This window comes from Tachypleus tridentatus, chromosome 6, assembly GCF_004210375.1.
Source record: "Tachypleus tridentatus isolate NWPU-2018 chromosome 6, ASM421037v1, whole genome shotgun sequence".
NCBI lineage: Eukaryota > Metazoa > Arthropoda > Merostomata > Xiphosura > Limulidae > Tachypleus > Tachypleus tridentatus.
In genome coordinates this window covers 153650396-153763648 of record NC_134830.1, presented here as the reverse complement: position 1 = coordinate 153763648, position 113253 = coordinate 153650396, and the positions used below count along the sequence as shown (strand labels likewise).

The 113253-nt window shown below is 36.1% G+C and overlaps 5 protein-coding genes and 1 long non-coding RNA gene across 9 annotated transcripts; 4 read left to right on the top strand and 2 right to left on the bottom strand.

Moving 5' to 3' along the window:
- Positions 1–2932: 2932 nt before the first annotated feature.
- On the bottom strand, positions 2933–5587 carry LOC143254142 (uncharacterized). Its single transcript, XM_076508934.1, has 4 exons — positions 5368–5587; positions 4517–5225; positions 3981–4129; positions 2933–3168 (listed from the first exon to the last, which is right to left on the bottom strand). The coding sequence occupies exons 2-4, from the start codon at positions 5221–5223 to the stop codon at positions 2993–2995; spliced, it is 1032 nt and encodes a 343-aa protein (XP_076365049.1). The 5' UTR covers positions 5224–5225; positions 5368–5587; the 3' UTR covers positions 2933–2992.
- Positions 5588–6826: 1239 nt separating this feature from the next.
- On the top strand, positions 6827–26678 carry LOC143254157 (uncharacterized). The gene is made up of 2 exons (XR_013030038.1): positions 6827–6937; positions 26372–26678. It is a non-coding gene; the product is annotated as an uncharacterized LOC143254157 (long non-coding RNA).
- On the top strand, positions 13483–17004 carry LOC143254117 (uncharacterized). The gene is made up of 4 exons (XM_076508909.1): positions 13483–14491; positions 14643–15351; positions 15750–15898; positions 16492–17004. Exons 2-4 carry the CDS (start codon positions 14645–14647, stop codon positions 16665–16667), a joined length of 1032 nt encoding a protein of 343 aa, XP_076365024.1. The 5' UTR covers positions 13483–14491; positions 14643–14644; the 3' UTR covers positions 16668–17004.
- LOC143254145 (uncharacterized) lies at positions 19762–66118 on the bottom strand. Of its 3 annotated transcripts, none has more exons than XM_076508939.1 (3): positions 24830–24941; positions 21566–21714; positions 19762–20007 (listed from the first exon to the last, which is right to left on the bottom strand). In XM_076508939.1, the coding sequence occupies exons 1-3, from the start codon at positions 24922–24924 to the stop codon at positions 19850–19852; spliced, it is 402 nt and encodes a 133-aa protein (XP_076365054.1). In that variant the 5' UTR covers positions 24925–24941; the 3' UTR covers positions 19762–19849. The 3 variants fall into 3 exon arrangements, with proteins under 3 accessions (XP_076365054.1, XP_076365052.1, XP_076365053.1); XM_076508937.1 differs by lacking the exon at positions 24830–24941 and adding an exon at positions 65699–66118 and having other exon boundaries at positions 19766–20007; XM_076508938.1 differs by lacking the exon at positions 24830–24941 and adding an exon at positions 22245–22452 and having other exon boundaries at positions 19770–20007.
- LOC143254144 (triosephosphate isomerase-like) lies at positions 26440–40426 on the top strand. The gene is made up of 7 exons (XM_076508936.1): positions 26440–26683; positions 30205–30328; positions 30840–30924; positions 31919–32051; positions 34648–34733; positions 36261–36348; positions 40023–40426. The coding sequence occupies exons 1-7, from the start codon at positions 26572–26574 to the stop codon at positions 40139–40141; spliced, it is 747 nt and encodes a 248-aa protein (XP_076365051.1). The 5' UTR covers positions 26440–26571; the 3' UTR covers positions 40142–40426.
- Positions 66119–87676: 21558 nt separating the features above from the next.
- Positions 87677–96279, top strand: LOC143254116 (uncharacterized). Of its 2 annotated transcripts, XM_076508906.1 has the most exons (4): positions 87682–88047; positions 89181–89282; positions 93838–93925; positions 94824–96279. In XM_076508906.1, the coding sequence occupies exons 1-4, from the start codon at positions 87991–87993 to the stop codon at positions 95600–95602; spliced, it is 1026 nt and encodes a 341-aa protein (XP_076365021.1). In that variant the 5' UTR covers positions 87682–87990; the 3' UTR covers positions 95603–96279. The 2 variants fall into 2 exon arrangements, with proteins under 2 accessions (XP_076365023.1, XP_076365021.1); XM_076508908.1 differs by lacking the exon at positions 89181–89282 and having other exon boundaries at positions 87677–88047.
- Positions 96280–113253: the final 16974 nt, after the last annotated feature.

Genomic DNA, 113253 nt, shown 5'->3' with positions numbered 1-113253 from the left:
ACTGCTGACCTACCGTGTTCCGTGGTATCAACGTCGTTGACGTGTAACGGACATATACGTCACGAAGTCCACCTACACTGCTGAATTACCAGGGAGTGTGTTTCTTTGTTCCAACATCAATGTCGTTTATAACAACTCGATGTCGTCGTATAATTATTTTGTGTGTGTATGTGTGTTCTTACCTTCAAAGGATTTTCTTAATGAGAAAAAAGACACAACTCTTTAGTGTTAAAGTAATAAACCAGAAGAAATCACGAAAAAATTTAACTTTTGATTTATTTCATTTGTTTATTTGGTGAATTTCGTATAAAGCTACTAGAGGGCGATCTGTACCAGCTGTTCCAAATTTCGAAGTGATAGACTCGAGCCAAGTCAACATTACCCATCGCCATGGAATTGGTTGTCAAATTATAACGTCCTTTTGTTTGAAAGAGCGAACATATTTGATTCGAAAGCCCTAACCACACAATGCTCTGGCGTGCAGACACTGGGATATTGTCTACTACAGATTTAAACAGTGAGACTTTCGTAATAAACTGTTTAATAATCGTTTTCATTGTTCTTTTTATGTATTATCAGCCCGTATAGAATATTTCTTGAAACGTTGTAATGATAAATGTATAGAGAACGAGTGATATATATTCACCACGAGAGGGAAACACATAGTTTAGAATTATGATGCAACGTTTCAAAGCAGTTCCTTCAGTTCGTATGTTTGCTTGAAGTCAAGCACAAAGCGTACACAATGTGCTTTGTCCACAAACGGTACAGAAACCAATTTTTAGTGTTGTAAGTCCGGAGACATACTGCTGTGTCACTAGGGGGCAGTTCGTACGTAGTTATAAATTCAGCTTATTTTAAAAATAGTAATATACTTATATATAACTTTTGTTCAGAGTTTTTGCAAAAGTTAGCATAGGATACACAATGAGCTTACCACAGTTATAAAAACGTCATAAGTCTTAAGACTTGCGGATGAGCCACTTGATACTGTTTCTGTTTCCTCTGTCATTATTTTTCGACCGTAATTTTTTTTATACAAGTCTCAGTCAGAAATAGAGTTTACGCTTTAAGGAAAAATATATTATTTAGAAAATTGTCATCAAACAGCTGTGTTTTTATTGTATTGTTAAGCATAATGGGCTATATTCGCTGCGCCCATCGGAGGGAAAGAACCTCCGATTAATGCTGAGCCATCGAGTACATACTGCAGCAGCCACCTAGCATCAAAATACGTTACCAGGATGATTAAAAACAAGTAAAACATAGAAAACCACAACAGTTTAACAACACAAATATAAACATGAAATTTCTAAACACCATTATGTAAGTTTAATACAAAACTCAATGATTAGAAATTCACATCCACTATTAGGTTGTTCAAAATATAATGGCGGATTTTAAGTTTTAGATTGAATAAGAAATAACAATATTCAAAACCAACGCTATTAATCAAATAGAAACCTGGTGAATCTACACACATTTTGCCAACAATAAACAAGATTCTTTTTGCCATGACGATAAAACGTTGAAGACCTACAACTTAAAAATTATTTAAAGCCATTCTCTGCTGCTGCTCTGTTGTTGAATATTTTGTCCTGTAAAAAGTTGTTCAAATAATTGAAAAGTGGTAGTCGGTGGATGACATGTCAGGGGAGTAAGGAGGATGAGACAATAACCCAATTTGTTGAACTTCTGGGGCGTCATTTGAACAACATGTGGTCGAGTGTTATCATGAAATAAGATTGGTACTCTTTCTTCGATTGACTAATGCTGACATTTGTTATACTCAACTTTCTAAGAATTACCTCCAATTCTTGACAGTGAACTTCCACAGTGATATTCTGGTCCTGGTTAAACAAGCTGTAATAGATAATACCGGTCACAGACAATCATACAGTGACCACAATCTTTCTGTTGATGAAACGTTGGTTTGGGAATTGTTTTGGAGTTTCGTCACGGTTGATACATTGTGCAAATTGTTTTCTGTTGTTGTAAAGGATCCACTTTTCGTCGCAGGTTACAATTCATTCAAGAAATGGGATATTTTTATTGCGCAAAATCAGCATAGAACACAGTTTAAAACGGCGATTTTTTCTGATTATCACTGAGTTAGTGTAGAACCCACTTGTAGAACTTTCTCACTTTGTCAGTTTGCTCGAGGTGGTTCGAAATTATCGAAATGTGAACACACGATTCTTGTGTCATTTCTCAAACATTTTGGCGCGTGTTTCTTTCCACTAATGCTGTTAATTAATAATTTTCAACAGCAGAAGGACATCCTCTGACCTCCTTATCTTCAAGACTTACATCTTTATTACGAAACTTTTAAACCATATTTGTACGTTCAGAGGTGGTTCCTTAGCTCCATGCTTGGTTGATATTGGGAGTTGTTTGTGATGTTTGTTGAATAAAAGAAAGCCTTAATGTTTCAATGGTTTATATGGAGTTATAAAAAAAACTGGTATCTTATCCTTATAAATGACTAAAACTTCAATGTAAACCTCCGCCATTATTTGTCAAACAATTTGATTTTTTTTTTCTAAATAGATACATATTCCACCTGGTGACAATATTAAGTACCAAAATATATTTTAAGACCGAAAGACTTGGGAATTTATTCGGCCGTAAGCATAGACCGTTTCGTCCTGACTGGTATTAAAGCATGGATATCTCATCTGCAGTACATACTCAATACTTTTATCGTTTCGCACTAAGTATCGACCGAGAATTACGAGCTGGAATCCCCGTAACCGAACATATTTACACTTTCAGTTCTGGGGGCGTTATAGTGGTAAAAGTATAGCACAAGAATTGGCAGTGGAAGGTGTTGACTAATTGCCTTTCTTCTAGTTTACTACTACTAAATTAGGGACAGCTGGTGCAGAGAGTCCTCGTGTAGCTTTACGTGAAATTCGAAACAAACAAAGAAACCAGTTACATGATATTTATTATTGTTTCACAATACAATGATTATTTCATTCCACTTAATTTAGAGTTTAACCTTACAAGCCAAGTCTTGCACTTGCAGGTCACGGACTCGCCTCCCAGCAAGGTCAGGAGGTTCTTTACACGTGACAGGCCAGACCATTCCACTGGCATCTATGACTTTTTCTCTCCAATAAGGTAATATCCAAGCCAGACGACAGTCACAGGTCAGCGATAACCCTAAAAAAAATAATATTTTTATCACTAAACTCGTGTATTTTTGTGATAAAACTATAAAACAACAATAGCTGTTTGATTCACTTCACTTCAATATTTTTGCAACAAATGCCTAAAAAATAACTTACAAAAAGCTTCGTGGACTTTAGAAGAGCGATATTTTGTGGAATACTTTGTTGCCTCAAATGACAAAATTAGCACATAAATATTTCATATATGGCTAATTTCCGGCCACTTGAGAGCAAATTGCAGCCACGGATGGACTTATGGTTAAAATATCATGTTATAACCTTTTCTAGAAAGAATATTCGAATAGTGATATTTTTCAAGTATTTAGAACCAAAACACACGATGTTAAACTTGTGGAAACACTGAATGTTATTCAAAGAACAAGTCAGGAGGAATTTTGTAATCCACAAAGAAAAAGTTATAGTTACGGAAGAGTCTTAAAGGCATTGTGATAATGCAGAGAACAACTCATGGTGAATTTTAATTATATAATAAATTAAAGTTTTAAAATTAACAAAACGGACAAGATGTGCTAGTGTTATATAACAGGAATTACAGTAATATCGTTCAAGAACACAAGTATAACATTTCTGTGTTTTACTTCGAAGCGTTAATTAAAGAAAAAGAAGACGTGTCACCAAAGGATCACAGCGCCCTCTATAAGTCTGAATATTTTCGGAATTAATAAATAAGTTTCAGTACCCTCTGATGTGTTGTTTAAATTTTATAACTACATTAAAGGTAACATTCGAATGAAGTTTGTTTTTTAAATTTTTGCATATATATCTTTTAATTTGTTAACTTACTAAGTACAATAAGTCTATCAAGCGAAGTAAATATTGGTTTGAAGGTTTCTTCGGCTAACACAGATATCTGATTGATAGAAATATCCAGTCTTTTGAGCTTAAACATATCCGTGAACAGATCGTCTGGAAGATAACTTATTTCGTTTCGGCTGAGAAAAAAAAGAACAGATATGCGTTAAAAATGATTAATATTTTAATTCCAAATTAAAACATAAACTAATAAGACATGTTAAAATATTCTCAAAAATTAATCAAAACAGGACAGTAATTCTTATCAACCTCAGCGTTTCGAAAGCATAAAAAGGTCGTTAAGCCTTTTACGTTAAGCCTCAATATATATTTTTCGTGGTAAAAGAAGTCTTTCATACGTGTTTCGTTTCATTCAAAATCCAACTTTCAAACTAATTATCAACATATAGAAATACAAAGTCCAGTTGGTAATATTTTGTCTATTCAAAGTGAACTAAAACATTAGCACACAAATAACTTACGTCATAGATAACAGAAACGATATAAAACGTAAATGATATACTTACTTCAAATCTATATTCTCCAGTTCTGGTGCTGGTGTTGGAAAGTTCGAACGTTTTATTTCTCTTAAGGAGTTTCTTCCAAAGTTGACGTTCACCAAAGACGAAAACTGACCCGTAGGTATTTCAGCCACTGTCTTCAGACCAGCAAGTGAAACAACTAGTGAGTTCATGTTAGAACGTGAAAACCCTCCATAAAACCCAGGACTTAACTCGTTAAATTCGGACATATTGGAAGAGAAAGTTGTAGACACGTCTGGTCCAAAATTCACAGCTGAAAAAACTGACCAGTCAAAACTACTTCCTAAATCAACCCATTGCATGGAAACAAGAAGTTCGTTTTTGACTGATAATCCATCGAAAGCTGATAAACCGGACGATGGTTCACCTAAATATCCAAGTTTCAAGTGTACTAAGTCCAAACCGAATTTTTCCACAGAACCAAACCCCCCAAAGAAACGGTGTGGCAAAGAAGAAATTTCTCCAGAAATAATACTAAAGTAGATAATTTGACAAGATCGAAACTGTTGATACACGAGAAACGACGAGTTATTATCGAGACCTCTACATGAATAGAAACAAGTATCAACGTTTCTACTACAAGAACAGGGATAAATGTTTTCTGTAGGAGGACAGTCCGCCTTCACTGATACACCCAGCAACAACGTCACAATGGTCAGTAAAAGGGACCAATCCTTTGATTTTCCCGACATTCCTGTAAGATAAAAGTACTTAACGAATTATTTCTTTCATACAGTAATTTTTACAGACAATTTTAAACAGAGAAATACAAGTTGTACAGATTACAACAGTATGAACAGAAGTAACACTATAACATTAACAAAAAAGCATCTCACCTGAAAATATAAACTTATCCAATATAAATCAAAACGTTTCTGATGTCCAAACGAACTTGTTTTCTTTATGTTACTTGTTTTCGTGCTCTTTGTTTTATCAAGTTTTCGGTTTTTAAACAAACTCAGGTAAACACTGATAACAGAACACGTGTTGATTCTCACTGTTATCTGTGTATCTTCAAACAGCTGGATGTGATATCTGTTACCATGGTAAACTGAGCTGCTGAAGAAAAGATAAATTATCATATAATTCACACTTTTCGTAGAAGTATTGAGATTGGAAGTGTACTGGTCTGGGTGAAACCACTACTAATATTTCTGAGGATGTCCATCAACGTGTGTTTTAAATTCAAAACTAAATGATATGTTAAACATAATACTAGAACTTAGTTCTATTAGTTATAGTTTTTAAGCAAATTGTGAAACAATATTAAAAACTTTGTTGAAGTCTATGTGGAATAGTGTCCTCTATATTCGTTTGTTTGTTGTTAAAACTACACAAAGTTTAATCTGTGTTGTGCTCACCACGGTTATCGAAACTTTGTTTTCAGTGTCATCCTTCCGGGGGAAGTGTTCTATATTTACAAATAAAATACGTCACACATCGACACAGGCTGGTAATGGCTACATCTTTACCCTAGATGTTTAAATATGTGTTGTTGTTTTTTCATATGAAATGGTGAAATGAATCAAAATTGGTCTTATGGATTTTAATTTCTTTTGTTCCAGATCTTAAAACAAATTAAAATTTAATTTAGTAAAATATGAGGTCAAGGTCATATCTAAGATGTGAGGTTCTAAAATTCGTGGTTCAATCTCTGTGGTGGGCATAACATAGAAGGCCTAAACTATTAGCTTTGTGCTTAATAATAAATTGGCAAACAACAAGTTACAAGTATCGGTCAAATTGTGTTCTCTTGAATAACAAATTCAATGGGGTTTGATCGAGTTGTTTAAAATTGTGAAAAGAATCGTTAATATTGATGTCTTATTTTTTGGCCCCGCATGGCCAGGTGGTTAAGGCACTCGACTCGTAATCTGAAGGTTGCGGGTTCCAATCCTCGTCACACCAAACATGCTCGCCCTTTCAGCCGTGGGGCGTTATAATGTAACTGTCAATCGCACTATTCGTTGGTGAAAGAGTAGCCCAAGAGTGGTGGGTGGTGATGACTAGCTGCCTTCCCTCTAGTCTTACACTACTAAATTAGGGACGGCTAGAGAAGATAGCTTTCGAGTAGCTTTAGGGAAATTCAGACCTTACCTTTTTAACATTTCACAGAGTAAAGTATGGCAGAGATATGGATTTTGACAGGGTTGGAGTCATCTTCAGCTAAGACAGTTTTATCTTTTCTAAAGGGGTGGTTGACCTTTGGAATGGGCTGCATTTGGATGGTGTAGAGACAGTAACTTTAAGTGAGTTGAAGAGAAAGTATGATAAACATATCCTCAAAGTTCCGCCATCTTTCATCTCTCTCCAGAAACATGGCATACGATTCTTCTCTCTACTTCTAGCATGAAAGAATGGGGCAAAAAAAGAACAAAACAAGGCTACCACATTCAGTCTTTACAAGTAAGTGTTATAGCCTTATTCGAGCACCTAACTGCAATTAAAGAGGGTTTCACAGATTTTATAATAGTAATATTATTTGGTTCTTATGTTTGAGAATTTGAAGTTATCGTTGAATGTAGGGGCGCGTTAAAGATAAGGTTTTCAAATTTTCTGTTATTTAAGGTTTGACTCAATATTCTTATGAATGCTTACACTATGTTCAGGTTATTCTTAAAAATGTTATAGATAACTTAATTTTATATATAAATATCATATAACAATGTGTTATCATGATATATATATATAGACTGTCCATCTCCTTACTGAACCAGGCCTGGTATGGCGGAGTGGTTGAGGCACTCAGCTCGTAATCTGAGGGTTTCGTTATAATATGACAGCCATTCCTACTATTCGTTGGTAAAAGAATAGCCCAAAAGTTGGCGGTGGGTGGTGATGACTCGCTGCTTTCCCTCTAGCCTTACATTGCTAAATTAGGAACGGCTGGCCCAGATAGCTCTCGCATAGTTTTGCGAGAAATTCAAAAACAAACAAACCTCACTGAACTTTTTTTTTTTTTAACAACCTAAATGGAATAAACTTTCTCCCGGAGAATTGGTGAGTGTGATTTTCCAAAAGGTACCTTAGAAAGTTAAAAATATTGACGTACGTGCTACGTGGTATTTGATCATAAACTTAAAATATCATATTAAGGATGAGCTATGTCTGCGAATGTAGAGAAAAAAGTAATTATTCACATTTTAATACAGGTCTTTAAGTTACCTTCGTAGCGTAAAGCCACAAAATGTAATATCTATATTCTGTCGACCGATGGGAATTGAACCTGAGATTTTAGGATTGTAAATTTGTCCCGTTGAGTAAATGTCCAGATTTCGAAAGCACTCGGGTAAGAGTATTTTATAACTGATAGGTGTATGTTGTTGCTGCTTTCAGAAGGTGGTGCAAATAAAAAATACTAGAAAATTATAGGCGGAACAAATATTAATCAAATAAAAATCTGTCAAGAAATATTTAACAAAATAAACAAAGCTAAGGCCCATCATGGCCTGGTGGTCCGGGTGCTTGACTCGTAATCTGAGGGTCGCGGGTTCGCATCCCTGTCCCACCAAACGTGCTCGCCCTTTCAGCCGTGGTAGCGTTATAATGTGACGATCACTATTCGTTGGTAAAAAAGTAGCCCAAAAGTTAGCGGTGTGTGATGAAGACTGGCTGCCTTCTCTCTAGTCTTACATTGCTAAATTAGAGACGGCTAGCACAGATAGCTTTCCAGTAGCTTGGCGCGAAATTCAAAAATAAAACAAAATTGGTTGTTTTGAATTTCGTACAAAGCTACTCGAGGGAAGACAGTTAGTCATCACCACCCACCGCCAACTCTTGGGCTACTCTTTTACCAACGAATAGTAGGATTGACCGTCACATTATAACGCCCACACAGCTAAAAGGACGAGAATGTTTGGTGGAACGCGGATGCGAACCCGCGACCCTCAGATTACGAGTCGCACACTTTAACACGTTTAGCCATGCCGGACCTTAAAACAAAATAAATAAAGTTTCTGATATTCCTTAACTTTCACTATCTTCAATTTTCCCGATTATATTAGTAACACAATATATTCACAATAGACACTAGTGACGTCAGTAACATCCATTCCTTCTGAAGAAGTTCAGATAACCTTATATTTACATGCAACTCGTGGCTATGAAATTGTATCTTCAGCGAATAAGATTAGATGTTTTAATGGTCAAAATAGTTAAGTCTGAAGCGATAAGATTGGTATGAGACAAGTTAGATCAGTTGTGATATAATTAACATGTGAAATATGTAACTTTATCATTCCTGGGTCAAGAGAGCTGGTTGAAGCAAATTATTAGAATACTGTACTAAACCTAATTTTATATTCAAGCCACGAATAAATTGTAGAATTTTGTCACTTCAGAAGCAAATAGGCTAAGTACAATGATTAAATTTACTGTGTATTCATGTATCCATTGTACATCCTCAGAGAGATACGTGGAGTGAACAAGTGCTGAAATAAGACACGTACACATATGTACATAACAGCTTTGAGGTACTATACCACCAAACTATATAAACTCACACAAAATCATTCCAACATATGATAAAGTGTTTAGATGGAAACTCTTTTCAGGATTTCGAAGTTTAAACGTTACTGGAGAGAGAGAATAATCTTAATGCTGGTAAAGGGGCTCACCCTACCACATATATATATAAAATTCCGGGCAACAAATCCAAGACCTCCAAACTTGAGACTTCACTAATTTGTTTTGAATTCGGCACAAAGCACCTCTATCAGAGCTAGAAGAGAGGGAAGACAGCTGGTCATAACCATCTAACATCAACTATTGGGCTAATCGTTTACCAACCAGGAGTGGGATTGACAACCATATAATAACTGCCCCGCAACTGAAAGAGCAACCATGTTCAGAGATGGGCTTCAAACCCGCAACCTTCAGATTGCACGTCGAATGCCCTAGCCACCAAGCCTTGATAACAAATAAATCGTTATCGTACATTTGAGAAACATAAGTAAATATAACGTGATATCAAAGTACACAGTTTATCACCATAAGTAACTGGATCTTATTAACAACACATCCGGTTACAAATGTTCTAACTTTGAAAATATTTATTATTTTATAATTTCACAAAACAAAACCAGAAAAAAAGTTGGTCTGGCTTATGGTAGAGTCCCGGAAGACGAGTTGCTTTCGAATATTTGAGATGCAACAAAAATTCCTGCACTTTAAGCGGTAAGCACGTAATACGTGTGTCAGTCAATCTCTTAGCTCGGATGGGAGTGGCAGGATACTGTTGACTGCTTGCCCTCTTTAAGCGGTAAGCACGTAATAAGTGTGACAGTCGATCCCTTAGCTCGGATGGGAGTGGTATGGTACTGTTGACTGCTAGCCCTCTTTAAGCGGTTAGGACGTAATAAGTGTGACAGTCGATCCCTTAGCTCGGATGGGAGTGGTAGGGTACTGTTGACTGCTTGTCCTTCCTCTGGTCAATAGTTCAAAATTGGAAGCAAAAGAGATAGACTTAATTGCTTTGCTAGTAATACAAAAACAAACAACAAATATAAAATTTGACCCAGTGTTAGGCCTTAGTAGCTTTGTCATAAATACCGAAGAGTTTACCCTAACAAGGTTACTTTTTAAACGGTCCGGCATGGCCAGGTGGGTTAAAACGTTTGACTCGTAATTTGCGGGTCGAGGGTTCGAATCCTTCTCGCACCAAACATGGTCGCTCTTTTAGCCGTCGGAGCGTTATAATGTGAGGTTAATCCCACTATTCATTGGTAAAAGAGTTTCCTAAGAGTTGGCGGTGGGTGGTGACGACTAACTATCTTCCCTGTAGTCTTACACTGCTAAATTAGTGACGGCTAGCGCAGATAGCCCTCGTGTAGTTTTGCGCGAAATTAAAAGAAAACTTTTGAAATACATATCCGACAATTTCAAATTGCTTCTTTTGGAATTTATTCGATAGGCATGATGGTTAAAGATCTTAGCATCATGTAAAAGTATTTTAATTTTTGAGTTATTAGAACTATTTCTATTACTGAGAGTCTTTAATGCAATTTTGACCGGAGTTTTAGAATCGTCATAATTTATTTTTCTGCCATCTTTTTCATTGTTGGACAACATGATGGCAAAGCTGCTTTCGTGATAGAATTTCTAACGATTTGTTTGTTTGTTTGGAATTTCGCGCGAAGTTGCAGGAGGGCTATCTGCGCTAGCCTTTCAGTGGAAAGACAACTAGTCATCACCACCCACCTTCAACTCTTGGTCTACTCTTTACTAACGAATAGTGGGATTGATCGTTACATTATAACGACCCCACGGTTGAAAGGGCGAGCAAATTTAGTGTCCAGGCGATTCGAACCCGCAATCATTAGATTACGAGTCGAGTGTCCTGACCACCTGGTCACGCCGAGCCCACTGCGGACGAAAATAATGTTTAGTTCCAATAACGAACAATGTACGTTCGTGTTGTTGAAAGCTTAGTTGTAATCTTGTAAATAATTGTACATTTTGTGTTCAATTAGTAAACCGGAAAAGTCACGTCTTCAAGGTGTTAAGTCACTGTGTTGTACAACAGTTTACCACAGTATTAGCCTGTGTTGCGTTAGAAAAGTTTTATCTCCATTTTTAAAATTCGTCCTTGACCTTTATTTTACCCTTTCTGGTAACTGTCCAGCTGATAAAGTTACATTTTGACAGCGTTCATGTTATCAGTCTTTTCGTTGCACACTTTATGTTATGCAGGTATGTATTTAAAGACTTATACTTATCTGGTGTGTAAATAAAAAAAATATTAAAACACTAATAATAGGACCGAGGGTAGCCTAATGATTACAGTACCGTACGATGCACGTGAGGGTTGCACCCTGACAGAAACATAGAGAATATTAAAAAATATCACTCTAAATTTTAGGATCTTAATCGTGTAATAAAGTAAATAGATAAATTCGCTACAATCGATTAGATTAGCCCAAAAAATTAACAGTGGATAATATTGGCTAGTTCATTTTACCCTAGTCTGAAAGGGTAAAATTAAGGACAGTTTAAAGTGGTTTTGCATGAATATAAAACAACAAATAAAGACTAGTAATAACTTTGATACCTTATTTTGGAGACCCCTAGTGGCATAACGGTATGTCTGAGGACTTAGAACGCTAAAATCTGGGTTTCGATACCCGTGGCGTGAAAAGTACAGACAACTCATTGTGTTGTTTTGTGCTTAATCTTAAACCAAACAAACTCTATCGTGGCTCAAACAATGTTTCCATCACTTGATGTGTTGGTAATATATACGTTGCTATATACGTCATTATATCCCGCTGTCACAACATATCATGACTGCCAGATATCGCACTTCCTGAATTCCAAAGACTAATATTATATCTTAACACCTACATTTGCTATAAAGCTTCACTGCAATGTTTTGCGATTTAAAGGTGAATTTTCAACAAATTTAATAATTGCCTTAGAAACTGTACTTTGGTTAGGTATAGTTCTTGTGTGGTTGCCATATTTTTAAACACTTTAGTGTTTGAATAAAAATGAAACAAAATATGCAGGCCCTCGAACTCAAGTTCCTCTCGGTCGTTCGGCTGTTTCCCTGATGTTTTACAACTATGACGTAATAGTTGTCAAACACGCTTCAATGCGCGCCGACCATTTTGTACTGGTGTTTTATATAAATCTATCGGTGCTTTTTTTCGGATTACATACTTTGTGAGACTATTTTGTGTCTTGATATTGCTACTTTATGTTTGTTTTATGATAACATGGTTTACTGCATCGCTTATGGTTGTAAAATCGGTTCGGCATCAGGCAAAAGGTTCTTTTTGTTTCCGTGCAAGGAGAAGGAACCGGCAAGGTGGCGACAGTGGGTGCGGATGGTCAGTAGGAAGAACTGGACTCCTTCACACCATGCAAAGCTTTGTCAAAACCACTTTGAACGCTCATGTTTTGTGTTGGATCCCACTGTTTTGGATAACGTGGGTTTCAAGCCAGGCAGGTTGAGAATGAAAAAACATCGACAGTACACAGGATCGTTCCCATCATCTTTCCTCGTGTAGAGTTGAGGAGTGATCTCAACTTATGAAATGATAAACTATATCGGGAAGGCCGCTAGTCATCATCACACACCGCCAACTCTTGGGCTACTCTTTTACCAACGAATATTGATCGTCACATTATAACGCTACCACGGCTAAAAGGGCGAGCACGTTTGGTGGAATGAAGATTCGAATCCGCGACCTTCAGATTACGAGTCAAGCGCCCTGACCACCAGGACATGATGGGCATTAGCTTTGTTTATTTTGTTAAATATTTCTTGACAGATTTTTATTTGATTAATATTTGTTCCGCCTATAATTTTCTAGTATTTTTTATTTGCACCACCTTCTGAAAGCAGCAACAACATACACCTATCAGTTATAAAATACTCTAACCCGAGTGCTTTCGAAATCTGGACATTTACTCAACGGTACAAAGTTACAATCCTAAAATCTCAGGTTCAATTCCCATCGGTCGACAGAATATAGATATTACATTTTGTGGCTTTACGCTACGAAGGTAACTTAAAGACCTGTATTAAAATGTGAATAATTACATTTTTCTCTACATTCGCAGACATAGCTCATCCTTAATATGATATTTTAAGTTTATGATCAAATACCACATAGCACGTACGTCAATATTTTTAACTTTCTAAGGTACCTTTTGGAAAATCACACTCACCAATTTTCCGGGAGAAAGTTTATTCCATTTAGGTTGTTAAAAAAAAAGTTCAGTGAGGTTTGTTTGTTTTTGAATTTCTCGCAAAACTATGCGAGAGCTATCTGGGCCAGCCGTTCTTTGTTTAGCAATGTAAGGCTAGAGGGAAAGCAGCGAGTCGTCACCATCCACCGCCAACTTTTGGGCTATTCTTTTACCAACGAACAGTAGGAATGGCTGTCACATTATAACGAGACCCTCAGATTACGAGCAGAGTGCCTTAACAACCTGGCCATGCTGGGCCAAAAGATAAGACATTAATATTAACGATTCTTTTCACAATTTTACACAACTCGATCAAATCCCATTGAATTTCTTATTCAAGAGAATACAATTTGACCGATACTTGTAACTTGTTGTTTGCCAATTTATTATTAAGCACAAAGCTAATAGTTTAGGCCTTCTACGTTATGCACACCACAGAGATTGAACCACGAATTTTAGAACCACACATCTTAGATGTGACCTTGACCTCATATTTTACTAAATTAAATTTTAATTTGTTTTTAAGATTTGGAACAAAAGAAATTAAAAATCCATTGAACCATTTTTTTTTCATTTCACCATTTCATATGAAAAAACAACAACACATATTAAAACAGCTAGGGTAAAGTTGCAGCCATTACCAGCCTGTGTCGATGTGTGACGTATTTTATTTGTAAATATAGAACACTTCCCCCGGAAGGATGACACTGAAAACAAAGTTTTGATAACCGTGGTGAGCACAATACAGATTAACCTTTGTGTAGTTTTAACAACAAACAAACGAATATAGAGGACACTATTCCACATAGACTCCAACAAAGTTTTTAATACTGTTTCACAATTTGCTTAAAAACTATAACTAATACAACTGAGTTCTGGTATCATGTTTAACATATCATCCAGTTTTGAATCTAAAAACACACGTTGATGGACATCCCTCAGAAATATTAGTAGTGGTTTCGCCCAGACCAGTACACTTCCAATCTCAATACTTCTATAAAACGTGTGAATTATATGATAATTTATCTTTTCTTCAGCAGCTCAGTTTACCATAGTAACAGATATCACATCCACATCCAGCTGTTTGAAGATACACAGATAACAGTGAGAATCAACACGTGTTCTGTTATCAGTGTTTACTTGAGTTTATTTAAAAACCGAAAACTTGATAAAACAAAGAGCACGAAAACAAGTAACATAAAGAAAACAAGTTCGTTTGGACATCAGAAACGTTTTGATTTATATTGGATAAGTTTATATTTTCAGGTGAGGTGCTTGTTTGTTAATGTTACAGTGTTACTTCTGTTCATACTGTTGTAATCTGTACAACTTGTATTTCTCTGTTTAAAATTGTCTGTAAAACATATTTAAGTTACTGTATGAAAGAAATAATTCGTTAAGTACTTTTATCTTACAGGAATGTCGGGAAAATCAAAGGATTGGTCCCTTTTACTGACCATTGTGACGTTGTTGCTGGGTGTATCAGTGAAGGCAGACTGTCCTCCTACAGAAAACATTTATCCCTGTTCTTGTAGTAGAAACGTTGATACTTGTTTCTATTCATGTAGAGGTCTCGATAATAACTCGTCGTTTCTCGTGTATCAACAGTTTCGATCTTGTCAAATTATCTACTTTAGTATCATTTCTGGAGAAATTTCTTCTTTGCCACACCGTTTCTTTGGGGGGTTTGGTTCTGTGGAAAAATTCGGTTTGGACTTAGTACACTTGAAACTTGGATATTTAGGTGAACCATCGTCCGGTTTATCAGCTTTCGATGGATTATCAGTCAAAAACGAGTTTTCTGTTTACATGCAATGGGTTGATTTAGGAAGTAGTTTTGACTGGTCAGTTTTTTCAGCTGTGAATTTTGGACCAGACGTGTCTACAACTTTCTCTTCCAATATGTCCGAATTTAACGAGTTAAGTCCTGGGTTTTATGGAGGGTTTTCACGTTCTAACATGAACTCACTAGTTGTTTCACTTGGTCGTGTGAAGACAGTGGCTGAAATACCTACGGGTCAGTTTTCGTCTTTAATAAACATGAACTTTGAAAGAAACTCCTTAACAGAAATAAAACATTCGAACTTTCCAAGACCAGCACCAGAACTAGAGAATATAGATTTGAAGTAAGTATATCATTTACGTTTTATATCGTTTCTGATATCTATGACGCAAGTTATTTGTGTGCTAATGTTTTAGTTCACTTTGAACAGGCGAAATATTACCAACTGGACTTTGTATTTCTATATGTTGATAATTAGTTTGAAAGTTGGATTTTGAATGAAACCAAACACGTACCAAAGACTTCTTTTACCACGAACAATATATATTGAGACTTAACGTAAAAGGCTTAACGACCTTTTTATGCTTTCGAAACGCTGAGGTTGATAAGAATTACTGTACTATTTTGATTAATGTTTGTGAATATTTTAACATGTCTTATTAATTTATGCGTTAATTTGGAATTTAAATATTAATCATTTTTAACACATGTCTGTTCTTTTCTTTTTCTTTTTTTTGTCAGCCGAAACCAAATAAGTTATCTTCCAGACGATCTGTTCACGGATATGTTTAAGCTCAAAAGACTGGATATTTCTATCAATCAGATATCTGTGTTAGCCGAAGAAACCTTCAAACCAATTATTACTTCACTTGATAGACTTATTGTACTTGGTAAGTAAACAAATTAAAAGATATATATGCGAAAATTTAAAAAAACAAACTTGATTTGACTGTTACCTTTAATGTAGTTATAAAATTTAAACAACACATCAGAGGGTACTGAAACTTATTTATTAATTCCGAAAATATTCAGACTTATAGAGGGCGCTGTGATCCTTTGGTGACACGTCTTTTTCTTTAATTAACGCTTCGAAGTAAAACACAGAAATGTTATACTTGTGTTCTTGAATGATATTACTGTAATTCCTGTTATATAACACTAGCACATCTTGTCCGTTTTGTAAATTTTAAAACTTTAATTTATTATATAATTAAAATTTATCATAAGTTGTTCTCTGCAATTTGCTCTCAAGTGGCCGGAAATTAGCCATATATGAAATATTTATGTGCTAATTTTGTCATTTGAGGCAACAAAGTATTCCACAAAATATCGCTCTTCTAAAGTACACGAAGCTTTTTCTAAGTTATTTTTTAGGCATTTGTTACAAAAATATTGAAGTGAAGTGAATCAAACAGCTATTGTTATTTTATAGTTTTATCACAAAAATACACGAGTTTAGTGATAAAAATATTATTTTTTTTAGGGTTATCGCTGACCTGTGACTGTCGTCTGGCTTGGATATTACCTTATTGGAGAGAAAAAGTCATAGATGCCAGTGGAATGGTCTGGCCTGTCACGTGTAAAGAACCTCCTGACCTTGCTGGGAGGCGAGTCCGTGACCTGCAAGTGCAAGACTTGACTTGTAAGGTTAAACTCTAAATTAAGTGGAATGAAATAATCATTGTATTGTGAAACAATAATAAATATCATGTAACTGGTTTCTTTGTTTGTTTCGAATTTCACGTAAAGCTACACGAGGACTCTCTGCACCAGCTGTCCCTAATTTATTAGTGGTAAACTAGAAGAAAGGCAGTTAGTCAACACCATCCACCGCCAATTCTTGTGCTATACTTTTACCACTATAACGCCCCCACAGCTGAAAGTGCAAATATGTTCGGTTAGGGGGATTCGAGCTCGCAATTCTCGGTCGATACTTAGTGCCAAACACAAAAAAAAAAAAAACATTTCTTGACTGAATTGTCACCTGCGACTGAAAGTGGATCCTTTACAACAACAGAAAACGATCTGCACAATGGATCAACCGTGACGAAACTCCAAAACAATTCCCAAACCAACATTTCACGAACAGAAGATAGTGGGCACTGTATGGTTGTCTGTGACCGGTATTATCTATTACAGCTTGTTTAACCAGGACCAGAATATCACTGTGGAAGTTTACTGTCAAGAATTGGAAGTAATTCTTAGAAAGTTGAGTAAAACAAATGTCAGCATTGGTCAATCGAAGAAAGAGGACCAATCTTGTTTTATGATAATACTCGACCACACGTTGTTCAAAAGTTATAGGTTTTCAAAGTTTTATCGTCATGGCAAAAAGAGTCTTGTTTATTGTTGACAAAAAGTGTGTAGATTCACCAGGTTTCTACTCTGATTAATACGTTGATTTTGAATATTGTTATTTCTTATTCAATCTAAAATTTAAAATCCAACATTATTTTTCGAACAACCTAATAGTGGATGTGAACTTCTAATCATTGAGTTTTGTATTAAACTAACATAATGGTATTTAGAAATTTCATGTTTATATTTGTGTGATTAAACTGTTGTCGTTTTCTATATTTTACTTGTTTCTAACCATCCTGGTAACGTATTTTGCTACTAGGTGGCTTCTACAGTATGTACGCGATGGCTCGGCATTAAGGTTAAACTTCGGGGTTCTTTCCCTCCGATGGGTGCAGCGAATATAGCCCATTATGCTTAACAATACAATAAACACACAGATGTTTGATGACAATTTTCCAAATAATATTTTTTCTTAAAGCGGGAACTCTATTTGTGACTGAGACTCGTATAAAAAAATTACGATCGAAAAATAATGACAGATGAAACAGAAACAGTACCAAGTGGCTCATCCGCAAGTCTTAAGACACATGACGTTTTTATATCTGTGGTAAGCTCATTGTGTATCCTATGTTAACTTTTGCAAAACTCTGAACAAAAGTTATATATAAGTATATTACTATTTTTAAATAAGCTGAATTTATAACTACGTACGAACTGCCCCCTAGTGACACAGCAGTATGTCTCCGGACTTACAACACTAAAAATGGGTTTCTATACCGTTTGTGGACAGAGTACATTGTGTACGCTTTGTGCTTGACTTCAAACAAACATACGAACTGGAGGAACTGCTTTGAAACGATGCATCATAATTCTAAACTATGTGTTTCCCTCTCGTGGTGAATATATATCACTCGTTCTCTATACATTTATCATTACAACGTTTCAAGAAATATTATATACGGGCTGATAATACATAAAAAGAACAATGAAAAGGATTATTAAACAGTTTATTAGGAAAGTCTCACTGTTCAAATCTGTAGTAGACAATATCCCAGTGTCTGCACTCCAGAGCATTGTGTGGTTAGGGCTTTCGAATTCCGTTATCAAACATGTTCGCTCTTTCACTCGAAAGGACGTTATAATTTACAACCAATTCCATGGCGATGGGTAATGTTGACTTAGCTCGAGTCTATCACTTCGAAATATGGAACAGCTGCTACAGATAGTCTTCTAGTAGCTTTATACGAAATTCACCAAATAAACAAATGAAATAAATCAAAAGTTAAATTTTTTCGTGATTTCTTCTGGTTTATTACTTTAACACTAAAAAGTTTTTTGTTTTTTTTTACTCACTAAGAAAATCATTTGAAGGTAAGAACACATATACACACAAAAAATAATTATACGGCGACATCGAGGTGTTATAAACGACATTGATGCTGGAACAAATAAACACACTCCTTGGTAATTCAGCGGTGTAGGTTGACTTCGTGACGTATATGTCCGTTACACGTCAACGACGTTGATACCACGGAACACGTTTCCAGGTAGGTCAGCAGTAATCTTGAGAGGTCTTATCATTAAAATTGGAGGTTAGATAAGTACGGCGAGCACAGAACGGATAGCTCTTTATGGATATTATCCATAAATAAAACCACAAAATACCTGGTTTAATACTTTCTCTTTTGCAATTACCACTTTTCATTGTTTTTACTGTGGTTACTGTGGCGACATAAGTTTCAGCGTAAATCTGAGGGTTTACAACTCTAAAAATCATATTTCGATACCCATATTAGGGAGAAGATGAACAGTTTGGACTAGCAATAAAACATTTTTTTTTACTGTTTCGCAGTAATTAAAAAAACCAACGTTTTCTCGTAAGTAAGGTAAACTGAAGTAAAAACCTGGTAAACCATTTCTCGTCAGCTAAGTGACATCAGAAAGTTAGTTCTTTCTATGTCCACCAGTTGTCGAAATTAGTAAACAGCGAGTTATATTTGACAGATAAACGAATGATACGATTCCAATGCCAAAAGTAATTATAACAAGAGGTCGCTGCATTCACGTTAATTCTATTCAATGTGGCCAATATTTATGTACATTACTATCTTCATTAGTGAAAACATATTGTATTTATCTAAATGATAACTTGGTTTGAGTTTTGAGAAAAGCTACAAGAGAGCCGACCTGAGCTACCCGCCCCTATTTCAAAAGTGATAGATTAGAGGAAAGGCAGTTAGTCAATACCACCCACCGCCAACTCTTGACCCACCCTTTTACCAATGAATAATGGTATTTACCGTCACATTACAACTACCCCACGGCTGAAAGGGCGAACGCATTCCGTGTGACGGGGATTTAGACCCGCAGATTGGGAGTTGAGCGCCCTAACCGACGAGCATCTAATCAAAAGGAAGCCACTTTAAGAAGGCAATAACCACACAATACGAAAGCTGATAAAACACTTTATTCATTATTACTATTTATTTATTATTACTATAAACTGAAATGTATATTTTATCCCAGTCCAAGTTAGCAAGTCAAATCTTCAGCCTTGAGGTCTGGAACCCGTCTCCCAGCAAGATTGGGAGGTTCTCTGCACGTGACGACTCGTGCCATTCCACTAGCATCAACGACTTTCTCTCTTTCCATTGAGGTTTAATCCAGGATAGACGACAGTCACATGTGAAGGGTAAACCTAAAAGTAATAACGTTCTTTGTTTCATTGATCATATATTGTGGAATAAAAATTTTCTAGAAGGAAATTCACTAATTTGCATTCAGGAATTCACCAGAAATGTCATTATAGGGTTAGCATTTTAAAAATAAAATTCTAATATTAATTGTAAAGCTACAAACTGGTTATCCGCGTTGTACCAATTGAAGGGATTTAATCCCAAATTTTAGCGTATAAACAATCAATTCCTTCCAAGAACATACTCGCCTTTTCAAGTTCTGGGGCGTGACTATGTGATGGTCAATCTTATTATTCGTTGGTTATTAATAGTTTAAAGAGTTGGTGGTAGGTGGTGTTGACTAGCTTCCTTCCATGTGGTTTGTTCTTTTTTTATAAATTAGAGACGATAGGACAGTTGTCTAATAAGGAACTGTGTAACTTATATTTGTGGATTGATTTATTTCAACTTACTTTTGCTACTGTTGACATTTCTGTCCTAGTATAAAGAAAAAGAGAGCTATATTAATAAACCCTCTGTGCCAATATTGTCCAAACCTCTTTCATGTTTGTTTGTTTTAGAATTAGGCACAAACCTACACGATGGGCTATCTGTGCTCAACCCACCAGAGGTATCGAAACGTGACGTGTCCCTTTTCTCTGACGACATCCAAACATGCTTACCTTGATTTGTACCCCAGCTCTGCTATTGTTTGTTCCTTGATTTGTACCACAGCTCTGTTGTTGTTTGTTCCTTGATTTGTACCACAGCTCTGCTATTGTTTGTTTTTTGATTTGTACCACAGCTCTGCTATTGTTTGTTCCTTGATTTGTACCACAGCTCTGCTATTATTTGTTCCTTGATTTTTACCACTGCTCTACCATTGTTTGTTCCTTGATTTGTACCACAGCTCTGCTATTATTTGTTCCTAGATTTGTACAACAGCTCTGCTATTGTTTGTTCCTTGATTTGTACCACAGCTCTGCTATTGTTTATACCACAGTTGCTATTTTTATACGGTTATTTTTATGTGTGTGCTCTTAATTATATTTCTTGTGGTCAAATTCTCGTGACACGCGATTTCGAAACCACTGCTGCATCACTTTAGTATTGATAATTATCTCTCAATTGTTATGATATTTTGCTCATGACAGCTACATCAAGATCTATTTCTCTTTCTTTCTGCTGTTGTTTTTTAAAGAAAAATACACTTACCAATCACACTTATTCTATCAACTGACATAAAGATTGAAGAAAATACACCTACCAATTACAACAATTCTATCAAGTCACGTGAACATCGGAGAAAATACGCCAACCAGTTACAACAATTCTATCAAGTCACGTGAACGTTGGAGAAAATACGCCTACCAGTTACAACAATTCTATCAAGTCACGTGAACATTGGAGAAAAATACACCTACCAATTACAATAAGTCTATCAACTGACATAAAGATTGAAGAAAATACACCTACCAATTACAACAATTCTATCAAGTCACGTGAACGTTGGAGAAAATACGCCAACCAGTTACAACAATTCTATCAAGTCACGTGAACATTGGAGAAAAATACACCTACCAATTACAATAAGTCTATCTAGTGACGTGAAGACTGGTTTGAAAGTTTGTTCGGGTAGCACAGATATTTGATTGATGGAGATGTCGAGCGATTTCAGTTTGGGCATATCTGTAAACAGATCTTCCGGAATAAAACGTATTTGGTTTTGGCTGTTAAAAAAAGAAACAGAGATATTGGTTACATGAACAAATATTTGTATGTTTGTTTTATATTCACTGAGGTGACACATACTTTTATTTTATTATTATGAGAAATTTCGTTTGTATCATGACATTAAACTATCATTAATTAAATAAATAACGTATTTTGTGCCTGAGAGGTGGGTGTCCACATCAATACAAGGTTTAATTTATTTCGTCACTTGGTATTTTATTGGGTGAAGGACACTTGTTAAGATTCATCGTTGGAGGATCAATAAAAAGACAATGAAGGCGGAGCTTAGTGTTATTCAAACAGTACTAAAACTGATAAAAACTTTACAAATCCTCAAAAGGTTCATATGGTTCAGAAACGACATCATCTGAATATCTTTAAAGTTACTGAAATCTGCCATTAATATTAAAACACAAGCTATTACTTCTTGTCTATTGGATGATCTGTCATAAGACGAAGGGCGATTAGTATGTGAAAGGATGATGTTACTAGCATTAATGGTGTTAGACGTAAATGATATACTTACTTCAAATCTATATACTCCAGTTCTGATGCTGGTCTTGGAAAGTTCGAACGCTTTATTTCTGTTAAGTAGTTTCTTTCAAAGTTGACGTTTACCAAAGATGAAAAGTGGCCCATGGGTATTTAAGCCACTGTCTTCAGACCAGCAATTGACACAACTAATGAATTCATGTTGGAGCATGAGAACCCTCCATAAAAACTAGGACTTAACTCATTAAATGTGGACACATTGAAAAGAAAGTTGTGGACACTTCTGGTCCAAAGTCCACAGCTGAGAAAACTGACCAGTCAAAACTACTTCCTAAATCAACCCATTGCATGGAAACAAGAAGTTCGTTTTTGACTGATAATCCATGGAAAGCTGATAAACCCGACAATAGTTCACCTAAGTATCCAAGTTTCATGTGTGTTGAGTCCAAACTGAATTTTTCCACAGAACCAAACCACCCAAAGAAACGGTGTGGCAAAGAAGAAATTTCTCCAGAAATAATACTAAAGTAGATAATTGGACAGGACTGAAACTGTTGATACACGAGAAACGACGAGTTATTATCGAGACCTCTACATGAATAGAAACAAGTATCAACGTTTCTACTACAAGAACATGGATAAATGTTTTCTGTAGGAGGACAGTCCGCCTTCACTAATACATCCAGCAACAACGTCACAATGGTCAGTAAAAGTGAATAACCGTGGATTTTCTCCAACATTTCTGTAACAGCAAAAAATATCAAAATTATAAACGTATTTTAGCCTAACCATAACGATATACATGTATATACGTTTTGTATTCTGTATAAAAACTAAATGCTTACTTTCGACTCAATGATAATCACAACGCACCCTGCCGGCCAGAAATTAAAGAACGAAAATCTAATAGTCAACAAACAGTTGTAGGACACAAGCGAAGTGACATTGACAAAAAGGAAAGTCTTTCTTATTGACATAAATTCAACCAAGCTAAAGATGCCACCCTAGTAGAAACAATCACCGATATACTCTCGTAAGTCACTTCGTATCCTTCAGTTGCTAAAGCAGTTCTTGGAACCTATTTCAATGTACACTGAAATAAAAATACACGTCGCGTTTAATACTTGTTTTAAACAACCGGTTTTTCTAAACCGGTTACTAAGTTCCCGTCTTGAGCATTAGTAGTTAACTCCACTCCACAGAGATATTTAATAACACAGGTTACGACACTGATGTGTCAAGTTAAGAATATTTTAAAGGTTACTTGTCTTACTGGTTTTTATTTATTATGAACCCGTGTAAAATATATGAATAATAAGCTCACCACTAGAGGGACACGAAGTAGAATTAAAATGAGACATTTTGAAACGGATGCTGTAATGTTTGTTTGTTTGTTTTTGATTTTCGCGCAACGATACACGAGGGATATCTGCGCTAGCCGTCTTTAATTTAGCGGTGTAACACTAGAGGGAAGGCAGCTAACCACCACCAACCACCGTCCACTCTTGGGCTACTCTTTTACCAACGAATAGTGGGATTCACCGTCAATTTATAACGCCCCCACTTTTGAAAGGGCGAGCATGTTTGGCGCGACCGGGATGCGAACCCGCGACCCTCGGATTACGAGTCGCACGCTTTAACGCGCTTGACCATGCCGGGCCATAAAACAAAATAAATAAAGTTTCTGGTATTCCTCAACAGATTATTTCCTAAACTTTCCCTATTTTCAATTTTCCCGATTATATTAGTAACAAATTATATTCACAATAGACACTGGTGACGTCAGTAACATCCATTCCCTCTGAAGAAGTGCAGATAACCTTAACTCGTGGCTATGAAAGTGTATCTTCAGCGAATAAGATTAGATATTTTAATGGTCGAAATAGTTAAGTCTGAAGCGATAAGAGTGGTATGAGACAAGTTAGTTCAGTTGTGAAATAGTTAATAGCTATGAAACTTTATCATTCCCGGGACAAGAGAGCTGGTTGAAGCAAATTATTAGAATACTGTACTAAACCTAATTTTCTATTCAAGCCACGAATAAATTGTAGAATTTTGTCACTTCAGAAGCAACTAGGCTAAGTACAATGAGTAAATTTACTATGTATTCATGTAACTATTGTACATCCTCAGAGAGATACGTGGAGTGAACAAGTGCTGAAATAAGACACGTACACATATGTACATAACAACTTTGAAGCACTATACCACCAAACTATATAAACTCACACAAAATCATTCCAACATATGATAAAGTGTTTAGATGGGAACTCTTTTTCAGGCTTTGGAAGTTTAAACGTTACTGGAGAGAGAGAATAATCTTAATGCTGGTAAAGGCTCACCCTACCACAAAATTGAACTATTCAGACTGCTTCATCTAGTTTGAGTTTATAGACAGAATTATGACGTATAATTGAAATTCATTTTTTTACGAGTCATAAATACCCGATTTAATGATTGTGGAAGGGCCAAGTATTAGTTACCACAGTCGGAAAAGTATAAACAAATAAAACCCAGTTTGTGATACCAATAATTTATAAACACCAGATAGGTTTCGAAATGCTTAAAATTACACGTGAAATAATACAGACCATATTTGTTGTCATGACTTAGGCTTACCATTCTTCCACTGGAGGTATGACCAACTCGCAACCGGTCTGGGCGCTGTCGGTATCACTCACAGTTCCGCTACTCGCTCGTGGAACTGTTCTCATCACTAGAACTTATCAAATCTGTGTCAAAAGTAACTGTTCTAGGTTCGTTCAAAGTAGGTTCTAATTAATATGGTGCTACTCAACACTGTTCAGAACACAAAGTCAAACCAGACTCCGCCTCTGTTTCTCCGTATGCACTGGCTATGTTTATTTACATTCAACGCGCTGGTGTTGTCGGTTTGTTTGGCAACTATTACGTCACAGTACTTTTCGTAGCGGCAAACGTAAAAAACTAAAACGGTCGGATTGTCGCTCGGAAATGGCTCCTTCTGCATCAAGATCTATGTTTCATTTATTAGCACATATATTTTATAAAAAATATGAACCTACAAAATTAATCAGTATGAGTAGTTTTTTTTACTGCAAAGTTTTCTTTTTTTCTGTAAAATTCACCTTTCAGCAATCTTGAATACTTAGAACATGTTGGATTTTTGTAAATAATCAACATGAGATGATTTTTTCTATTGTGTCTCTTGAACTCGAGTAAATTGATTATACCTTCAGCATTTTTTCATTGTTGTTATATTTTTCATATGTACTTCTGTATTAATTTCTCTCCTTCAATGGGTTAGCAGTAAGCTTACCCATTTACAACGTTAAAATCTAGATTTCGATTTCTCGAGATGGATAGAACGTAGACAGCTCCTTTTGTAGATTTGAGTTAAAATAAACGAATAGCTATAACTGGACGCGGATTACAGTCCGGTATACTAAATATTGGACTAAGCTTGCCTTTTATTTGATTCAAAATTTCCTTCTTGCATTTATTGTCTCTCTAATATCTTTGCTTGTTGTTAAGCAAGAAGTTAAACGATATGCCAGGGGCTTTCCTCGTGTGCAGTTGATCAGAAATCGTGCGTCGGTAAAATTACTTGTGCTGGTGAAAATTCACCTACACTTGCAAGTTGAAGTGGTTAAATAAATAAAACATAATCAATGTTATAAAATCCCATTCCAGAGTATACATAACTGTATTTACCAGAATATTTTTCCTCTTTTTGAACCGTTTGTTGCTAAGCCTAAATACATGAGGTGAATAAGCCGTCATGTATTTAAAATGATGAAGTTAAAATATAATTGTACAATTGAGAAAAATTATAATGAAAATCTCTGAATGGGCAATCTGTACTGTGCTTATCGCAGATATTGAAACCTGATTTTTACAGTTATAAGCCGTCAGATTTACCGCTGAGATACCAGGGTTTTCTTGTATGTAAATTGGCTTTATGGCTAAAAGGTTAATGAATACAAGTACTTTCTTAAAGCTTAAGTGATTTTTGTTGACAAGATATTAAGCAATCTCTTAATGAAGATATCCTGACATAAATGTCGCTTTACGTAGTTAATTCTGTCACTTCTAGCTACATCTGAAAATATTTCAAATGAATAAAATATTTTGTTCTTGTTTAAACTTAAGTATCATGTAACTAGTGTGACTTTTTTCCAGCCTCTTTTGGTTGTGAAATTCTTCAGGTCTGTTAGTAGCGTCACCTTACAGCCGTGTTACGAAGCTATATTTTGTCAAGGTCATCTGGACATCATTGTGAGTGAGATCACGTCGCCGGTAATATTAAAACAACTATTAGTGGTAGTAACGTTTAAGAAAAGATTTCTGTTAGTTGTAGCTGATTCGTAAATTTTTAAAGTATGTCTGACAGAAAATTCTTTGTTGGTGGAAACTGGAAGATGAATGGAAGCAAATCTAAAATAGATGATATTGTGAATTTCATGGTTACCGGTCCACTCAACGCGAACACTGGTAAGTGAATTCTGATAGCAGTGGAACCGGGGTCAGACACAAGTTCAAACTGTATTACTCACAGTAATACTATTAATTTAATAATAATTGATATGATCAAGTTGACTAGGATTTATTAATGTAATGTAACTATAAGTAGTTTAATAAAACTTTGTAGCGAAATAAGTTTCAGATCATAAGTGTGCTGTTTATGAAATACGATAATTTTAACGTTTAATTAAGTTATTTTTTTGTAATTTCTCAAGGTAAAAATATGACAAAAAGTATAAAATTTTAAAAATACAAAACATTTTTTTTTGAAAGTTGGTGGAATAAATATGGCGTCTGCAGCCTCACAAAGGCTTCTTTATTCAGAGTGTGTTATTTTGTCCAATAAAAGTTAAATTTCTATTAGGCTAGACTTCAAAACGTAAACATTACACTGTAACCTATAGTACAAGTTATAATTAATTTAAATTAGAGTCGAACTTCATTCACTTTGTCTACTTGCATATTTTTGATACTAACTTGTACTGTGTGGCACATTTATTATGTTGGCACTATAGGTTACACTATATTCCTCAGATTTTGTGAAACTTATTTAAGAGAGTTGAGTATTTTAAACCTAAATATCAATACATTCATACTTTTGTGGATGGCATTAAACTTTATGGAATATCATGTATATATTATGAATTTGACAGATGTCTCTTAGGGCTACTACTATCTTCAGGCAGTGATAAAGCTTTGTCATTAATTATATTTATTTCACATAGTTATGATCAGCTATAATAACGGCTCATTTGATTGGCTGTAGTTTCTTTCCAAGAAAATAAATTACTAAACTTTATACCTTCTGTAGGCTGAAGGTCAGGTTATAAGGTTTCAAACCTTTTTTATTAATATTTATCTAATTTATTGAACCTTTCCATAACAAAAACTAGATGACAAATGACCATTTAACCTTTCAAAACTGTCTCTGCACATTCATCTCTGAGAATCTTTTATGTTTATCTAATTTTTGAACTTTTTGTATAAGCAAAACTAGATAACAATTTGGCCTTTCAAGACTGCCTCTGTACAACTAACCCTGAGGGAAAGTAAAAGTTAAATCCATGTATCATGTACAAGTCTTTACTCACTCTATCCATATTTTGTAACATTCTCTTGCAGGTAAATGCTTGTTATGGTTACCAAAGAATTATTGATATCTTTGTATTAGATGTACATCAGTCTTATGGAATGGCTAAAACATTTCGAGTTGTGTCTACATTATTATAGTTCTTTGTTTTGAGTGTTGTACGACTTTCTTTGAAACGTCACGTTACGTACTTAGGATATTCTCATTGCTCATACTCATTTTAAAAATGTTTCGTTTCTTGTACTGATGGATTTTATAATATCTGAAGCTGTTGTAGGTAGACATGGACCAAGACTTTCATCAGTAGCCTCAGTAAATGAACATGTTCTGTGTAGACATTACTTAGAGAGCTGTTGTGTTGGAAGTGGGGACTTGTTTGTAACAAACGTGTTTTTCTTTCTTCTACTAATACCACGTTGTCATGTCATCAGCCACTTAATAATATGATGAGGTTTCTATATGACCAGTATCTGTCTTGCTTGTCATCATTTGAACTGTTTTTCTTCTTGAAGTAATTTTGATATGACCCTTTAAAACAGGTGTTCTAAACTTTTTTCCCATTTGGAACTTGATGTTAAACTAATGAACAGTCACGACCCAGTGTAGTTCCATGCTGGTACAGCAGTAAGTCTACGGATTTACAATGCAAAAATAAGAGGTTTGATTTCCCTCAGTGGACTCTGCAGATAATCCAATGTGGCTTTGCTATAAGAAAAATACAAACATACATGACCCAGCGAGTAGCTTTAGTGCAAAAAGCATCTCACTTATTAAATATTTACTAAAAAAACTAATCTATTATTTAATTTTGAAGTCTGTTACCTTTTCACTCATTCTGATGGCCTAATTTTAAGTTGCTACCTATTGATTAAGAAACACTTGAGGCATACTTCCATTGTTTTCTTTTGTAAGCTTTTATTAGTTTTTAAAAGAACTTGAGTCTTGTATCATATTTGTTAAGATTTTACAATGAAAAGATTCCATTGATTTAAGTTGGTGTAGCACCTTGTGAAGAGCACGTCTGTGTTTCGTGTTTATAACTTCCTCTTTTACTGTTTTTTGTTGTCAAATTATGGACATTTGACAGTTTCTTTATTTGATTTTGGCTTACTCCTTTAGAATGTCTTGTATGATTAATTCACAGCCTCAAATAATAACCTTGTCAAGTTTTTGAGCTATTCACCAAGATGCCTGATTCAGGTAAGCTGGTTGTACTTGTAACATGACTACATGGTTAGTCTTGAGATCTCCATGCATCAAGAGCCACCACATTGTGATGTAGTAATCTGATTTTCTCTTGCTCATGTGAGTTTTATGTCTGAAGTTATGGATTGTCCTCTTCCAGTGTGATTTCAATGTTTGTGCTCCAGCTTTGAACAATAGCAAATTGTAATTTAAATAATCTTTTTTGTATTTCAGTATTTGTTTCAAATATTTATAATAATTTGCACATTTTCCTTGAATAAATGGTTGCAGAAAATACTTTGACATGATTGAAATGCAAAAGGCATTAAAATATTTGACATCTTCATAAAGTATTACAACCGTGAACATGTTAAAGTCCTGACTTTGATGTTAAACCATCCACCTTAGAGTTGTGCGTGTAATTCTAGTTTCATGTACTTCATGTCATCCTTTGCTCATCTGTATTGAAATATCACATGTACACACCAGAATTTTCTCTGTGCTCTGTTCCACTTACAGTATTATCTCATTGTATTAATACGTAACCCTTCCACTACCACGTGATAACAGGAAGCCTGGAACTCTCAAGGGACTATTTTTTGAACTTCCATTCAAACACTTGGAGGTTTCAGAACATTGTACTGTGTACAAAATATAGTTGTAACAGTGTAAGTTCATCACATTGCACGATCTATACCAGGTTATTTAGGCCAGGAATCCAATTTGTCTTGTTTGCCTGTATATGTTCAGTGTTGCTTGTGACAAGTCTGAGAAGTGTTATAACAAATGATTCTGGTGTATTTCACACTGTTTAGAGCAGTTACTGTAATAACAAAATGAAGTGTCTGTCTGTGATAATAGCTATTAAAGAACATGACCATCTTTTTTATCATTGCAAATAAATTATAAAATTTTAAACCCATATCAGTATCTCATTTCTAAGAAAAACTTACAAAATTATCAGGTAACAGCAATAGAATAGGATCTGCCAGAAACTGGAAAGAAATTTTTAGGCCTATGAGCATCCAGAATCGAAATAGAAACCTTGTGGGTGTTCCGTGCATTCAGTTTTTGATATCTTGGGAAAATTCTGGGCACGCTCTGTGCTGCTACTTGTATAGATTGAGGTACTATTTGTGTGTATACATGTATCTCTGTGGAGATTTATGCTCTGTTCTGATAAACCCATTGATACTTGTGTGTCTTTGTATCATAGAAGTTGTTGTTGGATGCCCTTCTATCTACCTTGACTACACCCGAAAGGCTTTACCACCTACAATTGGTGTTGCAGCCCAAAACTGCTACAAGGTTGCAAGTGGTGCATTTACTGGCGAGATCAGGTAAGGTGCAACCATAAGGTTTTACTCTCGCACTTGGATTGTTTTAAAGAATGGGTTATTACATCATTTTTCCCTACATTAGATATCAGTGTTAGTCTACTGGAATGTTTAGGCATTTTTTAGATAGAGAAATGTGATGTAATTGTGGTGAAATATGTGGTATCATTTCTGTGTAGTCCATGATAAATAAAATACATGAATTTATTTGTGTGTCATTTGGTGGTGTTCAAATTAATAGTTTTTAATTACTGCCTGCTAGACTGCTGGGTGCTAATTTAATATATATGTGGTAAAGTAAGGATACGTTACAAAATGGTTTAAAGAAATATAAACTTTGTTACTAACTAAACTCAATTGTGCATTTTGATTTTGTTTGGTCTGATGTTGTTTTTTTAATGTATATTTTTTGGAACATTTATTTACATATGTTATCTTGAACTTCTAATGTTACCAGAAAGTTTGGTGCTGTACACTTGGTAAATTTTCAAAACTAGTTCTTTTCATATTTTAGTCCAGCTATGATCAAAGATGTTGGAGTTGAGTGGGTGATCCTTGGACATTCTGAACGGCGCAGCATTTTTGGAGAGAACGACCAGGTTGGTTTTATTTTTGTATTTGGCAATAAAGCACAAAGTGAATTTTGTGCCATTTATCTGTCAATCAGATAATGTTTTCACTTATCTGTCAATCGGATAACATTTCCTGTGATTTAAAAACATTTTTGTTGACATATGGAAAACTGCCATATATAAAAACAACAAAGTACCAATGTTCACATTAAAACTAATAATTTACTCTTTTAATCAGTTGAAGTTTTATAACTGTCTACATTAATGGAATTATCTTTCTGAGATATTTTAGTATTTATTTCAATCTAATATTTCATGTTATTTGACATAATTACACATTTTTTTGTACTATACTGTAAGGAGCATGTAATATGAACATGCATGTGGGAAGGTGTGGTTTTGTTGGACTACCCTGTACAAACTGAGTGTCACAGCAATTATTTTGCTACATGTTAATCAGCTGTTTGACAGGTTTCACAAATACCTAAAATCATATTAATATTAACTTCCAATAAGAGCAAAACAAGTTGGTCTGACAACCTGTATAGCTACTTGTATATTAGTGACTAGTTACATGTAATTATTTCATCTAGATATAATATAAAATTGAAATAAACTGTTTGTTTTGCAGTTTTGTTTTAAAAATATGAAAGTTTTCTACAGTTTTAGCTTTAAATGTAATTACTTGTATCAGAATAAGTACAAATTGTACTTGTGTTATCTTAAACTGGAGTTCTTAATTTGTGTGATTAAGTCCATTTATATACAAGCTGATAAAGACGAACCTAATGAGTGGTTGTTTAACACAGCACTGCTTTTTAGGTTTAAAACAAAACTGTTTTCCCAACCAGACTTTTATACACCTTGAAGAAATTTAATTTTCAAAGTTTTTGTTGTAACTTTTTAAGAATCAACAAAAGATGTAAAATGAAGTGATTTAGTTATATTGGTGAGAGCTGAGAAATTTGTAAATCAAACGACCAGTGTAACTTGCCATCCCGTTTCTATGTAATACTTGCAGTTGGTTGCCGAGAAAGTTGGACACGCTCTGGCAGAAGGCTTGAAAGTCATTGCTTGTGTTGGTGAATTGCTGGAAGAGAGAGAGAGTGGTAAAACTGAAGAAGTTGTCTTCCGACAAACCAAAGCTATTGCTGGTAATGTTTATTTTCCTATTCCGTATCAAGATTGGATTAACTTTAGTGTTATGTCAATTCCGTATCAAGATTGGATTATCTTTAGTGTTATGTCAATTCCATATCAAGATTGGATTATCTTTAGTGTTATGTCAATTCCATATCAAGATTGGATTATCTTTAGTGTTATGTCAATCAGTGTTATGTCAATTCCATATCAAGGTCAATTCCATATCAAGATTGGATTATCTTTAGTGTTATGTCAATTCCATATTCCGTATCAAGATTGGATTATCTTTAGTGTTATGTCAATTCCATATCAAGATTGGATTATCTTTAGTGTTATGTCAATTCCATATCAAGATTGGATTATCTTTAGTGTTATGTCAATTCCATATCAAGATTGGATTATCAATTCCATATCAAGATTGTTATGTCAATTCCATATCAAGATTGGATTATCTTTAGTGTTATGTCAATCAAGATTGATTGATTATCTTTAGTGTTATGTCAATTCCATATCAAGATTGGATTATCTTTAGTGTTATCAATTCCATATTTGGATTATCTTTAGTGTTATGTCAATTCCATATCAAGATTGGATTATCTTTAGTGTTTTCAATTCCATATCAAGATTGGATTATCTTTAGTGTTATGTCAATTCTGTTGGAATCTTTAGAGTCAATTCCATATCAAGATTGGATTATCTTTAGTGCAAATTCAATAAGTATTTGGATTATCTTTAGTGTTATGTCAATTCCAGATCAAGATTGGATTATCAGTGTCAATTCCGTATCAAGATTGGATTATCTTTAGTGTTATGTCAAAATCAAGATTGGATTATCTTTAGTGACAATTAGATAATGACAATTCTGGTGTTTTTTTCTGAACTGTAAGAGTTTCTAGAAAAATTCAATAAGTAGATCATACAATATTTTATTTCAAAAAAGAAGTGACATTTTGTACATTTTTAAAATGTAGATGTCTTCCAAAAGAGTTTTCAGATTTGCTTTCACTTTTGTTTGTACTCAGTTGATCTTCCATTGGAAAAATGTAATAAGCCATTTAAGTAACTTTTAACATACAGTTGTATTTTTTCATATAACAAATGGGTTGGCAAACAGTTACTTCTCTAATATATGGTAAACTGAAGATGGTAAAAGCATTCCTTGGGTCAAAATTAGGCTAGTGTAAAGGTGTGTGGTAATGTGTCTTGAAAGTGAAACAACAAAAGGATTGAACTTAATGGCAGGTTGTTAGCTTAAAACAACTAGTTACAGACAAACATGAACTTTAAATTTTCTATTGTGATACTTGAATGTGATTTCGCATCAACTTACAGCTGTGTAACATTTAAGTTACTGGGTGATAACCATGAAAAAGACAAGAAGTCTGTTAGTAATGTATGCTGAAAGTTTGTACGTATGTACTTGTGGAACATCAAATATGAATAATTTATTTAGAGTTGTGGAACTTCAAGCAAACCAAAGATTCATGCTGGGGAAGTTGTAAATGTTTTCAATATTTCCACCTCAAGGGATACAAATGTTTAACCAATCAAATGAATGTACAAGTAACCTTGGCTTAGCTAAGTAAAGAAACAAACCCAATGGACAGATACATTATCCCATATTATAATAAAATAGTATTCTGGAATATTTTTAATCTGTCATGTGGCTAAAACTTAAAGAATAAAAGTTTTTAATATTTCTAAGTACCTGGATGGAGATAAAGAATTTATCAAATATACATTCAAAAGTAAGTTAAAGTACATAAGTAAATCTGCCATTTGACAGTTCCGTACATGTGGTTTAAGATGAACAAACTCTTGAAAACTGACCAGCTTCTGCCATGTATGGTAAGCAATTTTCTAATGGCTATTCAACAGTAATTCTTCATTCTCTTAAATTGGAAAACGTCACTCTGAAACTAAGTCCGTCAATTTTTCTTGGACACTTTTTTGGGCTTTGGAAACTTAAAAAAGTTTGTTAGGCTTAGAATATTGAAGTAAAAACTTGTGCAAAGGAATTTCTAAAGTATCCCGTTTTGAACAGGAAAAAAGAAAACTGTCTTTATACATGAAACAAATTAATGTCAAATGATCATGTCTGAGAATAATGAATCCAGGTGCTATTTTCAAGTTTAAATGTTTCAGGTGTTCATATAATTTTTGTTATTTGGACAGAAGTTCTATATCATTTCAGTGGCTAAATAAAACTGGTTAAATCTTTAATATATATTAATGGTTAATGTCCAGAAGACATAATTAATGATACTTTACTTCAAAAATTTTAAGAGTAGGGTTAAGTAATATTCATTATTACAGAAAATATTAATCCATTTCATATCAATGTAGTCCAAAGTAAAATGTTTTATTGTAGTAAGTTGATTATTAGGTAAGAACATTTGCCAAATGTAATTTTACATTTCAAAGTAAGGAAAAGTGTGTGTGAAAACTCAAGTTTTAATAGTAACATTATTCAATGTTTAGGGATTTAATGAAATGGATGAAGTATCTCCTCTGTTCTGTGTTCAGAATGTCCGTTTATAAAAGTAATAAAGTATTGTGTGTCCAGATTCCTCCTAGTAGTATTTTATTTCTCTGTATGTTCATTAGATAAAGTGTCTGACTGGAGTAAAGTTGTTATTGCTTATGAACCAGTATGGGCCATTGGAACTGGAAAAACTGCCTCTCCTCAGCAGGTAGGTGTTCTTGATTTTATTTGACAATTTATTTGGGCAGGAGAGGGGGGGGCTTGCTGGCTCTTCAAAGTCAGTAAAGAGACTTTGCTTTGGTGACATATTGGTGGTTGGTAAAAATAATTTGTAATATGTCGATTTTATGTTATCAGTGAAATTGAATCATACTGCATACAGATGGATTTGATGATTTGAGTTAAACCTGTGAATTCTAAGATTACCAGTGGTGTTCTGAGGTTGAGTATGGTCTAGTGATCAGTGTGCTGGGTGTTGTTGCTGGTTGAGTATGGCCTAGTGATCAGTGTGCTGGGCATTGTTGCTGGTTGAGTATGGCCTAGTGATCAGTGTGCTGGGGGTTGTTGCTGGTTGAGTATGGCCTAGTGATCAGTGTGCTGGGCGTCGTTACTGGTTGATTATGGCCTACTGATCAGTGTGCTGGGCGTCGTTACTGGTTGATTATGGCCTACTGATCAGTGTGCTGAGTGTTGTTGATTTATTGCTTCAGAATTGTGCTCTGTATTTTAGGCCCACAGGTTCATTATAAGATTCATAAGGAAATCCCTGTAAGCAATTATATTAGCCTATTTGTTAGTGCTGTTGACTAGTTGCTTCCTCTGACAGTGAATATTTTAGAATTGCTTGATGATTTATATGTCAACATGTATGTTTATATATATATAAATATATATATAAAATATTTTCCCCAGACATCTAAATTATGAAACTTGGATTGTAAGTATGCTGTGAATTTAATTTGTTTAAATCCATGACAGGTTTTTAGTCATTTATGACAAAAATGTGTCATGACATTATGACTGAGCATTTCTGTACAACCATGTAGAAAAGTGTTAATATAGGGTAATGTTTATACACTAGTTAAGTATAGATTTGATGATCAAACACTCTTGGCCTTTCTGTATAACCGTGTAACAAAATGTTGACAGAGCAAAATGTTTATATGCTAGTTAAGTGTAGGTTTGATGACAAAGTGCATTGGCTATTTCTATAGATCTGTGTGGAAGGTGATAAAAACTTTACAAGTAAGATTAAATATGTTCTGTCCTATTCTAAAAGAATGTGTTGACCTGTAGGTAATGTTACTGAAGTGAACCAAAATTTGTGATAGTGAAGAAAGATCGAAGGAACAATAACTTATTTTTCTGAATATCATTTGATAGAGTACCCATTAAATGCTGAAATTATTGATATATTCATGTATTAAACATTTTAATATGTATATATAAATATGGAATATATAAAGTTTGAGAGGTATATTCCATCAAACTGCTAAGTACTGGATGTAAAGTTTGACAGGTGCGTTTCGTCAGACTTCTAGGTTCTGAACGTAAAGTTTGACAGGTGCGTTTCGTCAGACTTCTAGGTTCTGAACTACAGTTTGACAGGTGCGTTTCGTCAGACTTCTAGGTTCTGAACGTAAAGTTTGACAGGTGCGTTTCGTCAGACTTCTAGGTTCTGAACGTACAGTTAGTTTCATAGGTATATTTCATGAAGTTCCATTTTCATTTCTAGGCACAGGAAGTTCATGCACAACTCAGGAAATGGCTGACTGATAATGTCTCGGCAGATGTAGCCAGCAAAACTCGGCTGATTTATGGTGGTAAGATTACTGTACTGGCAAGTACTGTATGAAAGATCTAGCTGTTTCTTCAAGTACTGTATGAAAGATCTAGCTGTTTCTTCAAGTACTGTATGAAAGATCTAGCTGTTTCTTCAAGTACTGTATGAAAGATCTAGCTGTTTCTTCAAGTACTGTATGAAAGATCTAGCTGTTTCTTCAAGTACTGTATGAAAGATCTAGCTGTTTCTTCAAGTACTGTATGAAAGATCTAGCTGTTTCTTCAAGTACTGTATGAAAGATCTAGCTGTTTCTTCAAGTACTGTATGAAAGATCTAGCTGTTTCTTCAAGTACTGTATGAAAGATCTAGCTGTTTCTTCAAGTACTGTATGAAAGATCTAGCTGTTTCTTCAAGTACTGTATGAAAGATCTAGCTGTTTCTTCAAGTACTGTATGAAAGATCTAGCTGTTTCTTCAAGTACTGTATGAAAGATCTAGCTGTTTCTTCAAGTACTGTATGAAAGATCTAGCTGTTTCTTAGTATGTTTATATTTAACTGAAACCTTTATTTTAATACATAACTCTGTAATCTTTGGTCTAACTGAACTTTCTTTCCATGTGGAATCTTAAAGTTCCAAAACTAGTCTTTCTATTAATTTAATCTCTATTAATTTAATCAGACTTTATGGAAGAAATGGATATATTATATAATGATATAGTGTACCTGACATTATGCTTTAAGTTTATTTCATGTCTGGTTTTACGTTTGTTCACCCTGCACGTAATTCTGCAAGTCTAAATTGATATATAAATTAAATTGTATTAGAAAATATTTTATGAGGGCATGGCAGAAACAAACAGGTTTTGTTAACATTATTTTAACTTATTAAGTATTATCCACTCTTACTTTATTACTTTGTATCCACAACGAATAGGAGGAACGTTGAATAAATACATTGTAATTAACATGGTTTTTATCACAAATTGTAAGCCTTTTGGTTCCTGTTTCAATAAGTTTTGACAAGTAAACCTTGACATATTATGCCCTCTATATAATCACATGAAGGACCTGTTCAGCAGTGATAAAACATAGATTTAAAATGTTTCAAAGCTTAGAATTTGGAATAGAGAAATTAAGAGGAAGTGAAAAAAGAAACATATGCAGTTAACGAGATTTTTATAAAAAATGTAACTTAATAGGTTTCTACTGCTGTTTTTTTTCCTTTTAATCCATAACGTCGGTGCGTGATTATGTGTTTCTACTTCCCACAGTTGTAGCTTTCCTTAACACTATTGCTTCTGTGTGTTTGAGAAAAATTTGTAAAAATACCTGCATCTCTTGTGAGTCATTTTGTTTACATGTTGCAAGCTATTAAGTTGTAACCATATAATAACTAATATTAAGAAACGACTGAACGTTTTATGGAATGTTTCATAAAAGTAAAGTTTTGTTACATGACTAGTAAACTCAAATATCCAAGAAGTAAAGAATTTTAATAATACTGACTACCAAATGACAAATCCAAAATAACTAAATGACTAGCCTTGTCTGATCCATCACAGTATTACTGGTTGGAGTTATGTAACATTCTATAGGTGTCTCTGCTGTTCCATCAATCAGTTTTGTTCACTAAATGTTCCCTTCAGCATAAAAAAAATAAACATGTTAAAAAGTAGTTTTTTTTTAAATTGCAGCTTAAATACTGAAAGAAAGTGAAACACCCTAAACCAGTAGACCTGAGAGAAATTAGATTACAAATTTTAAACATAGAAATTGAATTTCAATTCCTATAACTAGTTAAGACTAATGACAATACATTTTGAAAAAATTATAAAACATCCAAAAATTCACAAAAACTTGAGAAGGGTACATTGGAATTATGGCCACTAGACTAACTTAGATGTTGTTTTAAAACTTTTCAAGAACTTCAAACTGCATATATCGAGCTAAGTGTCCACATAAACTTAGACATGAACTGAAAGTGGAATTCAGGTCAGTCCTTGTGAGCATGTAGATACTTAAGATAACAGTACCAGGTCATTGTTTTGCCAGTGAATTACACAAGGACTGTAGAATGACCAACTGACAGTTAGCTCTTATGTACATATAAAATATACATGTACAGTAAAGGTTTTAGGTATTCAGTCAGAATAATGTTGCACGTGTTTAGTTTGTAAACACTGAGTTGGAATGGGTGTGTGTCTCTGTATGGCTATGCTTGCAATTTCATATGAGATATGTGGTTATGTTTATCGTTACATGTCAATTATTTTTCAAAAAGCACTATTATTGGTTTCCTGAATTTTTTTACTCGATGCACAGCACTGTAAAAGCAGGGTAATTGGGTGGTATTTGTGTAGGTTGGCCTAGTTTCACTGTACAGTATGTGAAAGTGAATTATTTAAACTTTTTTTGGTTTGTGTGTTTTTCTCTTGGTTTACTGTAAGAAAAATGTACTGCAGAATAAAAAAAACTTATTAACTTCATATATAAGACAAATATAACAAATTTCTCAGTAATTATAATTTTGTAATAAACATTGCTTTTCTCAGTTCTTAATACAAGTATAAACTTCGTCTGTTTACTTAAGGAAATTTGTTCAATGTGTCTCGTGGTTGTTAGATAACATGTTTCAATCCCTCAGTAACAGAGCACAGATAGCCCATCAATTCTAAACAGTCAGTCAATCACGTATTTCAATAGTAGATACAATGCATTTGCTGATGAGATTGTGACATCTGTGAGGCTCTATACTGGTTGGCAGTTATAGTGGTTCTGCCCTCTATCAGAAATATTGTGGACTATGAAAATAAATAGCAAAATTAAATCTATGTTGTTTTTACCCTTTTTGAAGTGGGTTATACAAAGTTTGGGGAACTCAATCCCTTGTTAGTAATCCTGGACAAGGCAAATTAAAATAATTAAATGAGGTTTATTGTAACAGTGAACTGTTATTTTTATTTTAGTTTTATTTTCAATAAGGTAGCTCCAAAAAATAAATTGAGAGAAAATTTTCTCATAAGAATTAGTTCCCTTAGTGGCACAGCCATATGATTCATACCATTGAAAACTGGTTTTGATATCTGTGACAGACAGAGCATGGATAGCCCACTGTACAGCTTTGTGCTTAATTCCAAACAAACCAAACACCATAAGAATTAACTTTCTGCATCTAACAACATGCACATTTCCTGTGTATATAGTTAAAATAATAAAAGTTTGTTGGTTAAGAGATAGGAGCCAATAAAGGTGTTTGGGTTTTGCTAAGAAGCAAAATTTCACCTGTTGAAAAATGTGTGAACTTTTATATTTTTATAACATTGTACCAGCATTTATTTTATTACAGTGGCTTTATCCTATATGGATGATTGGTCATGTTACCATGCATCAGGTTGAAAGGTTATTTTTTTGATAATTATACATTGGAAATATTTGTCTCCCTCTCAGAAAATAAATATTTAACTCATAGCAGTAAGTTTTATCATTAAGAATTGCAGGGGCTCTTGTTAGAAATTCAACTTATAAAACATTGGGCTGACAATAGTATATCTGGTATAAGAATGTTGGTGTACTCAGAGAACAAGTTATCCATACTATGAGATATCTGGTGTTAATGGTTTAAATTGTATATATATAGTTTTTAAATATAACATTAAGAACTGCATCCTGGTTAGTTTTAATAAATGGGCTGAAATTTTGTTCTCTCCTGTATAGGATCTGTCACTGCAGGAAACTGCAAAGACCTAGCCAAAGAACCAGATGTGGATGGTTTCCTGGTTGGTGGAGCATCTTTAAAGCCAGATTTTGTTGAGATTATCAATGCCAAAGCTTAAATAGGAAATGATACAAAATTATGTATTTTCTCTTCTCAACCAAACCACTAGCTAGTCTCGAACCCAGATGACTTGACTCTGTTCTCCAGAGTATTCTTCTCTCCTCCTTAGAATTTTAGGATTCACTTAGTTGCTGCTTGCTAAACATTCTTTGATTTACTGCCCTGTAGATCATCCTTGATTATACACAAATCTAAACTTGTTATTTTTTTACATTTTCAAAGTATTAAGTGGAGTTTATTTTTGAAGTGGTTTGTTTTTGCGAGTAAAGGATATTCCAACGACTTTGGTGTTTTCTTTTCATCTCTGTATGTAACTTTGTATGACACATTTTCAATTTAAAGTATCCCCCGACGTTGTTACAGCAAGTTTATAAAGTGTGTATTCCAGTAACGATAAAATAGCACTACATGATTGGGATGACCATGGTTTGACCGAAATTTCCTGTTAATTTGTGAGGATAAAGATTTTCTGTCGTTTCTACAGAATATTTATAATTCATTAGACTGACACTAGTTGAACCATAAGCTGATTAATACTGTTTTTGTAGGTAGCTGAGTTTGTGTTCATTTTATAACCCCCCCCTTAACTTTTATTCATAGTATATAATATTTCCACCAGATGGAGATACTGGTAATAAATATTGCTAATATCGACGATATATTGTTCGAAGTTAATGGTTATTTTACTATAAATGTAACTTGAATGAGGAAACAAAATACCATAATGTAGTCATTTCTCGTACTATCAGTAAAACAAATGTTAACGTTGTTATACATATCCTTTCGTAACCTTGATGTTTTGATGAAATGAATGCTGTTCTCAATGCGGAAGTTAAAGCATAGATTTTAGATCGCCAAATCAAATTAGAACGCTATTAAATAAAAACCAAATAACATCTGTATTTGCGATTTAGTTTCACATAAATAAGTGGGTGACAATGTGTAGTTATTTGCATAAAGACATGATTACAAATTATGTGCTTAAAATAGTAACTTCATTTGGTGCCGTTAGATGGCAGCAATTTTGCGTTTTGAAATAACCATACATTTTTTATTTCGACACACATTTCAAATTGACTGTGAAGTTGTAAATCAAGCGCTTTTACAAAGGATTTGTTAAACTAGAATGTATTTTAAGAGTTTTCAAAATAAACCGTTACAATGTAAAATATTTTGCCATATTAAAATGTTGTCTTGAAAATGTAATAAATATGAACGCAACTTGTTACTTTTCCGAAAGGTGTTCAACTGGTAACAGTCTATATATTAAAACAAGTTTCATTTCACGTGGGCCATGCAAAAAACAAAACAAATTCATTTAATATACGTAGCACTTGTGTCAGCGTGATTCTTTATAGTTTGTAACGGTCTGGTGATCAGGGGGCGCTCGACTCGTATTCTGCGGATTCGAACCCTAGTCACCGAATATGTTTATTCTTTTAGCGTTGGTGACATTATAATGTGATGACAATTTGCAACTAGTTGTTGGTAAATTAATAGCTTAAGAGTTGACGGTGGGTCGTGTTGATTAATTACCTTCCCTCTAGTGATACAGTGCTCAATTAGGAAGAGTCACGCAGATAAAGCTGGAATAGTTCTGCGCGAAATTCAAAACAAACCAATCATCGTAAGGATTAGGAAAGTGTCTTTAACACTGGGTTGTTGTTAAGGAGTCTCCTGTTTTAACTGATTATAAAGAAAATTTGTAATAAGTTCAATCTTAAATTTCACGCATACTACACATCTTTTATTAGACTTATTGGTGCTGTCTTTCGTTTAACAAAAACTCCACCGCTTAATCTTCAATTGCACTATAAAAAAACCTTCCCATTAAAATGTAAGTGTTACATATATTAATATTTTGTGCTAGACATTTTTGTTCTTGAATTCGATCTATGTGGGTATAAGTTAAGTATTCTGGTTAGAATGTTCGACTTCTAGTACGAGGATTGTAGGTTCGGATCCCTGTCCTACAAAACATGCTCAGCCATGAGGACATTATAATGTAAAGGTCAATCTCGGTGTTCTTTGGTAAAGAGAAGCCCACTGCTAAATTAGTGACGGTGAGCGCATATAATTCTCGTTTATTTGTTTTTTCATTTCATGCAAAATTACACAAGGACCATCTGCGCTAGCCGTCCCTGATTTAGCAGTGTAAGACTAGAGGGAAAGCAGCTATTCATCACCCACCACCATCTCGTGGCCCACTTTTTTACCAACGAAAAGTGGGATTGGCCGTTACATTAAAACGCCTTTACAGCTGAAAGTGCGTGCATACGTTGTGCGACGGTGATTCGAACTCGCGACGCTCAGATTACGAGTCGAGTGCCTTAACTACAGGTCGTCATTCCTCGTTTAGTTCTGCGCGAAATTCGAAACAAATTCCTCTGGGGTTAGGGTTCGAAATTATCACTATTTTCATTTTTTATAAAATTCACAAAAGTTCTGAATTGTTCAGGGTAGAAGCAGGAAAGCTTCAAAGCTAAATCTTAAGAAATCCTTGATTATTAGGCTTAAGTTAACCAGGATACAGTGTATGAAGTAATAACAGTTGCAGATTATGACATAGTATTACTCATATGAGTAACAGATCTTTTATTATCTTATCGTCCGTGATTCATCGCTTGTATGATGAACTTGTTCGTGTTCAGATCACCTTCAGAAAGCACAACATAATCAAATTAAACCAGTTTCAGTAGACGGTAGTTCATTTAAGCGATGTTTCAATCATTTTTAAACAACCAAACTTTTCTCTCTCTGTACGACTTCTATTATGGTAGGGGTTCCCGAACGTACCACCTTTGTTTAGCGCATCTTATTTAGACGTTTTAGGTCCGTTTTGCTTAACCATATCGAATGCCCGCAAAGCTACACGAGGTCTATCTGTGCTAGCCGTCCCTAATTTAGCCAACCTTTGAGCTACTCTTTTACTAACGAATAGTGGGATAGATCGTCACATTATAATGCCCCCACTGCTGAAAAGGAGAACATGTTTGGTGTGACGGGGATTCGAACCCACGACCCTCAGATTACGAGTCGAACGCCTTAACCCACCTGGCCATGCCGGGCTGAAAAAATAAATCCTGCGTTGTTTCTTTAGTGAAACATTGAGAATCTATGTCAAATAATTTTATCTGTACCTTTGCTTTAATGTAACGTTATGTGGGTTGTAGATTTTAAGTGTGTGGAAAACTATGCAGTGAACGTCTTTAGAAATTCAATTTCAATATAATGTGTTGAACATGATTTGAAATAAGGTATATCTTTTGTTAGTCGGTTTTTTGTTGTCGTATAATTGAGGTGCTTAACCAACGGTGAGGTAATTTAACGTAAAGGTGGTTTTGTCAACCCTATTGTTCCATTATATTCGTGTTAAAAGTTGTTCCTGGTGACTAGATTTTTATTTTAGCTAAGTGCCAGGTAATTAAGTAATTGTAGACTTCACCGCTAGGTTGACAGTGTGCGAATCGTCTACTCACCCCACATTTTTTTCAAATAGACGACTAAACAAAATTACGTTCAGTCCTAATAATAAAAAACGATTATTTTTCAAAATGTTTTATAGCCTCGTCCAAAAATAATCATCTCCTTATCAAATGGTCTCTTGGTAGAAATTCTGTGAAGTTAAAAGACTTAAAAATCGGATTTCGATACCCGCGGTGGACAGAGCACAGGTTGTTCCTTTTGTAGCTTTGTGCTTAAACATTAAATAACAACAGTTTCTTTACCCAGAATCCGGGGTTCGAACCTGGACTTCAGAAAAATGTTTTTAATTAAAAATAAAATCGATCAATTTGTATTAGTTGGTGGCCTAAGACAGCTTCATTTATGTAAACACGAAGGTTTATTTTTTTGGTTTTTCTTATATATCGAAATCACAGCAACACGTGACAATACAATTTAGGTCATCTGCTACTGTCTCTGATTTTGAACCACCGACCACAGAAATAGTATCCACTCAACAGCATCATACTACCTACTAACAACGATGAGATACAGATTGCCACTCTTATAACGCACCAACAGCCTAAAATGCGGAAACTATGTTATTAACTTGTACGGATTTGAATGCGATTCCAGATATGCCACAAGGCCTTTGTTCTTAAAACAAACATAATCATTCTTCAATACAAGTGTGCTGTACGAAAAGCAAGACGATTAAAAATGGCGATTGTTCTTGACCAATGGTCAACATCCTTTGTTTCGGAGGCGCGTGCAAAGCTACAGAGGGATAGCTGCACTGAAATAAATATATTGTAAGGAAATATATTATTATTCATTGATATATATCTTTCGGGTATTAGTATACAACTATGCAAATAGGTATCCGCTTTACCTAACCCTAATTTTCAACAGATAAACTAATGGGAGCTACTCAACATTATTCACAAAATAACTAGTGCACTACTTTGACTTATGGTTCCAAAGTTTGGCATCATTCGTTTTGCGGTAACCGAACGCGAAAAGTGGAAGTTCAGATCCAAAGCATAACACGCTACCCCATAATCCCTTATCTGGGCCGTAGTTAAAGATAAAGCCTGGCATTGTCAGGTGGGTTAAAGCATTCAGCTCGTAATCCGAGTGTCGCGGGTTCGAATCCCCGTCGCACTAAACATGCTCGCCCTTTCAGCCATAGGGACGTTATAAGGTACGGTCAATCCCACTATTCGTTGGTAAAAAGAGTAGCCCAAAAGTTAGCGGTGGGTGGTGATGACTAGCTGCCTTCTCTCTAGTCTTACACTGCTAAATTAGGGACGGCTAGCGCAGATAGACCTCGAGTAGCTTTGCGCGAAATTCAAAAACAAACAAAAATAATAATTAAAATAATTAATTAAAGTGTCATAACACTAAATTAATTTCGTCCAAATAGCGGCTTTTGAGAGGCTAAAGAAAAAAGAAACGGAAACCTGATTCACAGGGATGAGTGAATAAAAGGTCACATTTTAACAAAGTGTTAACTGAATCCACGTGCATTATCTGTGTGAACTGATCTAAATTTTTAAAATTTGATCGTTTGATCGAATTTTCCGGTGGTGTGGGGGTCACGGTAAGGTTAAAAATTTGTTGCTTTAACATTCTGGGTTCAATTTCTGCTATATGCACAGTACAGACAATCCATTTTTCAGCTGTGCTGTTAACAATAAACAACGTGATCGAATTCGGACGCATGTAGCCAGACTACAAAACTGAGTGTTAAACTGTGCTGTGAAAGTATTGGTCAGGCCGGCATGGCCAGACGGTTAAGGCACTTGACTCGTAATTTGAGGGTCGCGGGTCCGAATCCCCGTTACACCAAACATGCTTGCCCTATCAGCGTTATAATGTGACAGTCAATCCCACTCTTCATTGGTAGAAGAGTAGCCCAAGAGTTTACGGTGGGTGGTGGTGGCTAGCTGCCTCCCTCTAGCGTTACACTGCTAAATTAGGGACGGATAGCGCAGATAGCCCTCATGTAGCTTTACGCGAAATTCAAAAACAAATTATTGGTCCCACATGATGAAACGAACAAAAATTTTAGAGTTTAATAAAGTGATATATTAGGCTGTATTTATCTTCTCAAGAGATGTCGCTTTTCTATTTTCTTTTCTTTAGGAAACATAAATTTGTTTTGTCCCATGTAAAAAATTTAGGCACTTCTTTCTCCCCCTATAATACTGCAATGATTTAGTCGTTCTAGTACGTAATTTAGAGATAAAAGTAAATATTAAATCCTGTACGATACATTATTTCTTCTTTAGGACACCTGGAGATGTCTGTCTATTAAGTTGCTTTTAGCTTCATGGTTTGCTGATCTCTGAACAGCAATTGAATATGTAATGTGGCAAGAAAAAGAAACTTTGAACAGTATTTATTACAAGGTCTGAAGAAGCCAGTCAGGTAAGTACATGAACACTTTTTTACAGTATGTTTACACTTGTCCAAGTAAAATTGCTCAGCTAACTCACGTAAATTTGACACATTATGGGAAGGAACTTATCATTGTGTTCTTCCTTCATTTTTCAGGGAGTTAGAAACGAGCACCTGGTGGTGTTTTTTTTGTTTTTCATATATATATGTGAATTATACATGCGTATGTTCGTTATGTTTTCCAGAATCCAGTAACTAGGCCTCCTTTTTATTACAGACGGCAGAATGCATTCCACGATTCGATCACCTACGACAGAGAAGTTTTGTTTGTTTGTATTTTGAATTTCGCGCAAAGCTGCACGAGGGCTATCTGCGCTAGCCATCCCTAATTTAGCAGTGCAAGACTGAAGGGAAAGCAGCTAGTCATCACCACCCACCACCAACTCTTAGACTACTCTTTTTACCAACGAATAGTGGAATTGAGCGTCACTTTATAACGCCCCCACGGCTAAAACGGGGAGCATGCTTAGTGTGACGGGGATTCGAACCAGCGATCCTCAGAGTGAGAGATGAGCGCCCTAGCCACCTGGCCATGCCGGGCCTCGCCAGAGAAGTCAACAGATATATTAAGCCACACTTACTTTGGTGATTACACGGGGCCCGACATGGCCAAGCGTGTTAAGACGTTCGACTCGTAATCCGAGGGTCGCTGGTTCGAATCGCGGTCGCACCAAACATGCTCGCCCTTTCAGCCGTGAGGGGTTATAATGTGATGGTCAATCCCACTATTCGTTGGTAAAAGAGTAGCTCAAGAGTTGGCGGTAGGTGGTGATGACTAGCTGCCTTCCCTCTAGTCTTACACTGCTAGATGAGGGACGGCTAGCACAGATAGCCCTCGTGCAGCTTTGTGCGAAATTCAAAACAAACCTAAGTGATTACACGGGGACGTTATAAACAAAAAAAGTAGCCCAAGATGTTGAACAGTCACTTTCTAATAATACTTGTCTATCATTTCTAAATTTCGGATGGATGGCGGTGATAGCCCTCGAGCAGCGAAACTCCAAAACAAACACGACAACCAGATCTTTAACATCGTTAACTAATTAGTTCACGTCCACAAGTAACTTGTTCTTGAACCCATTCCCTTTTGCTTCAAACTAAAAATATATTAATATGTGTTTGAGTTAAAATGTGTGATAATAAGTCAAAAGTTTGAGGACACCAAATACGGCAGGAATATCCAGAACTTTCCAGTTCAACATACTAATAAGCCAGACAAAACTTTCCAGTTCAACATACTAATAAGCCAGACAAAACTTTCCAGTTCAACATACTAATAAGCCAGACAAAACTTTCCAGTTCAACATACTAATAAGCCAGACAAAACTTTCTAGTTCATCATACTAATAAGCCAGACAAAACTTTCTAGTTCATCATACTAATAAGCCAGACAAAACTTTCCAGTTCAACATACTAATAAGCCAGACAAAACTTTCTAGTTCATCATACTAATAAGCCAGACAAAACTTTCCAGTTCAACATACTAATAAGCCAGACGAATGCGTTTGTTAATATACTTTTCAACCCTGAAAAAAATAAATGAAGTAACCCTGTCATGATTCATCTAACCAATCAGAGTTTCTCGTTGTTTTTTACTTCAAAAGAGAATTATTACTATTGTTCAATAAGAGTGAATCGAGTTTCAAATAAGATCGATTAATTCTTGTTAACTATTGTTAACTTAAGACAACTTTTCCCAACGTTTTCTAATTTGATAATTTAAAAAGTACGACAAAAACATTCAAACATATTACTGTTTTAAATAAATATTAAATATTTTTGAAACACCCAATTCTGTTTTTGCACGAGCAAAACAACATCGAACATATTTCAAGTGAAAACAAAACTGTAAAATCGGAAATGTAATTTGTATTCTGTGATACTTGATATTTAAGAGTCAGTAAAAAAAACAACAGGAGAATGGAGTGCCACGAGATGGGTTTCTTGCGCTTACGTTAGAGACTTTTATATAAAGAAAAAACAAACGCCATTGAAGTCAAGGTAGAAATAATTCGTATTGGTCGAATTTAATCAACAACTTATATTACCAACACTGAACCCTACTTTACACAATACAGTAACCAACACTGAACCCTACTTTACACAGCATAGTAACCAACACTGAACCCTACTTTACACAATACAGTAACCAACACTGAAACCTACTTTACAAGATACAGTAACCAACACTGAACCCTACTTTACACAGCATTGTAACCAACACTGAACCCTACTTTACACAATACAGTAACCAACACTGAACCCTACTTTACACAATACAGTAACCAACACTGAACCCTACTTTACAAGATACAGTAACCAACACTGAACCCTACTTTACACAATACAGTAACCAACACTGAACCCTACTCTACACAATACAGTAACCAACACTGAACCCTACTTTACACAATACAGTAACCAACACTGAACCCTACTTTACACAATACAGTAAACACTGGACCCTGCTTTGCAATACAGTAACCAACACCCTGCTTTACACAATACGTTTGAACCCTACTTTACACAATACAGTAACCAACACTGGAACCCTACTTTTACACAGTATAGTAACCAACACTGGACCCTGCTTTACACCAACCAACACTGGATTACGAACCAACTGGACCCTGCTTTACACAATACAGTAAACCAACACTGAAACCTACTTTACAATACAGTAACCAACACTGGACCCTGCTTTACAATACAGGTAACCAACACTGGACCCTACACAATACAGTAACCAACACTGAACCCTACTTTACACAATACAGTAACCAACACTGAACCCTACTTTACACAATACAGTAACCAACACTGAACCCTTTACTTACGGTAACCAACACTGAACCCTACTTTACAATACAGTAACCAACACTGAACCCTACTTTACACAATACAGTAACCAACACTGAACCCTACTTTACACAATACAGTAACCAACACTGAACCCTACTTTACACAATACAGTAGCCAACACTGAACCCTACTTTACACAATACAGTAACCAACCCTGAACCCTACTTTACAAGATACAGTAACCAACACTGAAACCTACTTTACACAATACAGTAACCAACACTGAACCCTACTGGACCCTACTTTTTACACAATACAGTAACCAACACTGAAAACACTGGACTTTTACACAATACAGTAACCAACACTGAACCCTACTTTACACAATACAGTAACCAACACTGAACCCTTTTGCACAATACAGTAACCAACACTGATACAGTAACCAACACTGAACCCTACTTTACACAGTATAGTAACCAACATTGAACCCTACTTTACACAATACAGTAACCAACACTGAACCCTACTTTACACAATACAGTAACCAACACTGAACCCTACTTTACACAGTATAGTAACCAACATTGAACCCTACTTTACACAATACAGTAACCAACACTGAAACCTACTTTACACAATACAGTAACCAACACTGAACCCTACTCTACACAATACAGTGAACCAACACTGAACCCTACTTTACACAATACAGTAACCAACACTGAACCCTACTTTACACAATACAGTAACTAACATTGAACCCTACTTTACACAATACAGTAACCAACACTGAACCCTACTTTACACAGTATAGTAACCAATATTGAACCCTACTTTACACAATACAGTAACCAACACTGAAACCTACTTTACACAATACAGTAACCAACACTGAAACCTACTTTACACAATACAGTAACCAACACTGAACCCTACTTTACACAATACAGTAACCAACACTGAACCCTACTTTACACAATACAGTAACTAACACTGAACCCTACTTTACACAATACAGTAACCAACACTGAACCCTACATTACACAATACAGTAACCAACACTGAACCCTACTTTACACAATACAGTAACCAACACTGAACCCTACTTTACAAGATAGAGTAACCAACACTGAAACCTACTTTACAAGATACAGTAACCAACACTGAATCCTACTCTACAAGATACAGTAACCAACACTGAACCCTACTCTACACAATACAGTGGCCAACACTGAACCCTACTTTACAGAATACAGTAACCAACACTGGACATACAGTCTATGTTTCTGTGTATAAGTTGAATTAGCATGTTATTTATAGAGAAAAAGAAAATATATCGAACTAGAAAGTGTCCTACTTCAAGAGTAATTAAAACCAAAATTAAAAGAAACAAATACTTTTATTTCTTATTTTTGTAGTTCATACGTCATGCTGTGTTGAAGCCTTCGGAGTGCATAATCCTTCTCGTGATTCATGGCATGCGCACGTTTTACTGACGTCAGGACAGTGCAAATTACAGTGTTAAGCGTCTCTTATGTGAGTGTCTACTGACTGACTGACTAACAGACAGCATACTATTAAATATTTGCGCGAGTGGTTAAAACAGTTGACCCCTCCAACTGGTCATCGGCCACCCTATCGGAGAAATAACCAAAGAGCGTTATCATATTTTGATAAACACTAGGATTCTAAATTATAACAGTGTACTACGTGTAGCTGAGAATTGATCGATTTCTATTTTTCTTTTCATCTCCAATGTCTCATAGTCACTTTCGTAGTCGATATTCAAAAACACTTAAGTTTTTGGAGCAATCTCGGGAGGCCAGACCTGACGGTACGAGACGTGATTTATCAAGTGTAAATAGAACGGTTGTGTATCGGATTTTATACCTGATGATTCATAATCTAAGGCCCATCGAAAAGCCTTAACCACCGACAGCATTGCAGAGATCTCGGGCAAGCTTGACGCGTGCTCAATATTTATTGCTCCTGGACGATTTTTGCACGTGCGAGCTTGTCCTCCGATGCCGAAAAGGAAAGCTTGGATCTCTGCTTTGGTGTCGGTTCTTCTGTCAGCGAAACCCGGGCTGTGCACAATGGGCCAGATTCTTTGTGAGACAGTCGAGATTTATGGAGGAAGGTCAGTCTTTAGGAGTTGTAGTGTACAGATTCGATCATGACCGTCTTTTATGAGCCCTGGTCAGGGAGAGTGACCGGCAACTTACGCCGAACAAGAAGTCTATTGATAAGCAAGACCTAAAATCTTCCATACCTAAAGCATTAATTCGTCACGATCAGTAATAATAGGAGGAAATCGAACTTCTTTGATTTATTCTGGGTTTAAGCTCAGTTATCTTGAAGATTAAAACACGTGAATGCCATATTTTTAAAAAGGAACCGCAGTCGTGACTTGTTCGTGATGGATAAAAAAGTATACATTATTTGTTTACAGCAGCAGTGTTCAATAATACCTCTAGTTATATATTATTTGCTTACAACAGTAACAATGTTCAACAACACCTTTAGTTATATATTATTCGAGGCTCAGAGTGTGGAAAGTAACGTATACATGGTTTAACTGTTCAGTTAAAATTCTTATATCATTACAACGATACACGTGGAATAAACAAGTTGAACTCAGATAGATGCTTATAGCAATCTACACACCCACTACGTCAGCCACAAGCCTAAAATCATTCGACGTTTAAAATCGGAGTTCTATACCCGTGGTGGGCAAAACACACTTAGCCCATTGCGTAAATCTTTGTTCAGCAATAACGAAATAAAAGTACTACATTAAAAATAACAGCCATTCTAATGTTAATAAAGAACAAAAGCGGTAGTTGTTATATTTTTAAAGTCTGTGCATTTTAATAGATGTTTGGTTTTTGGTTGTATTACCTATAGTTTTTGACATGACAAACAATGAAAGGAAACTTGAACAAGAAGTGTTTCACAAACAGAGAAAACTCATTTCTTTGTTGTAGTTCCGTAAATGCGTAAGCTAAATGCTATCCGATTTAGGGCTAAGTTAACAAGGAAAACGAAAAGCGTCCAATTCACGAAAAAATTTGAAATTGAAAACAGTAACGTTTATTTGTTAGTTGTTAATAAAGATATGTATATCTTATATTTATCTATTAATAAGTTCAAGCATTAATAATCGTTAACCAATCTTAGAAATACGCATTTTTTAATATTTTCTTTTTACGTACTACCTAAGCCAAAGTGTTTTCTGTCACTTTACAAGAGTGTAACTTAACTTACTCCTTGTTCTTGGATATTTCCGCTAGATTTTATTGCGCATGAGTAGTACGGCTATACAAAATGTTAATTTAAACATATAAATTTAGTAGACGTTCCAATTTTTTCTTGAAAATCTAAAAATTAACCATTACATTAATGATAAGAAAATGTTCCGATAATTTCCACATTTTTTGTATTAATGTAGATAATTCATTCGAACGTTATGTCTTCTGGAAATATATTAAACAATACGATAACATGTATACATCTAGAATGACAGCGCCGTCTATACATAAAGTTACAAACTATAATATGCCTATACACTATAAATTCAAATACTTCTTCGAAGTACTACTATCTAAACAACGGTTTTAATCTAACTAAACAAGTTCACGACATAGATTTACAGGATTCATTTGTTCCTAGATTGTTTTTAATGCTAAAATGAATGTGTTTATAATATTATGAACATTTTTGGATTAATATTGACACATTTTACAGGAACTTTTGTGTCGACAACAAGCCTGAAGTTTTTACGTACGCCGTTCTATTAATTGAGACTGAACAAAGAGTTAACGTCAAGTATCGATCAGATAAGAAAACCTGAAGACATTGTTTCTAAACGGGAATATTTTTTTTCTTTCTTTATCTATTTACGATTCCCAGCCGTCGCATTAACTTTATAAAGCCAGGTGGTTAAAACACTCGATTCATAATCCGAGGGTCGCGGGTTCGAATACCCGTCGCATCAAACACGCTCGCCCTTTCAGGTGTGGGGGTGTTATAATGTTACGATCAATCCCATTATTCGTTGGCCAAAGAGTCGCCCAAGACTTGGCGGCGGATGGTGATGACTAGTTAGTTGCCTTCCCTCTAGTCTTACATTGCTAAGTTAGGGACAGCTAGCGCAGATAGACCTCGTGCAGCTTTGCGCAAACTTCAAAACAAATCAAACTATTTACGAAGTTGATATAGATTCAACAAGCCTTAGATTTTATTCCTTAGAATCGTTATACCCAATCAGCCTTTATTTTTACTGTTTATTAAGTTGTACTTTGACTCGCCTAACTATTTGTCTACTGTTTATTGAGTTATATTTAGACTCAAGCAACGCTACTTCCTATTGGTTATTGAGTTGTACTTAGACTCAAGCAACGCTTCTTCCTATTGGTTATTGAGTTGTATGTAGACTCAACCAGCTTTTATTTTTAATGTTTGTTGAGTTGTATTTAGATTCAACTGACCTTGCTTTTACTGATTAACTGGTTCTGCTTAGACTAAATCAACTTTGTCTTTTACTAGTATGATTCTTAGCACGTGCGACTATTGTTTGATTATCTCATATACTAACAACTGATACCACTTTACTGTTATTGTTTCTCTTTACCATGACAACTAGTGTAGTTATGTTATAAATGTAACCATTCGAACCAACCATCGGATGAAGAGAAGCTACAGTTACGCTCGAGAATAAGTCTGCGGACTTACAACGCTAGAAACGAAGTTTCGATACCTGTGGTGGACAAAGCACAGAGAGCCCATTGTGTAGCTTTGTGCATAGTTCATGACAAATGTACTTTTAACTAGGTGGCGCTAATATTGCCACGACGTTTAAAAACAATGATACAAGAAGATTAATTAAACTTAGCAACTTGTAACGGCCAATGAGAATGTTCCAGTAATCTCTCTGCTTACGTAGACAACTGACTCACAGTTTTCTGTTTGTTTTTCATGATCTAGCGACAGTCTCTCGTGGTAAGTTTTTATTTGAATGCTAACACTTACGTATGCCATAGTAATGGATTTTTTTTTCCTGACAACTATCTTTGGAGATATTTTAAAACCAATTTTTTAGATAAGAAAACACGTATTCAGTGAGCAAAAATTTGAAAATAAACTTTGGACAGTCGCAACATGTAATAACTTCCAATAATCATACGGTTAAATATATATATCTTTTTATCGTGTTTGTTTTAGAGTAAAGCCACATTGTGTTATCCGCTGGCTGTTATCACCGCGAGGAAATGAAGTACGGATCTTAGCTGTTTTAAGACCGTAATCTAACCGTTGTTCCGCCAGGAGGACTTTTTATCATAATAAGCATCACCTTGAAAAACGTTAACATGTATATATTCAGTACACTAAGCAATATTATTAGATACTCAAAACTCTATGATTTACCTCAATGTATTAGTAGGTTAGAACTGGGTGTGGCTTAGTGGTTAGCATACCAGGACTATGAATATGAGGATTCTTGGTTTGTATCCAGTTTCGGCAGAGAAAAAAAACGCACTCTGCACTTTGGGGCCCTGAGCTTGACAGTGATGGCGAGACAAGAGTGATCAACCAGTTGGTGGCGCGTGGTGCCGACTAACTGCCTTCCTTCCAGCCCGTCATTTACAAATTAAGAACTCCTATGCATACCTAAGCCTTTGCTTATAATTGTGCTAAAATTCTAAACAAACCACTGGTTCGTCTCGAATGCAAATAATTTCATAGGTGGTTCCAATGATCACTTTCTTTATTTGTCGATTATTTATCCAATGGTCATAAAGATATTTGAAAATAAGTAAGTTGTGATTTCAAACTCTCGATTCTAGTGGGCGCTACGAACTGTTATTAATACGCTTCCTCGGCGTATTTCATTATCAGCCCCTTGTGGGACAGCAGTAAGTTTAAAAGTTTACATCGCTAAAATCAAGGGATCGTTAGACCACTTTGCCAGTCGGTTAGTTGGGCTTTAGGCCTATCGACTGTAGGGTCATTAAGGCCATGAACGTTTGAGACTCCTCACCATTAGTAATGAATTGCGCGGTACTTGATTGTTTGTTGTGCAGCTGCGCAGCTGAGAGAGAACATTGGTTCAGTTACCTGAGATGGACACGGTAGGCAGGTCAACGTGGTTGTTTTCTAAATATAAAAACAAATTATACTGTTAGACAAGGTGTGAAAACTTATTGAAGCACAGATCTCTAGATCACATACAGTTAAAACTGACAGTATGACAATATACCGGCGTTTTAACATGTTACAGATTGTTAGAGTTGTCAGCATGACAATATACCGGCGTTTTAACATGTTACAGATTGTTAGAGTTGACAGCATGACAATATACCGGCGTTTTAACATGTTACAGATTGTTAGAGTTGACAGCATGACAATATACCGGCGTTTTAACATGTTACAGATTGTTAGAGTTGACAGTATGACAATATACCGGTGTTTTAACATGTTACAGATTGTTAGAGTTGACAGTATGACAATATACCGGTGTTTTAACATATTACAGATTGTTAGAGTTGACAGTATGACAATATACCGGTGTTTTAACATGTTACAGATTGTTAGAGTTGACAGTATGACAATATACCGGTGTTTTAACATGTTACAGATTGTTAGAGTTGACAGTATGACAATATACCGGTGTTTTAACATGTTACAGATTGTTAGAGTTGACAGTATGACAATATACCGGTGTTTTAACATGTTACAGATTGTTAGAGTTGACAGTATGACAATATACCGGTGTTTTAACATGTTACAGATTGTTAGAGTTGACAGTATGACAATATACCGGCGTTTTAACATGTTACAGATTGTTAGAGTTGACAGTATGACAATATACCGGCGTTTTAACATGTTACAGATTGTTAGAGTTGACAGTATGACAATATACCGGCGTTTTAACATGTTACAGATTGTTAAAGTTGACAGTATGACAATATACCGTTGTTTTAACATGTTACAGATTGTTAGAGTTGACAGTATGACAATATACCGGCGTTTTAACATGTTACAGATTGTTAGAGTTGACAGTATGACAATATACCGGCGTTTTAACATGTTACAGATTGTTAGAGTTGACAGTATGACAATATACCGGCGTTTTAACATGTTACAGATTGTTAGAGTTGACAGTATGACAATATACCGGCGTTTTAACATGTTACAGATTGTTAGAGTTGACAGTATGACAATATACCGGCGTTTTAACATGTTACAGATTGTTAGAGTTGACAGTATGACAATATACCGGCGTTTTAACATGTTACAGATTGTTAGAGTTGACAGTATGACAATATACCGGTGTTTTAACATGTTACAGATTGTTAGAGTTGACAGTATGACAATATACCGGCGTTTTAACATGTTACAGATTGTTAGAGTTGACAGCATGACAATATACCGGCGTTTTAACATGTTACAGATTGTTAGAGTTGTCAGCATGACAATATACCGGCGTTTTAACATGTTACAGATTGTTAGAGTTGACAGCATGACAATATACCGGCGTTTTAACATGTTACAGATTGTTAGAGTTGACAGCATGACAATATACCGGCGTTTTAACATGTTACAGATTGTTAGAGTTGACAGTATGACAATATACCGGTGTTTTAACATGTTACAGATTGTTAGAGTTGACAGTATGACAATATACCGGTGTTTTAACATGTTACAGATTGTTAGAGTTGTCAGCATGACAATATACCGGCGTTTTAACATGTTACAGATTGTTAGAGTTGACAGCATGACAATATACCGGCGTTTTAACATGTTACAGATTGTTAGAGTTGACAGCATGACAATATACCGGCGTTTTAACATGTTACAGATTGTTAGAGTTGACAGTATGACAATATACCGGTGTTTTAACATGTTACAGATTGTTAGAGTTGACAGTATGACAATATACCGGTGTTTTAACATGTTACAGATTGTTAGAGTTGTCAGCATGACAATATACCGGCGTTTTAACATGTTACAGATTGTTAGAGTTGACAGTATGACAATATACCGGTGTTTTAACATGTTACAGATTGTTAGAGTTGACAGCATGACAATATACCGGCGTTTTAACATGTTACAGATTGTTAGAGTTGACAGTATGACAATATACCGGTGTTTTAACATGTTACAGATTGTTATAAATCTAGGTCTCATTATCTACTACAAACTTGATAATTAACATAATTTTTAGGGACAACAAGGGACCTATTGGTCCATCTCGGCTGCCCCGTCCTCTAAGTGAAACTAAACCTATTAAATAAATAAAAGTTTAAAGCCAACCCTTATCATTCATATATATGGTTATCAAACTTTCTTTTCAGCTCACTCACACTTAACTGCCTCCACAACATCTGAAGGAAACCCATTCCATACACCAACCGCCCTACTTAGAAAATAAAACTATCTCAGATGAAGATGGCTTCTACCTTATCTAACTATGTATTTGTGTTCCCTAGTTCGATAATTCTTGCTGTTAAGTGTGAAAAATGTTGATGTAAAAAAGAGCTGATGATACTTCAATCAGATCCTCTCTAACTCTTAACATGACCTCGTATGACAACCTCTTTATCCCAAGTAACCAACTGAGGTTTATATAGAAGAGATAACCGATTCACGTTTATATGATAGAAGTAACTGATTTAGATTTATATGGCTCAGAAGATAAAATAGCAATGCTGAACAGATGACTCCCAAAACAAAAGGCTGTTTTACAGTTTTCTTCTGTTATTATCTGCTTTGCATAGATTTAACAACCCTCCAACTTTCGCATTTATATAGAAGAACTCACTAGACGTAACATCTCAACACACGTATATGTAACGCCCATGGTAAGATGTCTGTCTCCGGGATTACTGATTCGTTATTACCCAAACTGAACCCAGAGGAAGAACATTTTATTTCAAATAATTGTTTAATATTTTAGTAAAAACCGACTGGTAACAACGTTATTTACCAAAGTTTATGTCGCTATAGGTAAACATTTCTCTTTGGTCTAACGGCTCAAACTTGTACAAAGCTCCTAAGACAAATCGGTCTAAAGATAGAAGGGTTATGAGATTGTTCGGAGGATGAGACGATCCGTTCGACGTTGTCACCACTTGTACCGACACACAATCCTGGACTTTAAATCTTTGGAAGCTGCCCTTGTATATGTTCCTAAGAAACTCGCTTTAACCCTTTGATTTCATTGAACAAGCCGGTGAAATGAATAGGACGCGCAGACGTTCTTTGTCAGTCTCATGAAAAAAAACCTCCTTTTCGAAAGGTGCTTTTGGTTTCACGTGTTATGGTGAAAGTGATGAGAGAGAGAGAGTTCGGGTGGAACAATGGGTGTGGGGGTCGGGAAAGGAGTTGCTAACGACATCAGGTGTGTCTTCACCTAAACGCTTTAGCCCTAAGACTATTTGCCCTGGCGCATGTGCCCCTAGTGTTACTGCTGTGTATAGAAGTTTATTTTCGTGGCCAAATTAAAAACGCTGATGATGAGGTAGATTGGATTATGAGTATATATATTAAATAACAACAGTAGCAAGACTGCGGACGTGACGTATCTCACTAGAAATTGGTTTTCGATACCCGTGGTGGGCATAGCACAAACAGCTAGCTCACTGTGCTTAACTAGAAACAAACAGATAAAATGTAACAATAACAGTGACTGGAGAACTGGCTGTAATACACGTACAGCGGTCATAGCAGCTACCACAAATCATATGGTAACGTTTCATTTATGGAAACATCACAATTTGTTACTGGACGACTTATGTGCGAGTTTTTCCAGGTCAGCAAATATTCCTCTGGCAAAGGTTACGTGAAACTGTGAGACAATGTAAAACGGAAGCTATAAATATTAATGGTTCGATTTGGCCAACGTCTTTGCTGTAGTCCAGGAAAAAAAAAAGTTCTTAAGGAACGGACAATTCTATTAGTTTTGGTCCAAAGGAAGAAAGAAAAGATTTTTTTTTGGAAAAAGAAAAAAGGGGACGACACCTTTCTTGCCTTTTCTTCTTCAGCGAGAGGCGTCTATGGAATATCGCTAGGCCTGAAACACAAACTATATAATCGTATGTGCCTACATATTCCCCCCTTCTCCATGCCCTAAAACTGACGTTCAATTGAAAAATAGCTTTCGGACCCTCTCAGCCGAAGCAGAAAAAATGTTTCGTTAAAAGTGACCTACGTAACAGTAGCTAACTGTGGGATAAAACTCTTAGCCTTTTTTGTTCGTTAGCCATTGTCCACTTCAGCTCACTAGCCTGCCTTTAGCCAAGTTATGTTTTTGTTACGAGCGGACGGAACATTTTTTTACGTTTGAAAGCACACTAAGACTGGACTACCCTATTTTTCGATCATGCAGCTGGTCATTTCTGATAAAAAGCTAGTGGACAATGGACGAGTTTGTGTTAGGGGCAGTGTAGTGGGAAAAACGTATATTGACCAATCACACAGTGGGTTTTCTAAAGATAAAGTTCCCAAACTCCTGAACCATAAAATACCTTTTTATTGAAGCGCCACCTGCAGTGTTCATAAATCACTGACCATTGGGCATTCTCCTTTCTTCCATACACCTAAGCAGCGAATTGGGTTTGTTGTTCAGTCGTTATTAGATGGTAAGCCAAAAAACATCTAATCAATTTACCAAACTTATTATTGTCCTAAATTACAAACTGACAAATAAAGAAATATATATACATACTAATAAACAGTATGGATGATTTTCTACAAATTAATGTACTGTGGGATAAATGTCTCTAATAAATTTATTCCTTGTATAAAGTGAATGCACTGACTTCGTAATGTCATCACTGGTGAAAGTCAGTAGGCATATATCTAAGTACCTTGTGTTTTGGGACTGACTTCTATATAGGTATATAAAGATACTACTGGGCTGGGCGTGACCTAGTGGTTAGCATGTCGAATTGTAATTCCAGGGGATCCATGATCCGTGTCCCGTTATCACAGAATTGCGTTTTGTACTTTGAGGCCATGGGTGCGTTATAAGAGTGACAATCAACTCTCACTATTCGATTAAGGTAGCCCTGGATTTGACTGATGCTGTTGACTAGCTGTTCTTGATGACGTCACAAGTTTCTTGTTTCTAAAAATTTGACGCTCGAAGAAACCTAGCAACAACAACAACAACACAAACTTGTAACTTTGCCAATAAAGCAGTTGTGCTGGGGAGTGAGATGTTAAGTCAACAATTGTAGAATAAAATACCAGCGCTCCTGCAAGGTCCCATACCCCTTATGATTCAGAGAGACCCCAATTTATCGATCAAGCTTCTCCATTATCTCAAATTACCATTTACGTCTATCTTCAAGGTTGGTCTGTACTCGAAAAAGAAAAAAAAACAGGTCACCCGCCCATGGCGCCCGTTAGTTTACGAGTCAGGGTTTGGAAATGGCGCCCCTGGGATCCTAATGGGGGGCTAATAACTCAAAATATTCATTATTAGAGTTTAGTAAAGCTACAGCAAACATACTTTTAGACCCCGTCAGGGTCTAAATAACAATTCAGGAGCATTTCAGTCCCTCATTGTACGGTAATTACACCATATAAATAAAAACCCCCTGGACAACCACAATCCCCCTACTAAGTTTGGTCCTGCTTTTTCTAAACTGTAGGAGAGGGTTATAGACAAACAAATACACATAACCTTTTTTTTAAAAATTAAATAATATAAGTTGTTGAAACAAATTAAAGATGTTTAGTTAATTCTGTGAAGCTAAGACTAATTTGTAGTTAAGCACAAAGCTACCTGTGCTCTTCCACTACGTGTATCGAAACCTGGTTTCTATTTTTTGTAAGTCCGTATACATATCGCTGTGCCACTGTGGGACCTTGGTGAAGCATTGTATTAGTATAGTAATAGACTTCCAGCACAGTTCGAGTTATATGCCGTTTCTTTCTATATATGACAGTGGATTAAACACAGCATTACAAGTGGCAGAGTTGGACCGTATAGTGTAATCGGTGAATACTAAACTCTTGTTTAATGTATGTAGAGTTATTTCGTGAATGTGTCACTGATATGTATATACAAACATATCCGAAGAAGAAACGTGCGCTACTTCACAGTCAAGGTAACATAAGCTCAAATTCTCCTGTTTTCAGCTCCTGTAAAAGTTTTATGCAAACAGTGATATAATAAACGTTGTTTTGACTTAAATGTGAGTAAAGTTTATTCTAGAACCATTCACTCGTGAACCTACACGACAACTCTGCGTCATTTTTACGTTGCTACCCAATGAATTCTCGATATATCCAGTTTTAAAAGTCTCGTATCGGTATGGCAACTTAAAAAAACAAACAACAACCCTCGTTTTAGTTTGCGGTGTTCGTATTGGTGCATTAACCTCGAAAAGTTGATTTTTAACCAGTTTCAAATGGTACTTAAGTTTTAACTGTGTGGTACATTTCAGTTTGCTTTAATAATTATGGCCTTTTCTTTCAGAATTTTGATCCTAAATAAGCTCACTTTAAGGGATCTTTCCCAGTCATCATTGCTGAGCCCTAATATAAATTGTATACAATAACAGTTTTGTCATTTCCTGTCAAAATAAATTGACTTGTTTTCCGGTTCAAAATGACCGCCCGCGGAAGTCACGAACATCCAAGCATTTGTAGAATAGTGCCAACCTAATCCGGAGTTATAAACCGGTAAGAACGGTATCATATTCAGGGCCACCGTTAATAAGGCTCAACATAATTAGTACTTTATACATTTCCATCACTAGATTCTGAATTTGCTCGCTTTGTGTGTGTGTGGAATTTTGCGTAAAACTACCCAAAGGCTATCTGCGCCGATTATCTCCAAGTTTGGTTTGGGTTTGTTTTGAATTCCGCGAAAGCAGGGCTATCTACGCCAGCCGACCCTAATCTCGTAGTGAAAGACTAGAGGTAAGACAGCTAGTCAACACTATTCACCGTCAACTCTTAAACTACTGTTTTACAAACGAAAAGTGTGATTGAGCGTCACATTATATAGCCTTAACGACTGAAAGGACGAGCGCGTTCGATGATGGGATTCGAACTCGCAACCCGCGAGTCGACCGCCCCTTAATCACTAAACCCCCACGCCGAATTTGATCGTATCTTGAAAATGCTCCGACAGACTCCTAAGCCTAAAAATCTCGCGTCTGAACTCGTCCTCCTATTCATTTTCTATACCTCAGTTCTTGTTGTGTATTTTTCCTGTCATTCATTATTTCTGTTTACAACCATCGTCATGACGTCACTTCTATGATGGTTAATCCGATGTAAAACGTAAAAAAAAAATGTGAAATCTGCACAGAACTATCATCTATTTGGATAAAATTCAAAACAGACTTTTACGTAAACATTTCGTATAGTTTGCACCTAATGACCTTCAAGTATAGCTGTTTATTACCATTTGTTTATCCTGTTGAATGATTAGCTAGCATGCCCTGATCAACTTTATAACATAAATGTGTTTTAGTTGTGTAATTAAAACCCTGTGGGCTGAATCGTTGCAATGTTTATTACATACATATATTTCCACTGTAAGGCTAACCACGATATTAAATGTTAACGTTGTTATCTCTCGAATAAGCTATTCGTGTTGGTACCATATTTTGGATCACCCTGTAGCTAATTTATTCCATGCAAATGTAAGGCTCGAGTGCATATAATTAATAAACTAATAAATATCTTCTCAGTTTTAATGACACAAACATACGTGTATAATACCTGCACGAACTTCAGTGAGTATCGACGGAGTTTTGTTTCGACACGGTTTGTTGCTACAAGCAAATCGTTTTTCTGTGCCTCACGGATAGGTGCTTATTATTTGTTTGAAGAAAACACCTCGTGCAAATAGAACTTTCACCTGCGATTTGATAGCAGAGAATCTCGCCAGCAGTCGACTGGCACTTCTTCAGGATGTGCCTGAGTAGCGTGTTCGAAAATGTCTGAGATATTTATTTTTAGCTTAAGTATTTTTCAAACAACTAGGCTCTTCAGAAAGTCCCTCGTTCTTTGGCTCTAAAGTGTAAAACCCCGTCGAGGGTAAGGGGGGGGAAACATCTTCGAGTGCATTTAGATTCTATTAATTTGATAGGGATTTGTATGGCGAGCAGCGAATTCGGGATAACTATAAAGAGACATTGTAAAAACTCAATAAAATAATGATTGACGGCTGACAGAGAGCGAAAGTTGAAGCGATTGTGTGAAACTGACAATAGAGAGTTGGTTGATTTGTTTTGGTTACTTTTCTACTTACGTCCTTTACATTTATGTGCGGCTAAGCCTAGCGCTATATATAGTTTGTTTGTCCAACTCCCCGTGAAAGGTTTTTCGTGCAAAAACATTCACAGAAACTGGATTTTGTTTTGTTCACTAAAGATATGGTCACTAGGATTGTTTATAAATCCTTGTTAATAATATACAACTAGACACGCCAGTATATAATGGACCGAGCCACGAATTACCACCTGTCAACTATATCATAACGTAAGAAACAAAATTAAGGAACTATGGGAAAAAAACAACAACAACATTAGGTAACTATTCCTTAGGGGGGGATGCAATTTATTACCATTATGTAATTCTTAATTCACTCTGTAGACATGATTAATCCAAATTATGGTTCAATCTTTCCTCATAAGCTCGAATAACAATCACGCTGTATTGCTATTAATACGTAATGCCCACACAACACCTGCAGTTAGATTGAGGCCGCCTAGATATACGTAGGTATATATGAGTGTGTGTGTGTGCGCGCGCGCAGTAACAATGCATTGTTGAGAGTAACAAGTAAGGGGTGGTATTTAAGTGTGCGTACGTAATATTTATGCATATATTTTCAAGTTGCATTACGCAATGGTTTGCGGTTTTGATTCGTGACTCAACTTCGACAACTGTTTTATACAATAGCTTTTATCGTATCGAGGTCAATAGAAGTTGGAGGACGCGAGTTTAAGTGAAGCAGATGGCGAGCACGCAACCAAGTTAGTTCGCGTGACTCGTACGCACGCACGTGGAAAACCACTAGTTATTAAGATATGTCTTGAAAAAAAAAAAGAAACAGCACATGTATGTGTTTGTGTAGGCACGTTGTTATTTAGCAGCCACCGTCTTCTCAATTATTTCAACTGGTAAAGTTAAGCGTCGTGTCCATATTCATACACGCATGACCAGCGTAAAGATAGTTTCACGCATAACTGAAATTTTGATGTTACGTGTTACATTTAGTCATATACAGCACTCGTCTTTCTAAACCTAATTTCCTGTCCGATTTGATACTATAAGCTGTAAATAAGAATCAGGGTTTGAAATAAAGTAAGTTTTGTAAATAAAAAACACGTAATTATATATAAAATTTGAAATCCAAACACAAGTGGAGATACGGGTCCTATTCATCGTTAATAAGGATAAAGTGGTATTTAGTAATGAAATTTTTGATACATACTGTATCTAACACCTTGTTTGGTAAACATTGCTTTCTTTGAGTATCTTAACCACACGTTAATATATGGTGAATGTTGTCCTCTAAGTATCTTAAACACGCGTCAGTATCTGGTGAATGTTGTCCTCTAAGCATCTCAACCACACATGTAATATCTGGTGAAAGTTGTCCTCTCCAAGTATCTTAAACACGCGTCAGTATCTGGTGAGTGTTGTCCTCTAAGTATCTCAACCACACATGTAATATCTGGTGAAAGTTGTCCTCTCCAAGTATCTTAACCACACGTATAATCTGTGGTACTATTTTACCCGTGTCTGTGATATCTAACAAAAATATAATTCCTCTTTAATGGGTTACCTACCTAAATGTTTTTTGTGTGTTTTATTAAGGTCGTGCTCTCCATTCCTTCTATTTAAGAACTTCTAACGCTGAAATTCGGAGTTCAATTCCCGTGACAAACAGAGCACAGACAGTCCATCATATAGCATTGCACTATATCACCATCTCTTCTTCTATTGCGATACTGACTTGAAAAAGGTATTTCTGTACACACCTGCTAGTTGCAAAATTATTAGCATTTTTTTTCACAATGAATTATTAATAATTAAATCGAATTTATCAGCGCGCCCTAGCGTTATAACACAAAAACTAGTTTTACAATAACAATCTTATACTTTGTATTGAAAGCTATAATGTTGTTTGCCATGAAAAATAGCTTACTAGTTTAATTTAGTTGAGCGCCACCTGTCAACGTAAGACTGTAGAGCATTTCAGTGAAACACTCTTTGTTAACATTTTACAAGGCCTGGCATGGTCCAGCGGTTATGGCATTCGATTCGTGATTTGTGGGTTCGAATCCTATCACAAAACACGCTACCCCTTTCACCCGTTGGGAAGCGTTATAATGTGTCAGACTATCCCATTCGAAGGAATGTGGCTCAACAGTTATAGATGGATGGTGTCGACTAGCTAGTTTCCTAGTCTGTCACTTCAAAATTAGGGACGGCTAGTTACTGTCGGCAAAAAATTCACGTAGCTTCGCGCAAAAGTCAAATAGACAAGGGCCCGGCATGGCCAAGCGTGTTAAGGTATACGACTCGTAATCTGAGGGTCACGGGCTCGTATCCCCGTCGCGCCAAACATGCTCGCCCTTTCAGCCGTGGGGGCGTTATAATGTAACGGTCAATCCCACTATTCGTTGGTAAAAGAGTAGCCCAAGAGTTGGCGGTGGGTGGTGATGACTAGCTGCCTTCCCTCTAGTCTTACACTACTAAATTAGGGACGGCTAGCACAGATAGCCCTCGAGTCGCTTTGTGCGAAATTCAAAAAACAAACAAAACAAATAGACAAAAACACTTATTTATTTATTTTTTTACTCACATTGGCTGGTACTTGACGCAGGCTGTATAAAGAAATCTGTCTTCCACCAGTTTTGTCCACAGTCGATTTTCACATGATAGCTTATTTTCTCCTCTCGCTGCCTTCTCTAGAGCTCCTCGCATAATTATAGGAAGTATAGATAATGATCGATCCACACCGCGAGAGAACCTTGAACAAGTCTCTAATTGGAACCCTGTAATCACTTCCTATCTACAAGCACGTCAGTGCTGGACTTGGGTGTGGAAGCAAATGAACTGGTGACGCGTCGAGACCCTTTCGACCCTATTATTTAGGTGTCTTATCTAATCTCTTTAAAGTAGAGTTCCTTGTTATAACGGAAAGTTGGTAGACTTGGATGATTGCTAATAACTCCGTCGACGATCTTCGAGTCCGATACCGCCCCCTTTAGGCGACGTCAGGAACCAAGCTAAAACTTTATATAACGTTATTATGTGTCGCTGTTCAAAATCTGCATTGAAGACTAGGCATTTTTGTGAAGGTCCCTCAACCAACAACCGTTTTCTTTGTTATGAAGAAATTCTATTTATTTTTATTATAAATAATATGAAAATCTCCCCTTTAGAAAGAATCAAGAGAAACCCTACATCTCCGAAAATTCTATCTTTTATTTTAATATACTGTTAACCTAATTGGCGCTTTAAGCGACACATAGGATAGACTGTCAAGATGATAGGTCAGAAAGCAATGGTCTAAATACAACCATCCCTAATTTAGAACTTAAGAGAAGAGAAAGGCCAATAATTCACTTGTATGCGCCGTCTCAATAGCTACTCTTACCCATACAGCTGGACAAATTCAGTAATGAAGAACGTTTTACAACATGTTACATAGTACCAATCTGCTGTAGCTACAAGTTAATTGTAAGGACTACAGTGAAAGTAAAGAACCAAGTATAACAACGTGTTATCTGACACGACTCCGTTAAAACCATAGCACGAGAGATATGTTATCCACTACCTCTCTGTTGGAATGTTATACATCTACAAGTCAATAAGATATCTACTTACAGCGAAACTAAAATCAACCTGATAATTAGTACGGCTAGTTAACTATCCTTTGGTTGCATTCTTATTTTATAAATGTTATAATGCAGTGCATCACTGGTTAGGCACCCTCGCTGCTAACTATATTTTCGTCCATAAATCCAGTAATATCTCACGAGCTTTCTCCAACTTAGGATATTTAATTTAGTCCTAAATACATACATTAAGCTATCACTGCAACACTGTTTTTTTTTAAATAAAAGTATAACAAAAAATGTATTGTTTGTTTGTTTTAAATTTCGCGCAAAGCTACTCGAGGGCTATCTACGCTAGCCGTCCCTAATTTAGCAGTGTAAGACTAGAGGGAAGGCAGCTAGTCATCACCACCCACCGCCAGCTGTAGGGGTACTCTTTTACCAACGAATAGTGGGATTGATCGTCACATTATAACGCCCCCACGGCTGAAAGGGCGAGCATGTTTGGTGCGACCGGGATTCGAACCCGCGACCCTCGGATTACGAGTCGAACGCCTTAATACACTTGGCCATGCCGGGCCCAAAAAATGTAATTAAACATAATAAGACGAAATATTCCAAACCTTACAATTAACACTGTTAACTGAAAGTAACAATAATAAAATATATCTTCAGCGGTAATGTAAGCACGCACAAGGCTGAAATCCGGGATTCGATACCTTGCTGTGGATACAGCAGAAACACCAATAAAACAAACAAAAATCAAATACTTTTAAAGATATAACGCTTGTTGAACAAATTATCCAATACCATTTACAGCTATAACAAGTTATCTAGAATGTATCTTTTCTAGCTATATCCCTTCAACCAGAGATATCCAGTATCATTCTATTATAACCACAGGGCTTCTGCTCTACCTATACCTCAGTATGTTAAATTATATAATATTGTAGCCATAACACTTAGGGTATTTCATTCAATACTTCTCTGATGTAATTACACGGCACTACGTCATATTACACAGCACAACTCTATTGTAATAACAACACTACAGTCTCAGCTATCCGGTATTACTCTATTTTATTTACAACATTACAATCTACATTATCCTATATCAGTTTACTGTTAATATAACACTACAACCTAAATTATCCGGTATCACCATATTGCAACTATAACACTAACTACAACCTAAGTTATCCGGTATCACCATATTGCAACTATAACACTAACTACAACCTAAGTTATCCGGTACCACCATATTGCAACTATGACACTACAGCCTAAGTTATCCGGTACCACTATATTGTAACTATAACACTACGAACTATGTTATCCGGTATCACCGTATTGTAACTATGACATCACAACCTTCGTTAGCCGATACAACTCTGTTACAAATATAGAGCCATACAAGTTAGGCTATATGAACGCATACTTCTATAACCATAGGATATAAATTAACCACAACAGCTGTACAATGTTCTTGCATATAGTGCTACAGTTGTGTATAATTCTAATGCAAAATACGTCGATTGGAATTTTGTTTGAATGCAACAAAAATTTATAATGTAACGTTCAAAGACACACTTACTGTTACCGTAATGACCCCGGTCCACTTGACCTGCGTGTGGACGACGATATTGACAATCGATGCTGTGTTACTGTCAGTGCAGAAGGGCTAACATGGTGAGGATTCTTACTGTATGCACAGGAGAGGTCACGTTATTCATAAAGCCAGTTATTTAACAAACAACCTCTAGTTTGTTTGTTGTTGTTATTTTTTTAATCAAAGAAAAACGAATTTAGAGAAAGAGACGCCATCAGATATGAGAATAAAAAAGTAAACCAGAACATTACATAAATAATATGAAGGAACAAAATATAATTGTGAAGATGATGATGTGAGACAAAAATAAACCGTTTTGAAAGTGAGCACGTGCACACACACCCTCGAAAAAAAAAAGAAAGAGAGAGACAGAGAGAATGAAGAATTTACTAGTGTAAAAAAATATAAAAGAACACTACGTATTTGGACAAAGATCAATTTTTTAATTTTCGGATTTGTTCTTCACTATAAAGTTTAGGTTTGGTTTGGTTTGAATTTCACGCAAAGCTACACGAGGGCTATCTGCGCTATCCGTCCCTAATTTAAATTTAGCAGTGTAAGGCTAGAGGGAAGGCAGCTAGTCATCACCACTCACCGCCAAATCTTGGACTACTAATTTACCAACGAATAGTGGAATTGACCGTAACATTATAACGCACCAACGGTTGAAAGGGCGAGCATGTTTGGTGTGAGGGAGATTCGAACCCGTGACCCTCGGATTACGAATCCAACGCCTTAACCACCTGGCCGTGTCGGGCCTACAGAAAGACAGAACGCAACGCCACCGACACTTATCATCAGTTATTACTTTCTTGTTAACGACAATGTTATCTGGAGGATCGTTGTAACACATGAGTGGCTAAAGGAAAGAGAAGAACAGGAATCGAAAGTAATTCACTTCGAAATTCACAATTCTGTCGTTTTCTCAACCTTGAAACAGGCTTCCTGACAAGTACAAATTAGCATATACAACTTAAAAGCGGTAATCAGCTGCCCGGCAAAAAACTTCGCAGACTTTACTTGAGCGAGAAAAATGTGACAATAAACCAAAATTTACGCTCTAATCAGATTTGCGACCTCCGACTCCAAACTCCAGATTACAGTAATTTGTTTACGATTCCCGCCGGGCTTTCTGAGATACGGTAAGAGTTTTTAACAGCCTCGGTGAGTTTTTCTCGACGTTTTCATGCCTGTGGACGCGGCAGGCGTTCCAATACAATCGCACGTATGGATCACGTGAAAATGAATCCGTGACTCGGAGCGCCAAAAAAAAAAAACGAAAATGGAAATGATCATAATTTGATTTAAATCTACCGAACATGTGGCGAGTTTATTGAAATGGCTTTTCACACGAAAGGGTCTGTATTACTGGTTATGATACAAGGACTGGTGATACGAGTTACTGCTTTCTTTGTGCTGTGAGATCACTGTTCTTTGTCCTTTCGTTTTTTAAAATAAATCTTATGCATATTACTTAAACAGCTGATCAGAAAAATGAAAAAATTTGTCGATACGATGGGAGAATCCCATGTTTGTAGAAAGGGATACAGATGAAATCATATATCTGTCGTGAGTGAACGTTAATCTAATAATATATTTGTTTCACGTATCCTGTTGTCATTGACAGCAGGTGTAACAAACCAGTGATCCCCAGTGACATACAACGGTATGTGCTCTGCCCACAACGGTTGTCAAATCCAGATAGCCCATTGTGTAGCTTCGCGCTTAATTACAAAAAAAAACACACACAAAAAACAGCACACTTACAGTTTAATAAACAATCGGAAAACAAACTGGAGAACCGGGAGCCTGTATTCAAGATGACAGCAGGGTTACATAACTAAAGAATCAAGATCCTGTATACAAGATGACAGCAGGGTTACATAACTAAAGAATCAAGATCCTGTATACAAGATGACAGCAGGGTTACCAAACTAGAGAATCAAGATCCTGTATTCAGGATGACAGCAGGCTTACATAACTAAAGAATCAAGATCCTGTATACAAGATGACAGCAGGGTTACCAAACTGAAGAATCAAGATCCTGTATTCAGGTTGACAGCAGGGTTATCAAACTGAAGAATCAAGATCATGTATACAAGATGACAGTAGGGTTACATAACTAAAGAATCAAGATCCTGTATTCAGGATGACAGCAGGGTTACCAAACTAAAGAATCAAGATCCTGTATTCAGGATGACAGCAGGCTTACATAACTAAAGAATCAAGATCCTGTATACAAGATGACAGCAGGGTTATGAAACTAAAAAATCAAGATCCTGTATTCAAGATGACAGCAGGGTTACATAACTAAAGAATCAAAATCCTGTATTCAGGATGACAGCAGGGTTACCTAACTAAAAAATCAAGATCCTGTATTCAGGATGACAGCAGGGTTACCAAACTAAAGAATCAAGATCCTGTATTCAGGATGACAGCAGGGTTACCAAACTAAAGAATCAAGATCCTGTATACAAGATGACAGCAGGGTTACCAAACTGAAGAATCAAGATCCTGTATTCAGGTTGACAGCAGAGTTATCAAACTGAAGAATCAAGATCATGTATACAAGATGACAGCAGGGTTACATAACTAAAGAATCAAGATCCTGTATTCAGGATGAGATCAGGGTTACATAACTAAAGAATCAAAATCCTGTATTCAGCATGACAGCAGGGTTACCTAACTAAAGAATCAAGATCTTGTATTCAAGATGACAGCAGGGTTACCTGACTAAAGAATCAAGATCTTGTATTCAGGATGACAGCAGGGTTACCAAATTAAAGAATCAAGATCCTGTATTCAGGATGACAGCATTGTTACCAAACTAAAGAATCAAGATCATGTATTCAGGATGACAGCAGGGTTACCAAACTGAAGAATCAAGATCCTGTATTCAGGTTGACAGCAGGGTTATCAAACTAAAGAATCAAGATCCTGTATTAAAGATGACAGCAAGGTTACCAAACTGAAAAATCAAGATCCCGTATTCAAGATGACAGCAGGGTTACCAAACTGAAGAATCAGTATCCTGTATTCAGGATGACAGCAGGGTTACCAAACTAAAGAATCAAGATCCTGTATTCAGGATGACAGCAGGGTTACCAAACTGAAAAATCAAGATCCTGTATTCAGGTTGACAGCAGGGTTACCAAGCTAAAGAATCAAGATCCTGTATTCAGGATGACAGCAGGGTTACCAAACTGAAGAATCAAGATCCTGTATTCAGGATGACAGCATGGTTACCAAACTAAAGAATCAGTATCCTGTATTCAGGATGACAGCAGGGTTACCAAACTGAAGAATCAAGATCCTGTATTCAGGAAGACAGCAGAGTTACCAAACTGAAGAATCAAGATCCTGTATTCAGAAAGACAGCAGAGTTACCAAACTGAAGAATCAAGATCATGTATTCAGGTTGACAGCAGGGTTATCAAACTGAAGAATCAAGATCATGTATACAAGATGACAGCAGGGTTACATAACTAAAGAATCAAGATCCTGTATTCAGGATGACAGCAGGGTTACCAAACTAAAGAATCAAGATCCTATATTCAGGATGACAGCAGGCTTACATAACTAAAGAATCAAGATCCTGTATACAAGATGACAGCAGGGTTATGAAACTAAAAAATCAAGATCCTGTATTCAACATGACAGCAGGGTTACATAACTAAAGAATCAAAATCCTGTATTCAGGATGACAGCAGGGTTACCTAACTAAAGAATCAAGATCCTGTATTCAGGATGACAGCAGGGTTACCAAACTAAAGAATCAAGATCCTGTATTCAGGATGACAGCAGGGTTACCAAACTAAAGAAGCAAGATCCTGTATTCAGGATGACAGCATGGTTACCAAACTAAAGAATCAGTATCCTGTATTCAGGATGACAGCAGGGTTAACAAACTGAAGAATCAAGATCCTGTATTCAGGAAGACAGCAGAGTTACCAAACTGAAGAATCAAGATCTTGTATTCAGGTTGACAGCAGGGTTATCAAACTGAAGAATCAAGATCATGTATACAAGATGACAGCAGGGTTACATAACTAAAGAATCAAGATCCTGTATTCAGGATGACAGCAGGGTTACCAAACTAAAGAATCAAGATCCTGTATTCAGGATGACAGCAGGCTTACATAACTAAAGAATCAAGATCCTGTATACAAGATGACAGCAGGGTTATGAAAGTAAAAAATCAAGATCCTGTATTCAAGATGACAGCAGGGTTACATAACTAAAGAATCAAAATCCTGTATTCAGGATGACAGCAGGGTTACCTAACTAAAGAAGCAAGATCCTGTATTCAGGATGACAGCAGGGTTACCAAACTAAAGAATCAAGATCCTGTATACAAGATGACAGCAGGGTTACCAAACTGAAGAATCAAGATCCTGTATTCAGGATGACAGCAGGGTTATCAAACTGAAGAATCAAGATCATGTATTCAGCATGACAGCAGGGTTACCTAACTAAAGAATCAAGATCTTGTATACAAGATGACAGCAGGGTTACCTGACTAAAGAATCAAGATCTTGTATTCAGGATGACAGCAGGGTTACCAAATTAAAGAATCAAGATCCTGTATTCAGGATGACAGCATTGTTACCAAACAAAAGAATCAAGATCCTGTATTCAAGATGACAGCAGGGTTACCAAAATGAAGAATCAGTATCCTATATTCAAGATGACAGCAGGGTTACCAAACTAAAGAATCAAGATCCTGTATTCAGGATGACAGCAGGGTTATCAAACTAAAGAATCAAGATCATCTATTCAGGATGACAGCAGGGTTACCAAACTGAAGAATCAGTATCCTATATTCAAGATGACAGCAGGGTTATCAAACTAAAGAATCAAGATCCTGTATTCAGGATGACAGCAGGGTTACTAAACTGAAGAATCAAAATCATGTATTCAGGATGACAGCGGGGTTACCAAACTGAAGAATCAAGATCCTGTATTCAGGTTGACAGCAGGGTTATCAAACTAAAGAATCAAGATCCTGTATTCAAGATGACAGCATTACCAAACTGAAAAATCAAGATCCCGTATTCAAGATGACAGCAGGGTTACCAAACTGAAGAATCAGTATCCTGTATTCAGGATGACAGCAGGGTTACCAAACTAAAGAATCAAGATCCTGTATTCAGGATGACAGCAGGGTTACCAAACTGAAGAATCAGTATCCTGTATTCAAGATGACAGCAGGGTTACCAAACTGAAAAATCAAGATCCTGTATTCAAGATGACAGCAGGGTTACCAAACTGAAAAATCAAGATCCTGTATTCAAGATAACAGCAGGGTTACCAAACTAAAGAATCAAGATCCTGTATTTAAGATGACAGCAGAGTTACCAAACTGAAGAATCAAGATCCTGTATTCAAGATGACAGCACTGTTACCAAACTAAAGAAAGTCCTTCAAACCTCAATGTATTTTAGTGCTAAGTACTTCTGCCTAGCTGACTTCACTGAAATATATTGTAATTATTATTTCCTGTGTTCTAAAACCATTTAAGGTAGTACAGACCCTTAAAAAATGGGCTAATTCACATGCTGAGAAGACACTGTTAAACACTTCTTATCATCTTCAAGTTGAGCAAACCAAAAGTATGACGTCGCAATATGTGAAAGAATACCTTGAGTCATGTATGTGATGTACTTAATTAATATTACAAAGATAATGAAATATATAACATAAACTACTTTAACACCCTAACTTTACTCAGGAATGATAAAAACGTGAAAACTGATACATGTGCTCTGTGTGGACACCCTCATAGCTTGGATTAAAAGCTATTTAAATTTTTTGCAATACTAACGAACTATTGGCAGTTGATTCTATTTAATGCCTTCATTATTGGTAATTAGACTCATAACAAGACATGATAGTTAAATATTTCTGAATATAAGTAATGTCAAGTTAGGGTAGAGTGTAATGTCGACAACTCTGCTAAATGGTTTCATTGACGGTGAAGTGGAAACGGAGTGAAAACAAACTAGACTTGTATTTTTAATCAATTACTAAAGGATAATTAGTACATATTTTAACATAAAAATAAGTTATTTATGTAGGAAAGAGATTAAACTTTCGATTGAGGCTAAATTTGAAAAATGTGATATTTGAAATATTGGGGCACTCTTTAAGGTCCATCTACTTTAAAACTCATAATATCCAGTGATATTTTATTTATTTTGAATACAAGTTACCTGAGAGGAGCGTTTCGTATCAATTTCACGTCTACAAAATTTTAGTTATCGGTTATCTCGCTAGGGCTCATGTTGTGTCTCTCAGGTTAATTGATTTGATAGTTTTGGTCACGACAAACATTTATTACAAGATAATTTTTTGCTTAAAAAAGAATCACACCAAATTTAGTTTACGTTTATTCAGTTCGAATCATTAGAAGTTCAAGCCGAGATGTATAGGTGTCGCTTTAGCGTACTCTAGTTACGAGAAGAGGTTAACAAGTCCGAATGTTTTGATTCCTATTATGAAGCGTATCGTCGTAACACCGAGTAAAATGAGTTACAGATAATAATAAACAAGACAGTTGTACATAGAAAATATACGATCAAAGACGACACAGAAATTACGAAATTCCAAATATTTCTATAGTTTTGCACTGCTAATAATAAAATACCGCAGATCCAAACCGTTCAAAATGCTTTCCCATTGCCTGAGTAAGTTATACTCTTGGTACGATTAACAATTTTAATTTTCAGTTGTGGTAGTTTTGTGTAAAGCTATATACGTTATCACAAATTATCTCTAAATTGAAAATAGGGCCTCTGTTTTATTTTTTTGGAAACAAAGTTTTGAGTGTATTTTATCCAGTTTGCGCTATATTTGGTTCAACACTAAACTCGAAGGCTTATAACGCTTGAATTCGGAGCTCAAACCATGCACCCTATTCTGCAGACTTAGATTCAACTAAAACAAACAATAAAGAGAAGGTATGTTTCTTGTTATTATTGAAATCATTTTTTGCAGAATTCTTCAAAATTTATGTAGATTTATTAAAATATTTATCAACTTAAATCTCTTACATCCGCGGACAGTCTTATCCAAACGTCGACATCAAGTGGCTTGTTAATGAACTACGCGTGTTTCAGAAGGTTTTGTAACATTCAAATCACCTTTATTTGAATGACTTGACAAAAACTGTTCTGATTTGCCTACGAAACACTAAGAAGTATATTTCCACCTCGACACGACGTGAAGTGTATTATAAACATTTTCCATTCCTTACCTTACTCAAGACGAAGGAAGAAATTTCAGTCTTGTGTTTCGGTTGGCGTGAAAGAACACAACAAAACAACCCATCAGAAACCTCAAGAACCTCTCCGCGAAAAGCAGGGTGTGCACAAAACATTCTACTCTTATCAGTGGGGGCCATCGCTGGTCTTAACGACTGGGGGGAGGAAGCTCCAGTGGCTGCCATCTTCTTGCCTCATGACACACAAAACCCAGAAAATTGTCCGATCTTTATCAGAAGATTGCTCTGTCCAGCTTTGACGTTCAGGGCAGGATACGTTGAATTTGCCATCTGCTAAAGCATCTTCTTAAACTAAATGTAGGCAGAAAGATTCAGCCACTAAGGACTTTCACGGTCGTGGTAGAATAGAAGGCTCTTTCAGTTACTGCTATAAAGTTTTGAACACACCAGTGAACATGCATGTTTTTTGTGTGTATAAACCAGACGACAATAATGCAAACTAATGAACCCACCAGAAGCGAGGGCGTGAGAGAGAAAGCGGATAGAGTTTTCTTGAGAATTCCATAATGGTTACTTACAGATTTCAGAAACTCTTTCTTTCGTCGTTTCTAGAAGCATTTCGATAAAACGTCCATTCTTGCGACGGATTACTGATAAACTTTAATATTTATTTTCTGGAGGGAGGGAAGGTCATACCGTCCTTTGTAATCTTTAGACAGGGAATAGTTCATAATTGATAAAACGTACGCAACGCACGTTCCAGTTTGACTAAACACTAACAATACAGTCAGTGTGCACAATCTAAGTATATAACTGAAATAACATTGTACCACAACTATCACTGTATTGTACACTATCTAAGTATATAACTGAAATAACATTGTACCACAACTATCACTGTATTGTACACTATCTAAGTATATAACTGAAATAACATTGTACCACAACTATCACTGTATTGTACATTATCTAAGTATATAATTGAAATAACATTGTACCACAACTATCACTGTATTGTACACTAAATATATAATTGAAATAACATTGTGCACAACTATCACTGTATTGTACACTATCTAATATATAATTGAAATAACATTGTACACTGTATTGTACAATCTATCACTCACTATTGTACACTAAATATATAATTGAAATAACATTGTACCACAACTATCACTGTATTGTACACTAAATATATATTGAAATAACATTGTACCACAACTATCACTGTATTGTACAGTATATAACTGAAATAACATTGTACCACAACTATCACTGTATTGTACACTAAATATATAACTGAAATAACATTGTACCACAACTATCACTGTATTGTACACTAAATATATAATTGAAATAACATTGTACCACAACTATCACTGTATTGTACACTATCTAAGTATATAATTGAAATAACATTGTACCACAACTATCACTGTATTGTACGCTAAGTATATAACTGAAATAACATTGTACCACAACTATCACTGTATTGTACACTATCTAAATATATAACTGAAATAACATTGCACCACAACTATCATTGCATGGTATAATCTTTTAGTAAAGATAAACATAGATGTCACCGTATTGTATATTTTATTGTTGAAAGGTGTATGATTAAAGCTCTGAGACAATAAAAGAGGTAAACAGACTCTCCGTCTTCGTCACAAAACAGTAACAGTAACTTGTCTAATCTAATCATGACATACAAAGTGCTAGACCTTTACCGCTACCAGTGTAGGCTGGTTTTATAGGTCTGGTCTACAACCTTTTCAAAAGTAATACCAGTAGAGTGTTCGTGAAATTAAAACAACATATTTTTCGCGCTTTAAGAAGAATCTCCTTAAAATTACGTCACAATTAAACTAACAATAACAACTTCTGTACAGAAAAGCTTTGATTGGTTGATTGACTGTTATTAAATTCAAAAATATACAGACCACATGCGATTAATTATTATTCCACAAAGATCGAGTGAAATCAGTCAAGTACTGCTCAAAAACTCAATCAGACTCTTAGATGGTTAAAAGCCAACGTAATCTCTAAGGGATGGCCAGGGAAAAAAGAGTCGTCCACTATTGGTTTCTTAAAGTCTATGTTGATATCGGTAGTAATTTAGCTGTTTATTCTGACTTGCTGTAATGTCCCACACAAACTTATCTGAGAATCCAGTTACTTATCTGATGGACGGACTATAAAGCTGTAGCCCCCCCCTCAAGACCAAATAGATTACAGAAGACCTTATCTTCAAGTCACGTAGATGTAAGCAAGCCGATAGCCCTTATCTCTGCTTCTTTTCTTCACCCGTGATGGGGATCTTATTGGATGAATTGTGAAAGTTATCTTTGGTGAACATATTATCACAGTTGTGATCTGGAAGAAAAGTCTCTGGCTTTAGTCCTGGGTTCAAAGTAAATGGTGATGTTGTTTTCTCATGTTCTGGTTTTATTTATTTCTTAATGCCTTACGGTACGATTTGGTCCAACACGGATATATGCTTATTTTTTATGGGCAACTTAAAACTAAAAGAACGAATCATTTCACTTTACGTGAACGTATAAAAGACAAACTAAACAAAAAAACGACTTGCCTCCTGACGAAAATGGATCCACCTGTCCAAAGTTATCGGGTCTCGTATTTTTGTCTCTGTTTGTTTATTGTTTAACCTACATATTTTCCTACGATTATGAAGAAAAATTCCCCCCTGGTGAAGAAAAGCTCACCTTTCGAAAGTTCTTGGGTTACACAGCCTGGAATTATTTGTCTGTAATCGGTTTCTCGAACTTACGAGTTTTCCTAACATCATGAAAAAACAAAACAAAAACTTTGATAGCTTATTCAGAAAAATAATTTTTGGTACAGAAAATGATTATGATTTTTGATAAATGACAAATTACAAATAATTATTTTGAGATGTAATGGATTAAACTTAGTCGTTTGTTTGAAAATGTTGCTTTTACATTATTTAAAATTAATTGTGGTATTTGAAATTTCTCGTGCCTCTTGTGTGTAATTTAACACGTTTTACTATTATTACGGTTCCAAGTAGCGTGTCCCCTATTCTCCCACTAACTCAGCGACAAGCTTGAAGGCTTATAATGTTTGAAATCAGGTTTTGATACCCGTAGGGCACATCTCAGATAATTTATAATGTAGATTTATGCTTAAAATCAAACATATATTACAGGTGGCATATGCAGATGCTATTGAAAATTATAAACTCTTTGATGAAGCTCAAACCAGAACTTACTAAAAACTTATTTTAAATTACTTTCACTATGGTGTAAAACACAAAAGTGAATTTTTTATATTTACCAAAAGTTAAGAAAAATCAAAAGATGATCTCGGTAGTGAAGATAATATCAATCAGGTTTCAAACCCAGGCTTAGTAAGTATAGTGCTTAGCCGGAGTTTCAAACTGGCTAAATAATAAAAAACAAACTAAAACGAATAATTATTTATAAACCGAACATGAAAGAGGCTTAGCATATTATTATGTTAGAATGGTATCGTATGTAGTAACACGAAAGGGCAGACTTACCTCGTGTCGCGTGTAGAACAGTAGAGGGCGCTTTTAACGTAAGCCGTATGGGGTCTGCATGTCGGAAAACGTAACTTGAAACCAACATATCGACAATGGTTTATCAGGGGTACTAAGCACCACGTGCTTCTGAAATTCCAGAACAGGCAAGCAGGAAGGGCTGTTCAAAGAAAACGCTAAATCTACGTTGGGTTTTGAATACTGGGCTAGATGGAGGTAATTCTTCAATGTTCAACAAAAAAACAACAACTGTAAATCACTAGGAAGGTGGTTTAATGATTATGCGCCACTATGGAAACTTTCATAGACCTGACAAACAATGCTGCTACCAGGTGTCGCAACATTCTTGCATACATAGGCTTAGTTGTTTAAAAAAATAATTCGATAATCATGTTTAGGCTCATGTCATTATTCCAATAGCAAAATTGATAGCTATAGCTTCGAGACTAGTTCCTAAATGATTCGTAACATACACTTTTAAGGTTCAAGAAAATAATCACGTGACTTGAAAACATTTTTTATGATTGTTGCTAAGCGCAAAGCTACACAATAGGCTATTTGTGCTTTGTTCACCACGAGTATCAAAACCCAATTTTTAGCTACATAGATCAGTATACTTACGCTGAGCCGCTAGAGGGCGACTTGAAAAAAAATAAACCTCTGGGAGGTATCGAATTCAGCGATATTTTAAGGGCTCTTTAGGCTTAACAATATCAGTAATAATGTGAGTGCTGATAATAAAATAAAGTTAAAGACGCACTTTATTCTAACAATGACTAAATAAACATCCTAATTTCTTAAATTGTTCAATGAATAATGTTATACACGAAGTAAATAAAACTGAGTCCTGCTTCCTGAAGTTGTGGAAGGAAGTTAGAGTGTACGAATTGTTAAAGTTTCTGTTGATTTGTTGTTAAACTCAAAAACTACACAAAGGATTAGCTGTCCCACCACCGGTATCGAAACCCGATTTTTAACGTCGTAAGTCTACAGCCTTATTCCTAAGCTGCAAGGGAAACTAAAGTGTGCCAAGGAAGTATTATACACTCACAGTGTTTACAAAGAATAAAGTAACTCAAAATATCGAATATCTGTCAGCTTATTCTTCAATATATACAATTTAACCGCATCCAAGAGACAATAAATATTATTTGAGACAGACGATGTGCAGCCTTACTAATTTGTTGTTTTTGTTCTTTAGTTTGTTTCTTCACGTACACCAAAAAATTCGGGAAATTCATTTTGGTAAGTTAATCTTGATAAGAAAGTGTGTGGGTGTGTTTTCTTATTGCAGAGCCACGTCGGACTATCTGCTGTGTCCACTGAGTGGAATCGAATCCCTGACTTTAGAGTTGTTAATCCGTAGACTTATCGCAGCTCCAGCGGAGGACATCTTGATAAGGAGGTCATTTGTTCATTGGAGGTCATATAAATGCCATTAACGTGAAAGGGAAAGAACAGTTTTGGCACGTGAAGAAAAACAAACAACGATAACGTTTAATGAGAAAAAGCAGTCGTGAGACTAAACAAAAATTAAAAACAAGTGTATTGAAGAGGAGAGAATCAATTTTGACAGGAAAAAAACAACCAAAAAAACCAACCAAAACAATTAACAAGCATGTCAAGGAGGGGAGAAGCAGTTCTGACATAAAATAAAATTAAACAGCTGTGATACGAAATAAAAATTAAAGATATATGGCTGTGAAAGTTGGTAAGTAATACAGGTCGGTGGAAATAAGTAACCTCCGCGGAGTGCTAACCCTCTCTGAGGAAAAACGTTTGGCACAGGAAGATGGGGTAAGACGATCAGTTCATCTTTGACTACAATTTTCGTCAGTTAAGATAACTATGCTTAAGGGGGCCGTCTTACCTCCATTTCGCTTAAAAATAATTTTTCCTATTCCAAACAAACATCTCAGTATTTGTTTTTTTTGAATTTCGCACAAAGCTACTCGAGGGCTATCTGTGCTAGCCGCCCCTAATTTAGCAGTGTAAGACCAGAGGGACGGCAGCTAGTCATCACCACCCACCGCCAACTCTTGGGCTACTCTTTTACCAACGAATAATGGGTTTGACTGTCACATTATAACGCCCCCACGGCTGAAATGGCGAGCATGTTTGGTGCGACCGGGATTCGAACCCGCGACCCTCGGATTACGAGTCAAACGCCTTAACACGCTTGGCCACGCCGGGCCATCTCAGTATCCTAACGAAGATTTAAAATAAAATTATCAAATGGTTCAGTCTTAACAAGTGTTTTACATTGAAATACAGAATAATTATAATTCGTGAGATTGGAACGCATTTATTTGTCGTATATGTATAACATAAAATGGTAGAACGTTATGTGATTACATTTAAAAAGTCTCTAACTTTCAGCATCTCCAGAATAGTAATGACTGAACCACATTTTCATACGTAACATCTATAACACTGTACCAGAATATCTTTTTTCATTTTCGGAATAAACATTGGAACACTTGGTTTAGTTTCCACTGTAAGAATACATTCTTCCTGTTGAGCAAATAATGCATAGGCAACAATCGAACTTAAAATTAAATGTTACAACATGGAAAGAGTGGAGAGAGGTCAATTATGGTGTTATCAAACAGTTAGCCCGCTTTAAAATATTATTGGTTTTACAACAAATGAGCTCCAAACAGAAATTGAAAAATATCCACAAACAATTGTAATGTAAATAATCTGGTCATACATATATAACAATTGTTGTCATTTCCCTTGTAAATAAGCAAGAAATATAATCCGAAAATGTATCTGTGAACCATTACTGTGCTATCAAGCTATTGGCTCGTTTCGAAATATTGTCATTTCTTTAATAAATGAGTCTAAAGATTAACATGGATGCCGAACTTCAAATAATCTTTCGTTTTTCAATTTTTTTTTTTTTACTTCCTTAACTTTTAATCGTTATTTGTCTTCGTTGATCGTTCACGAGGCGATGTGGCCAATTATAATAGACTTTTTTATTTCTTTGTTTGTTTGTTTTGAATTTTGCGCAAAGCTACACGAGGGCTATCTGCGCTAGCCGTCCCTAATGTAGCAGTGTAAGACTAGAGGGACGGCAGCTAGTCATCACCACCCACCGCCAACTCTTGGGCTACTCTTTTACCAACAAATAATAGGATTGACCGTCACATTATAACACCCCCACGGCTGAAAGGGCGAGCATGTTTGGTGTGACGGGGATTCGAACCCCCCGACCCTCAGATTACGAGTTGAGTGCCTTAACCGCTGGCCATGCCGGGCTATTTTATTTGTATATATATATTTTTTTCTGAATATAACTGCATGGTAATGCGCACGTGCCAACAAAAAAAGAATTTGGTTAGGTAATATAAGTGCCCAGCAAGCCAACATAGTTGGATAAATTTGGAAAATATCTATTACGTATCACATAACCTAGTTTCCTTTTAGAAATATTGGGTAATTCTATGATATGATCTGGGCTGAATTCATCCAAGAAAACTTGATACTGTTGTTTGGAGTTCACTTCACGAAGGGTCTTTGGGTCCTGATTTTGTGGAATCACAGGTCGTCTTCGTGAGGAACAGTTGGATGTGCTAGGGTCAAAATCCTGAATCCAACTGGAACTTGTTAACACGAAACGGAACTGTATTGGCGTTGCGACGGATGTATACTCTCTCTTTCCTGAAGCGTGACTCCTCGGGTTCTCTCAAGTGTATGATATTGTTAAACTGTGCACATCTCTCTGGGTGTGGGTCTATATATACTTATAGTTAAATAAATAAACATAAAAACATATTCATGCTTACAAATATGCTACAACGTTCACCACTTCCGTTCGTCTACCTGTCGGGACAACTGACCATTGTTGTTACACTTGTTATGTGGGAAATACTTTGTTCACGCTCAAATAAACACTACTTGACTTCCTTCGAAAGCTTCTACAATTTACATATATTACTGTCGTTTGTGAGAAATATAACATTTATACATACTCAGATATAATAGTACTTAAAACGTATCTTAAATTTCGTTTAAACATAACGTATGATAGTACCTAAAATAATTCATAAAAAATGTTGTTGAACATAAAGTATCGTAGTACCTAAAAGGCTTCATAAAACACTCTGTTGAACATGAAGTATAATAGTACCTAAAATACTTCATAAAATACGTTGTTGAACATAAAGTGTAATACTACTTATGAGACTTCATAAAATATGCTTTTGTTTGAAAAGCTTTTTAACGCACACTTTTGTAAGTGATGCAAAATAGTGCTTGGAAGCTATACTTAGAATACACTACCGAAAATAATAATTGGAGTGCTTTGTACCATTCACTATTAACAGTCACGTGATGTAATTAGCACCCAAATCATACAGTATCTGTGGTATAAATTTCAGCCTGATGAGTCCCGGTATCTTGCTTTAACTCCTAAGTTTTAGAATGTTACAGCACTTGCAAAACTTCGTACAGTATAGTGTTGAGAGTAGCATGTAACAACCCTTGTAAAACTTCATACCATACAGTGTTGAGAGTAGCATGTAACAACCCTTGTAAAATTTGGTACATTACAGTGTTGACAGTAGCATGTAACAACCCTTGTAAAACTTGGTACATTACAGCGTTGAGAGTAGCATGTAACAACCCTTGTAAAACTTGGTACATTACAGTGTTGAGAGTATCATGTAACAACCCTTGTAAAATTTGGTACATTACAGTGTTGACAGTAGCATGTAACAACCCTTGTAAAACTTGGTACATTACAGCGTTGAGAGTAGCATGTAACAACCCTTGTAAAATTTGGTACATTATAGTGTTGAGAGTAGCATGTAACAACCCTTGTAAAACTTGGTACATTACAGTGTTGAGAGTAGCATGTAACAACCCTTGTAAAACTTGGTACATTACAGTGTTGAGAGTAGCATGTAACAACCCTTGTAAAACGTGGTACATTACAGTGTTGAGAGTAGCATGTAACAACTCTTGCAAACAGTTAAGTGTTGAAAGTAACTTGTAACCGTATATGGAAGGCCCTGTACTATATACTCTTGAAAGTAACAAGTAACTGTACTTGGAAGGCCTCGTATCTTACACTCTTAGCACAGTTATAAGTGTATTTTGTAGTTTGTGGGTCTATGATACCCTCTGGAAAAAGGTGATAACGCCCTCAAATGCTATAGACAATAAGACAGGATGAAACCCAGCTTTTGGGTGTTGGTCGTTCATGTCCTTCGTTTATTCAACGTGTCCTTTGTGACAATAGAACCTGCGAAAAAAGTTAAACTATAGTAGTTTGACAGAAACTATTTTAAGATAAAACATACTTTAACTTCCTGTTTATGTTTCTTATTTGGGTTACGTTGTCGTTGTTATCTAATATCGAAAAACTGATGGCCAATAACTGAAATCGTTGACGTCAGAATCTGCTAGACCAATGACCAACTGTTTATAATTCAACTAAATATATCAGACCAATGACCAATTGTTTACAATTCAACCAAATATGTTAGACCAATGACCAATTGTTTCTAATATAACTAAATATATTAGACCAATGATCAATTGTTTATAATGTAAGTAAATCTGCTACATCAGTTAGCAATCGTTTATAACACAATAAACCTATAAAATCAATGGCAAATCATTTATAATGTAGCTAAATCTATTAAACCAATGACAAGTCGTTTATAGCATAACTAAATCTGCTAGACCAATGATCAATCGTTCATAATATAACTAAATCTGCTAGACCAATAACCAGTCGTTTATAAAATAACTAAATCTGCTAGACGAATGACCAATCGTTTATAACGTAACTAAATCTGCTAGACCAATGAGCAATCGTTTATAATGTAACTAAATCTATTGAACCAATGACAAATCACTTATAATGTAACTATATCTGCTAGACTAATGACAAATCGTTTATAATACAACTGCACAAAAGTGATGTTGGAGGAAAGGTTAATTTTACGCGCTACAGTTAAGCCTTTTTTTTTAAGTCTCAAGGCCACCGGAGCACCTTATGATATAAGTTCTTGTATCACCAATGATGCTGTGACAGATTTTTACCTGGTGGCTCTCCTCTCCAAGTAGTCGTCCCTAATTTAGCAGTGATAGACTGAAAGGAAGGCAACTAGTCAACATCACCCGTCGCCAACTCTTGAGCCACCCTGGATAGCAATATGAAAACTTTAGATGGTCCATACTATACTGATTTAAGCTTTATTAGTGGCTTTCCCATTCTTTCCTACTTTGCTGAGGACTACATGATTTAGCGATTAGGAAGGCCGGTTTTGAGAGGCGTCGTTAGAATAACAACCTATACAATCTGGCATATTTGAACATACAAAGTAATGGTCAAAATCTGTGAAGTGGAAGATGGTCAGTGCAGTACATACGTTAGTGGACAACCGATAAAGGGTTTGCAAACTTTGCTTCAGGGTTTCGCATTATCATAGCAACGTAAACGTTGCGTATTTTTTGAGTTATTTAAAAGTAAGTTATTAGCGGAAAGTGGAAGAAGGGGAGTAACATTATAGCACGAACTACAAAGATTATAGGTTCGATAATCGAAACCTAGAAAATCCAGGATTAAAACAGCGTTCCTAATATATTTGGAAGATCAAATATGTATATATTAATTAAGCTCATGGCTGTCGTCGTCTCAATATATGTGTCAATATAAACGACCCCACATACATATACCATTAATGACAATAAACCTGCAGGTAAAACAGAAATAGTTGGATAAACACAGGACAGGGACAAGCGATCTAAAACGTGTTATGATCACATGGAAAGCCTAAGGGATAACTTGTCAGTTACCTTAGTCCCTTGACCTATTTTTTGTTACTTATTCCCTTAAAGACGAAAAAAAAACACAACTTGTTCAGAAACGGGATTCAAATCCTGTTTCCACTAATATCGACAACTGGATCTTTAGATGTTTGTTTTCACTTTCAGCCTTATTTACAGACTAGACTGGTCAAAGGTGGTAACGCTGTATTATGTGTTAACACTTTGTTGGTCTCTTGTTGCAGAGTTTAGTCCCCGTGTAATTCGGATATGAATTCCAGTGCTTCTGAAACGCGTGACGAAAGAAACACCTGGAGTGGATTAAGTCGGGAGAGAAGAAACTATAATACGTTTTGCTTTACATACTGTAATATACAATCTCCAAAAGGAGAAGTGAAAGGGTTAAACAAACTAGTAACCTACGTTATGGCTTTCTTGGAAAGCTTATACGAATAGGTATGTACTGTGCACGTGTAAATAATATTATATTGTCTAAGGATCTCAAGCGCAGCACGTGATACGATCTGCGCGTTCAACTCCAACTTCGTGCAGTGCAGGTGTTTAGTTTCAACTCGTGTAGTACAAATTGCGCGTTCTCCCTTTCTCTCTCTGTACACGTACTATCTTTGAACGATAGTTCGTTAGGCCTATCCAACTTGCTTGGATCCACGCACTGGTATGTAGGTGTAACAAGTTGCAAAAGCAACGTTAAGAATCATGATTTTGTGACTCCACGTTGAAGTGATTTAGTCAGTGGATAGACATAAAATAAACAACGTCACAGTCGAGATGTCTAGTTTAGTGTTTGTTTGTTTCTAAACGAGCGTGTATTTAATCTGGCGTTCCGAATTTCTGAGAGTGTGGCGAAAGTTAGGACTCGGGGTTCATGACTTCCTTACAATAAGAAATGTTTACGCCGAGCACAAAACAAAAAGTCTAATATCTACAAAATTAACATGCTATAAGCTATAAGGATAAGCTACAAATATCCATACCCTCATTCTGTGGACTAGAAATAAGTGAAAACGTCGTTAACAGAGAGGGCACCTAACTGATAAACCAAGACGTTTCTCACGTGCATATAAACAAAAATGTAAGAAAGATGTATTTAATTAGCTGTATTTATAACCACGTGGACCTGAACGGAAGTTATAAGAGTTTTCTTCTCACGGTTTCTTAGTAAAGAAAATCGGTTTCAGTAACCAGGAGTTTTTAACCAGGAGTTTTTTGGTTTTTTTTTAAATAAAATAACCGTCACGTGCTACAGAAGTCGTTGTTTTCTTCGTGTGGTGCTTTTCTTCACGGGCTAACAACGCCCGCGCGCGTGCTAACGGAGATGCTCTTAAACATTCGTCCAGCCAACGCATGGCACGTGCACGTCCATTAAAGCTTTGGCTCTGTTCAGACAGTTAAGTGACGACCACGGGAATGTACGATAAAAAAAATTCCCGTACTAATTATCGGATTTTCTTTTTTTTTTCACCAACTTTTTTTATGGCGTAGAAACTGTTTCTCATCTTTGGTATAGAAAGGCAATAAAAAAACCGTAAAAGAATATGTATATATATATATATAACTGTAATGTTGATTAGTTGGGGTGCATAAATAAAACCATCGAGATGGTTTGAAACACTGAAAAACTTCGTTCATGAGACGCATGTTGGGGGGAGGGGAGATAATGTGTGGTTCCAATGTGCTTGTTTACTCTGGGGTCAGTCTTGAAGGCTATGAATCAGGGGAAATAGTTCCAAGAGCATGTGCGGTAGGAGTGGTTTTCCCACAGCGTTCTACGTTCTCTTGGTCTATTATCACCACCGGTGGCACGTGTGCTGCCTCGCGGCACTGCCCCTTCATCACGAGCTTTCATTGCACTACCTGAGGCTATTAGCCAATAGTGGCAAGCCTACTGCAAGGTACGTGGGCACACCCGCACGTGAAACGAAACATCGGAGGGCACTGATTGGTCATTTGAGTCTCATCACGCATGCTACCGACTAAAGGTCGCGGAGCCACGTGCTTTCACTCATTTCGACGGGTGACGTCCCAGAGAGTCAGATCCGGAAAAGTTATCTTTTATCAGTGAATCTACACAGTGAGCGTGTGTGCCCTTATATTCTCCAGTCCTTTCTGCTGAAAGCACACAGCTACGATGACCATGCCAGCTACTAAAAGTCCACTGGGTGTTTGTAAAAGTGAGAACAGACGGGTATGTATGTCAAAACGTTATAAACTAAAATATTATAAAGTATCTTTTTATTCTTCTGTTAACCACTGGCTGTGGAGTTTTACTTTGAAAGTAAAATAGAAGAACAGACCGTAAACAATGTTACCATTCAATTTCACCCTCTTGAAAACTAAATGTTATCTCATTTTAATGGAACCAAACATTATAAAAGACAGATTAACTTTAGCAACTATACGAGAAATTAGACAAACTCTCTTGATCCTGACACAATCGAAAAAAGTTCATTATTTCCTGTCATTAGCTAGGCTTAAAGTGCCATATATCCTGAAACTAGCTCGGCTTAAAGTTCCATATATCCTGAAAGTAGCTAGGCTTAAAGTTCCATATTTCCTGACATTGACTAGGCTTAAAGTTTCATATTTCCTGACACTAGCTAGGCTTAAAGTTCCATATTTCCTGACATTAGCTAAACTTAAAATTGTTTAGTTCCTCACACTAGCTAATTTTCAACTTTCCAGTTCCTGAGACTAGCTTAACTTCAAATTTTCTAGTTTCTGGTATTAACTACCTTAAATAATAGAATCAAACATTTGATCTTACGTTAGTTATTTAAAGGGTTCCGAGTTAAGTCGTACCACTACAGTGAGTTTATTAATCCATTAACTAGAACTGATAATTAACAGTTCCTACAATCTGTATTTTCACAGCTTACCTGAGAACTGAAACTAATAACACAGATCAGCGATGGTTGTATTGTCCTGAAATTTATACAGTAATTCCTGTGCGCTGAATCCCAAAATGATATCCATTTATCTCTATCACCTACAGAATTTTCACAAAACGTCCTACATATTTTAACACAAGTGAATAATTGTCGTTGAAATCGGGTCACATTTTGTTATGCTTAAAATATTGACAGCCACTGGCTTTTGATTTCTCTTGACCAATCGTGACGTAAGAGCCTCATCTATCGTTCCAAAATCCAAAGATGAGAAACGTGATAATAATAATAAAGTCTTTGTGGTGAACGAAATAATAATGTGATATAGGTAAGATTTTTATCTTCTCGATTTGTAAAATAAAAAAAAAAAGTTTTAATTAGCAGCCCCTACAGTTCGTACTCTCATAACTTGAGATATTTTTTTCTTTCCCAGGCTTCTAAGCCCCTTATGGAAAAGCGAAGACGAGCCCGGATTAACAAGAGCTTAACCGAACTGAAATCCTTAATTTTAGATGCAGCAAAAAAAGAACCCCAGGTCAGCATTTTATTGGTTGAGAGAGAAAATAAACTAGTATATTTATACTTGAAGAATTACTTGTATAATTAACATGTTCAAGTTTAGGTTTTGTATGAGATTTGAAACAAAAACTTAGTTTAATTAAGCGCAACTTTTTCGAACGTTATTCATGGTTATTCTTTTAACCACTTTAAGTGACACCTGGTGTTCGTAATATGACTTATTATAAGTGCTTTGCAGGAGCCAACGATATGTTTTTTTTTTCATATATATTTATTTAATTTAGGTTTCGGTTTATTATTTGTTCATGTGGTTTTCATTGAGACCTAAACCATTTTTGACAGTAAAGATTAAAGCGGGTCAGGGGACGTGCTCCCCTAGAACATTTTTACATGTAGTGGCAAATTCGGCCTACATATAGTGGGGGGATCAAGATGTGGTAGAGAAAGGGTTAAAAATGAATAAATAAATGAAATTAATGTAAAAACAGGCAGTTCAGTGGTAAACGTAAGTGACTTTTTTTTTAAATAAATCTATATACCTTAGCTTTTCGACCTTTTATCTCTTCACAATTAATGATTTTTCACTACAAACTCAACTGAAGTGGGGGACTCATCCCCACATGTTCTAACGCGGCGGTTACTGAAACTATTTATGAGCAATAAGAACTTGTGCGAAAGGTGTTTGAAGATCCGGTGGAGAAATCCCGGAAGTTTTAAACTCGACAATTTTCACGTGCGCACTGACTGTGCACGGATGTTCTTCGCAGACAGTCTACGTATGAGACACGTGCCTCTTATGAACAGCTACGTACACCAGAGTGCTTACGTTTGGAGGATTTACAGTTCTTTTTTTCGTTGAAGGCTTCCATTGTAGTGTATAGCACGTGTAGGCGCACGAGTTTCAGCTTCAGCTTTTTGGAGCACGTGCCACAGCCTTCGGGTACGATCATGTATAGAACGCAACCCCAGTTTAAAGAACATGTGGAAAACGAGGATTCTTTTTTTTTTTTAATGTAATGAAGTATCACGTAAGCAGGTGAGCTTAACGGTGTGACTGTAAAAGCGCTCGATTTGATGTTAGCCGCAGGTGGTACTATAGTACATCCACTGCCCATACTCACTGTTTCCACTCGAGTTCTTAAGAACAGCCTAGGGCTTTAGTGAACTTAAGGTACAGATACTTCTATGGTTAAGCCTAATGAAATAGTCTTTTAAAAGATGAGCTCAAACAATCCATTTTCTAACTTGTGGACGAACGTTTTTCTTCGCTTTAAAAGGGAACAGCAATGCTAAACTAATTGACACGGTAATTCTTGTATATAACTGTAACAAGCGCTTGAAGGTAAACAGTAAATAGAGAGAGGAAAAACAATGGTCTATTGCCATTAACATCTACTCAGGAACACAGAACATTGAAAGAATCACCAAAGCTAAGCCTTGACACCATCTTCGTTCTTAATTTCGACTGAAGTCCTGTTGAAATGTTTCTTTTGTACAGCTTGGAGTTAGGGTGACCAAATCCCTTTCTGATTCTTTAAATCAAGAAAGAACATCGCGCATAAATACGTTTATGGAGACTTTTAATTAGTAAAAATTGTTAAGTAAGTTTAAACCCAAACATTGTAAGATATTATTGGGATTACGGCCGAAAATGTGGATAACAACAGGGTATTTATTTGACTGATGAATCAATGAAATGAAGTTGTCATAACTTATAATCACTTCCTGCTCCTAATTAGACCAGTATAGAAGGCTACTCGCATTATATACTGGGTCAAGTTGTATTTTTGGTCTATGTAGGAAGCTAGCTGACATAGGTTAATAGGTCATAAAAGGTTTGTAAGTGTTAATAGGCACAGTAACTATATTTATACATACGGTCATATTCCTCAGTCGGACAGCAGTAAGTTTATGAACTTATAATGCTAAACTCAGGTGTTCGATCCCCCCATGGGGAATTAGATAGTCTGATGTGGCATTTCTATAAAATAAACAAAGAACTAAATATACAAAGGTACCTGAAGACGGCTGGTAGGGGTGTTAAAATAAAAAAGACCTAAAGAAAATCAAAACGTTGTTCTCTACTTTATTTTAAAGTAAGTTTTAACACCCATACCACCCATCTTGAAATACATTTTTACTTCAAGTGGGTTTCTCGTCATCACGAAATAAATGTACGGTTACTTCGAATTGTCGACTCGTAGTTAGAAACTTTTTAAATGTCCATAGTAATCACATAACGTTCTACTATTTTATGTTATACATATACGACAAATAAATGCATTCAAATCTCACGAATTATAATTATTCTGTATTTCAATGTAAAACACTTGTTAAGACTGAAACATTTGATAATTTTATTTTAAATCTTCGTTAGGATACTGAGATGGCCCGGCATGGCTAAAGTGTTAAGGCGTTTGACTCATAATCCGAGGGTCGCGGGTTCGAATCCCGGTCGCACCAAACATGCTCGCCCTTTCAGCCGTGGGGGCTTTATAATGTAACAGTCAACCCTTATATTCGTTGGTAAAAGAGTAGCCCAAAAGTTGGTGGTGGGTGGTGATGACTAGCTGCCTTCCCTCTGGTCTTACACTGCTAAATTAGGGACGGCTAGCGCAGATAGCCCTCGAGTAGCTTTGCGCGAAATTCAAACAACAACAGCTACTTCAGATTGACGGTAAGACAGTTGTGGATCAAAGAAGTCGTTGTAACTACGTCACCAGTTCTGTGGTGATCTAGATCAAAAGAAGTCGTTATAACTACGTCACAAGATCTGGATCAGATTTCCAAATTATAAGCAGTATCGGCATGTTTCCCAACTCCAGAATTGAAAAACCAAGTTTCGAATAAACTCCACACCTTCGAAGTCTGGAGCTCGTAACTGTTAAATTGTTTGAACTTTTCTAGACCAATCAGTAATTTAGATATTACGTTTTGTCACGTTGTGCGAGCTCGTGCGATGCACTGATTCGTTGTTAACTTTTCGTCTGAAATGTTCCATGTCTTATAGAACTGAGTCGTACATTTCCTAGCCAGTGAACCGATGAATCTGAATGGGAAGTGACCTAGTGATTAGCAAAATGCCATGTTCGGGTCACATTGTCACGAGATAGTGTTTCGCACCTTGGGAGCGTGACGATCACATTCCACCATGGTGTCCGACAATAGTTACCCTAACAATTGGCGGTGGGTGCTATCCAATAGCTGCCTTCCTTCTAGTCTGATACGTTTCTGATATTGTACTATTCGTTTATTGAAAGATATCTTATTAGTGTATCACCTGTTTATTCAGAATTTAAGTCTTATCCGGACTACTATAAAGCGACTTAATTTGTACGCACGTTGTCATGGTTATCAGAACTCGAAATACATTCATTCAGAATACAACAAAATCTAGTAACCATGACAGCGGTCGACAAGCAACGTAACATCCTTTGCTACAAAACTATTGGATAGTATCCAGATGAGTCTGCCTTTGAAACAGTTACATGAAACCAAACAACGGATATCAGGTTTACCTGACACAAAAGCGAAAGATTAGTCCTGCTTTCAAACCTCCAGTTCTTCCAGGTGCAAGTTCACGTGGTAGCCTTCAGGTTTCTAATTCAGGACATGTCAAGCGCACGAAATCTTAGTTATTGTCCACTTAGACTGTTTGGCGTTACTGTAAAGGAAGTCGCAATGCACGTGCGGAGCGTGATTCTCTAAGCACAAGCAAAAGAAATCTTGGACAGAAAAAAAAACGTTGGACTAGACAAGAGCATGACTACAACTGATCAGGAAAGTTAAGGTAGATTTAATAGAGAGTTCAAAGTTCAACCATAAGATTGGGTAACTATATTCGAACACATAAAGTGGACAAGTAACCTACTCATGCACCTCGTACTAGTGCTAGGCTTTCATAAAAGTGGCTGGTGCTAGGTGTATATAGGTGTGCGTGCATACCTGTGTGTCTTTGTTTATATACGTGTGCATATGTTCGCTGCACCTATGATATTTTTGTGTTGTTTTTTAAACTGCTATATTTAACGCGAATGGTTGCATCAATTATTACGTTAAAATGGTAAATTACACACAACGTTAATACGGATACACAAGTATCTTTTTAAATTCAGGCCATTCTATGGCTTCTCAGTTAAAAGTTGACTCGACGCGTTTTGACGTTCCAATGTCATGACCAGGAATTGAAACGTTGAAAGGTGTAGTCAATTTTTTGATTGGCTTGTATATTTTTTCATGTTTTAAACTGTGTATCAGCTTTTACATTGTGTGTTACTTGTTATTTTATCACCGCACGAAAGTACCGAAAAAAATAAATTCGCTTACATGTTTTTGTCAGCTACTGAAAAAACACAAATATTGAAAAATGTTGTTACATCTCTTAGGGTAATTCGTGATAAACATATTGTTGCCTGTACGTCATTAGTGAGGACAGAGAATTCGAATCTTGGTAGGCATCTTTCTTGTGAGCTACTTTTTTATTTTTATTTATTTATTTATTTGCGGGCTACGATCGCCCCAATCTGACAGTTTAAGGAACATGTTTAACACATGTGTTTGTTGGTCTACAGACTGGACGCCATTCTAAGCTAGAGAAAGCTGATATCCTCGAACTAACGGTGAAACATCTCCAGACCCTACACAAACAGCAAACATCAAGTAAGTATGTTTAAAAACACCATATTTACCTCAGTCATGTTATTCTGATGTACACAAGATGTATATTTATACAGAACAGTACTAATGATGTTATTCTGATGTACACAATATGTATATTTATACCGAACAGTACTAATGATGTTATACTGATGTACACAAGATGTATATTTATACAGAACAGTACTAATTATGTTATTCTGATGTACACAATATGTATATTTATACAGAACAGTACTAATGATGTTATTCTGATGTACACAAGATGTATATTTATACAGAACAGTACTAATGATGTTATACTAATGTACACAAGATGTATATTTATACAGAACAGTACTAATGATGTTATTCTGATGTACACAATATGTGTATTTATACAGAACAGTACTAATGATGTTATTCTGATGTACACAATATGTATATTTATACAGAACAGTACTAATGATGTTATATTGATGTACACAAGATGTATGTTTATACAGAACAGTACTAATGATGTTATTCTGATGTACACAATATGTATATTTATACAGAACAGTACTAATGATGTACACAATATGTGTATTTATACAGAACAGTACTGATGATGTTATTCTGGTGTACACAATATGTATATTTATACAGAACAGTACTAATGATGTTATATTGATGTACACAAGATGTATATTTATACATAACAGTACTAATGATGTTATTCTGATGTACACAATATGTATATTCATACAGAACAGTACTAATGATGTTATTCTGATGCACACAATATGTGTATTTATAGAGAACAGTACTAATGATGTACACAACATGTAAATTTATACAGAACAGTACTAATGACGTTATACTGATGTACACAATATGTATATTTGTAAGGGTCTTAATGATGATTTAACGTTGTTTTCAGCATCCTATTCCACCGATCCATTGTCCATGGGGAAGTTCCGAGCCGGCTATGCTGAATGTGTGAAGGAGGTAAGCCGTTTTGTGACCAGACTAGAGGGCGTGGATTCCGTCCTGCGTTCAAGATTACTAAACCACATGTCAGGATGTCTTGCAAACTTTGACGACACTCCGTCTATCAACACTTCGGATGAGAAAACGCCATCTGGTGACGACAAAGTACCACGTGCAATGACTCCCGAGACGCTCCCTGACAGCTCCACGTCCAATACATCCGTGGAAGTTGACATCTTTCACGGAGTAGCCATCCCACCGTCGATTCGAACCAGTTCGCCTAGAGCACAAAATACTGACCTCATACACTTTCCAGCCACGAGTAGTTCTGCTACTAAAGAATTCTCCTCCAATGTGACCAACGTCCAGTTGGCTCTAATAGTACCCGAGTCATCCATACCCACGCGCTCTTTAGCCCAACTTTATCCAAATGGTCCTCTCAATCTCGTCACGAGCAACAAAACAGACAGCCAATTGAGTGTGTACACCACCATGTCCTCAACTGTTTCCATCAGAAGTACACCCTCAACACCAATGTCCAACATCAGTTCCAAAGGCTACAGTAGCGATTCGGAGGCTTCTCTGGGCAACGGATCGCTTGCCAGTCCCAAAATGTCGAGTCTTTCTGCCGAATCAGTGTATCACGTCGCAAGAGTTGGTGGAGGGAGTGCCTGTAGTGTCATACAGATGGCGCCCAAATCACCGGAAGTTGTCTGGAGACCCTGGTGATTGTACGCGTTTCTTTTCCCCAAAACATACCTTAAGTTTTACAAAGTTAGCCAAAAGAGAGTTATATATGTATAACGTGCTGTACATATTTTTGGTGCCTTTTTTACTCTTCTCCAGAAAGGTCATTGTTTTTGTTCTCCAGAAAGGTCATTGTTTTTATTCTTCTCCAGAAAGGTCATTGTAAGCTATAAAAGAATGATATTAATAATTTATGTTTTCTGAACGATTGACAATTGTTGTTGTCCGTTATTCACAGTGGTGGTAGACTATAGAAACAATTGTACTGTTGTAGGTAATAATAACAGTTAAGTTCCAGCCTCGTCACTTACGTTCCATACTTTTTACAAGTGCTGTGTTGGTTATAAAAAAATTCAAAGACATGCGAAGTTGAAGAGATTCTGTTAACCACAGAAATAAAACATTTTATCAGAAGCTTTCTAACTCGTGTGCCTCTAAAATCAATAGACTAAACAAAATATTCCTTGAAAATGATTAGAATTACTGTGAATTTTCTCATGTGGTTTCAGCCTTGTTTTCTTCGAACTAGCGGATCCATCGTAGGAACACCATTGTGCAGAGCACGTGATCGTAGTTATCACTTCGTTTGTAAAGTTTTATGTGTATATAAATAACAGTGTACAGGCATGAGAAATATTAAAGGCTATTTTTTTACAAAATATGATTTTTTTTCTTCGTTTTACACCCTAATCCTGGAAAATTTCAATAATTTATTTTGCCAAAAACTTTTTTCATTACACGCACACACGGAAAAGGCTGTGTGTGTACAATTATAGTGAGTTTGGAGTTACGTGTATCCACACCAGAGAAACCTGGAGAGATATATTTTGGGACACAGTTATAGTGAAACTGGAGAGAAAAACTGAGTAGAATAAATATACTCACAGTGGCACAGAGGTGTGAATGCGGACTTACAACGCCAAAAACTGTGTTTCGATAGTCGTGGTGGGCAGAGCACAAATAGCCCATTGTATAGCTGTGTGCTTAATTACAAACAAACAATACAGTACACTTACAGTATCATAAACAATAGAAGAAAACCAATATACACCTTCAAACAAGTTTAACCTAAAAATTTAAAAGATATATATATATGTGTATTGTGTAACGTGGGAAGAAGTAGCCTTCCCTAAATACATGTATACACTACATTACAAATACAAGCCTTGGTCTTTGCTTTCGACCATTCATACTTTGGTTATCTTCAGGGGGATAAAACAGATCAAAATTAGTAATAAAAATTATCTTCATTTGTTCTTAACTGCAAATCTACACAGTGAACTATCTGTGCTGTGTCTCAAACAAGTATCGAACCTCGATTTTAACGCCATAAGCCTGCAAGCTTATCACTGAGCCACTGGAATGGTTGAGTGTAAAATTATTTAAAGTTTGAAATTTAGGTTTGTACATATCCAGAAAGAGTTTGTTTGTGACTGAGTACATGATATTAAAACAATTCTGGAGGTTTGTCACATCCGGTCATGCTTTGTTTGACGAATTACTCTCACAACACAATTTCCATTACAAAAGGATCGAGAGTAAGGCTGGCATGTACAAAGCACACATCCACTCCTTTCTTGCTTTCCATAAGATATTCAGTATATGACAGCAACGGTTTCACAGCACCCACTTCAACAGCTTGATGAACAGAAGTCAATAATCCGTGGGCACAGCGACGCAACCTATATGTCCACATTATATAGTATGGATAACTCATTTCATTCTCCAGCTACTTGAGGCACGCGACGGTTGAAAAAATATGTCGTGGAAGCAACTTGTGTTGCTTTTCCATGGAAATCTGATGTGATTATGTTGTGTTATTTTTCCTGGGGCATGTTGATTGTTTTGCTATTGACATTTCCATGGATTTTCAGCTATTAAAAGACGCCGCCGTTTGCTTACCACGGCTGCGGTACGACTTGTTTGAGGTCTTTTTCTAGTTGGTAATGGCGTTCCAAGTTGATCCATATTCCTTTGTTTTCTGTTGCAAGTAAACACAATGAATATCCTTGTCTTTTAAACTATAAATTCCCGAACTGAACATATATTTTTATAATCTGAATATATGAATATTTTGCATTGTACACGCCCTTTACAAACGCAAAGAACATTTGGTGGCACTACACTACCCACGAAACGCCAAAGTTAAAATGTAGTAGTAGTACTGATACATTCTGTTCCATCGCAACTTCATATCGGCAGTGTTGGTTACGTGACTTGCTTATATTTAAACATATCTTTCTCAATCCTCTTTACTTTAATCATTAAAAAGTAATGACAAGTTTTATAAAACTATATTTAGAACTTCAAGATATAAGTTTGGCGTGTTCTAATACTCTGACATAAACACTTATATAACTTACAAGAAAAGCTTTAAAAATATAATCCCAAGACAAGCTATTGAGATAACAAAATTCACTCCCTCTTTAGTGTCTGTTAAGTAAGTTTCTAAAGATTTGCTGCACAAAATCTGAGGTTCAATAATCGCGCAGATATATAGCCTGTTGCGCAGCTTTGCGCTTAACAATTAACAAGCCAACCCAAAGCCTAACTGATGAAGTCAATCGGTGCTATGATCTGTTCATGAAACTAATTTTTTTTTTTTTTATATATTTCTAATGCATGCATGTAGGGCCCGACATGGCCAGGTGGGTTAAGGCGTTCGACTCGTAATCTGAGGGTCCCGGGTTCGAATCCCCGTCGCACCAAACATGCTCGCCCTTTCAGCTGTGGGAGAATTATAATGTGACGGTCAATCCCACTCTTCGTTGGTAAAAAAGTAGCTCAAGTGGGTAGTGATGACTAGCTGCCTCCCTTCTATTCTTACACTGCTAAATTAGGGACGGCTAGCACAGATAGCCCTTGTGTAGCTTTGCGCGAAATTCAAAACAAACAAACAAACCAAGCATGCATGTAATTAATGCAATAAAGGTAAATTAACTTGCTGATATCTTACGTTATATTGATTTAGATAGTTTGTTTAAAGTCCTGACTACAACAATTTTACACGTATCGACTTGTAGTTTGTTAATTTACATGCAAACATAAAACATGCGACGTATACTAAGGCCCGGCATGGCCTAGCGCGTAAGGCGTGCGACTCGTAATCCGAGGGTCGCGGGTTCGAATCCCGGTCGCGCTAAACATGCTTGCCCTCCCAGCCGTGGAGGCGTTATAATGTGACGGTCAATCCCACTATTCGTTGGTAAAAGAGTAGCCCAAGAGTTGGCGGTGGGTGGTGATGACTAGCTGCCTTCCCTCTAGTCTTACACTGCTAAATTAGGGACGGCTAGCACAGATAGCCCTCGAGTAGCTTTATGCGAAATTCCAAAAAACAAACAAAGCGACGTATATCTTAACGTAATATAGATCCCAGCTGCATAAAAAATTGTATCAAATCCCGTATTTTTTGAATTCATAAATAATGAAACGGAAGTTTAAAAAATTCCAACAGATATTATTATTTTATAGACTAGCACTGTTCGTGCAGGAAAGAAAAAAAACATGCTTGAAAAATTGGCAGACCCTCAATACGCCCATCGTAGAAACAGTGTTAAACCCAATCATCGTTGAATACAATGTTACGTCACCGTTTTACGATCCAAAGTACAAAAGGGTCATAGTTCTTTTCCCTTTCATATCTCCGTGTTTATGAGGTAGGAGAAATCTTTATCAAAAACAGGTGTGTAGCTTTTCCGGAATGTATCATGTACCGGATGTGTTGGTTTGGCGCGTGCAGACTCATGCTGTTCACGTGCACACGTATTACAGAAGATAAGCATTGGTGTGTTTGTCTAGTATCCCTCTTGCTGAGGGATAGCACGTGCAAACCGTTCGATCACATGGGCGATCACACGTTAACAGAGCGTGTTCATTACAGGGAATTTTATCTCGATATCGGTAGTTACTACTGTGTGATGCTTCTAAAGTGTGTTGAAAACATATTTCAAAATATATAGTTATAAAAAAATAACAATAATTTCTAATGTTATTGTAACAGCGATAATTATTATCTATATAACTTTTGTCATTGAAAGAGAAGTGATCACACTATACGCTTTCGTTTATTATTACTATCAGCGACTCGTTTGTATATAGCTGTGAAGTAACAAGATAGCTTCAATATATTGCACTGCCAATTAGGCCTAAATGACGTTATTTTTTTCAACTTACATTTATACTTGTGTTTTGAGCACAGACGAGAGAGATATAACTTGTGAGAAAGTAATAGGACAGGAACATTAAGACACAAAAGTAAACGCTGTTAGAGATTTGTCGTCGCTTTGGACCACTACACAAAGTAATGAGAAAGCCAATTTTAACTTTGTCAAATGGTTAAGAATAATAATGTTAGAACTGCTTCTGGTTTCCACTCATACGACTGTAAATGTAAACTGAGTGTTCTCATTTCATGGAGGTATTCATCGACTCGTCGCTATTATCGGAGCGCCATCTGGTGTGGTATTCGATACCAATATTGTTGAATCAGCTTAATGAAATTACATGTTCCGAAATTAAATCTTAAGTGGTCTGCTTGCGTGCTTAGAGGGTGATAATAGAAATGTTTATTCGACGTGTTCAAATTCTCTTGCAGTTATTTTTTAGTTCACAGCGCCCTCTAACAGACTCAACATACACTAATAAAAAGAAATATAGAATGTGTGTTTTAAACGTACAACAAATGATACATATTATTTTAAAATCAAATTTCAATAATAGTTGAAAAAATATTAGAAGGAAGGCTGTGAAAGTCAGGAGAAATTTCTTAATTAACAAGACAAAAAAAAAAAGAGTTAGACAACATTGCATGACTTTTCATATCCGGTAATAAATACAGAGTTAGTTATGAAATTTTGCGCATAGCTAATAACGTGTCATTTGTGCTAACCGTCCCTAATTTAGAATTGTTAGCCTAGAGGGAAGACAGCTATTCAACAACACCCAACTCTTGGACTACTCTAATCACGTAATAGGATTGATCGTAAGATTTTAACGCTCTTACGGCTGAAGAGACGAGCATGTTCAGTAATGGGACGTAACAGTATCGTAAATACTTGTTTCCGACGCATGAGGCGTAAGAACAGTTAAGAAGTAGCGTTGGTTACTTTATATTTGCTGTAGATCAAAGCTACATAATAGGCTATTTGTGGGAAGCGAACCCCGGATTTTAAAGTTGTAAATCCGTATGCTTACCGTTGACCCTCCGGAGATAGATTTAAAAACTAATGTCAAACGATAGAATAAGCTGTGAAACTACGAAGGTAAACCGTGGGCGTGGATGTTTACTTATAGCAAAACTACATCAGACTATCTGTTCTATCCACCGAGGTGAATCGAACCGCTAATTTAGGCTTGAAAATCAAAATCACAGAGTTACGAAGAAACACTGACATAAGAATAGAGAAAAACAGCACATACTATTAATAATTGTTTAGTTTTTGTTGTGTGTGTTAGCTTATTATGCTACTGGTCACCTGTGAAGCCGAGAGCCCTGGATTTTCATCTTGTTATTACACTCACACGTGCGCACCCACAATAAGAAACGTCTATTCTATATTTTAGGACCATGCGTGCGTTATAAGTGTGATGGTCAAATCCCATTATTTTTTCTTATGGCTGGTGCAGATAGCCCTTGTGTAGCTTGGTGCGACATACGACAAACACAATTCTATTGTTTATTTACCAAGCTACCGGTTTTATTCAAAATGCTTCATAATTAATATCTTGAAATATATTTTGTAACTTACATTATTTTTCACTGAAATAAGCTCCTTGGTAAGCCACCAGCACGACCATGTTTTATTGTTTTCTCTACCTATACCAGTTGCTACAGGCTGTCACGAAATTGAAGTGCACACGTAGATAAATAGTGAGATCCACGTACCTTTTCGGGTAAGACACAAACTGGTTATTATTATAATAACAGATATTTGATAAAACGATTAGGAATAACCGTACGCTATAACTTCTAATAATAGTGAAATCCACGTACCTTTTCGGGTAAAACACAAACTGGTTATTATTATAATAACAGATATTTGATAAAACGATTAGGAATAACCGTACGCTATAACTTCTAATAATAGTGAGATCCACGTACCTTTTCGGGTAAGACACAAACTGGTTGTTATTATAATAACAGATATTTGATAAAACGATTTGAAATAACCGTACGCTATAACTTCTAATAATAGTGAGATCCACGTACCTTTTCGGGTAAGACACAAACTGGTTATTATTATAATAACAGATATTTGATAAAACGATTTGGAATAACCGTACGCTATAACTTCTAATAATAGTGAGATCCACGTACCTTTTCGGGTAAGACACAAACTAGTTATTATTATAATAACAGATATTTGATAAAACGATTTGGAATAACCGTACGCTATAACTTCTAATAATAGTGAGATCCACGTACCTTTTCGGGTAAGACACAAACTGGTTATTATTATAATAACAGATATTTGATAAAACGATTAGGAATAACCGTACGCTATAACTTCTAATAATAGTGAGATCCACGTACCTTTTCGGGTAAGACACAAACTGGTTATTATTATAATAACAGATATTTGATAAAACGATTTGGAATAACCGTACGCTATAACTTCTAATAATAGTGAGATCCACGTACCTTTTCGGGTAAGACACAAACTGGTTATTATTATAATAACAGATATTTGATAAAACGATTTGGAATAACCGTACGCTATAACTTCTAATAATAGTGAGATCCACGTACCTTTTCGGGTAAGACACAAACTGGTTATTATTATAATAACAGATATTTGATAAAACGATTAGACATAACCGTACGCTATAACTTCTAATAATAGTGAGATCCACGTACCTTTTCGGGTAAGACACAAACTGGTTGTTATTATAATAACAGATATTTGATAAAACGATTTGGAATAACCGTACGCTATAACTTCTAATAATAGTGAGATCCACGTACCTTTTCGGGTAAGACACAAACTGGTTATTATTATAATAACAGATATTTGATAAAACGATTAGACATAACCGTACGCTATAACTTCTAATAATAGTGAGATCCACGTACCTTTTCGGGTAAGACACAAACTGGTTATTATTATAATAACAGATATTTGATAAAACGATTTGGAATAACCGTACGCTATAACTTCTAATAATAGATCCACGTAGGGTAAGACACAAACTGGTTATTATTATAATAACAGATATTTGATAAAACGATTTGGAATAACCGTACGCTATAACTTCTAATAATAGTGAGATCCACGTACCTTTTCGGGTAAGACACAAACTGGTTATTATTATAATAACAGATATTTGATAAAACGATTTGGAATAACCGTACGCTATAACTTCTAATAATAGTGAGATCCACGTACCTTTTCGGGTAAGACACAAACTGGTTATTATTATAATAACAGATATTTGATAAAACGATTTGGAATAACCGTACGCTATAACTTCTAATAATAGTGAGATCCACGTACCTTTTCGGGTAAGACACAAACTGGTTATTATTATAATAACAGATATTTGATAAAACGATTTGGAATAACCGTACGCTATAACTTCTAATAATAGTGAGATCCACGTACCTTTTCGGGTAAGACACAAACTGGTTATTATTATAATAACAGATATTTGATAAAACGATTTGGAATAACCGTACGCTATAACTTCTAATAATAGTGAGATCCACGTACCTTTTCGGGTAAGACACAAACTGGTTATTATTATAATAACAGATATTTGATAAAACGATTAGAATAACCGTACGCTATAACTTCTAATAATAGTGAGATCCACGTACCTTTTCGGGTAAGACACAAACTGGTTATTATTATAATAACAGATATTTGATAAAACGATTTGGAATAACCGTACGCTATAACTTCTAATAATAGTGAGATCCACGTACCTTTTCGGGTAAGACACAAACTGGTTATTATTATAATAACAGATATTTGATAAAACGATTAGGAATAACCGTACGCTATAACTTCTAATAATAGTGAGATCCACGTACCTTTTCGGGTAAGACACAAACTGGTTATTATTATAATAACAGATATTTGATAAAACGATTTGGAATAACCGTACGCTATAACTTCTAATAATAGTGAGATCCACGTACCTTTTCGGGTAAGACACAAACTGGTTATTATTATAATAACAGATATTTGATAAAACGATTAGGAATAACCGTACGCTATAACTTTAATAATAGTGAGATCCACGTACCTTTTCGGGTAAGACACAAACTGGTTATTATTATAATAACAGATATTTGATAAACGATTTGGAATAACCGTACGCTATAACTTCTAATAATAGTGAGATCCACGTACCTTTTCGGGTAAGACACAAACTGGTTATTATTATAATAACAGATATTTGATAAAACGATTTGGAATCACCGTACGCTATAACTTCTAATATTCTCGTACCTATCTTTTAGCTATGCGTTAAACAACGAATAAATAACGAGTAGTTACATTGTTACTTACAGTAGGTCGACTGTAAGGATATGGTTCTCTACATTGTTAGTTACAGTAGGTCGACTGTAAGGATATGGTTCTCTGCATTGTTAGTTACAGTAGGTCGACTGTAAGGATATGGTTCTCTACATTGTTAGTTACAGTAGGTCGACTGTAAGGATATGGTTCTCTACATTGTTAGTTACAGTAGGTCGACTGTGAGGATATGGTTCTCTACATTGTTAGTTACAGTAGGTCGACTGTAAGGATATGGTTCTCTACATTGTTAGTCACAGTAGGTCGACTGTAAGGATATGGTTCTCTACATTGTTAGTTACAGTAGGTCGACTGTAAGGATATGGTTCTCTACATTGTTAGTGACAGTAGGTCGACTGTAAGGATATGGTTCTCTACATTGTTAGTTACAGTAGGTCGACTGTAAGGATATGGTTCTCTACATTGTTAGTTACAGTAGGTCGACTGTAAGGATATGGTTCTCTACATTGTCAATTACAGTAGGTCGACTGTAAAAATATGGTTCTCTACATTGTTTTTTTCTTTTCGTTTATAAAATCCAGTACTTTAGATTAAAGTTGTTCATTTCTTTCTTTGTACTTTAGTACAAATCTATACAATGGGTTATCTGTGTTGTACCCACCACTGGTATTGAAACCAGATTTTTATAGTTTAAACCTCACAGCCTTACCTCTGAGATAGTAAGGTAAGAGGCTTTAGATAAGAGCTAGAAACAGTTTGAAATAACTAAACAGGTTATACAAGGGGTTTTAGGTAAGAGCTGGTAGGAGTTTGAAATACATGAACAGGTTATAGAATGGGGGTTTTAGATAAGAGCTAGAAGCAGTTTGAAATAACTAAACAGGTTATACAAGGGGATTTAGGTAAGAGCTAGAAGCAGTTTGAAATACATGAACAGGTTATACAAGGGGGTTTTAGGTAAGAGCTGGTAGGAGTTTGATATACCTGAACAGGTTATACAAGGGGGTTTTAGGTAAGAGCTAGAAGCAGTTTGAAATACCTGAACAGGTTATAGAATGGGGGTTTTAGATAAGAGCTAGAAGCAGTTTGAAATAACTAAACAGGTTATACAAGGGGGTTTTAGGTAAGAGCTGGTAGGAGTTTGAAATACATGAACAGGTTATAGAATGGGGGTTTTAGATAAGAGCTAGAAGCAGTTTGAAATAACTAAACAGGTTATACAAGGGGGTTTTAGGTAAGAGCTGGTAGGAGTTTGAAATACATGAACAGGTTATAGAATGGGGTTTTAGATAAGAGCTAGAAGCAGTTTCAAATAACTAAACAGGTTATACAAGGGGGATTTAGGTAAGAGCTAGAAGCAGTTTGAAATACATGAACAGGTTATACAAGGGGGTTTTAGGTAAGAGCTAGAAGCAGTTTGAAATACATGAACAGGTTATACAAGGGGGATTTAGGTAAGAGCTAGAAGCAGTTTGAAATACATGAACAGGTTATAGAAGGGGGTTTTAGGTAAGATCTGGTAGGAGTTTGATATACCTGAACAGGTTATACAAGGGGGTTTTAGGTAGAGCTAGAAGCAGTTTGAAATACATGAACAGGTTATAGAATGGGGGTTTTAGATAAGAGCTAGAAGCAGTTTGAAATAACTAAACAGGTTATACAAGGGGGTTTTAGGAAAGAGCTAGAAGCAGTTTGAAATACATGAACAGGTTATACAAGGGGGTTTTAGGTAAGAGCTGGTAGGAGTTTGATATACCTGAACAGGTTATACAAGGGGGTTTTAGGTAAGAGCTAGAAGCAGTTTGAAATACCTGAACAGGTTATAGAATGGGGGTTTTAGATAAGAGCTAGAAGCAGTTTGAAATAACTAAACAGGTTATACAAGGGGGTTTTAGGTAAGAGCTGGTAGGAGTTTGAAATACATGAACAGGTTATAGAATGGGGGTTTTAGATAAGAGCTAGAAGCAGTTTGAAATAACTAAACAGGTTATACAAGGGGGTTTTAGGTAAGAGCTGGTAGGAGTTTGAAATACATGAACAGGTTATAGAATGGGGGTTTTAGATAAGAGCTAAAAGCAGTTTGAAATATCTAACAGGTGTTTAGGGTTTTGGAATATGATAATATATTTGTTCATTATATTTCCTGGACTGTTTGTCGCTAAGTGGTTAGTCTGCGAACTAAAGGGTTGATGATTCGTGCCTCTTTTCCTAAACAAAAAAGGAACTTGGCATTTTGGACAGTAAGCGTGAAGTATTCGAAATAAAGACAAGGGTGAAAAAATACAAAAACCAGAAACAGTTTAAAAATGTAAAAAAAGAGAAAGTCCAATATTTTAGGTTCTTGTTTGTTATCAATTGCATTGTGGGATGAGATAATGGTAAATGAAAAATGGTCATTATAATGGGAGCCATTCATTAGCAAACTGTATTAATAATTATTAACTCAGTTGGTTTACATGGCTTCAGTAATTGGTTTTGGCTTAGCTTTGTTGATAATATTTTGTTTGTTTGTTTGTTTGTTTTTGAATTTCGCACAAAGCTACTAAAGGGCTATCTGCGCTAGCCGTCCCTATTTTAGCAGTGTAAGACTAGAGGAAAGGCAGCTAGTTATCATCACCCACCGCCAACTCTTGGACTACTCTTTTACCAACGGAATAGTGAGATTGACCGTCACATTACAACGCCCCCACGACTGAAAGGGTGAGCATGTTTGGCGCTGTTGATAATGTTCCAACACATTTTTCTGACTTTTTCACCTGTTTGTCATTTTATTTGTTGTTTTTTTTAACCTAGATCGTGGGTGTGGTAGGACAACATTAGCTCAAACACTGGTGTTAGGACTATCTAGCTGTCTTTAACCCCCTAGACGATCATTTCGAAACTTGCAACGGTGTTGGTTTTCGCGAAAAGTTTTTCAACAACTGCGAATAAAATCGTCGAGAGTTTTTAACATTACGATTGAGGCTTGTTTATGGCGTTTAGTCTGACTCTTAAGGATTAAAACTATCTCCTCGATATGTAATGTTTGACTCATCGAATTTAACGTGACATATTCCTCCCCACCTCTCGTCACAATTAATGTTTACATTAATGTTAATACGTTCTTAAAATGTAGAATCCCTGGCGAGTTATTTAATTGAATCGAAATATTAATCAACTTGTCCGACGTAAATACATGCATGGCACTCAAAGTTACTTCAGTACAAGGAAAGGAAAACAATTCTTTTCTTTGAGATAATTTTCCTTTGGGCAGAAATCCTTGACGCTAACACGAAATAACCAGCGATAACACGTGCGCTGTAAGCGTGCAGATAAGGTCACGCCTCACGCAGGCCTGCGCGTGCCTGTGATTGCCCTCACGCTACGAGAGATCGTGGGAACACTGCACGTGCCAAGATCTCCCTTTCATATTTGAAGTTACTCCTGTCTTCTAGTTACCAATTTGTATTTTAATAACCTTAGGGGAAATCCCCGATAACTTTAGAATTAATTAAATCAGACTAGTGTGTTTTATACAGCAGGCGGAGAAAGCACAGCAGATGACCTTATGTTGAGGCAGGTTGTTTTGGACTGTTATTTGGATCAGCAAAAAGGAAAACAAAAGAAAAACGTTATGTAAGTTACCAAGAAATTAGTTGTAAGGATCGCAAAAGAACACGTGACCGATGTAAATAATTAGAGCTTACAGGCGGTATTAAATTGTATATGTACTTAAATAACAATCTGACACGCTATATTATACTCCTCCTGGTGGCTCAGCGGTAAAACTTAATAATGCTACAATTCGGTGTTCGTTCCATGGGGCAGTTTGTTTTATTTTGAATTTCGAGTAAAGCCACACAAAGGCTATCTGCGCTTCAAGTCCCTAATTGAGTAGTGTAAGACTAGAGGGAAGGCAGCTAGTCATCACCACCTGTCGCCAATTCTTGGGCTATTCTTTTACCAACGAACAGTGGAATTGATCGTCACTTTATAATACCCCTCAGCTGAAAGGGCAAGCATGTTTGGTGTGACGGGGATTCTGATTCGCGACCCTCAGATTGCAAGTCGAGCATCCTAACTGCCTCTGCGGCAGACAGTGAGTGTGTAGTTTTGGGCTAAAAACAAAATAAAAGCATTTTTGTTGTGATACGATATATGCTTTAGGTTCTGATAAAACAAATAACATAACATTGCTTAAAGCGTGCGATGTATTATTTAAATGTAGTTTACCTTATACATACAACTATTTCCGCCACCAGAGGATATTTCATTTGTGGACACAAATTTGTCGTGTCACTCTAATTGCAAACGAGTGTGTGTGTTTTCTTACAGCAAAACCACATCGAGCTATCTGCTGTGTCCATCGAGGAGAATAGAGCCCCTAATTTTACAATTGTAAATGAAACATAATACTTATGTCATATATCGAGTTATGAAAACGTATTGAAATGGAACGTCAATGAACAGCAAGAGGTGCAGAAAAAGTTTGTTTACACATTCCTTTTAAGTTATTATTTTGCTAAAATATGGTACGGTAAATTCCTCACTAGCTTATCTAAATCTTATTGGCTGTTGCTCTACCAGGTCCCACCGTTAAATATATTCAACATAGGCAGAAGCCTAGGGCGCCAAATACTGTAGAGTTACAGAGTGAATATTGAAGCCTTACCTTCTGCCTAGAGCGCCTGTTAAGATACCTTAGTCTTTGTGTTCTAGCCTGTTTACTTTGTTTGCTCTTCTCCGTAATTATAGACTGAAGCCTATTTCATGTAATTTACATTTGGCACATTTGATTAGGGTCTTAAGCGTTGCGGGAAATGATGCGATCACTTCAGAAGTCCTTCCCCAACAAGGAGTACTGTAATCCTTTGCTTTTTGTTTCTTCCGTGGTTTGCCACGTGTGATTCCTTCCACACCTCTTTCATATGTGGCTTCATCCGTAATAGTGGTGGCTCAGTACTGATGAATGTGTACACTGCTATTGGCTTGAGAAAGATCACATGATAAGACGTTTAGCTTAATTTTTCATCTACAACTATATCTCACTTATTTTGTGAAAATAACTAACTATACATGTACCAAAGTTTGTTTCTTTTCAAAATTTCGCGCAAAGCTACACAAGGTTTATTTGTACATAGCCATTCCTATTTCTGAACTAATAGACTAGAGCGAAACCAACTAGTCAACGGCAGTACCTACCGACACCTTTTGTTGTCTGCTCTTATCGAGTAATGGAATTTGACATTCACTCTTATAACACAGCAACTGCTCCAACGTGCAAACTGAGTTTAAGTAAAGAGGGGGAAGTGCAAATAATGAACCTTTAGATTCATAGTCTTGGCACGTTAATTCACTTGGTCACTCCAGACCCATATAAGATTCATATTGTAATTAGAGCATTTCAACCTTGTATGTTACATAGGCGAACAGTTATGGAAGAAAATAACCATTTAAAAGGTTCATCTAAATTGTCTCACGTTCACATCAATCTCCATAAATGGTCCAATCATTTCAAACGTCTTTGGTACAGTGTCACACACTCAATCCAACCCCTATAATGGGATGACTACTTTTAGAGTATCTTTTGGACAGTTGGTTTGTCGTACATTCAATTCGTCTTTGCAAGGTATATTTGAAAATTAAAAAAAAGATGAATATATCTAAGGATAATAATAATTTTACTCTAAGATATTTTAACGATCACGTTAAGAGAGCAACTGCAAGAAAAATCATTCGATAATAAATGAATAAACATTCCCTCAAGTCATAGAATGTGACAAAAAACCTTTTGAATTACACATAATAATGACCCAGCATGGCCAGGTGGTTAGGGCATTCGACTCCCATTCTGAGGGTCGCTGATTTGAATCCTCATCACACCAAATATGCTCGCCCTTTCAGCCATGAGAGCATTATAATGTGACGGTCAATCCTACTATTCGTTGTTAAAAGAGCAGCCAAAGAATTGGCACTGAGTGGTAATGACTAGCTGCCTTTTCTCTAGTATTACACAGTTAAATTAGGGACGACTAGCGCAGATAGTCCTCGTGTAGCTTTGTACGAAATTCAAAACAAACAAACAAACAAACAGATATTGATCAGACGTTAGAAAGATAAAAACATAATCCTCCAGGGGCCGATGAATCTGAAATAATGAAAGTTAAAGAAAATCGTTAAAGGATACAGCAGCGAACCAAAAGAATTAATGTGTGATTAAGATAAAAGTAGTGGGTTCCAACTTGCTGGTGCCTAATAACACGGGAACATCTGCACTATAGCAGTATTGGCTTTCTCATTATACACATACAGTGATAGGTTTAACATGCTTGAAGCAATAATGACAACACGTGAACAGATAATGAAAGCTTTTTGTAGCTCACGAATTCTATTCCACACTTTGGACGTCACGTTTTTGGCAATAAAGTGAAACGTTAGGCACTAGTGTTTTTAGAAGATGTGTCTTTTTAGTCTGCAATGGTTCGTTCAAAAGCAAGGGGAAGAAGAGAGAGAGAAAGGGGAGAAACTGAAAGAAATAAAACCATCTTTTCAATCTTGAGTTGCTTTAAAGGTAAGGTTTCGTGATGTCGAGTTTCTCAAAGTCCTGCTCGTTTGGAGTTAAGCCTAAAGGTACACAATGGGCTATTTATGCTTTGCTCTTAACAGGTATCGAAACAAATTTCTAGAATTGTAAGTCTGCAAACATACTGCTCTATCATAGGCGGGCCTCAGAGTTTTGATTACCACGCGCTGGTAATTCATATTCGTTACCTCCCACTCATTCCACCCATATGTATTAAACTTATAACTACTAAAACTGAAATATATCATACTATTAAAATAATAAATATAACTTAATTATCGACAAAACTGTTTGTTTTTGAATTTAGCGCAAAGCCACATGATGGCTATCTGCGCTAGCTGTCCCTAATTTAGCAGCGTAAGACCAGAGGGAAGGCAGCTAGTCATCACCATCCACTGCCAACTCTTGGGCTACTCTTTTACCAACAAATAGGGGGATTGACTATCACATTATAACGCCCCACAGCTGAAAGGTGACCATGTTTGGAGAGACAGGAATTCGAACCCGCGACCCTCAGATTACGAGTCGATCGCCCTAACTACCTGGCCAAGCCGGGTCTCAAGAGAGCTAAGGTGGGTATTTGTATTCTTAAAATTAGAAATAAAAACTATTTATTTTGCGACCATCTTTGAAACCCTTCCGCGACCATTAAAAAGGTCCATAGTTTGGGTAACATGTCATACCAACTAAGCTATGATTTTTTTTATGAGAATGATGTGAAAGTGATGTCATTTTTTAACACCTGATTAACTTTGGAAATTTATTCCGAACACACTCAAGTAATTAACGTTAACAATTAACTCTGAACAACCAATCAGAGCAAGTGTTTCCTAAGTCAGGTGATCAGTGAAGTAATAATAACAACAGAAATAGATTTAACCTCCCAAGGTGCAGTCACATCCTCGTGAGACATACGTATTTGGACGTGTGGAGAGACACAACTTGACTGGTTCCATCACCCTCAAGTCGAGAGTACCATACATGCGTCAAGCTGGGTGGTTTGGGTTTCGTTTCTTAGAATCTCTTTCGTTCCAAGAGCAAGAAAATGTTTTGTAATTACTAAAGTTGCTGTGAGACTCATTTATGAACTCTGTGCGGTCAGTCCTCTGAACCAGGGTTCCTCAGCGGTTCTGCCCAGTAATTACTTCACTGGGCAAGGTGTGGACATCCAATTTACAGGAGGCCAGCTGGGCTCGTGAATCGTGAGCACGAGTCCGCAGTGGAGGAGGAAAAATCCGCGTGTGTGCGCACGTGTCAGGTTCAGCGCTGACTCTTAGTAACGACAGAGCCAACAGGTCGTAAACTGTGTACCGAGTCTGACAAACAGATAAAACAGTATTATGTTTTGACAGTCCAACACGTAACTTGTATATGCCTACTTTTGAGTCTGTTTTTCAAATGTGGGTCACAACCCCCAGGGGTATCTAGCTATTTGTGCAGGGTCAACAATTTCTTTTGCGTCCTTGAGGTGTTTGAGGGCTGCACATTTCACCTTTTTTATGAACTATGTATTTTTTCATCGTTGTAGAGATAACAGAGGGTCCCTTGACCAAAGCCCGGACGCGGGATCGTCTGACATATCCGTCTTAAAAACAAGGATTTGAAGATTCTGATGAGGCTGTTCTAAATATTCTGTCACTGAGGACTGGGGTAGAGAGAGACGGAGAGAGGTAAAGCACTCACATTTATCAAATTTACTTTTTTTACACCCTAGTAGTGATTAACATTTTAATTGTATTTACTCTGGCATTATTTAATTTTACTTCGACAATTCATGGACAATGTGGAGACCCACTCTGATTTCTTCATTTAAAACAGTCTGTTGATCTACACCTCGTGACGAAATAGGAGTTGCTGGACGTTAATAATTTTAATTAAAAGCGAAATCTCAGAAGAGACTCACTTGATAATCGTTATAAATAAAATTATTTGGATTTTCTGAGAGCTATGAGATTTCTGGTGGCTCCCTAACGTTTTATTAACTATATCTCATATTTCCTTTTGTGGGAGAGAAAGACGGTAAGTTACTACCATCAAATATATCCAAATAATAATTCCACGAGAAGGTTACACTTCCTGTTATAACGTACAAAGTTCTCTTGAAGCTATACGACCGCGGCACAACCAGTGAAATGCCACACAGTTTATTCCCTTACTCATGCCCCGCGCTAGTGTAGCGGTAAGTCTACGGATTTGCAACGCTAAAATCAATGGTTCGATTCCCCTCGGTGGGCTCAGCAGATAGCCTAATGTGGCTTTGCTATAAGAAAACACACAAAACACACCCTTACTAATGGCCTTAATAATCCTGCAGTCGACAGGTCTTAAGCCCTAATAATCAACTGATAGCATCGCAAAGGTACCTAATGATCTAATAGAATCGATAGTCTATAAATATCCCCCACCCCCAAAAGAAAATGTATTGCGCACGTCCACTCATTGCATTGATACTGGTTGATATTTAGAGATGGGTGGATCGATAACAAGTGAAGAGCGGGTGAATGGTATTTAATATAAGAACGTGGGTGGACATATGAAAGGTAACAAGTTGGTCGATGTAAGAAACAGAGAAAAAATAAGTAGGTGTGTAC

Bases quoted from the DNA above. Each gene is read 5' to 3' on its own strand.
- LOC143254142 (XM_076508934.1), bottom strand. From the start codon at position 5,223: ATGTCGGGAAAATCAAAGGATTGGTCCCTTTTACTGACCATTGTGACG. The intron at 4,130-4,516 runs GTAAGTATATCA...TTTTTTTCTCAG, and splicing joins CTGGAGAATATAGATTTGAA to CCGAAACGAAATAAGTTATC. The intron at 3,169-3,980 runs GTAAGTTAACAA...TATTTTTTTTAG, and splicing joins TGATAGACTTATTGTACTTA to GGTTATCGCTGACCTGTGAC.
- LOC143254117 (XM_076508909.1), top strand. From the start codon at position 14,645: ATGTCGGGAAAATCAAAGGATTGGTCCCTTTTACTGACCATTGTGACG. The intron at 15,352-15,749 runs GTAAGTATATCA...TTTTTTTGTCAG, and splicing joins CTAGAGAATATAGATTTGAA to CCGAAACCAAATAAGTTATC. The intron at 15,899-16,491 runs GTAAGTAAACAA...TATTTTTTTTAG, and splicing joins TGATAGACTTATTGTACTTG to GGTTATCGCTGACCTGTGAC.
- LOC143254144 (XM_076508936.1), top strand. From the start codon at position 26,572: ATGTCTGACAGAAAATTCTTTGTTGGTGGAAACTGGAAGATGAATGGA. The intron at 26,684-30,204 runs GTAAGTGAATTC...TTTGTATCATAG, and splicing joins TCCACTCAACGCGAACACTG to AAGTTGTTGTTGGATGCCCT. The intron at 36,349-40,022 runs GTAAGATTACTG...TCTCCTGTATAG, and splicing joins AACTCGGCTGATTTATGGTG to GATCTGTCACTGCAGGAAAC.
- LOC143254145 (XM_076508937.1), bottom strand. From the start codon at position 65,820: ATGCGAGGAGCTCTAGAGAAGGCAGCGAGAGGAGAAAATAAGCTATCA. The intron at 21,715-65,698 runs GTGAGTAAAAAA...TTTTTTTAACAG, and splicing joins TGCGTCAAGTACCAGCCAAT to CCAAAACCAAATACGTTTTA. The intron at 20,008-21,565 runs GTAGGTGTATTT...TATTACTTTTAG, and splicing joins AGATAGACTTATTGTAATTG to GTTTACCCTTCACATGTGAC.
- LOC143254116 (XM_076508906.1), top strand. From the start codon at position 87,991: ATGACCATGCCAGCTACTAAAAGTCCACTGGGTGTTTGTAAAAGTGAG. The intron at 88,048-89,180 runs GTATGTATGTCA...TTTCTTTCCCAG, and splicing joins GTAAAAGTGAGAACAGACGG to GCTTCTAAGCCCCTTATGGA. The intron at 93,926-94,823 runs GTAAGTATGTTT...CGTTGTTTTCAG, and splicing joins ACACAAACAGCAAACATCAA to CATCCTATTCCACCGATCCA.